Source organism: Rhineura floridana, chromosome 15 (assembly GCF_030035675.1).
Source record: "Rhineura floridana isolate rRhiFlo1 chromosome 15, rRhiFlo1.hap2, whole genome shotgun sequence".
Lineage (NCBI taxonomy): Eukaryota > Metazoa > Chordata > Lepidosauria > Squamata > Rhineuridae > Rhineura > Rhineura floridana.
In genome coordinates this window covers 10,651,614-10,764,492 of record NC_084494.1, presented here as the reverse complement: position 1 = coordinate 10,764,492, position 112,879 = coordinate 10,651,614, and the positions used below count along the sequence as shown (strand labels likewise).

Sequence of the window (112,879 nt, the reverse complement as noted above, 5' to 3'; positions counted from 1 at the left end):
TAGATGCAAACTAAGAAATAATTATATTTTAAACAGAAATACAACATAGGATTTCACCACAGTGGCGAAAAGAACAGGTGTCCTGTGTGCCTGCTCCGTCTGCTGTCCAGGTCCTATCAGTTGATGGGCAACTTCAAGGTCTCTCCTCTTCCTTCCTTCTTAGGGTTTTCCATTTTTAAACTGGACTTGGATCAGGCAGCCTTTCAAATACAGGACACCTTCAAACAGAAGACTGTCCTCCAAAAGACCTTGAAATAGAAGTGTGTCCTCTGTAAAGCAGAACACATGGCCACCCTAACAGAGCTGGATCTCTCATGCAGGACTGACCACGTCTCTAGGTTAGCTCTAACTGATGCAATGTACGATCCACTGGTAAATGGGAACCAATTATATTAAAAGGTTTTCTTGCTTCTTACTGCCTTCTGCCAGCTAGTAAACATCTTTAATTATTCCAGCAGGCTCTTGTCTTGCAGGGCAAATAATCTTAGTGTCGGCTTTTATCCGCAATGACCCCTTTCTTTTAAGTTGTAAGGATGTTGTATTTTGGTTTTAATTTGCTGCAAGCCGCCCCATGTGATGTCTGAGCATTAGAAGGGCAAATGGGTAAAAAAAAAAAACACCCTATGGAAACAACTGTAGCAAGAAGCCTTTAACTATCTGCTTTCCCTGCCCCAGTCTGAGGAATAGCTGACCATCCTTTCCTGTGGCTGTACTGTGAGACACCTAGCGGCAGGAATGTTTTCCAACAGTGGCAAATGCAACCTCACCTCTGAAAAGGACCATCCATTTTGTTAACAGCACGGCGGACTCTTTCTGATAATTCCTAGCACCACTGCACTCTGCAAAGAGCAGGCTGGAATGCCTCCTGCCTCGGGTCCAAGTTCCCACTAGGACAATGCCACAGCTCACAAACATTTTGAGGCCATCTGCCCATTGGTAGCACAACATTTTGCTGTGGACAACAAACCATTAAGAGAATACAAATGGTATAAATGCATGAACTCAAAAAACAAAGGTGACAATTTAAGAGCTAACAATCGAACGTTCAAGAGATATTACTACATTCAAATATACTGCTACCTTTTCAGTAGTGGTTTGGTGGACACCTCCCCCAAGGAAAATACTCCTAAGCTCAGATGATTGCATGCACAAAACCTATCCTTGAGAGAAACTTTAGCAAATCTGCCATCTGCCCATTGGTAGTAACGAGTGACTGATCATGCACTTGTGGTTTACCTCTGAGCAACAGAGCCTGCTAATTTCATGGCAGGTCTACAATATTAACTTTTGAAAATGGAAATGGACTGCCTTCAAGTCTGTTCTGCCATCTCCATGTTCCGTTACCTGTGTTGGTCTGGTGCGGTAGCATCGCCGCATTTCCACCACATGATGTTCCTGGGCCTACACATGCCTACAATTGTGTGGAAGGGAAGAAGAACTGTGTGTGTTTTGTAGGTTATTCCTGGTGAGGCCATATTTGGGGAAAAAATCCCTTTGTTATGTACTTTATTATGAGTTCCTTTCCTATATCCTTTGTTTTCCCTTTCTCCCTGTTTCCCTAAGGCTATGTACATGCCATACCTTTAAAGCACATGGCTTCCCCTAAAGAATCCTGGGAAGTGTAGTTTACCCATCACAGAGCTACATTACCATGCTAAGGACTTGTAAGAAAGTACATTTCCCAGGATTTGGGGGGAGGGGGGAGATATGACCTTTAAATGTGTGGTGTGAATGCAACCTTAGTTCTTCTCTTCATTCTTTCCCTTAGCGTTTGGGAAGTTCAGTCTTAAGGCGTCAGATTACAGACACTACCCATGTTCTAACAAAGTATTTTATATTTATAAAGCAAGAGTTCTTATTCAGGATCTCTTGGCAATGGATAGGAAGATGCTTTATACCAAGCTTGGGACTCCTCCTCAACAGGTGGTGCAGAAATGAAATAAGCAAATACACTTAGACTGCAACAGACCCCCAAAGGTGGTGGTGGTGATGTGGCGGCACTACTGCCACTGCCATGGGTGGTGGGCTTAGATAGACCCTGCTGCATCAGAGTGTTAGCGCATTATGCTAACCTAAGATAATGGTCGAGGCATGCTGATGACCATGCCACCATCTTGGGAGAGGGTAAGCATGCATGTGCAGTGTGGTGACTTGGCAACACAGTGACATGGTAAATGGTGTGGCCAGCCCGAACCTTCGGAAGGGGGAGTTCCCTGGGATGGTGGTTCCCATTCCGCAATCTGCACCCGCATCAGCGTGCTCCAGGCCGCTCACATGCTAGTGTGGATTGTGGAGTGGGAGCTACACCTGCTTAGTACTCCATAGGGGTGGCAGAAGTAAACGTGTTTTGTTTCCTTTCGCCATGCCCTGCTGGTAGAGCCAGCATGCTCCCCTCCAAGAGGCCTCTGAGCAGTGTACAGATGATTTTGTAATTTTTGTATAGTTTTCTGCTTATCTTTATTATTTTGTTTCCTGCTCTGGGATTTAAATTATTCAGTGAAGAGTGGGCTGTAAATACTACAAATAAATAAAATGGATGCGGTGGCCTCTTCTGCCAGCTCCGCCTCCACCAGGTTAGATTGTTCTGCCTGTCTGTTGCAGCAGAAAATGACAATGATAATGAGTCTTGGCTCATTAAAGAGTGGCAAATTTATTATTGTAGCATAAGGTTTCATAGACTAAAGTCCACTTCATCAGATGCATGAGGCATCATGCTAAATTGCACACATACATCCATACGATGTATTATCTCAAGCAATGAGAGTATGATTGGCTGAAGATGAACACTCCTGTTAGAAGAATACACTGCAACAATTTGTTGCAGGGGCTACTTTATTACTAATAGTAGCTTTAGGGTTGCTATAATGGCCACCGTATCACAGCAATTATAGGAACATAAAGGCATCGGCAGAACGTGCATTAAAAGATATTCGTAACAATGGGGTTACATTCACAGCAAACCACGAGGCAGTTACCGTCCACCGTGCGGTAAAGCTCCCTCTTTATGCGCACAAACGGGGCCCCTTCATTAGTTAAAAGTAAAGAGAAGCCACGCCTTCTGCTGACCAAACGACCCAATCAGTGCAGAGACAAGTTAATAGCTCTTTCCCGCCTTCTATGCAGTACTCAAATACCTATTGTGTAATTTCTCTGTCACTCTTTCGTGTATGGCCTCTCACTATTGGTTTAATAAGTGCATTAAAGGGCGTAAGGGTCATTTTCCCCGCCCTCTTTCCAGGAAGGCTGGCAACTTGAAACGAATTGGTTGAGGCCTGCATCAATTCAGACAGGACGGCTTTCTATTGGATTGGTTGAGGGGGAAAAAAGAGAGGCGGGGTTTGCGCCTGTACTGTGAGGCTATATAAAGGTGGGACAAAGACAGGAGCCAGGCCGTTTTTTAAAAAAAATCACCTCAGCGGCTACCGCCATTTTGTTCCTGGGGGGACTCCGAGGAGGAGGAAAAAGCCGTGTCGCTGTCCGGTACCACTCCAACCGCCACCATTTTTGCCATGTCGAGAGACCGTTTCCGTAGCCGTGGAGGCGGCTTTCATCGGCGCGGGGGCGGCGGAGGCCGAGGCGGCCTCCCAGGGAACCACGACTTCCGTTCACCGCCGCCGGGCATGGCGGGCGGGATAGGCCAGTCCCGCGGCAGCCATCACCACATGGGCGGTGGTCTCGGAGGGCCTTCTAAGCCAGAGCCTGCTAAGCCGCCTATCTCAGCCTCCACCCCGCCTTCCTCCGCGGTCTCCGTCTCCTCCAGCCCAGGCGGCTCGTCGCCCTCCGTAGGGCCCACCCAGAACCAGGTCGGCCCACCGCCTCCGGCCTCTTCCTCCTCCGCCCCCACCCCCACCCCGAGCTCGGTCTCTGCTCCCGCCGCCGCCTCGGGACTCCAGAGTGGTAGTCGGGGTGGGGACCAGCCGCCGCCTCAGCAGCAATCGGCGCCGCCCAACCAAAGCTCTGTCCAGGGGGGCTCTAAGAAGGGGCCTGGCCAGTCGCCCGGGCAAGGCGGAGGACCGGTTGGTGGCCTTAAGGGGGGACCAGGAGGTTCCCAGCAAGGAGGAGGAGGAGGCCCCAAGGGCGGCGGGCCCGGGCAGCACCGCGGCGGCGGGGAGAGGCGAGGAGGACAAGGCCAGCATCAGTACCCGTCGCAGCAGCAGCAGCAGCAGCAACAACAACAACTGCAGCAGCAGCAGCAACAAGGCGCCGGTGGGGAGAAAATGTCCGATGCAGAGGTAGGCAAGCCGCTGGGCCCTTGCCCAGCCCTGTCACGGCAGGCATTTGGGACAAGATGGCGGCGGGCCTCCTGCTTCTCGCGTCGCTCGCTGCCTCTGTCCCACGCCCCTCCCCGTCCGCCCTTCCTAGGCGCCATCTTGGTGGGTTGAAATGCGCATGTGTGGGAGGGTGTAGTGCTGGGAGGGGGTGAGAAGAGAGGGGTTCCCGCGTGGGCCTGTGGGAGTGGTCATGAGTCACGGCTCGTGGTAGTGACAGTAGTAGGATTGCATAAGAGGGGGGAGGAAAACCCAAAGCCCATCTTGAACATGTTGTAATGAGTTAAAATTAAAAATGTTATAGTGGAATAAAATCAAATAACATTAAATGAAACATATGTTTACCTCCCTTATGAGAAAGTACGGGAGTTTTTCCGCTTATCAGCTTCATTCGCAATTAAAAATGTTGTTCCCAGCTTACCAGACCAAAGGTCAAGGATAAAGGAAGTTTGGAGGGAGAACAGAGAAGTGGACCAGAATAGACAGATGCTGAGAAATCAAATAATGATGTATTTCTGATTAGCTATGCATTTCTAATGATATGTATGTGACGTACCTATAGCCTATAAATATGATGGATGTTAGCAATCCTGGAGAGTCACTTAAGGGTGGCCCTCCCTTTGCAAAGGCTTAATAAAGGCAAACATTTGCGGTACTCTGGTCTCGTCTCTATTCCTTATTGGCAACTTGGGGAATATAGAGTTCCTATCAGTCTGGCCTCCATTCAGGCTTGACTCCTTTTGTAACAAACATCTGAAGCTTTTTTAAAAGTATGAAGTGTTCTTAACATGGCCCAAAATTCCCCCAACACAGGTGGAATTTAGTACTTGCCCTGCTCAGAGTAGGTGCATTGGAGTTAATAGACATGACTGGTGTAGGGTCATTAAATTCAGTGGGTCTACTCTGAGTAGGACTTAGTTGAATTCAAACCTATTCTTTTTGTCTCTAGAGAGTTCAGGGCTGGTATCTCGGCTCGCACTCCATTCTATCCTAGCAACCGACCTGACAGGTACGGCTGGTGTACTCAGCCTTTAGTAGACTGGTGTCCTCTAGACCAGCGTTTCCCAACCTTTAGTTCCCCAGATGTTGTTGGACCATCAGCCCCAGCCGGTATGGTCAGGAATGATCAACATCTGGGGACACAAAGGCTGGGGAAGGCTGATCTAGATGTTGTTGGACTTTAATCCCTATTTTTCCTGAATGTTGACTGCTGGAGGGATTACTCTTCCGCCCCCACTCCAAAAAATTAGACTGCTGAAATGAGGAAAGCTTGGGGTAACTAGGAATGGATTTTTATATGGTGGAAGGTGTGTGAGGTCAACTCAGTTCAGTTATTCCTGTGGTCAAGATAGTGTATATGGTTCTTCCCATCCCCATTTTATATTCACAACCATCCCCAGTGAGTTTCATGTCTAGATGGAGATTGAACTGTATTACACTCTTAACCGCTGCATGCTATCTTGCAGATCATATAGGTTTTCCTGTATGCAGATGAGCAGCAGGTTTTTTATGAAGATTGCAGATGTTTGTGCACTGGCTCACAAGTTATCACATACTTTTGTTTGGCTTTCAAGTGTAGATATGTATCATAGTCATGTATTGTTGGACACTGAAGAATGGAGTTAGAAGATTCTTTGGATGTATGATACTCTTGGATGATGGGGGTAATTATGGTGGACTGGAACTTAAGTGCTGGTCTCTGTCAAAGCAGTGTATTGGGCACTATATTCACAGGCTTTGGGATAGGGTGGGATTGACAAAACTGCAGTGGCAGTACTCGGACAAAAGGTAGCTTGCAGTGCAAGCACACATCCATAGAATATACTATGACTGTGAAATGTGTTAGCAGTGGTGGCCTATAAGGTAATCCTTTTTACAGGTCTCCCAAATAAAATGTTACTGGAGTGGATGATGCAATTGAATGAATTTATGATCAGCAGTATTTTTAATAAGTATGCAAATCTAAAGGTTTACATAAGGGTGTTCTTCAAGAAGGAAATGAGTGATAGGAATTCCTTGAGTTGATAAAATACTTTTTTGGCATACTTTGGAGTTTGAGAAAAGTTACTTGAAATAATCTAGGAACATGATTTGGGAGGAATTTTGGATGATGGGCATGGCTGGAGAAATTGCTGTTGTAATACAAAAACGGCCCAGTGCAACCAGCACTGAGTATATTTTTCCATTCCTTAAAGGAGGACATGCTGGAGTAGTGGTTTTGAGGAAAGTATATGATAGAGGTGATTCCTGCTGAAGATCAACAGAATTGAAAATGACAAGCCAAATTATTGTAAAGCTGTTGAATATCAAAACTTAATTTTTCAAAAACTGCATGCAGTGGGTATGTGAGGAGGGTGATAGATTCTGGGGGATTATTGCTGATTGGTGTGCTGTGTGAAATTTTGTAGGAAGGTGCAGGACTTGTGTTTTGTAAATGCATAAGGAGGGGATGGGGTTAAAAGTAACATGGTTAAAATTAGCATGGTTGTCTTTGAAGCAGAGGTGGGGAACCTGCAGCCCTCCAGAAGTTGTTACATTTCCAACTCGCATCAGCCCCAGCTATAGCCAATAATCAGGCATGAATTGTTACACATATATCATTATTTTTATCTATTACCTGCCCTTCACTCTGAGGTCCCAGACATGTTTCAACAGTTTAAAATACAGCATTAAAAACAACCAAAAACAACTTAAAATCACAACTTCATGAAAAATAGGGTGGGTCCTAAAATAGACACCTCAAATGTCAAAGAAGTGGTAAAGAATAGCGCCTTAAGCATTCAGCAAAAACTGTACAGTGAAGGTGCTAGGCATATCTTTGTGGGGAGAGAATTCCACAATTTATGGGTTGTAACAGAAAATGCCTTCTCGTGGGACAACTTGTCACCCAATCTATTGAGGGCAGCAGAATTACCAAGGGTGAGCCTTCTGCTGATCTCAACATCCTGGGAAGGAGGTGATCTTTTAGATATTTGGACCGCAAGTTATTTAGGGCTTTAAACACTAACATGAACACCTTGAACTGGGCCGAAAACAAACTGGAAACAAATTTTACTAAAAATGTTTTTTATATTGTTAGGAAACATTTGTCGGGAAGCAGTTTCTAAAGCCTTAAATAAAAGTAAAATAATAGGAGTTATAATCAAGGAACATCTGGAGGGGGCTGCAGTTTAGCCACCCTTGATGGTAGCGGGTAGGTTGGTATTGTATTTTACATAATTTTCTTTGCAGAGTCACCATTATTCTTCATGCTGTTCCTGAAATCATAGGTAATAAAAATCTTTCTTTAATTGTATTTTTAGGGCTTTAAAGCCAATCTATCACTTTTGAGACGGCCTGGAGAGAAAACCTACACACAGCGTTGTCGTCTCTTTGTTGGGAATTTGCCTGCCGATATCACAGAAGAGGAATTTAAGAGGTTATTTTCTAAATATGGTGAACCTGGTGAAGTCTTCATCAACAAGGGAAAGGGCTTTGGCTTTATTAAACTGGTGAGCATCATTTAATATAAAATTCTCAGGTATATTATATCGAAGAGATTATTCATCCGTACAATTTGGAAGTTGATACTTAAAAGAAGCTTTAACACTTTTGCTGTTGTTAATCTGTCCGCAGGAATCCCGTGCTCTGGCCGAAATTGCAAAGGCAGAACTTGATGATACTCCCATGAGAGGAAGGCAGCTTCGTGTGCGCTTCGCCACCCATGCCGCTGCTCTTTCTGTGCGTAATCTTTCTCCGTATGTGTCCAATGAACTGCTGGAGGAAGCATTCTCTCAGTTTGGCCCAATTGAAAGAGCGATTGTGATTGTAGATGATCGTGGCAGATCAACAGGAAAAGGCATTGTTGAATTTGCATCTAAGCCAGCAGCACGAAAAGCATTTGAACGTTGTTCCGAAGGTGTCTTTCTTTTGACAACGTGAGTAGATTCAACCATTGATAGAACTTGTCTCTTTATGGAACCATTTGATCCATTACATATCACTCAAAGTTTATAACCTGGTATTTAAAATGAGTAGAATATATTTTGCTCTGATTTTTAGTACCCCAAGACCAGTTATTGTGGAGCCACTTGAACAATTGGATGATGAAGATGGTCTTCCAGAGAAGCTAGCTCAGAAAAATCCAATGTATCAAAAGTAAGCAAATTTAAACATATATGATTAGCATTATTTAAATTTGGTTGGAGTCAAGAATACTTAAGGTGCTATTTTTTTTTACCTTAAGCAACTGTCATTGTCTGTTAAGGTATTCCATAGATAACTGAAAGGAATGTGTCTCTTGCGATGTTGGTTCTGTCAGAGATTGTCCCCTGGGGTCCTTTGACCTCAGCAACCTCTAGGGCAGCCTTTCCCAACCAGTGTGCCTCCAGATGTTGTTGGACCACAACTCCCATCAGCCTCAGCCAGCATTGCCAATGGCTGAGGGTGATGGGAGTTGTGGTCCAACAACATCTGGAGGCACACCAGTTGGGAAAGGCTGCCCTAGGGGGTGTCTTTGCTTCCGAGCACAGTCCTGATTGCCTGGGCCACTGCTTCCCGGGCAACACTTACTTTCCCAGGGGTAGTTTATACCTAATGGCAACCCTAAAAGGTAGACTGCCACCATTCTCTTTAAATAGTCCTTCACTCTGAAAAAGAGGAAACTCAAAGCACTATCTGAAATCCTAGAGCAGATCTATTGTTAAACTCCTTGCTCTGGAGCATTAACCTAAATTAATCAACAGTAGTCAGTAGCGTGTGATCAAGGACTGGATTTAGGGTCATTAGCTCCAAGCAATGCACACCAATAAGAAAAGGTAGTTTATTTAAAAGAGAAGAAAGGTACATATAAAAAAGAGAGCAGCATTACTTTCCTTTAAAGCCAATTACCCACAACTGGGCTGGGCAGGAGATACATTTGAATAACACTGAGAGAGATTCAAAACAGACAAAGAGAAAACAACAAAAGCTAACTTTCGCCTAATTTAATACTCAGTTCAAGTTGAAAGCATGGTTCCCAACGGCTTACAAGCATCTTCAGGTGAGTAAGGTAGATGGAATAGGGAAAAAGTAATGGAAGGATCACCTTCATTTTATGGGGTTTAGCTGGCAACAGGGAGGGGGCCAATTAGCCATCCTAGACGCCCCTTCCATGATCACCTTCTTTGAAGGTAAGGAGGGCTAGACAGTCACAGCAAGCGGTCTATGATCTGGATACCCAAACTCCTGAGTTTGATCTTAGGAAGTAGATAAGAGATAACAGATAACATATAGGACTCAGCTGCATCTTCTTGACGTTAGCAATTTCAGCTGTCTGGCACTAAAACACTTGGGTTTCCCCAGCACAGAGTATCCTGGAGGTCTTTGCAACAAAGCCCCCCAGAATTCCCTCTGGTTGAGCCATTTTAGCTTGACCGGTTCTATATCAGTCACGTACTTCTCTTTTCAATAATGTGTTTTCTGAACCTAAAAAGCACTGGAAAATTTTCTGTTGCCCTAAATGGATGGAGATATGGATTATTCATTTAACTTAGTTTTCATAGAATCATACAACAGTAGAGCTGGAAGGGGCCTATAAGACCCCTGCTCAATGCTGGAATCAAGGTTAAAGCATACCTGGCAGATGGCTGTGGAGCTGCCTCTTAAATGCCTCCAATGTTGGAGAGCCCACCAAGTCTCTTGGTAATTGACTCCATTGTTATACTGCCCTAACAGGGTGTTTTTCCTAATCTGACTTCCTGTAATTTGAGCCCTTTATTCCATGTCCTGCACTCTGGGATGATTGAGAAGAGATCCTGGCCCTGCTCTGTGTGGCAGCCTTTCAAGTACTTGAAGAGTACTATCATATTTCTCCTTAGTATTCTCTTCTTAATGTTAAACATGCCCAGTTTTTTCAGCTTTGTTTCCAGTCCGTTGATCATCCTTGTTGCCCACCTCTGTACCTGTTCAAATTTGTCTACATCCATCTTAAGGTGTGGCGTCCAGAACTGGACGCAGTACTCAAGATGTGGCTTAAATAAATGTAAATGTACTGCCTTCAAGTCAATTCTGACTTATGGCGATCCTATGAATAGGGTTTTCATGAGGCTGAAAGGAAGTGACTGGCCCAAGGTCACCCAGTGAGCTTCATGGCTATGTGGGGATTTGAACCCTGGTCTCCCAGGTCGTAGTCCAACACCTTAACTACTACACCACACTGGCTCTCAAGATGCAGCCTAGCCAGTGTTGAATAGAAGGGAATTAGTACTTGATGCAATTTGGAAACTATGTCTGTTAATGCAGTCTAAAATAGCTTTTGCCTTTTTTGCAGCCACATTACACAGTTGGCTCATATTCAGCTTGTGATCAACAACAATGCCAAGTAGTATTGCTGAGCCAAATAACCCCCCATCTTAAAACTCTGCATTTGGTTTCTGTTTCCTAGGTGTAGTTTTGTTTACTAAATATATGTCATGTTAAGTTTACATACTATATGTATCTGAAAAATAGTTAGAAGTGAAATATTTTGTGGGAAATTCAGTGAAGTACATTTAGTGAGATTGTAACCAAAGCTTTACTTGGAATTATTTTAAAACATGGCAACTCAGTTGTATATTTCCTTTATATTATTTGAATTTTAGAGGGAAAGGGGCACTGAAAACTGCTAGCATAAGACATATACAGGCTTCTTTGGGATAGTCACTTGAAATATTATTTTAGATTTGACAAATACTGTATTACTGTCTAATAATAAACTTTAGTGCTGACAGGGTTAGAGCCAAATTAAGACCACTGAAAAACAAGAGGGGAGGTGTCAACATGCTAAAGGGAATACTAAGGTTTGCAGAATAATAACTGAACACCCTCCACAAAATCGTAATGAGAATGGAGCATGCTCAGTAGCCACAGAATATTGTGCTCATGGTGTGAGAAACCAATGTTGGGAGGCAGTGACATATTTAACATTTTGTTGTAGGTTCCACTTGTCTGTTTGTTATATATTAATGATTCTCAATAACAGTATAATGATAGCATTCTATAAATTACTTAATTTCCATGTTCTTAGTTTGCACATGGATTTCCTTTACTGAATTTGTCAGCATTGCTGCTGACCACTTTGGCAAAATACGTATACTATCAACGTTAACTGGATTTTCAATTGGTTTCTAGGGAGAGAGAGACGCCTCCACGATTTGCGCAGCCTGGAAGTTTTGAATATGAGTACTCTCAGCGATGGAAGTCTTTGGATGAAATGGAGAAACAACAGAGAGATCAGGTGGAGAAAAACATGAAAGATGCCAAGGACAAACTGGAAAGCGAAATGGAAGATGCCTATCATGAGCATCAGGCAAACCTCTTGCGCCAAGGTATTGGGCACAGTCTGTTTGATTTTCCACATCTCTTCATCAAACCTACACTATTCCAGTGTTCAAATATATGTTAATGCTGTATGAAAATCTTACTGTTTTGAGAACTACCTGAAGAAATCTTTAAAATACCAGAATTCCTTCTATTAAAGTGTAACGGCTAGAGGGCTGCTTAGAGAGGCACTATTGAGATGTGAATGCTGTCCATCTTAGAAGCACTGCCCAGAAGTAGTTAAAAGACTGTTGTCAATTCAATATTTGCCCCATGTACAGATAACACTTGACCCAAGAATTTGGTGGGAGTGGAATTTTAAGCATTGGAACGAGACAGCTGGTTGCTTTATATATGGGATTTCATTGCTGAAACTTTAGTTGATCTTAAGTTCCTTAAAACGTTATTTCAAAAGGATCCTGATCCTAATAGAGAATACTGAACATGTATGACTATTAAAACTACATGGAGCATTGGTGATATGTTAAAAACAATTTTTTCAGATCTCATGAGGAGACAGGAAGAACTGAGGCGTATGGAAGAACTTCACAATCAAGAGATGCAAAAACGCAAAGAAATGCAGCTAAGGTAAGAATAGTGTTTTTTGTTCTGTGTCTTGACTGCTGTTTATTTTGTTTTAAAAATGTGGTCAGATTATTATTTGCTTTTTTAGCAAAGCATGACAATTTCATGATAGTTAACGTGCAATGTTGAAGTCTACAAAGATGCATAACTCGATGCTATGAAATCTAACGGATAGCCCTAATTTTCAGGCAGGAAGAAGAGCGCCGTAGGCGGGAAGAAGAGATGATGATCCGCCAACGTGAGATGGAAGAACAAATGAGAAGGCAAAGAGAAGAAAGTTACAATAGAATGGGTTACATGGACCCTGTAAGTCAGGGCTGGAAGAATCCCAGTAGTCTGGTTGCCCAAGTGCCTGCATCTCAGGTTGTGATTCCTAGGAGTTCAAAATACATTCTTAGTACTGTACCTGGAATTTTAACATAGTCTTCCAGTTTTTTGTCTGTCTTTAAGTAATCTCATAAATAATCCCAGTTTATACCAATTGGTGTATCAAGAATACAGAGTTTTAAAGTGGGTTACTTGTTCTTAAAACTGTTGTCTTTGACTTTGCAGAGGGAGAGGGACATGAGAATGGGTAGTACCAGCACAATGAACATGGGAGGTAAATAAAATTTCAGTTACACATTTCACATAGGAATGATTGTAATCTACTTTGTGTATAACCACCTGGATTTCTTTTACAGATCCCTATGGTACAGCTGCTCAGAAATTCCCACCTTTAGGGGGTGGTACTGGCCTTGGCTATGAAACCAGTCCTGGAGTTGGACAAGCATCTATGAGTGGCTCTATGATGGGAAGTGATATGGTAATGTATCCTGCGGCAGCTTGACTTCAGTCCCAAAAAATTCTGTAGATGTGAATTACCTCCTACCTGTTTTGATCTCGGGTGACCTACGCTTTGAGTTAGGCCTCCTTTTTCCAACTATGTGGATACTGCAAAGCAAGGGGGTTGTTGGGCAATGTAAGGCTGAGCCATGTCTTTGCTAGTATGGTGAGAGCGATTTACTCAGACACTTCTGCTATGGATATTATTCCTTTTGTGGCTGGTTGGGTTTGGAGTTCTTTGGTTAAGCTTGGAAGAGATTCATCAAATCATGCCTTTGGGAAAATCACATGTTCTTGTTGAGTTAGCTTAATGAGCAGAAGTGGTCTTTGTCACTTTCTGAACTTGAGTTAACTGGCACATAAAAATGAAACGCTTGTAAAAGAGATGGAGACACACTTCCAAGCCTAATTATAAGATCAGTACACCTTGTGAAACCCATACTTTTTATTACTTAGTAATGCAGCTGGTTAGTCACAGGTAGAAAATAGTGAAGAGTCAAATACAAACAGTATACCATATTGTATATGTTGCCTTCTACCATAGCATGTGAAGAGGATGAAGCAGTTTTTGCTCTAGGTAGGCAGGTTCTTAATGCTCTGTACTTCTTGATTAAGTTGCTTGTTGACTCTCAAAGTATAATATGTAATTTGGTCATGATGTTTAGATATTGCTTAAATTACCTGCTTAAAGAGCCCTGCTAGATCAGATCAAAGGTTCATGTCCAGCATTTTTCCCCACAGTGGCCAATCGGATGCCTCTGGAATGCCTGCATGAAGGCAACAGTGCTCTCTGATTTTGCTGCATCCCAGTTAACTGCTATTCAGTGGCATACTCCCTCTGCATCTGGAGGTTCTGTATAGCCATGATGGACTAGTAGATATTTATTGATAGACTTGTCCTTCATGCATTTTGAATTTGACTTCATAACCCCTGTACTAGTAGACTTTGGAAAAATATGTGTATTCACACTATATGTGTGGCATGGTTTCTGGTCCAGCATGGAATCATGTAACGGTCCGGCAGCAGTGCTCATAACTGGTAAATATTTCTGTAATCAGAGTGTAGTCAGTGTTTGGTGTGATGGTATACATTCACCTTAAAGGGTGTGCTCTGACACATGATATAAAATTCATATCCGGGATTGGGGGGTAAAACTAATCTGTGCATTAAAACTTTTTTGCTTGCTAAGATGAGTTACTAGTAGCTCATGTGTCATTTTTTTGTAGAAACAAAATCTTATTTTTTCTAGATACTAATTCTTAAGATGGTGCCCTAGGGACTAAGTGACCTTGTAGTCTAAAAGGAATAGCAATTAGTCATAATTTTCTATTGAAATAGGTAGTCTGGTAAATCATAGATGTACGTTTTCAAAATTTTAAAAGTACACATTAAGTATATGAAATACTTTGAAGCCTCAGACATTTGGAACTGTTGGTATTGGAAGACTCTGCCTTATGTTCCAGTGGGCAGTACTTTGCATGTAGCAATGTAGTGCCTTACCTGCAAAAGTATATAACAATAAAAGTTTACAAGCAGATTATCCACACAGGCAGTACTTGCATGTAGCAACGTAGTGCCTTACCTGCAAAAGTATATAACCATAAAAGTTTACAAGCAGATTATCCACACAGGATTTGCTCATTTTTGGCCTTTGAGTTTTTAAATTGGCAGTCTAATAAATGTAGAGGAAATCTGGCTAGGTGGCCTGTTTACACACTAGGAATTCCAGACTGTTGGTGATTCCAAGATTGGATACCTATGCAAATGAGTGAAGGGCTCATGCATGTCACCTGTCATCAGTAATTTTTGTGGCTGGAGCACTCTAGGGTTTTGTTTGTGGGATTATTGGGGAGAAAACTGAGCGTATATGAGCCTTTCACATAATAAATCTGCATGTGTATCTGGTTAAGGGATTCATACAATTAGCCTTTTCAGGAGTCATACTGAGTGGCTCTCTAGTAAACTATAGTGTATTTGAAAACCTTTTTTGTATAAAAGTAGTTCTAAGCTGACTGCACAGCACTAAGAACATAAAAATCTTTGATTCATTTCATTCTAGTTTGTGCTTAATAGGTCAATAAAAGAAAATACAGCAGATAAATTGGCAAGTTAACTGCTCTGCTTTATTGCAGTCTAAGCTTTTGTGGATCCATGGAAAACCAACTTGAAAGTGCTCAGTAACTGCAGAGTCATAGTGGACTTCTTGCTAAACATGATGAAGTTAGGGGCCTCTAGGAGCTCGTTAGAGCAATCAAACTACTTCAAAAACATTTTTGTGTGCAAACACTTTATTTTATTTTGTCTTGGGTAGGTAAATCTCATTAGGCTCATATTATTCCTTGTTCTTCAATAGTGTCTTAACAACTTTTGCTCTCAGGCTTCTGCATTTTAAGTAAGCAGACTGTAGACTTGAGTTAGGACACAAATAGTGGTCTGATGCCTTTTAACTTGTGAGTAGGCATCTGCTGTAGACAAGATGACTCCTGGGAGCTGAACCTGGATTCTGGGTAGGCTTGCTTGGGCCTTATTGACTGACAACTTTGTTGCAGTACAGATGAGCAAGTAATTGTGGCAGACTACCAGAATTCTTTTTTGAGAGGATTCTTAGTTCAAGCCTATACTAATAACTTGTATTTTTAGCACTTCAGGGAGTAACTTTTTGCTGAAACAGGCATTGAGAATGGATCAAGTTGGGAACATACCTCAAGGCATGTATTAAATTAAACTAATTATTAAATTACCCTTTTTTCCTTTCTATGTTCCCGGTACCCTGTGGATCGACTCAATGGTGATTGTATCGACGAACGTTGACTGCGGAACCTTCTAAAATACATACTTAACACACATGGACATCAACTACACATAATGAACTCTTAATATGTTCTAATAGCGCCCTGAGCGATTTGGGCAGGGAGGTGCGGGGCCTGTAGGTGGCCAGGGCCCTAGAGGAATGGGGCCTGGAACTCCAGCAGCTTATGGGAGAGGGAGAGAAGAATATGAAGGCCCAAACAAAAAACCCCGATTTTAGATGTGACGTAGATTTTCATTCCAGTTTGTTTTGTTTGTCTTGTTTAGACACTACTTTTTTTTAATTCTTGCATTTTAGTAAGAAAGCTATGTTTTTATGGATGTTAGAAACTTAACGACCTAGAACTTGTAAGTGGTCTGGGCAAGAAAAATATAATTATGTAATGCAGTGTTCAAAACCTAGCTTTTTTGATGTATTACGTCCCTACCTTGATGGCAGTGTACCGTGTGCCATTTGAATTCCCAAGTGTAAACTTTTTTTACTGTGCTTAAAATAAATAGACTAAATGTAGTAATGATTCTTATATCGTAAACTCTGCCGTTCGCGGTTCCAAGTGTACAGAGCAACTATGCTGCACCTTCCAATGTGCAATACATTAATTGAAATCTAATCTGCTGTATGGTGCAACATGACCCAGATGCTGCTGTGCCATAAAATGTCTTAATTGACCAACTGACCTATCTTTATGTAATATTGAGAATCTCATTAGGTTTGATTATGGAATAACTTTAGAGGTGAAGTCTTGCCTTTAAAATATGTCTCTACCCTCACTTCAACAGAAGTTGCAGTACAGTTAGTACTTGATCTTGTATTGGGGGGATTTAATCGCCCTGCAGTAAGGAAGCAAAGGGAAACTGAAATGATAGTTATGTTCAAACTGATGCAGACACACAATAAGTTAATTGCTAGCCTTGAGTAAGAAGGTGGGAGAAGGGGAATGTGTTGGCAGACATCTGGTAGTAATTGATCAGTGCATCTCCATTCCAGGTTCCATAACAATGGCTTGTATGTACTGAACTCCTAAAGGATTGTTTAGTATGACATTCCCCTAACATGGTTCAATATTATAGGGTCTAGCTGCCCTATTTGGCAAAAAACCCCACTGAATATGGGAGGGCACTTGTATTTTATAACTTGTATCATTTGAGGACTGGAATACAGAAATGAATGTATACTTCGACTCTTTGGGGCTAATATTGAATAGTGTCCTGCACGGTAGTAAATTGCCAGACAAACATGAATACATTAAATACAGTTAAAATTGGAAGTTTTGAACCTCAGGCTACATAGTATACACGTGTTGAATTTAATAGGATAGTTGAATCTTTCATCCTTAACTTATTAAAAAAAATGCATGAGGTCAAGGTGTCCTGGATTCCGTACCCTGATGGGATCTAAAATGCTGGGAGCAGAGTTTCCCAGTTTTAAAAAAAGCAATGGTTGATGAAATAAGATCAACCTGCTTGGACCACTCTCTGCATTTAATTCTGGATGTATTTTTATTCAACAATGTGTAGCTCTTAATCCTTTACACACCTCGCTCTACTTTGGCAAGAATGGACTGTCTGTAAAGTGTTTGCAACTGAAATGGTTAAACCTTGGTTCCATTAATTAATACACTTTGACTGTGCAAACTATTAGCACAAAGGTTTGTGCTAAGCAACATTTTAAGTGCAAGAATGCTGGTAAATTGTTGATGGTGAAGGCTGCTGGATGATTGCCTCTAATTTAGAGTTGTAGTTGGATTGAGCTACATTTCCAGAACCGTTCAAGAAGGTAGATCAAAACCAGCTGATATAGGACCAGTAGGACATTTTTAAACCTGCAGTTCTTGAGCTGGATATTGGTATAGAGAATCCCTTCTTATACAACTCAGTGAAACTTAAAAGTTCAGCTTCATTGTTATTGGGTATTAAGGGCTCGGCCATCTGCAGGACATTTTCTTAAGGGGTGTTCATGGGACACCCACTGGATGAAATTCTGAGATTGACAGTGGTGGGGTCTCTGGACGTGGACACTAATTTTCAGTTTATTTTTCAGATTACATGCCATTTTTCCTTAGGATGCTGGCACATACCCTAAACCATGCTCTTTTCTAGTACTGTAATCTTGAAGAGTGAAGGAGGCTGATGGTCCCATTACCTTCCTAAGGTTCATCTCTTGTTTCATTCTCTCTAAACGTAGGCTGATGTTAAATCTGGTAATAAATAATGAGCTGCGGTAGATTCTTATACCTACTGATTCTTATATCCCTGGCAAGTTTTCTTGTCGACTGCATATTTAAATATCTGTACAGTAGTTTGACTTCAAAGCCTATTAAGCAGGACCCCAAGTACTAGCTAATTAATTGACTGATTTTGAGTTGTCACTGAATTGGATGTTCCATTTAGTCAATAGCTTCCTCCAAGTGGGTTTTCAACACTTGTTTGGGCTTATATGCAGGTGCACTTTGAGCAGAAGAGTAACTATTACACTTCTGCTTGCCCATATAGGCCTCAGTACACATTCCTTGGTCTTTCCATGTTTTTATACCCCTAGCATGCTATAACCACATCCTTGCCAGTTATTATGAAAAACTGATTTTCTGTTTCTGTGCGTATTTTGTGGTATCTTTGTTTTTTTAAAAAAACAATTTTTTGGCATCTCCTGGGCAACCACTTGTGGCAGCATGCTTTTTTTCTGGAGTTTGAGACTGCAATTTGACACTGTTTAAAAAGTAGTGGCCTGCTGCGTAACAGAACTTAGACAGCATTTTCGCAGTGCATAACTGTGAGGAACGTAGTACCACAAGTGGCAATGGACATTAGGACCTGGAAGTAGTATTCCTGCTTGCTCCGAGATTCTCTTTGTCGCCTGCATACAGGTAGGTAAAAAGCACTATAATCTAACTTGGTGACTTTCTGTGTAATCTTGCTGTGGGAGTACTCTGGCATCACACTCCTGACCATGGGATTTCAGTGCAGCACTACTCATACTGTATGATACTTAGATTTGAGGCCTAACCTGCAATCAGCATTAGGCAAGCTAACTGTGATGCTGAGATGTGTGCCTCAGACCCGTGATTCCTTCGTGCATATGACTTGCTTCCATCTTTACTGTGTGCCAAACAGATTCTTAGCTCAGTGGGGAGGGGAAAGGGAGTACAGCTTGTAAATATACTTAACTACTGTTCATTGCTCATAGGAATAAGTACTCTTAATACATATTACTACACTCTCATGGCAAAAGTCACATTACAGCCCTGTATTGGCTTAGAAAGATATCCATTTGTAACTTGCTGTGGGCAATAAATGATTGCTGTGTTCAAGCTTGAAGGTTGGGAAGTGGTATTTTGTAACTTTAGTGGTCAGTTATGTAATGTGTTTGGGTGGCTGTGGGATGATGGCTGCGGAATTGGTTCAAATGGTACACTGACAAATTGAGAACTCCCACTTCTCATGTTTCATATACATCTTATCAAAAAGATGTAGCTTTCTGCGTTTCATTGGCGGTGAAAATACATAATGGGGTCACATACCTAACATGTATTACCCTCCAGGTCTGTTGGCTTTGTTGTGTTATGTAGTTCAGCATTCTGTGTCTTAAAAAAGTGTTTTCATCTGATCTGGCACAAGAACTAGCAATATTATACTTAGGGCTAAAGTGTGCTTCTGTCAAACCTAGGTATTGTATTTCAAGAAAAAGGACTTAATAAATTAAGCAGGATTCATTAATGAATCTTATGGATAGCAACCAGTCTCAGCAGACTGGATAAACAAGTCTTGTGTATCTTAACAGTTTGCCACAGAAAAGTGTGTTTGAAATCATGTCAGTATGAACACCATATGCATTGTACAACTAGTTATGCCCAAGATAAGCTAGATTTCTAAAGCCTAGTGACAATAGCTCCACTTTGGATGCAGTAAAACAGCAGTATGTTTGCTGTGTAACTGGATTGCAAATGTGTACCAATCACAGTAGTCTACTTCGTTTTAGCCAGTGTGCCAAGGGTTTACTTGGTGTGTGATTATACCAATAAGTGTTGCTCTCTGCATAATTGGATTTAATAGATACTTTCACTTAGAGCAGTTGAATTGGAATAAGGATGCGGGGTACATAATTAAGTGCAGTGACAAACAGAAATACAGTACATATCCTAGGTAGTAACTTGTTGGCTGAAAATACCACTTTGTCAGAGTGGCATGATAAACAACAAAGTGCTTGCATTGTGTTCCTTTTTTTAACTGTTCACTTTGGTCTACAAATACTTTTGATTTCTTGCAAAAGGTGACTTCTGAGCTCAGAAGTGTGGTGCCAGAATACATTATGCGTAATCTGCTAGGCGGTTCCGATTACTGGTGCTGTCAGGAGAGAAGCACTTCATATGTGTGGGAGGGAGGCTTTACTATACTGAGTGTGCAAAGCTTTTATTGGCTGTGGTCCCTCCCACCCTGATAGCTCAACAAAGGCCTGAGGCTAGTTTTGCACTCAAGCAATAATACCTGCTAATGATTTCCAGCTGATCAGGAAGGCCTATGGTCGCATATTCTAAATGAGCCCAGTATGAAGAGATTGTGCTTTTTTAGGTTTGTTTGGACCATTGGTTGTTTTCCACCATCACAGCTAGCAAGGTTGGAATCAACAGGTCAGTTGCAGATCTGTCTTTATGCCACGGGAGTTAAGCAAATGCTACAAGGGTGGCGGGGTTGGATATGGGAGGAGAAAAGGGAGACATCTCCTACTCTGGATTGTTACATTAGCATGTACTTATGAAAGCCCATGGTGGTGTACATAATTCCCCATCAAATAAAACTTGCATTGAACACCTGTACAATGTGAGATGTGGGAAGGGATGGCTGCAAGCAGCTATAGGGATGGGGGAAAAAATAAATTTGTGGTGTTACATCCTAAAATGTGTGTTCCTTCTGTTTTGCAAAAGTTTTAAGCCAAGATGTGGACTTCAGGAAACTGGCACATTGGCTGGCTTGGCAGGGTCTCTTACTTTAAGGGCTGTTTTAAGAGTTAGTTACAGGTGGAAAGGTTGTCTTTTCACTCGCTGTATGCCCTTAATGAGACTATCTGAAAAGGGAATTGGGGGATAGAAGGACAACTGCAGGAAAAAACAGCTAGTGAGTTTGATTAAACAAATTCCAATCTCTGTTGTGCAGATTTCAGGAGATGTTTAGACTGGCCTTCCATTAGTTCAAAGGACTATTTGCTTCATGGGGTGGGGGGTGTTTGGCAACAGCTCAGGAAAGTAACCAAGTAGTTGAATGCAATGGCTTTGCATCTGCACATAAGGGGTAACGTACCTCTGGCTGCAAATATATCCTTATGCTTAGGTTGGCAGTTGAGGATTTAAGTCATTCAGACTAGTTGTATTTGTTCACGATCCTGTGTCTCAGTCTTTGAAATAAAGCATTCAGCTTCTACCTGTGCCCCTTGCTATTTCCCAACAACTGTATTGGCAGAATTTGTAAACTCCCCTCAGTTTACCAATCCATAAGCTAACTCTTATGTTTAAACATAAAATTTTGTTTTCAGAAACTCTTGCAGTCTGTATTCCCTTACTAACTTCAGGTTCTTATCCTTTAGGTGAAGGCAATACCAGCTGGGTGAAACCAGAGTGCTTCTCTGTATGAGGTAAGGATCTCAAAGGGGCTTATTTTCCTGTGGTCAGCACTGGGGATAGCAGAAGGGTTTAGTGCTGAGCTCAGGCTTGGCTGTTACAAATAGATTTCAGGGTTAGAATGCATATTTGGCAGCATTTCCATAAGGGGCAGGGAGCCGCCAATTGGTAGGTCAACATATCCAGTCCTGTTCCTTCCTTGGCCTGTGGAATCCTGCCTCTTAGCTGATTTCCACTGAGCATTGCAGAGGTGTGAGTGAATGGATGGGGTGACAGAGACCATTTCTGCTGTGGCTCTGCCCCCTGCTGGTGTGCAGCCCCAACCATTTGCCCTGACAAAAATGTAACCCTTGATTTGAAAAAGGTTCACCACCCCAATCAGCCTTAAATACCCACTTGGAGACCTCTTGTCATCCATGAAGAAACACCATTTACCGTGAGAACAAACTGTTTCATCTTAAGCCTTCCTAGCGTTTGAGGGCCCATTGCCCTCTCGAGTTCGTCCCCTCTGACTCAGTGGCGAACCTCTCTGCAGATAACAGGAGGAGACATAGCAAGTCTGTCTGTTGACCTGATTGCCCCCTTTAGTGCACTATGGTACCTGGTGTTGTACTAGTATTCTGTACTATAAAATACATACCCTGTTCTGGTTTTTTCCTTTGCTTGATAAGAATAAGCCTATTTTCTTAAAGTGATCAACTGGTTTCAAATGAATACATGTTCAGTAGCTCCAATAGTGTTTATTCAGAAGTAAGCCCCATTGTGCTCAGTGGGACTTGCTCTCATATAAGCGTGTAGAGAATTGCAATCTTAAAGCTGAACACTTATTCTTTGCAAATGGCCTGCTAACCTCTAAACCAAAAAATGTATAGCATTAAATATTGAGTAAAAATGTGGTTTCTGCCCTTGTATCCTGGCAACTGCTACTTAATGGAATGAAATTTCTAAATTTGCATGCCCCTCAGATTAAGGCACATGTTGGGCCACGATTGTAGAAATATCACTGTGTATAGATTAAGAAACACCCTGTTAGGGAGTTTCCTGGGTTATACTGAATGGTTCAAGGAAAAAACAAGAAATTTCAGTGATCTGTGACAAATACCTAGAGAATGTGCTGCCAGAGACCTTTAATGGGTTAGTTAAATAGCATTTCATACATAGCAAATATAAGAAATCAAATAAGGCATAAATTGGTTTGATATATCCTGGAACCCAACTGTATGGATTTGACAAGTGATCAATTTTGTTCTCTGACATGATTTGATTGTTTAATATTGAATTTTGGTCTTACATTGAATGTTAATACTATAATTAATAAATGAAACATTGTTTTTTTTGGAAATGTTCTTTTTTAACAAGTTTCTTGTCTAAAACAAAGTTTATTCTACAATAAAGCAATTTTAAGCAAAACGTCATCTGCACTTATAGTACCTTCAGTGAAAACTCTGAACAAGCCTATTTACATGTTTTTATTCATCATGTAGTAATTCAAACTTCTTTTTTACAGTAGAGCATTAGCCAGTAGATGCCAGAACAGTTGCATGGTGAAGAGTGAAAGCCCTACACACACCAGACAGGTAAGTAGTATAATGATTATAGCTGAACATATAGGGCATTGCTACTGTTCAGTAATAACTTGTTTTGGCAAACGACAGTTTTCTAAACTCATCTGACACTTGCATTAGAGGACAGATGTTCCAAATTCTAAGCATGAACGAAAATGGCTATCTTCTGAACTCTGCTTATAGTCCCTGTTACTTTGGAGGGGGGCAATTAAAAAATGTACCTCAAATGTGCATGTTTCTGGTAATGTGCTTGCAGTGTTACTTTGTGTCATCTAACTACTTCTGACTTTTTGAAAATGGAGCAAATTGAATCCTAATACTGCACTAATGTATTGTTGCGCACCTCCCCAATCTCGGAGCAGTGAGATTTCCAGGGTCCCTGTGCTCCTTCAGGGTTTGGTTTCCTTTGGGAAGAAGATCAGCGGAGACTGCGGTGTCTTTATGAATTATGGTTTATTTATTTACACACATTCCAAGCTGAGCTCAAGGATGGAGGGATTCAATGCATCAGCAGTCCAATATCCAGCTTTTCCATCTAGGTTGCAGGAGGGACCCCAAATGCCATGGTGCAGAGAGGCAGTCTCTGCCTCCCTTCAGTCTCAAAGCAAATCTCTAGACACAACTCAAACTACAAGCTACTGCTGGGCTCCAGGGGGGGGGGGATCCTCTCCTGAAGAGTTTCAATGACAAAGGGATCTCCCTGGCCCATTCACCGTTGCTAGGCAACTGATCCGGCCCATTATCTTACCTGGCCAATCTATTTGGTTAACAAAAGACTCATTTGATCAGCAGAGAGTTCCTCATTCCAAGGCACAGGATTCCAAATCAGAGGCTGGAAAGGGGACCCTCAGGAATCATCCATCCCAACCCCCATGCTCATAACAGTATACTAAGCAACACTGAAGGTTATCTGTTGAAAACTTTGTCCATGTTGCAGCAGATGAATGCATATTGCTTCCTAGTGCTAAGATTCTAACTTTGTATTCCACAGGAGAAAGAAGCTGGTCCTGCATACAGAAGGGGAGGTGTAAAGGGATTCAGCTGCAGTCCCTTTAATTTTCAATAAATTCTTCAGACTTTTGAGTGTGATGTCTCTTTTTTAAAAAAAGGTCATACAGTGCCCTAATATAGTTGGAACTAATTGATAATAACAGATCTAGAAAAAAACTGATGGGGCTTTGAACCCTGAAGCATCAGGTTGCCCAACCTTGAGTTGTATTGTTTAACTGAAAACCTTCTCCTAAAATGCTGAGTAAACGTGTTTAGGATTGCACTAGTAGAGGAAGTCCCACTAAATTAATCTGGAAATTGTAGTTTGTGCAGAATCACTGCTGATTCGTTACCAAGCTAAGTTCAGGGATCTATTGTGTGTGTGTATAAAGCTGTTAACTACGGGGTCATGTTTCCCATATGTACCCATTCAGTTGCTTTGATCCATGAAACTTGTACTTTTAAAAGCACCACATAATATTATTGGGCATTTGCAAGCTGTCGATGTTTTAGCGTGACACGATCTAATGCGTTGGTACTACCTGCCTATTGACATTAGGCATAGACAACATTGCTTCAGCCACCTGCTGAAACTTTTTATTTCAGCAAGGCAACCCAGACATGCTGTAGAATTCAGTTACAGTAGGGCCCACTTTTTGGCTGCCCACTAATACAGAGGTTTTCAATTAGAGTAAGGCACCACTCATACAGTGCTTGTTCCACTTTTTTGGGCGTCAGGTGCCATTTTATAGACGGGAGTTCAGCTTTTAGGCGGGGCTCTGGAATGTAACCCGCCATATGAGTGGGGCCCTACTGTACTACATTTCTACTGATTTTATCTGTTTTGATTATTAAATGAATATATAAAATTACTGTTTTTATAGCTGTGTACAATTTTATTATATGCACTACTTAGAGCAGAGGTTTCCAGATTGTGGTCTCCCGATCACTAATGCTTTGTGAGCTTCATGCTAGCGACCTGGGTATGTCAGTGAAGGAGGTCAGGAGCAGTGACTGCTCCATTGTCATTCACATGCTTTGCAGCCTCTCTCCCTTGGGCCTAGCAGAGCAATCAACATTTCCCTTTTTTGGCCTTCTGTTTCTTCTAAAACTTCATTTTAGGATGTGGAAAATTACTGGATGTGACATCTCCCCTCCCCCAGGAGATGGAGTGGTAGTAACCTTTTTTACCCAGCCCTCTAACTCTAGCTGCAGAAGGCATCCATTCTGGTGGCCCTTCTCTCTTAACGGTGTTTGTGCATGCCTGTGCAGTCAGGGGGGCAAGTCAAACAAGCGATGGCTTGACAAGCAGTGCTGTTTCTTACAACTGTTGCTGTTCTACCTTACACCTTCCCTGCATCCTTTCCCCTCCCCATGTTTTCTGGCCTCCTAATGTACCACCGTGATCCCTTCAAATATAGAAGTGTTCCTCCTCAGCAGCCTGGACATTCACAACATGTAAATAAGAAGGGGGGGGGGAGTCTCTAAGGCTGCAAGCCATGATGCATGCTTTCAAGTAAGTGCCATAGAACACAGGCTTCCTTTTATCTATTCACTGGTCAACACTAATTTTATTGCCAATGATGTTTGATCAATTTTAGGGTAACTTTGTGTCGCTGATTCCGAATATGGCACCAGTTTTGCTAGATTGGCTCTGATTTTTGAGATAATGGATGGCCCCATTGAAAAACATAACAAATTCAAAACATTTAATGGTCAGGCATAGCCTACCCACAAATGACATGCAAACTGTCAAATCATACAAAAGTAAACACATGAAATACCTAATGGCGTTGTATTCAGTACAATAACGTTAAAACAAAGTAAGCTGATTCAGATAATCACAATTAATGCATAGAAAAACGCTGTGTGTATGATTTTCTTTATGTGAGGCATCAGGACAATCATGTTGGAGGCTCCAGCAGTAGTCTGCCATCATGTGTCTGTCCCATCTGCCTTGATACCTTTCCTCCGTCACCTTTATATCCTGATGGAACCTCTCCCCTTGTTCCTCACTAAAATCACCAAGATTATCTGGAAATCTGTCTTAAGTGGCTATGGAGATAGTGTACCTTTATGCTCATATTAGTACCCAAATGTTTAAAGTTAGCGAGCATGTTTTGCACCAATTCTTCATAATTGTCTGCCTTGTGGTTACCCAAGAAGTTCTTGACAACTGAGACAACTGCACCAGGCAGAAGCTTCAACATCATTCATAAATTTAGTGAAATTCAAATCATTGATGAGTTTACGAATTTTAGGACCATCAAAGATTCCTGCTTTTTTTCCCATAGTCAGTCCAAGGAACAATCTACAAATGTATTTGAAGCAATCACCATTTTTGTCCAAGGCCTTAACAAATTGCTTCATCAGTCCAATCTTGATATGGAGTGGTGGGAGAATGATTTTTTCTCTGTTAATGATGCTCGCTGCACCTACAGTCATGTGTTCCCTTGAAGGCCATGTCACTTTTTCCCAATGATCTCGCTTTGCCCTACTATCCCACAAGCAGATGAAACAAGGGTACTTCGTGTATCCACTTTGCTGCCCAAGCAAGAAGTTCACCATCTTTAGATCAACACATATAGACCACTGGTGCTCATGATAGCAGAGCTTCTGCAAGACCATGATATTTTCATATTTTAAGTTTTGTCGAGTGAGCAATTGGAAGAGATGCATAGCAGTTACCATTGTGCAATAAAACACATTTCAAGCTTCTGATGGAGCTGTCTATAAAAAGCCGCCAATTTTCTGGTTGATATTCCGGTAGTCCCATTCGGAGAAATCCAGGAATGTTATTGCAGTATACACGTTCTTCATCTTGGCTGAAGTATGGAAGAAGTTCCTCCTCTCTTGTCCGGTAAGCTGTTACGTTAGCTTCCGGCTGTAGACAGTTCTTTTCCATTAGCCTGGATGCTAAAAATTCAGATGCTTGCTTTGACAGACTGAGGTCTCGTATCAGATCATTGAGTTCTTTTTGGGAGAACTGCTCAGGTGTTGAAAAGCTTTCTTCATATCCACTTCCAGGGCTACCACCTGTGCTACACTCCACGTCCAGCATTTCTTCAACATCTGACAATGGAAGGTCAGGCAGTGAGGTAAACACTGGTATGGGAACGTCTTCGCTGTGTGGCACAAGTTGCCTTGAGTCCAAATCGGGATACTCCCACTTATGTTTCTTGTAGCGATTGAAGCCTTTCACATTCACAACACAAAAATAACAATCAGCGTGATGGTTTTGCTGCTCTCTCCACACCATAGGCGCACCAAAGTTTAAACGAGGTTTTGCAAACCTTGTGGGGAGCCCAAGACTTATCTTGATCTCCAAGCTTCACTCCAAAATAAGCAAGATATGCTTGTTTTACAAAGTCAGTGATGTTTTTTCTTTGTTTTTGCAGAGTGTATTCGCCACAAATGTAGCAGAATGCATTAGGATTGTTTAAGCAGCCTCTTCATGACGAACTCATATTCCTTTTCAAAAAAAAAAAGTATCAATATGATATTATATGCAATGGATAAACTTGCAAAACAATGCTCAAGAGTAAAAAGACAGACCAAACCCTGCTGCATATGTCAGCAGCTACAGGTTGTATTGGGGTACAATTGTCATTTGAGGGGTATCATCTCAAAAACTAGAGCCAATTTGGCAAAACTAATGTCATTTTTGGATTTAGCACCCCCAAAATACCCTAAAGTCATTCAAACATTCTTGGTAACTAAATTTTTTTGGGGGGGGCTGTGATTTGATTTATATCCCACCCTTCTTCCCAGCAGGAGCCCACCTTTTGAGTAAAGATGCATAGGAATTTAAGACTGCAGTCCTATGCATATCTGCTATTGATCTGTGGTGCTTCCTTCTGAGTAAATATGCATGGGATCAGCTGCTTGATGAGGTTTGGGAGGAATTAGATAAAACAGGTTTTTGTAGATAACTGAGATCACATCTGTGGAATGCTTTGAGTACAAGCCTTTTCAGCCGTTTCTCACCCCTTACAGATTACTTGCTGTTTGCAACCAGTCATACCTACACCCACAAATCCCATTTTTGTTCCATGTGCATCTATTAAATATTCATACTGATTTTTAATAATGTTATTTTTATTATATATTGTATTACAATTTGAATTCCATAGAATTCAATACAACAAAACAATTTATAGTTTATTATGTAACAAAATACAATCAAAAATCATATAGCATCTAACAGCGTCTCTTGCATATTTACAAAAACCCAGTTTGTAAGCCTTACGTTTGGAAGACATGTAAATTCAGAATAATATGGGATCCGAGGCTGGTTTGGCGATGTGTTCTTGCACAGCTGAAGGCCGAACATCTTTGCATTCTATGAAGCCCTTCTCCCACTTCAAATCCCACATGAATTGGTTTCCATTAATGCAGACGTTTATCTATAAGAAAAGGTATCGTGTTACAAGGCCTGTGAATAAAATTAACCCCAGCCCTGTTGCTAATGAATATTGCATAGAGTTCAAGATTTGAATTATTGATCTGTAATCTTAGAATCTAATGAAACAAACAGGTGGACTAGGCGGAAAAAGCAGCTGGAGATAATTCATAAGGCTCCAGTTGCTCTCATATAGGAACCCAACTTGTCCAGTGGTGGAAATGAAGAGAGAACACAGTGCCCATATTGATTTTCTGGGCACAGGGAGGGCCCCTCTGATTCCGTGTCCTGCGCGATTCTTCCATCCTGGTGGCTACAAGCCTGTTAGCTGGAAGTTGATGGAAAAGTGCAGCAGAATTCTTCCACAGGTGGGATTTCTATTGTTGCTCTTCAGTTTTCTCAGTAGTTTTGAGGCATATCACTGTGTTCCCATTGTACAAAGGGAAGGCTTTCCATAATGCATTCTAAGCAAATAGGCAATTGTAAACTAGGATATGAATGAAAGCTTCAGACTGAAAGATGACAATAAAAACTTGCAATTCAAGCTTGTATCCAAAGCAGCACTAAAGGATCTCGTTCCACTAGTGCACAAATTTTCACTTGTGCGCACCCTAAACCTGTTTTTGAGCTTTCCTCAGCCCTGCAAAGATTTGGGGAGGAGGGGGAATTCTGTTGCGCAAATGCAAATCCTTGCACTAACGGAACAAGGCATTGGATATTACCCTCAGATCCTAATGTTCTATCACCTTTTTTCTGGACTCCTTAAGATGAACATTGAGTACTTCACATACTTGGCAAGAAGAATAGAGTGTTGACTTTAAGAATTCAGTACTCGAATGCCTAATTTTTTTTCTGTGAGGGCTGTGCTTTGGGAAATACTACCAAAGTGTAAAAATCTAGACATTGGCGCAAGGCTGCTAAAAGAAAATTTCAGGTAGCTAATACAAAAATACTGCTGTGTTTAGCAAACAAAGCATCTCTTTATAAGCTTGCCTCTCGTCCTTTAATTCTGCTGTCCCTTGCCTGCCTACCTGCCAGCCAAATCTACAAAATTACAAGAGCGAAGAAGGTGTCAGCAGTATGCTGATGATACCCAGCTCTATTTCTGTGTAACATCCGAATTGGGTGAGGCCATGCAAGCCCTGGACCGCTGCCTGGACTCTGTGGTGGGCTGGATGAGGGCCAACAAACTTGAGTCTGAATCCTAGCAAGATGGAAGCACTGTGTGTTGGTGGTTCCTGAGTTCGGATAATTGGTCAGTTGCCTGCTTTGGATGGGGTCATACTCCCTCTGAAAGAGCAGGTCTGTAGCCTGGGGGTGCTCCTGGATCCACCTTTGTCGCTAGAGACCCAGGTGACCTCAGTGGCTAGGAGTGCCTTTTACCAGCTGCGGCTGATTCTGGACCGGGATAGCCTGACCACTGTTGTCCACGCACTGGTAACCTCTAGGCTGAATTACTGTAATGCGCTCTATATGGGGCTGCCCTTGAGGTTGGTCTGGAAGCTGCAGGTGGTGCAAAATGCAGCGGCGAGACTGCTCCCTGGAGCAGGGTATCGCCAACATGTCACCCCACTGCTGAAAGAATTGCACTGGCTGCCCATTTGCTACCGGGCCAAGTTCAAGTTTCTAGTTTTGGCGTACAAAGCCCTATACTGCTTGGGACCAGGATACCTGAAAGACCGTCTTACCCCTTATATACCCAGTCGATCACTGTGCTCTGCAGGTGAGGCCCTCCTGCAGGTATCATCTTATCAGGAGATTTGTTCTGCACAATGTAGGAAATGGACCTTTAGTGTGGTGGCACCTACCCTGTGGAATTCCCTCCCTTTGAATATTAGGGAGGCGCCATCTCTGCTATCTTTTTGGCGCCTTTTGAAGACTTTCAACAAGCCTTTTAAGTTGAGATCTATCCCAGTCTGCATCTGTGTCAGAATTGTTTAATATGTTTTTAATAATGTTTTAACCCTTTTTTAAGATCCTCCGTGGCGCAGAGTGGTAAGCGGTGGTAACGCAGCCGAAGCTCTGCTCACGGCCGGAGTTCGATTCCAATGGAAGGAGGAAGTCGAATCTCCGGTAAAAGGGGTCGAGGTCCACTCAGCCTTTCATCCATCCGTGGTTGGTAAAATGAGTACCCGGCATATGCTGGGGGGTAAAGAAAGACCAGGGAAGGAACTGGCAAACCCACCCCATATATATGGTCTGCCTAGCAAACGTCGCAAGACGTCACCCTAAGAGTCGGAAACGACTCGCACTATAAGTGCGGGGACACCTTTACCTTTAACCCTTTTTTAAGGTTGTTTTTAAAAATGTTTTTAATGCTGTTTTGTTTTAATGTATTTTAAGACCTGTTTTTATGATGTTTTAAAGTGTTTCAGTGCTTTGTTTGCCGCCCTGGGCTCCTGCTGGGAGGAAGGGTGGGATACAAATAAAATAAGAAGGTATCTAGGGGCTTAGAGCTCAGTGGTGGAACAAATGCTTTGCATGTAGGGAGGTCCTTAGCCCGTCCCTTCCAGTTCCAGTCAATTCCTAGAGGGTACATACAGTAGGGCCCCGCTTATACGGCGGGTTAGGGACCAGGCCCCTGTCGTAAAGCGGAACCCATAGGCTATAATGGGGCTGTCATGTGAAAATGATGCCAAAATGTTGCAAAACCGACTTTAAAAAGGAATTTCCCGCTGCCGCATTAGCGGAACGCCGGAATGCAAAGCGCCGGTAAGTGGGGCCCTACTGTATGGGAGGGGTAGCCAACATGGTGCCCCTCCAAATGGTGGACTTCTAACACTCATCGTTGCTGATCCTTGGGCATGTTGGCTCCAGCAACATCTGTTGGCTACCCCTGCTATAGCGGTACCAATGGTCTAAGGCAACTTTGATTCAGACTATTGTTGCAAAATACAGAGACATCTATTTGCATAACTTCTTAAAACTTTTGTTGATGTATTTGCCATTCTGCGCTTCTTTGGGAGGAAGGGCAGGATCTTAAGTAAATTTTAAATGTAGACTTCAGTGTATTTTTTAATCCAAAATACCTTTGTTAATGAAAAGTAAGTGTACCTGGGCCATGGATCTTTTTACTGTACTGTACATAACCTTTATAATTTAAAATATCCATATTTAAGCACAGTAGTTGAAACAATCCAGTCATTCTCCAAGTTGGCTGTGTTCGGAAGTAAGCAGTGGCTGCTTGCCTCTGTGTTTAAAAATGTGGCTACTTTGCATAATTAAAATTAGCAGCAGCTAGACTTTTTGGCAAGTTTACTGCTGTTCATGTAGAGGAGCTCCATGGCTTTGTGGTTTCACTTATTTTCTCTTCCCCCTCCCCCCAATTCAGAGAGCTCAGGGGAGTGCATAGGTCGCTATTTTATCCTTACACAAGAGCCCTGTGAGGTAGTGTAGGCTGAGACAGAGTGAGTCAGTGTCACCCACTGACCTCAGTAGGTGAGTCAGGATTTTAACCTAAGTTTCACTGTCTGAATTAAACACATCTTCACTGGTCCTACCTCTGCGCTTGGGACTGAGTAGTGCAGCATAAGGGTGCAGTGGTGGCTGAAAGCACCTTGGAGAGCTCCTGAAAGTTCAAACTAAAACCCAGAGCAGATTCCACTGCCCCACAGACATGGAGCCATCAGCCACCAACGATAGGGAGGCAGAGCAATGGAATAGTCAGACCTCCTCACTCCTTTTCATAAAGGTCACAAGGCACACTTCTTATGCTGCTTAGCTGTTCAAATGGTCTTGCTGATATAAAGTGTCTCCTGGTTGGTGCAAAACACTGACACTTGGTTCCAACAATTTAGACTGGTTTCTTTCTCTTTCTAACCAGAACGGGTACAAAGTCTTCAATACCAATGGCTGGAAGACTGTAAAACTACCTTTTCTAGAGCTTCCTGCTGGACCAGTTCAGCCCAAAGGTGGTGGAAGTCCAAACAACTCCTCTTCTAGTATCAGATTGGGCAGCTGCTTGAAGCAAAAATGCACCTACTTTCATTTTACCAGCCCTGTTTGCCTTGCAGCAAAGCCTCCTTCCTGCAAACCTAGGTGCGATTTTCTGCCAGGATCCCATTGGCATAGCCAGCTGGCTGCTCTCAGGCCCTCTGATCGCTCCACAATGCAGGATTTAATGGTCAGTGGAATGACCTGTATATCATCGCCTAGAGCAGGCCCATCTTCACTGCACCAGATTAGAAGACGGAAGACAGAGATCCATGTTTATGTCCCCAATGGGAAAGAGTGTACTGCCGTTGAGTCAGCCGACAAAGGTTTCCTAGACGAGATGAACTATGGAGCGAGGGATCTCAGTCCGTAGGATTCCAGTTTCTGAAAACCATTGAACCTCTAATGGGATGGAGGGGAGTTAGGACGAGTCCAGTTTCTTTCATGATGAGCCTGTGTGCAAGTTGTGGGCTCATCCAAGAGGAATGAGAGCAATATTATTTTCTGTTACTATTAGTATGACTATATATATATATATATAGTGCTTATATTTAAACAAAACTCTAATCAGTTTACAATAAACAGCAAATACAATTTTTTTTACAAGGGAATCTACATTCCATAAAACATAATAACTTAAATAAAGCATCCTCTTTAATATCTAACACTACACAGAAAAAATTGTTTAAAAATACAAGGAAAATACCAATGAACAGTAAACAGAATATCCTCTAGGTATCAGGAAGTCAAATTACAAATAAAAATCAAGTAGAAAGCATAAAGTCAACCTTTCTAAACAGTTTAATAACAAATCAGCTGTGTGTGTGCATGCGCGCACGTGCACACGCACATGCACACACACACACCCCGGGACTTACTCCCAGGTACACGTATATAGGAATGCAGCCTAAATCTATCCCAAACCCAGGGTTGGGCATTTATTTTTAAACTTGATCTTGTCAGATAATTCACTTTTTAAGCCTGTGTGAACTTAGAAACATTATTAGTGGATTTGATACTTACTCTAATTACCAAAATAAGTGCGGTGAAGGGAAGTTTTAAAAAAATTGTAATAATTATAGCTTTCTTAGGTAAGGATTTATTTTAAAATGTGAATGATTCCCTGCATGGCCCTTTCCTTTGGCTTTTATCCTGGAACATCAGGTGTAGGGATTTTTGAGAGCGATTTTTATGAGTATGGTGTATGGTATTTTAGTCTTTACACAAGGTCAGCCTATAGTTTTAAAAATGCAATTAAAACTGACTTGTTGCAAACTGCTTGTGTCCTCTCTTTGATTCTACCAAATCGCCCACTAGACATGCTGTGCTGAAACATCAAAAACTCTTGTGTTGCTATAAAAGCTAGCAAACTTATTAGGGTAGGGATGGGAGATGAGGGGGAATGGTCGTAGCTCAGTGCTAGAGTATCTGCTTTGCACATAGAAGGTCCCAGGTTCAATCCCCAAGTAGGGCTGCGAGAGACTCCTGCTTGAAACCCTGAAAGAGCAGCTGCCAGTGTAAACAATATGGAGCTAGACAGACTGCTGATCTGACTCAGTATGCAGCAGCTTCCTATGTTCTGTGCCCTCTAGACCTTGCAAGGCTCCAGTGCCCATCTTCCCTGACCATTGGCCATGCTGGCTGGGGCTGATGGAAAATGGGAGCACAACAGCATCTGGAGGGCCCCCCGGTTCCCTGTCTCTGTATGAGGACATGATATTTCATGGACAGTGATCTGCTAAGTTTACCCTTGGCTGCTGCAGAGTGACCTTCCCTCACCAGCCCTTGCTCCCAAATCACATATTGGAATTGCATAACCTGCCACTACACAGGGGTATTCTCAGCTACATTGGGATATTTGACAATGTTTAAGTGTGCTCAGTGTAGAGCAGGCCGATCCGTTAGGATGAACGGGGCACTGCCCCACTAACTTCAGCCAGCCCCCACCTGCCTGCCTTCTTCCTTAGAAAGAATCCAGCGGATGGTGGTGGCCCTGGCTGTCACCTTCTTCCTCATTTAGTTTCAAAGTTGCGTTTATAAAACTCAACAGGGAAGACGATGGGGACAAAACTAGAATTAGTTGGCTCTGTCTGCAGCTGCACCTTCCCTGCCTTCCACCCTGCCAGTCCCAAGGGGCACAGACCCTGGATTGTTGCAGTGCGCTTTACATGGGGCTGCCCTTGAAGACAACTCAGAAGCTTCAACTGGTCCAAAATGCAGCAGCCAGATTACTGGCTGGGGACCCCTTTATATCTCATATAACCCGTTTTAAAACAGCTGCATTGGTTGCCAGCAAAGTAGGGCCCCGCTTTGCAGCGTTCTGCTAATACAGCGGCTTTCAATTAGAGTAAGGCCCCACTCATACGGCACTTGTTCCGCTTTTACGGTGTTTTTTGGGCGTCGAGCGCCATTCTGTTGAATGAGTTCTGCTTTTAGGCGGGGGTCTGGAACCTAACCCACTGTGTTAGTGGGGCCCTACTGTATATTTCTAGGCCCAATTTAACGTGCTCATGCTAGTGTTTAAAGTCCTAGACTACTTCAGTCCCAAATATCTGAAAGACCGCCTCCTTCCCTACAGACCCTCTTGGTGTCAAGATCGGCAGAGTAGTTCCACTTGGTAGTTCCACTGCTCTCAGAAGCATGGGAAGGGGTGTTGCCTGGGAGAGGGCATTCTCTATGGTGGCCCCTAAGTTGTGGAAGTTCCTTCCCACCGAGGTGCTCCTGGCAACTTAGCTGTAAAGTTTTAGGTGAATGCTGAAGAGGCACCTCTTTACCCTGGTCTTTGACACCTGAGACATGTATTTTTAGGACCCACCCAATTTGGGGATAAATTGTTGTAACCCATCCTGGGACCTTTGGGTGAAGGGCAGGTAATAAAAGATCATAATCATCAATGGGTGGGTTACTTGGGTTACTCATGGATTACTTTTGATTACTCAAACTGACTGGCATGCCAATCCTTCCCAAACCCATATTAAGGAGACTAAAGCTTTGAATGATGTTTCACTCCATTTTTAATAATTCTATGGATCACCATAGGCCATGTTTGAATTAAAATCTTACAGAGGCCTCATCCACACCATACATCTAAAGCACTATTATGCCACTTTAATAGTCACAGCTTCCTCCAAAGAATTCTGGGAACTGTAATTTGCAAAGGGTGCTAAGAGTTGTTAGGAAACCGTTTTCTTCTCACAGAGCTACAATTCCCTGATTGGTTTAACAGTAAGTCCTTCTCAGAGAACTCTGGGAATTCAAATCCCCACATAGCTATGAAGCTCACTGGGTGACCTTGGGCCAGTCGCTGCCTCTCAGCCTCATGAAAACCCTATTTGTAGGATTGCCATAAGTTGGAATCAACTTGAGGGCAGTACATTTACATTTTTTTAACAACTCAGCACCACAAACTATACTTCCCAGGATTCTTTGTGGGAAACCATGACTGTTTAAAGTAGAATAAATGTACAGTTGAAATGTGGCCTGGAAAACCTCAGGTTACCCCCCCCCCCCCGCATATATAGGATTGAAGCCTTAATCCTGGTGTGAGGAATTTTGGTCCTCCAGATGATGAACTACCATTTCCATGAGCCCCAGCAGGCATGGCCAATGGCCAGGGATAATGGGAGTTGTAGTTCACCAACTTCTGAAGGGCCAAAGGTTCCCCATATTGATTAATTGATTTAAATCTTCACCTTGCATATTCATAGCTGGCTTCCCCCTTCGTTATCTTTACCTTGTTCATGGGTGCTCCAGTCTCTAATAATCTGGAGTATATTTCCTTAATATTATACATTTCTATTGTTTTGTGTATGTAAAATATATTGACAGCAGACATGATTAATTCATGGAATTGGCTGCTGCAAAATGAGGTTCTATTGCTTTAAAGGGGGAGTGGAATAGTGCTTCATTATCTTAATAACTGGAAAGACTGAGATCCAAATCCCCTCAGTGGGTGACCTTGGGCATGTCACTGTTTCCCAGCCGACTTCACAGGGTTGTTGTGGGAATAAAAAAGAGAACTTACCATGAATTCAAAGCTTTTTAAAAAAAGAAGTATGAGAAGTGAAGTAACTTCATGGTGCCTGGTAGTGCAATATTAAGCAAGGGCTTCTGAGCATCTGCAGAGTGTCACGTCCTCACCACAAACAAGTTATTTTCAGTGAGGTAAGAAAATATTATTTTCAGCAGTGTGGTGTAGTGGTTTTAGAGTGTCAGACTAGGACCTGGTTAGACCAGGGTTCAGGTAAAATCCTTGCAAGGGTCCTCGCAAATCTCCTCCTACCTTTCTCAGAAGACATCCTCCCTGAATCCCAAAATGGTTTCTGCCCTTCCAGGGGCACAGTGGACATGATCTTCACTGCACGGCAGCTTCAGGAAAAATGCAGGCAGCAAAACCAACCTCTGTATATGGCATTTATTGATCCGACTAAGGCCTTTGATACTGTAAATCGAACTGCTCTCTGGACCAGGGCCGGTTCTAAAGGGTGGCCAGGTGGGACACTGGCCCGATGGCCCCTGGAGCTACAGGGGCCCCCTCAGCCATCCCTCCACTCCCCTTCTGTGATCCGTGCCCCCCCATGTCCCCCCACTTACCTGTCTGCTGTCTTTTACCATTGCCCTTAACGAAGATGGTGGCCGTGGTTTCCCTAAGGTACTGAAGCCCCTGCCGCCATCTTAGTTGATGGCAGAGATGCATACGCGTAGCACACACGCGTGCCATCATCAAAGACGGTGGCGGAGGCATCATCCCCTTAGGGAAACCGTGGCCACCATCTTCATTAAGTGCAATGGTAAAAGACAGCAGACAGGTAGGTGGGTGGCGTGGGGGGGCTGCGTGTGTGTGCACACACACACACACAGGCCGGGGGCCAGGGCAAGCTGATGCCCAAGGGCCCCGGCATTCCTGGAGCCGGCCCTGCTCTGGACCATCCTTTTGAAAATTGGATGCACTGATAAATTTGTGAATATCTTGCAACTCCTCCATGATAACATGAAAGCGACAATTTTGGATAACAATGGCTCTCAAAGTGATCCATTCAAAGTGGAATCAGGCGTCAAACAGGGATGCGTCATCGCTCCGACCTTATTTGCTATTTTCATTGCCACGATTCTACACCTTGTTGAGGGGAAACTTCCCACAGGCGTGGAAATCACATACCGAACAGATGGAAAGCTTTTTAACTTCAGTAGGCTGAAAGCAAAAACTAAGGTAATTACAACCTCTGTGTAGAACTTCAATATGTTGATGATAATGTAGTCTCTGCAAATTCAGAGGAAGATCTTCAAACTATCCTAAATGTCTTTGTAGAAGCATATGAAAAGCCTGGCCTCTCGCTTAACATCAAAAAAACCAAAGTGCTTCATCAGCAAGTGCGAACCAATCCCTCTGTAGCACCAACAATCCAGCTTAATGGTGCGACGCTGGAGAATGTCAATCACTTTTCTTATCTTGGCAGCCATCTCTCTGTAAAAGCTGACATCCACGCTGAAATTCAGCATAGTCTGAGCTCTGCGAGTGCCGCATTCTCCTGAATGAAGCGTACAGTGTTCGAGGATCTGGATATTCGCAGGGAGACCAAAATGCTTATTTACAAAGCCATTGTACTACCCACCTTACTGTACACCTGTGAAACATGGACCATCTGTAAACGCCACTCCCAACTTCTTGAAGGATTCCACCAATGCTGCTTCCGGAAAATTCTGCAAATTACTTGGGAAGTTAGGCGGACCAATGTTAGCATATTGAAAGAAGCAAAGACCACCAGTGTTGAAACAATGATCCTCCAACATCAACTTCACTGGACTGGCCATGTTGTTCGAATGCCTGATCACCGTCTTCCAAAGCAGCTACTTTACTCCAAGTTAAGGATGGAAAATGGAACATCGGTGGACAGCAAAAGAGGTTTAAAGATGCTCTCAAAGCTAATCTAAAAAAATGCAACATGAGCATCGAGAACTGGGAAGCCTTGGCCCATGAGATCCCAATTGGAGGTCGGCCATTATCAAAGGTGCTATGGACTTTGAAGAAGCACGCGTACAGGGCAAAAGGGACAAACGGGCTAAGCGGAAGACACGTCAAGCAAATCCTCATTGTGACCATCTTCCATCTGGAAACCTACGTCCTCACTGTGGGAGGCTGTGTGGATCCTGAATTGGCCTCCACAGTCACTTACGGACCCACTGTTAAAGATCTTACCCTGGAAGACAATCTTACTCGGCCATGAGTAATCGCCAATGAATGAATGAAGACTAAGGTTCAATTCCCCGCTCAGCCATGAAGCTCACTGGGTGACCTTGGGCCAGTCATGGTCTCTCAGCCTAACCTACCTCACAGGGTTGTTGTGAGGATAAAATTGGGATGGTGGTTTCTATGCCACCTTGAATTTATTGGAGGAAAAGCGGGATATAAATGTAACAAGTAAATAAAAATAAAAAGGCTCTGTAGATGCTCAGAGATTCATTCGTTGATATTGCATTTATGAGGAAGGTTGAGACCTGAGGAGCCCTAACTGACAAATTAGGACCAGCCCATCACTGCTTGTGGAAAACCCCACCTGCTAAGTTCAACTAAGTACAATTAAGCCCCAAGTTAAAACCTGTTTATTTGCCCAGGCAATTTTTAAAAAGTTGGTAATTGTTTAGACTAATCTGTTGTTTTAGCTGCCTCTATTACATTACTTTGATTGTTCAGTATTTTGAAATGGTTTATTGAATGGTTTGTTTTATGCTTTAAACTCTATCCTGCATAAATGAAGGGTGGTAGATATATACAAATAGGGCAGGACGACTAGAAAGCTAGTCTGGCCAGGCCATTCTACTTTTACAACATCATAATGCTTTCTATAAGTCTTGATTTATGGTCAGATTTCCCCCTTGAACATAGGCTCTCCAAAGAGGAAAAGTCCATAAAAACCCGGTGACCTTAAGAAGACCCGCAGCTTTACATTAAGCTCTCTGCACATGCTTAGGGGCCTCCCCTCCTCTTCCCTCCTTCAGAGGCGCTAGGCTACCACCAAACGATCGAGCGTTTATTTTCTTTACGGACAGCTCCGCAAAGCAGCCCCCAAAATGTGTGAATTTCCACCCCCCCAACTTCCGCCGCGACGGTGTTGTGTTGGGGCCACCAGTTCGATCCCCGGGCCCGGAGGCGGCGGGTGAACAAATAAATAAATCAAATCAAATCCCATTTTTGGCGCCTGCGTTTCTTCCCCTCCCCCGTTTCAGTTTTTATTCCCCTCCTCCTCCTCCTCCCCCTCCCACCAGCAAGCTGCAGGGAAGGCGAGCGAGGGCGCCAGCCGGAGTCATGGCGCTTCTTTTCTCCGCCATCCGTGTGGTCCTGGGCCTTTTCTTTTCGCTCTCTGGAGTCGTCAAGCTGACCGATCGGATTTCAAGCGAAGTTTATCAGCAGCTGGTGAGCGACGAATCTGGAGCGGGGGGTGCGTGGGAGGGAAAACGGTCTCACAATTTGCCTCTTTCTTTGCAGGAGGGGAAGCGTGCAAAGGAGCTTGCTTTTTTTGCAATTGGTTGCAGCCCGCGCTTCCTCGGTAGGAAGCCCCACAGGGTGTTCAGTGGAGGGTGTTGCGGGGGCTTCCTCGCGAGGAAGCGTGCATGGGGTTGCCGCGGTGCAGGCCGATCCCCGGTGTAATGTTCCTTCCCCGGGAGGTAAACCCCAGAGTCTTGCGGGGGAGATACTTTCTCTCCGCTCAGAGTGCACGGGGTTTATAGCGCGCGCCCTGCTGTTTGACGCGTTCTGCATTGGAGTGCAATCCTATCCATGCCGACTTGGGGGTCAGCCCCCTTGAAGAGAGGAGCTTACTTCCAAGTAGCCCTGCGTAGGATCAGGCTGGCTGCGCACGCCCGTTGTGGCTTGCACGCTTTTTCGGCCCTGTTGAAGGCGAGAGATAATTATTAATCGTTTTTATACAAGCTGCCCAGGGTGCAAAGAATGCTTGCAGGTCCCGCCCGCCGTTTTGGCAAGATTCCATTTAAGTGTTTTTGTTTTAAACGGTTCTGGAGCGGTCTCGGGCTCCGGATTGTACCAGAGTTAAATCGATTTTGAGGATTAAAGGTTGGCTAATTGGCCACCGCAGAACCCCAAGGAATTCGGCCGAATCAGATCGGCCTGGTCTGAAACAGTTGGGGTTTTTTTGGCGCGAACAGGGCTGGGATTTGAATGCTGGGAGCTTTAAAGTTTCATGGTTCGAGTTTGTTCAACTGGTGGGAACTTCTCCGGAAACAGGGAACTCAAATTGGCCTCCATCAGCCAGTTTCTCTAAAAAGAGGCTAAAGGGAAAAAAACAAAACAATCCCAATACCCAAGCCAGGAGATTTGCTTGGGTAATTATAAGATTCCATCCCCCATCCCTTACTACTACTACTGTTATTGTTGTTAACAACAACAACAACATAATAATAATAGTGTACATATTATTTTAAAAATACTTATACAATAGATTGATTCAATGGCACAATACTATACTGGGATCTGTCTATTCACTGGGGCTGTCATCTATTTTTTAAAAATGTTTTTAAAACCCTCTTACCTAAGCCAAGAGATTTGCTTGGGTAATTATAAGATTCCCCCCTTCTCTTACTATTACTACTACTACTACTATTATTAATAATAATACTGTACATAAGATTTTAAAAATACTTATACAATAGATTCAGTGGCACAATACTAGGATCCGTCTATTCACTGGGGCTGTCATCTATTTTTTTAAAAAGTTAACTGCATCAGAAAGTAAACAAGTACATAAGGTGTAATGTAGACCAACTAACATAACAGAGCAGAATATCTAAAATGGCTTGGGGATGGTCCTCCCCAAGCATGTGATGTTATAGCTGGGACGTTAAATTCTGCACTAAAGAGGTCAAACTGGATGGATAAGCTCAGCTTGGCTGATACCTTTTGTTGGGGAAAAATGGGCATTTGCATAACTAAAGAGTTGGCCAAAGACCAGTGATGAGTTGTCATTAAAAAATCAAATAACTGGAGAGCTTTCGGAAGGTGAGCTGAAGGGGGCATGACTTCCCCTACCCTATAGGTGGAAATGATGTTATCAAGATATCTGTGTTCTTGGAGCAAGGGTGTAGTTGTCTGGGGTCTTGGGGCCTTAGACCCTTTACTTTTTTGGGAGCATGGTCATAGCAGGGTCCTTATGCCTCCAGCATCCTATGAGCCAATCAGCATGAAAGTGAAGCATGTTAGCCACTGAGAAGAGTATCCTAATGTGCTTCCTTGTCTTTTCCTGCTGATTGGAGCCAATCAGAGTGAAAGGAGGCGAGTTAGCAACTGAGAAGACTCTTTTCAGTAGCAAACACTCCCATTTCATGCTTGTTGTGTCCTAGGGACATCAGTTGTTCTGGGAGAAGACATGAACAAGGATCTCATTCTCAACCCAGCAGGGAAAAAAAAGGAGAGGGTTTGGATGTCTATCACAAATGGACCCTGCACTTCTGAATTTGCCACTACACTACCTCCTTGGAGGGGGAAAGACACAGAGGCTTGACTTGCTCTTGGTGGTGAATCCAAAGCTATGGCTTTGCCCCCCCCCCAAGAAAGCATAATGGGGAGCAGCTTCTGTTGGAGTGTTAATGGTGTGAGTCTTCTATTTAATACTCGGGGTGTTTGTGTGTGCGGGTAAATAACTCCACTGCCATGTCTGCCACAGTGACTGACTCCTTGGGTCTTCTGCTTCTCCTCAATATCTGAGGAAGGGAGAGGAGGGCCTTGTCAGGATCCCACCTGTGGCTACCACTTTGTCACGGTCCCACCTCAGGGTCCTGGTCTTTAAATGGTTCTCTCACCGGCTCTAGCAAAGATCTCTCAAGATCCCACTGCTAGGCAGCACATACACACACTTCCTGTAAAACAATATTGCCTTGAGACTGTGCCTTAGTCTTCTCCTGGCTTGTTGGTGCTTTGTGTCTGGGTGCACTTGCAGGCCACAACACCCCTGTATCTTTGTGCCTATAAAGAATACAGCCTTGGGTTGCTCTGGATACCTGATGATGTTACGCTATCTCTTCACCGCTGCCACCATTGATACTGTTTCCCAACCTTGGTATACAGTAGGGCTCCGCTTTCCGGTGCTCCGCTTCCTGGTGTTCCGCTAATGCGGTGGCTTTCCTCCACTCTTTAAAAGCCGTTTTTGCGTCATTTTCGTGCGATGCGCCCCATTAAACTCAATGGGGTTCCGCCTTACTGCGATTTCTGCTTTACAGCGGGGGTCTGGAATGGAACCCGCCGTATAAGCGGGACCCTACTGTATGCCCTGCCCACCCTTCTGGTCTGTGTAACTCAGCCAAGGATCAGGCATTCTGGTAAACCAGGAAATATTTATTTATATACACAGGGAATAACAAGATTACTTAAAGGTATTGTCAACAAGCATGTGGTTTCATAAGTTGCGTTACTCTTTATGTTTCTAGCCGTCAATAACCTGCCTCACTACCCGCCTAATCCAATCCAACCCAACCCACAAAACCAACTCCAACCTCCCTCAGAACTCCCCCCAACAGAACTCTCTCCAACTAAAACCAACCAACCGTCTCTCAACTGTCATCCTTTCATTTATACCTTCAGACCCTCAGTCATAATACAACATGCATCAACATTCCAGCCCATGTACTCCCCCCTCTCACTCAGTCTACTTACCACATATACTCTAATAAACCTGCACTTACCATATTTACAGTAATATATATACAGGGACATCACAGGCCTTTCGTAAATGCATCTTCACTGGGGATGGAAGGATCTGTCTATTTTGGTTCTTTCCAGTTCTCATTTTTCCAATCTTAAATTCAGTTCTCCACATCTCTGCAGCAATTTGCTATTTTTTTTTAATCCTCATGAAATTTCATCAGCATTTGAATGCAAACTTCTCCTAATAAACATATTTTTGTAGGTAGTTTCGACTGATGTCCACATTTTTGCAAGCCATTTCCCCTAATATAATGCATTTTTGTATATTATTTTTCAATAATATATTAATTTTTATGTACCCTTTCCCCATATATGTATTTTTATGAGTGTTGGGTTGGAGAACTGCATCGCAAAATTCAGATAAGTGCCAATTTTGAAGGATAGCTGTGTTCAGGTCTATTGTTTTGGTAAGTGCAAATTTCATAGATTTGCCTTTAAATGTGAACTGAATTGGATTTTCCCCTCATCCTTAACCTTCACTTGTTGAAAAGGCAAGGATGTTGGCACATGACACCACTGTTACGAATGGACCTTGAACTTCCTCATGAGCAGAGCTCACTAGAAATGCAAGTTCCTCTATTGAGAGCAGCAGGATCTTTGGCTGGAGTTACCCGCACGTCACCCCCTCAGAGCATGTATAATTTTACCTTTAACCCAATGACACACACACTGAAAGTAAAATAAAGAGTGGCTTTATTAAGAGAAGAAACAAGGAAAAATATTGCAGTTTACAATTACAGTTAACAATGAGCAGCTTTCTAACTATGATTCATTCATTCAGCAACACTGGATAGACTAAAGCAAAGAGACTAACCCTATGGACACTTTCACATTAAGCTCACCCACACAGAAAGAAAAAGGAAAGAAAAGGCCCAGAAGTTGCATATACCTTTCCTGGAGAGTTGCTGCAAGACTAAGGCTGAGAGAGACTTTCGTATCTAGCCCAATGAGCCAAAGCTCCGCCCTCGTGTAACCAGTGCTAGATTTGAAAAAGATCTCACTCAAAATCCTTAGCTCTGAAATTGTCCCAAAGATGCTAGTGTGTGTTGGTAAGAAAAACAGCTGTTGAGCCCTCCCGAAGGAGGAACTGCACCCCCCTTCGCACTCCTCATGTTTATACCTTTTTCTAACTAAACTGACCCCAATGTAAACCCAATGTAAATATCACCAGGAAGATGTGGACGTGACAAATAAGAACAATGAAAGAATTTAGGATCATCAGTCAAGGAATTTGTTGTTTTTCCAGAAACCATTCATTGAGGGATTCCCAGATAATGACGGCAGTCTCCTGCCTGTGAACTCCTAATGTTCTGTCTCTTCCTTTAAGATTATCATAACAGTTACGCAGACCATTTCCTAGTTTGAAAGGAACTATCCTGTCTCCTCCAAAGGCTTAGAAATGCATGACACCTCCCAGTTTGACAGGAGCTATTCTGTTTCCTCCTGAAGACCTAGACTATCATAGACATTTCCTTTGAAAGAAGCGCCTATTCTTACTGGGTGACATTCCCCAAATTTCCATATGAGTCAGGAAGTCTATACCTTCAGGCTTTCAAAATATGTACTCGGAGGTCACAGAGGGGCTGTCTCCCAGGAATCTTTGCTGTTGCAGGCTTTCCAAACTGGTTCACTGAGGTGAATCAAAGATTAAAAATTCCCAATATTTGATTCCTCATTACACCACCTCAGAGGAGAGGTAATTCTACAGGTGTGGAGCCGCCCTTCCACAAGTAAAGCTCTTCCATGCACCCTTGCCCCACAGACTTCATCCAGGGGCGGGGCCTGGTCACCTGATCTTAATGCACGGGCATGTTGATGTGGAAAGAGGTCTTTCAAATGTTTGGAAATGGGAAATAATTTACAATGTACATTATTGTGCACTGTTGAAGGACCTCAGTAATAATAATTGCTGAGGGGAATAGGGATCTAACAACTCTCAGCACCCTTCACAAATTTATTTATTTATTTATTTTATTGCATTTTTAAGACCGCCCTATAGCAATAAGCTCCCAGGGCGGTGTACAACATACTAAAACAGGTTAAAATACAAGTGAATGTAAATACAATACACAATAAAACATAATTAAAAATTTTCAATTTTAAATTCAAATTTTTAAAATATTTAAAATGCCTGGGCAAAGAGGTAGGTCTTTACCTGGCGCCGAAAAGATAACAGAGAAGGCGCCAGGCGTATTTCGTCAGGGAGGGCGTTCCATAGTTCGGGGGCCACCACTGAGAAGGTCCTAGCTCTAGTTATCGTTCTCCGTGCCTCCCTATGCGTTGGGACACGGAGAAGGGCCTTCGACGTCGAGCGCAGCGACCGGGTAGGTACATAGCGGGAGAGGCGTTCCGCCAGGTATTGCGGTCCGATGCCGTTAAGGGCTTTATAGGTAAGAACCAACACTTTGAATCTGGCCTGGAAACATATTGGTAGCCAGTGCAGCTGGGCCAGGACAGGTGTTATACGATCAGATTTTTTAGTCCCAGTAAGAACTCTGGCCGCAGCATTCTGCACCAGCTGAAGTTTCCGAACCGTCTTCAGAGGTAACCCTACGTAGAGTGCATTACAGTAGTCCAATCTAGAGGTTACCAGAGCATGGATAACTGTGGCGAGGTTCTCCCTATCCAGATAGGGTCGTAGTTGGGCTACCAGCCGAAGCTGGTAGAATGCATTCCGTGCCACCGAGGCTACTTGAGCCTCCAGTGACAGGAGCGGATCTAATAAGACCCCCAAACTACGGACTTGCTCCTTTAGGGGGAGTGTAACCCCATCTAGGGCAGGTCGGACATCAACCATCTGGGCAGAGAGCCCCCCCACCAACAGCATCTCAGTCTTGTCAGGATTGAGTCTCAGTTTATTAGCTCTCATCCAGTCCATTATCGCGGCCAGGCAGCGGTTTAGTACACTAACAGCCTCACCTGAAGAAGATGAAAAGGAGAAGTAGAGCTGCGTATCATCAGCATATTGCTGGAAACGCACTCCAAATCTCCTAATGACCTCGCCCAGCGGCTTCATATAGATATTAAAGAGCATGGGGGACAGAACTGAACCCTGTGGGACCCCATATTGGAGTATCCAGGGACTCGAGTAATGCTCCCCAAGCACTAACTTCTGGAGACGATTCTCGAGGTAGGAGCACAGCCACTGCCAAGCAGTGACTCCAACTTCCAAATCCGCAAGACGTCCCAGAAGGATACCATGGTCGATGGTATCAAAAGCCGCTGAGAGATCAAGGAGAACCAACAGAGTTACACTCCCTCTGTCTTTCTCTCGACAGAGGTCATCATACAGGGCGACCAAGGCTGTTTCTGTACCAAACCCCGGCCGAAAGCCCGATTGACATGGATCCAGATAATCAGTTTCATCCAAGAGAGCCTGGACCTGGCGAGCGACCACACGCTCTAAAACCTTGCCCAGGAACGGAACATTTGCTACCGGTCTATAGTTGTCAAGATTTTCAGGGTCCAAGGAGGGTTTCTTTAGGAGCGGTCTCACCACCGCCTGTTTCAGGCAGGGTGGTACCACTCCCTCTCGTAAAGAGGCATTGATCACCTCCTTGGCCCATCCGGCTGTTCCGTTCCTGCTAGCTTTTATTAGCCATGAGGGGCAAGGATCCAGGGCAGAAGTGGTTGCCCGCACCTGTCCAAGCACCTTGTCCACGTCCTCGAGCTGAACCAACTGAAACTCATCCAATAAAACAGGACAGGACTGTGCTCCGGACACCTCATTAGGCTCAACTGCTACAATATTGGAGTCAAACTACACTTCCCCGGATGCTTTGGGGGAAGCTATGACTGTTTAAAGTGGTATCATAATGCTTTGAATGCATGATGGAGATGTGGGCATAGAGGCAGATTTGTACCTCTTACATGCCCAGTCGATCACTGCGCTCTGCAGGTGAGGGCCTCCTGCAGATATCACCTTATCAGAAGGTCCATTCCTCACAACATAGGAAGTGGACCTTTAGTGCACTGTGGCATTTTCCCTTTTGAATTCACTTCCCTTATATATTGGACAGGCACCGACTCTGTCATCTTTTCGTCGCCTACTGAAGACCTTCCTCTTTCAACAAGCCTTTTAAGTAGAGACCTTTATTTCAAATCTATCTGTATTGGAATTGTTTTTAAGATGTTTGTTTTGTTGTCTTGCTTGTTATTTTCTGCCCCAGTCTCCTTTGGGAGGAAGGATAGGATATAAATTTAATAAATAAATAAAAATGGGGGACAGGAACACTTCCTATGTGGCCTTTCCCCTCCTCACTCAGCCATCCATCTGTTTTCTGACACCCCACTTATGGACCCTGTTCCTAGGAACTTTGCCAAGGGGGGGTCCCCTTTGAATCCCCGCAACCTCTTTAATCTCCTCTGTACCTCTTCTTTATTTATCACTTTTCTCTGTTCCAGAAATCGCAATTTGTGCAGTTTGCCGATGTCTTTCCGCTGAAGGAGTTTGGCTACAAGCCAGAGCCAGGCCGGTACTTGGAAACGGTGGGCTGGATAGAAGTCGTGGCTGGTTTCCTCTTGGCCTTTGGGCCTCAACTCTTGCAGGAAATCAGCAATTTTGTGCTCACTATCATCATGATAGGTAAGGGCTGTGCAGGAGTTAACTGATTTCTTAAAAGGTGTTATGTGTGGGGTGCTGGGACATAGGAAACTACTTGCTACTTAGTCAGACCAACAGTCGTTCTAGCTCAGTATTACCTACACTGACTGGCAGCGGCTCTCCATGGTTTCAAGCAGGAGTCTATGTAGGGAAGCTGGTGATTGAGCCTGGGACCTTCTGAGAACATAAGAGAGCCTTTTGGATCAGGCCAAAGGTCTATCTAGTCTAGCATCTTGTTCTTACAGTGACCGTCAGATGCCTATAGAAAGCCTGAAAGCAGGATCTGAGCCCAACAGCACTCTCAGCACCTGTGATTCCCAGCAGCTGGTATTCAGAAGCATATTGCCACCAGTGGTGGGGGTAAAACATAGCCATTGTGGCTAATAGCTACTAGGAGTCAGGAAGCTGGCTTACACTAAGACCGTTGGGCCATCTAGCTCAGTATTGTCTACACTGACTGGCAGTGGCTCTCTAGGCTCTTTTCCAGCCCTACCTGGAGATGCTGTGGATTGAACCAGGGACCTTTTGCGTAGATAGCAGGTGCTCTACCACTGAGCTGTGGCATTTCCCCAAATTGATACCTTTGTATGTAGGATAGATGTTTTGCCACTAAGCTGTAGCCCTTCCCTTGGCCGGGGGGGGGTCCTCATTCTTGGGTGTAGTGAAAGTCATCTCTAATCTCAACTACAGGTGAGGCTCTATCGGGGCCAAAGGTAACTGTCTTTTGCTTTGCTTTTCAAGTTCTGAGTTTGATGAGGGAAAAGGAAAGCAGGTTTAAACCAGGGAAGTTTCCCTGGTTTTGAGGCCGATTCATAGGAAATTGGCTTGCTTCTGTGGCTTACAAAAAAACACAACACACACGTTTTTTGATCTCTTGAATGAAAATCTGCTTTCAACCTCAGCAATACTCTTTGGCTTTGTCCCTAAAACCAAGAGTTGATTGACGCCAGCTCTTTCCTGGAGGGCAGGTTTTGTCAAAATCGAGTAAACGGTGTGGCTGCAACTTGAGCCGAGTTCATGCTTATAGATAATGGGTGTCAGTCATCTTGGCTGCTGCCCCTTGGTTTCAGGGCTAAACCTCCAGTATTGCTTACGTCAGGGATGGAAACCTGTGGTCTTCGCGATGTTGTTGGACTATGACTCCTATTGGCCATGCTGGCCGTGGCTGATAGGCACTGGAGTCCAGCAACATTCTAGAGGGCCTAAGGGTGCCCGTCCCTGGCTTAGGGCTGCTTTCACACATGGGGCAGTTTGCGTAAGTTTAACCGATTAAAAAGGTAGTGCTTCTGTCCCAATTTCTAAAATTCCTTTTACGCTGCAGTACCTGTTGCATAAAGTAACAGCAGCTTTTTCAGCCGATACACCGGCATTTTGTGCAACTGTCACACGGCTTGTTTTCATCCCTCACCCATTATACACATGCATACTCTTCCCCACTGTGTAGGAGGGCTAAGATCTTGTCCCATCACCATGCCAGCCCTCTCCCTTTAGGATCTGATTTTTAAAATTATTTTAGTTGTATTGACACAGGGGTGTGTGTGGGAAATGCTGCTGCTATCTGTGCCAGTGCTGGAATACCAGTACAATTTTCATCAGGCAAAACAACAACTACACGACTAAAGGGCGGGAATGCACTGCATGCTGGGATGCCTGTCATGTGAGCGGCTGCAGATAGCGAAAAATTCCCAGGATTTTCTGGGTTCCCAGCCTTGCTAATGGATTATTTCTGGTATCGTTTATCACGGAAATTTGCACTAAACTTGCACTACATTCCACTAGAATACCAGAGCTAGCTTGAATGTCATGTGAAAGATCAAATATAATGTGCAAATTACCAGGTAAGGAATCGTCAGAATAACGGAATAAAGTGCAATGTGAAAGCAGCCTAGGTAAAAGCAGATTTCAGTCCTGCAAGCTGAATAACATTACAAAACCATACAAGTATATAAATTTCCCTCACATAGCTTCAAAACCAAGAAAATCTATTTTTTGCTTGAGTTTGGACTGACTGGAGAATTAAGTGGAGGCTTGTCCTAGCTTCCAAAAATAGCTTCCAAGATACTGAACTGATCTTGCATGGGAACCAACGCTGCTTCAGGGCATAGATGCTTGCTTTCCATCTGTTCAACCTGTACTTTTATTTTTTTAAAAAGCACAAAAGTCACCATATGCTCTTCTTACAAGTCTTGTAATGCAGTGCTCTAGTCCTCACCATTTTCATTGTGATGTTTTAATTGTGATGACCTACTGGTTATAAATGATTAATATGACTTGAACCTATTTAAACCTGCCCACCTTCGTGCTCATGAGGAAGTGTGATTCTGTGTGTGTGTGTGTGTGTTCCAGTAGGAGGTACCAGAGGCTAACTACCCATCCATTTTGCTTGCAGATTATGCTGTTGCATTGCAAAAATTGCTTGCACTGGGAAATTCTATTTTTATTCAAAACCCTGACTTTTATTATTATTATTATTATTTACATTTGTATACCACCCCATAGCCAAAGCTAATTAACCCCATGCATGCTGATCTTCATAATGATGTCACCAGTTGGAACCTTTTTACAGATGTGACATTTCTTTTTCTAGCTGTGGGTATTAGACTATCAATATTATCAGTCCTGCATCTCTTAAAGCTGCTTTTGGATCTTACCAAGCACTGATGTCCTCTGAATGAAATTGACCAGAAAAGCAGGAGATCCAGTCTGGTGGTGGTAGGTGGGGGAAGCTGGATAGCAACTAAGTGAAGCTGTTCTGTATATCATAATTGGCGAACAGGCTGGTGCTTCTGGTAATGATATTTTTTCTTCTGCTGCAGGTAAACATCACCATCAATATGCCCAAGGTTTTACAGAGTTTCATGTGCCAAAACTAAAAATAAAATTAGGTCCCTGACCCAAGGAGTATACAGTTTAACATCATAATCCTATGCATGTTGGCTCAGAAGTAAGGCCCAGTGGAAGTTCAATGGGCTGACATCCAAGTGTACATAGGCTAGTAGCGGAAGGTACTTTATAGATTTCAAAAGCAGAAAAAGTTTGGTCCCCACCTTGAGTAACTTTCAGGTTGGTTTGGCCATTGATGGAGACAGATGTGGAGAAGGAACCCGGTGGAGAGGGCTTGGGACTAGGGTGTCTAGAGGATGCTGCTAGTCACCCTTCTCCAACCTGGTGCCCTCCAGATGTTTTGGACTACGACTTCCATCAGCCCCAGCCAGCATGCTGGTCATTTTCAGAAGACCTTTTGCCTCCAGAGGGATGATTTTCTTGATTGTGGTGCTGCCCTTAGGACCCCTCCCCCCCAAAAAACCTTGTCTTTCTGTTGCCGGATGGAGACCTTGTTATTTGGTGAGGCCTTCCTGCATATTATCTGTGTCTTTAGTTTTTTTAAAAACATTGTTTCCACTGTGCTTCTCTTTTTCCCTTTCTTGATTGATTTTTATGCATTTTAATTTTTCGTGGCAATTTGTTTTATTGTCCATTTGTTAGCAGCCCTGGGAGTTCTGCAAGCTCAAGAGCAGCTTTTACCATCTTATATAGAAATATATTTTTAAAAATGGGGTTATAATAACCGATGTAAGCTAATCATGGCCATTCATTTCAGTTGGGTCTAATGTGCTCTGAGTATGACTTAAATCAGATACAACCCATGCATATGAACAGGGAACAAATGCAGGTTAGAGATTGCTGTGGGGTGGGCTGTTAGGCCGACTAGACTCCTGGTGTTTTGCTTGGCGTTCATGTCTGGATCTTTCTCCCTTCTTCTCTTTGCAGGTGCCCTCTACACCCTCTTGGTTTTGAAAGAGCCCATTGCCATGTGTGCCCCTGCCACTGTTTGCTTGGGTCTTCTGCTTCTCCTCAATATCCGAGGAAGAGGAAGATCGGCCAAGTCAAAGTTTGAGTGAGGGAGCATGGGGAGTAGATCTGGAGAGTTGGAAATGATGCTGTTGAGATGGCACCTCTCTGTCCTGTTGGTGATTTTCTGTCTGTGTGCACTCCGCCCCCCGCCTCAGTCCTTTCAAACTTGGCATAAATTGGATCCCACGGATGTATAATCCAGGAGGCCTTTGTGAACTTGAGATCATTGTAAATTAGGGGTGGGGAACCTTTTTCCAGCCCGGGAGCCACATTCCCTTCTGGAAAACCTTCCAAGGGCCACCGGCCACTGGTGGGCAGGGCCACAGGCCAAAGTGGGTGGAGGAACAGATGAAATGTTTACCTTTGTACAGTAGGCTAGTTTTCACACACACTCACACACTCTTTCATCCTCTGTCCTGACAAGCAAGGGGGATTATTGGAATTCAAGGACACGTCCTAGCCAGGCAAAAACGGGTGTGAAGCAGAGGGACTGAGGTTTGGGGAGAGGGGGTGTGGCACTGGGAGTGTCCCATGGGCCAGACAGAGAGGACTGGAGGGCTTGATGTGGCCCCTGGAGCTGAGGTTCCTCATTGCTGCTGTAAATCAAGGGCAGCCAGACTTTGGGGGCTTTCTCCTTTACCACTTTTGTCAGTGCTCATTCTTTTCTTTGATCTGGACATTGTTTTCAGTGCTTAAACTCGTCAAGTGCTGTCTTTATTTCATAGCTTGGGGAAACGAAGGAAGGAAATTGAGGTGGGCAGTGCGGGGGAGGGAGATAATATTTGGGGAAATCCTCACTGTGGGGAGGAGAGCCTGGCTGGGAGTCCAGTGTCTGAGAGTTCAAACCCCCACTCATGTCTCCTGGGTGTCAAGGGCCAGCTAAAGATCACCCCACAGTGAGTGGCTCACGGGTTACGTGCCCTGCCACCTGGGCAGCCGTGGGCAAGCTGCATCGTCCCAAGGAGCTCAGTTGCCTCCCAGCTGGCAGTTGTGGACAAGGAAGGGGCTGGCTTGTGCAGCTGTGGCAAGCTGAGCAGGCCCTAGCCAGCTGGGGAGGACTAGGCTCTGAGGGAGGCCATGGGAAACCCCCTCTGAATACCGTTTACCATGAAAACCCTATTCATAGGGTAGCCATAAGTCAGGATTGAGTTGAAGGCAGTCCATTTCCATTTTCATTTCCAACATATGTTGGCTGAAAATAGAAGTGCACTATTTTGTTAAAAAACCTGGTGCAAGACAGTCCCTTTTCTAGCCCAGGATGAGCCATTTCTGTGGGGTTTCTTGACTGGCACTCAAGGCTTTTGTTGACTAACACATGAGGATTTCGACTGGTTTTCCTACCAGCAGAGAAAATATATACACATGTGTATTTCAGGGATATGTCTACACGACAGACTCAGGATGGTATTGAATGCTGGTCTTCCTCAGAGTAGACCCATTAAAGTCAATAAATGTGACCAATTTAGATTCATTAATTTCAGTGGGTCTACTCTGAAGTAGGATTCAGTTGACTATAACCCTCAAGCTGCTTTTAAAAAAAATATTATCTGTTGCAGTTTCCCCAAAGAAATCCTGGGAAGTTTCAAGCCCTAGGTTTTACACAATCCTTTATCTTAACATGAGAAGTGCCCTGCTGGATTTGGCCAAAGACCTGCCTAGTTTAGTGTGTTGCTTACTGCCGTGTCCAGCCAGATGCTAATGGGAAGTCCACAAGCAGGTCATCAGGGCTATAATACTCTCTCAGTCATGTTCCCAGTTGCCTCTTCTCTTTAGTTTCAGTCAGAACCCTTTTCTTGCCCTACTTGCAGATGCCGGGGATTGAACCTGGTACCTTCTGCATACAAAGCAGATGCTCTAGTACCAAACTGCAGCCTTTCCCCCTAGAATTTGCCTGCTGGGAGAGTGCTTCTCAGCAAGCATGCCTCTTGAAGAGAGATGGGCGCCTCCCTGGCCTTGTACCCTTTGAAACGTATGAAAGAATTGGGGTGGGAGGGAGCTTACCAGAGGACAAGCTCTCACCATGGCATGCTGCAGAGGGGATTTGCCATTACCGGTTTATGTTGCAAACTAGGGGTGGCCTATCTCCTACATGAACCTGCCTATCAACTGAGGTTGCTATCTTCTCCAGGAGCCCTTGCCTTCTGAGAAGAGATGGGGAACCTGTGGCCCTCTAGCTGTTGGACTACAGTCCCCACCATCCCAGTCCATCTGCCATGTGGTCTGGGGCTGATCGGAGTTGAAGGCCAGAACAGTGGTTCCCAGACTTTTTTGTCCTACGGGCCATGCTAAAATTGCGGAGAGTCTTGGCAGACCATTAAGGGTCATTAATCATTTTTCTGCCTGTTGTAGCAATTGTAATGGGAAGTGCTAAAGGCTGTAAATTGCTAATTGGTTTTTTTTAATTGCTTCTGCTTTTCATATATTGCATTTTACTGAATTACAGTTAGAATTCCATAGAATTCAAATTGCAATACAATAAAATAAATATGAGAAATAAAAGAAGCAATAAAATACAATTAACAGTTGATATGAATATTTAATGTGATGGATATGCTATCTCCTGTCTTTAACCACAAATTCAGGGACGCACTGTGGGGCATCTGAATGAAATAGACCAGTGGTTCCCAATCTTTGTGAGTACGGGACCCCCTTTATAAGCTCAAAAAATTTCTTGATCCCCTCCAGGAAGGAAGAGGGAAAGCAGCCTTTCTTTGCAGCCTTGCTTCTTTTTGCTCCACAAAAGCTCTCTCTCGTTCTGAGTAAGGGTGTCCTCAGCAGTGGCAGTGCGAGGAGACGGGAGTAGGTGATAGTAATCCCTTCTTCTTCCTGGTATTTCCACCCTCAGCCTCCTTTGGCATCTGCCATGTATTTTATAGGCAGAAGCCTACCCTTGATGCACCTGAAAGGAGCTCAGGCGCTTCAGCAAAAGCCCTTCCCTCTCATTTGGAGCGAGGTGTCATCTGCAGCGGCAGTGGGAAGCAGACAGTGTCCAGGGAGTGAAGACTTCTTTTAAAAAATTGATAAATCATTTCTTTACTGTTTGCGGCCCCTCTGGATTTCTTCGCGGGCCCCCTGGGGGTCACGGCCCCAAGGTTGGGAATCACTGAAATAGACCACTGGTGGTCTGTGGACCACAGCTTGGGAACCCCTGATCTAGAAACATCTGGAGGGCCACAGGTTCCCTATCCCTGTTTGGGAGGTTAGGCATAATGCTACCGGAGCCTGGGCTTTTTCCATGGTTTGCACCCTGATTATGAAATGCCTTTCCTAGATATGTGCATCAGGTGCTGTCTGTTACCTCTTTCAGAAGCAGCCAAAGTCCATCCTATTTCAATTGTTATATATGTTTTTGATGCTGGCTCTACTGTTTAGCTTTTGTATGTTTGTTTCGCAGGGTGGGAATATTCTTTTTCTGTCTCCTTGGCTCCTCTTGGGGATTAATAGGTATTGTTTAAAGTGTTGATTGATTTCTACCTTGTTTCAATTTGCCTTTGTTTTCATGGATGCTGTCGGTGGCTCGGATAGCCAGTGTTGGTGGAAGAGGCTGGGCAGAAACTTTTTAAACAAGTAAATAAAATAACTGGTTGTCAAGTGGGCAACGTAAGACTTGCGGTGTTTTGTTTTTTTTTAATCTAGCCTGAGAGGAAAGAGACGGTATTGTCCTAACATTGTCCTTTTACTCCAGGAACTCAAGAAGAGCTGAGCTTGGAGTAGAGGGAAGACTGTAGCGGAGTCACTTCTGCCCTCACTGAAGCCAGTCAGAAGAGGTATAAGGCACATTTGCTCTTACGTTGCCTCCCTGGTACACATTCCAAGGCTGGCAATGACAAGATGACTAGGGCTTGTCACTAACCCTCAGCTTGTTTGGGAAGTATGATACTATTCTCTGTCTCCTCCGCTTCAGGATGTTTGCTATTGCTAGTTTAATCAAACTCCAGTAGAGAACAATTACCTGCTCCACAACTCTGCGATTCCCATGGTTCCTTGAAGGGAGTTTTGGCAGTCCAGCTGGCAGAGAAGTAGCTCAGATTTATAAAGTAGGGATATGCTTTTATATAAAGATCTGTGATGTACAGAAAAATTATGCACAGATTGCCATGGGCACTGTTGCCACGAAAAGATCTAACTCTCCAGTTCTAGCATTTTTTATTATTAGCATTGGTTAATACAACCTTCACCAGCTTGGCACCCTCCAGATGTTTTGGCCTACAACTCCCAGCAGCCCCAGCCAGTATGCTGGTTGGGGTTGATGAGAGTTGTAGGCCAAAACATCCGGAGGGCAAGGTTGGCGAAGGATGGGCTTAACAGTACATGCCCGGAAATAACTACCTAACAGAGTGGAGTGTGCCTATACACAGGCCAAACATTAATTCAAATCACCCACACATTTCTACCCAGAATTCTTTTGCCCCTCTGGCTCAGAGGACCAATTCCGTTTTGATTCATTCTAAAAATTCACAAGACTCTTTAACCTTTCAACGATGTAGGAGGCTAATGAGGTTGCAGCAAGGTGAAAATGGAGAAAGTAAGTATTTAGGGGTTCTGCAATCCTATACATACTTAACTTGGCATAAGTCCCATTGAACTCAGTGAAGCTTACTTCTGAGCAGTTACCTACAGAATTCCACTGCGTTTCATTTTGGGATAAGAGACTGGCTTTCACATGATCATCTACAAAACCAAGAATCGGGTGGCACCTTTTAAAGAGTTTAACAATTGTGGCATAACAGTCATACAACAACATGAGAAAGTGGGTGTTTGGCACATGGCCAGGACCTCCTTGGGAATGTTTGGACCTACTTTTTTTTGAAAGTGCAGCATATCTAATTGCATATTAGCTTCACTGTGAAATGCTTTGCCAGGAGAGCCAGTGTGGTGTAGCGGTTAAGAGACCTGGGTTCAGATTCCCACACAGCCATGAAACTCATGGAGCAACTCAGTCTTACCTACCTCATAGGCTTGTGAGACCTTCTCATGCCTTGGTGGTCACGTCTTCATTACTGTGACAAAAGCACACCCAAACCAGTGTGAATGTTGGCACAGGCAGGAGCTGCCAGCAGGAGAGACCCAAAGGTGCTTCTGCCAGTAGCCACACCCAGAAAGTCAGTGAGCGAGATTGGAACCTGCAGCCTGCTTTACAATGGGCTGGGCTGGCTCAGAATGTCGTCATGGCAACCATGTCAACTCAGCACCTTGGAACCCAGGGCAGCATTTGCCAGTTTTTGAGGCATTACAAATATGGTAGTTCACTCAGGGCCTAGTGGTGAACAAGCAAGCAAAGTTGCCAACTTTTTTTCTGCACTGCTGACATGCCTTTTAACAGCAGCTTGATAACTGGAAATGGAACAAATGATAGTTTTCCCATGGCTTTAGCTCCACACCAGGGATGCCATCATCTACTCACTTTCTTAAAGGAGAAGGAGCCTGCCTGGGAGTCAAGATGTAAAGGGACTTGCGGTGAGGGGAAGACACTGCACGTGCCCTCAGGCTTCTTTCTTCTGTAAAAAGCGGCGCGTTGTGAGACTGAGCTTCAGGCACCAGCCTCTTTTGAGCTGCTCCTGCCTCCACATCTGATAAAAAGGGATATTTTTCATGACCACAACAGGTGTGGCTGGCTCCTTCAAAGATAGTGCCAATCTGCTCTTTTCACAGTTGTTGGGCCGGAAGGCCCTTGACAGCGAACTTTCTTGCTGTTCCTAGTTCATCCCTCAAATATCCCCCCCCTCCACTTTTCAGGGAGGCCGAATTTGTTCTGCCTTTGGTAGGGAAGCTTATCAGTCTATGAGGGCTTCTGGATTTCCGCCTTCCCTCTCGGAGGAGAAAGGCACAAAGGCAAATCTCGCTCTTGGGCTGCCTTAGGGGTGGGTGAGCTGGGGATTTGCCTGTGGTGCTGAGCTGAGTTCAGTAGCTGTGTTTTATTTAATGTACTGCCCGTAGTGATCCTAGGGTGGCACAGAGCCAGTGGGTTCACAAACTCTCTACTCAGTGCCCATGTGAGAGTGTTGAAAATTACTGAGGGCCACCAGACACAAAATGGTGGGCAGAGCCAGTCACGTGAAGGTGGCAGATGGAGGCATAAACTGCAATAAATAATTTCCCTTCCCCTCCCCCATGGTTCTACAGGTTGTTTGGGTACTAACTTAAAAAAAAGACTTCCTGCAATTAGCTTTAAAGTATGTTTCTTTTCCAGTTTCCACTTGGATGTCCTTTGCGCTAGCTAAAAATCAGTGGAACGTGGCTTTACTCTGAGGCAGTTACCGAGCACATGGCACTTTACACATTATAAAGACCATATAAGTAATAAAATAAAGCTGTAAACTGCCTGTTCCCAGGGCAAGGAGCAGCTGCAGGTGAGAATTCTCACAGGTTCTCTGCGTATGCAATAATTCTCCCAAGTGGCCCCCAGCTTTGGACACACATACATGGATCTTTCCCGGGGGCAGCAGCAGTGCCCCAAACTTCACACTTGCACCAGACCCCATAAACCCTCTGGATGGCTCTGCAAAACTGACCATGGGAGGGGACTGTCAAAGGCACTTATCCTCGCTCGGGATGCTATTTAACCTAGAGCCAGCCCTGATCCCACATTGCAATGAACAGGTCTTAGAAAAATTCTTTTGTGGGGTGACAGGGTGGCAAAGACAATGGCCACATCTCTACATTTAAAGCAGTATTAGGCAATTTAAACAGTTGTGGCTGACCCCAAAGAATCAAGTGCATCAAGAGTGCTGAGTCTTTTTAGGAGACCCCTATTCCCCTCATGACGCTACAATCCAGAGTTCCCTGGGAAGAGGGATTGACTGTTAAACCACTCTGGCAGTTGTAACTCTGTGAGGAGAATAGGGTCGCCTCTCAGCACCCTTAACAAATTATAGTTCCCAGGATTCTTTGAGGGAACCCATGACTGTTAAAGTGGTATTCAGTGCTGGCCCTACTCAGAGTAGACCTATTGAGGTTAATAGTCATGGCTAACAAGTCCATTAATTTCAAGGGATCTGCTGTAAATAGGACTTAGTTGAGTACTACTCGTAGTGCTTTAAATGTAAGATGTGTATGCTGCCTATTATGTGGAGCAGTGTTCAGTTGCACACTTGGATAGGCTCATATCCCCCCCACGAATCTCCTAGGATACTGGGTTGTTCAGTCAGGGGGCCTTGACCCATTTAAGTTGGGCCTCAGTGCCATAGCTTGCCCAGTAACCCCTTACTCGCCTGCATTACCTCCTAGCTATGCCATACCCACAGCCTTTTGGTTGAACCAATGCCAGGGGGAGGAAAGGAAGGTCTCTCTCCTCTGAGGAAAAAGAGCCAGAGGAGGTGTTGAAGGAAATGAGAATGTGAGAAAAAAGATTAATATTTATTAATAACAAAAGAACAGAATAGAAAGGGCATAAGAGGAAAAAGCTGTTACAGAAGGAAGATGTGTAAGTAAAAGGACCAGGAAGGAGGGATAAAGAAACTGGCAGCAGAAATGATAGGAGATGAGTAAAATTAGAGACACATAGGGGTAGGTGGATGGGAAGCGAAAATATAAAAGAAAAAGCCTCCACTTGGAGCGAGGAAATCTGAGCTATAAAATGCCTTGCCACAAGAAAAATGCTGTAGCAAACAATTTAGCAGTTTTCCAAAGACAAATCAGTAGAAAGTGATGTCAGTAATTGTCAGCTTTTTATGCCAAACTCTGCCTCCATCTGCCACCTTTGTGTGACTGGCTCTGCCCCTGCACCACCATTTTCTGACTGGTGGCCCTCAGTAATTGTCAGCAGTCTGAACTGGGTATTGTGAGTATAAAGTTTGAGAGCCCCTGCCCTAAGAGAATGAACAGCCTTAATTGTTTGGGGATGTGGAGGATGGTTGTGATTCACACTACTGAAAAATCTGAACGACTAACTCCTGGGTTCAGTCTGGTCATTTGGCTCCCCACCTAGGAAGTCTCACTTTGCCCCAGTTTTGTTACTGGAGGTGCAAGAATTTGTTCTCAATTATTTATTTTTTGCTACCAATTACACATAATTTATACAGTGAGAATTGGCAATCCTGTCCCAGGGCTTATTTCTGAGTAGACATCAGAGGGATGATGGTAAATTCTGAAGGTAATACCTTGGCACAGTCGTTAACAAAAATGGAGACAATAGTCAAGAAATCAGAAGAAGGCTAGGACTGGGGACGGCAACTATGAGAGAACTAGAAACGATCCTCAAATGCAAAGATGTATAACTGAACACCAAAGTCAGGATCATTCAGACCATGGTATTCCTGATTTCTATGTATGGATGTGAAAGTTGGGCAGTGAAAAAAGCGAATAAGAGAAAAATCAACTCATTTAAACTGTGGTGTTGGAGGAGAGCTTTGTGGATACCATGGACCATGAAAAAGACAAATAATTGGGTGTTAGAACAAATTAAACCAGAACTATCACTAGAAGCTAAAATGATGAAACTGAGGTTATCATACTTTGGACACATAATGAGAAGACATGATTCACTAGAAAAGACAATAATGCTGGGAACAACAGGAGGGAGTAGAAAAAGAGGAAGGCCCAACAAGAGATGGATTGATTCCACAAAGGAAGCCACAGATCTGAACTTACAAGATCTGAACAGGGTGGTTTATAGCAGATGCTGTTGGAGGTCGCTGATTCATAGGGTCACCATAAGTCGTAAAAGACTTTAAGGCATATAACAACAGGTGCTCATGACAACCCGAGGTCACAACCCCTTCTAAGATTGCAACAAAAATGAATTTTTCACCAGTACATTATCCACCCTGATTGCCCTAGTGTGGGGAATAAGGGCAGGATAGAAATATTTTAAATAACTAAATAAATAATGGCAGCAGTTCCCAAACTTGTCCCCACGGATCACTTGAAAATTGCTGATGGTCTTCATGGAGCATTTAATGATTCCCCTCCCCTGCCTTTTGTAGCAATTGCAATGTACTGTTCTAGGTGCTATATGATTTTCCACTGTCTCTTCTAGTTCTCTTGTATTTTATTGTATTACAATATGAATTCCATAGAATTCAAATTGTAAGTGTTCTTCACAGCCATGCTGTGGACCACCTGAATGAAGCTTGCAGACCACTGGTGGTCTGTGGACCATAGTTTGGGAACCCTTGCATGATGGCATCAATACCGAGCCTGCTTTTCTTTCACTTCTCATGAAGCCTTCTGCTGGACTCAAAGCTCGCTTGCACTTTTGTGACGTTTTGGTTGGCCAATATAAAGGAAATCTGGATTTCCCCCCCCCCCCATAATAAAAGAGGCAGATTGACCCTTAGCCATGCACATTAGCCTACCACTCCCACTGCTTAGCTTGTTTGATGTGCTTCTCTCTGAGAAAAGCTTATTTATTTGGCATGCAGAGGATTGGCAAATAGTTGCCCAGAAGATGATGTCATCATCCCTGCTGTGAAATAGGTGTGTGGTGCTTTGTCCCTGTGCCATGGGTAGATATGCACAGGATGGCGCTGCAAATTGGCACCACATTAGCATATTGAAAGTGGCAACAGCTGAAATCTGTCAGCAACTGTTCATTTTTAAATAGCCACAATGTTAAATTGTCTTGAAGTTCCTCAGATAATATTTCAGCTGTCAGAGAAAGGGCCTAGAATGTTCTTTCACATGGACCAGTTGGCAGAGGAATCCTTGCACCAATCACACATCACTGATGCTGTTTCTGGAAGGTAATGTATATTGACCCCCCCTTTCTCCCCCTGGAGCTGCAATAAACTATGAATCCTGGGACTTTTCATAGACCTCCGTTCTTCTGGGCAAGGATCTGCTTTAATCTGTTCATTGTCTATGGAACATCCACAATTTTCTTTTGCAGTAGGCTGGAAATTCTAGACTTCTTCTTTCAGTCATGGCAAATTTAAGGTGCTTCCAAACTGTACATTTATACTCTGCCTTTCTTCATAAAAATATCAATGTAGCAAACCATTATTTATTCATTTATTACATTTATGTACCGCCCCATAGCTGAAGCACTCTGGGCAGTTTACAGCAATTAAAAACAATAAAAACAAATATACAAATTTTAAAACACAAAGCCAATATATAAAAACACAATTTAAAAACACTTTATTTATTTATTTATTATTTAATTTGTCTCCCGCCCTTCCTCCCAGCAGGAGCCCATTAAATGATGATATTCAATGTCAGGCCCATTGAAGTTAACAGACATTAATAACTTAGGTTCATTCATTTCAGCAGGTCTGTTCTGAGCAGGACTTAGTTTAATACAGCCCTAAGAATTAAAAACATTAAAATGCTGAGGAGGGTACAGTCCACTTACCTGGCAGTAAGACCCATTGAACTCTGTGAGAGTTACTTCTGAGTAGACATATATAGGTAAAAGATATTCCAGATAAACAGAGATTTGTTAAAATCAATAAAAGAAAGCAACCACCGACCAGCCTAAAGCCTTCTTTAAAAGGGAGACTTAACTAGCTCCCACAAAGCTGTTAAGAAGGAGAACATGATGGGCTTCCCTTGCCAGTGAGTTCTAGAACAGCAAGGGTGTTTACCTGTGTTCCTCCAGACATCGCTGGACTCTTAACTCCAAATCCTCCCTCACCACTGACCATGCTTGTTGGAGCTGAAGGGAGTTAGAGTCCAACAACATCTGGAAGGCCAAAGGTTAGCTACCCTGGTTCTAGAGCAGCCTTTCCCAACCAGTGTGCCTCCAGATGTTGTTGGACCACAACTCCCATCGTCCTGACCATTGGCAATGCTGGCTGAGGCTGATGGGAGTTGTGGTCCAACAACATCTGGAGGCACACTGGTTGGGAAAGGCTGTTCTAGAGCTTAGGCCAGCCTTCTCCAGCCTGGTGCGCTCCAGATATGTTGGACCGGCTCCCATCCACCCCAGCCAGTACAGACCTCAGAAAAATGTCTTAACCATGTGTATTTCAGGGGATGATGGGATATACGAGAAAGGCTCAATAGATGGGTAGGCTCAGCACTCACCTTATTCTAATTGTAAGTTGCTTGAATTAATGTTATCTTGCATTATGATATTGCTGTGACCTGCCCTGGGACCTTATGGTGAAGGGTGGTTAAGAAGTCCAATTCATCCTCCTCCTCCTCAAGATGGCTTACAATTATAAAATTATAGAATGATAATTTTTTTATTTTTATTATTTGATTTATATCCCACCCTTCCTCCCAGTAGGAGCCCAGGACGGCAAAGTCATATTAGAAAAGACAGTGATATTCAGTGGGGTCATACTAAGAGTAGACCCTCTGAAATTAATGGACCTTGAAGAAATTTTGTGATGAGAAGAAAAGATCTCAATTATTAGATATAGTATCTTTATTTGTTTATTGCAAGTAACAGATAGAAATTTTATGGTGTTACCATTACATATAATCTTGGGTGTGTGTAAATTTATTTGCATATTATTATTGTATTTGTTGATATAGTAATGAAATTGATTAAAACAATCAGAATGGACCCAAGTCTTTTAATTTAATTTAATTTTAATCTACGCTGGGTATGGCTAACACTGGCTATCACCCATTTTTTACAACCAGATTGTAACATAGAAGGAACTTAAACTTAAATTGAAGTTGCAGTAGTTACACGCTCTCCCCCATTAATGACAATTTTTTAAAAAAAGTTTTAGAATGTTAAAAGGGTCTTGCTGTTTGTTTAAAGGTGAGCAATAATGGAGCCTGTTCCTCATCTTCAGCAACAGGACTGAGCAACATGCAAAATGATCAGGCATGTACTTAATGGTGATTTGCACAAAGTCATCCTGTTCAGTACATATTTTTTCTTTTGTCTTTTAAGGATTTCATTCTAGGTTTTATTCTAAGGCAGAGATGCAAAAGAGCTCTTTATATAATTCGTCTTGCCGATTGACTCAGATCTGGGTACAGTTTTTTTTTAAATTCCTTCCAAATCCTCCATTGTGTTGCACACCAGAGCTTGTCAAAGATAGAACGTTTTAACAGCCTTTTGGATGTCTTTGATGCTGGGAAGTTTGAATGTCTCTTTGAAAGGCAAAAAAAGGCTCTGACTTTGATCTTTCTCTCCCTGCTGTTTTCCTTCCACAGCTGTTACATTTGGAAAGCGGTCCCTCCCCCTGCCTGCCTTTCAGGCTGCTTTTATGCCTTTTTTGGAGTGTTCTTAAGTGTCAAACCGCTGAGCTCAGTGGCTCGCTCACTTAACTTGGTGCCTTATTTATTTATTATATTTCTATTCCGCCTTTCCTCCAAGGAGCTCAAGGTAGCATACACGGTTCCTCCCTCCCCATGTTATCCTCACAACAACCCTGTGAGTCATGTTAGGCTGAGAGCCGGTGACTGGCCTAAAGTCCGTCAATGAGCCTCATCGATGAGCACACATTTAATGCACGTTGCTTCCCTGAAATAATCCTGGGAACGAAGGGTGCTGGGAATTGTAGCTCTGTGGAAGGGTGAACTATAGCTCCCAGGATTCTTGGGGAAAGGTGTGCTCTGATTGTGCTTTAAAGGTATGATGTGTACGCAGCCTCAGAGTCTGTTCTAATGTTAGACTGAATGGTCTTACAGGTGTGTGGGGCGGAGTGGTTCCTGTTTTACTTGCAGTGTTGTCTTAATGGGATTGTTTTATTTCACATTTTAATCACAGTTTATATTGTAATGGGATGGTTTTACTGCATATTTTAATTAAGGTGCATTTTTCTGTATTTTAAAAATGTTGTGCAATTGGTTCTTATGCTTTGTAAACCGCTTAGAAGCTATTAAGCAGTATATAAATGAATAACTAAGAAATAAGAGCGGCACCATTGTATTCTAGGCTTCCACAGACATTTGTACAAATTGTATATTCAGTTATCTAGTAACATGCAAGTCTGAAATTAACATCAGAGCAGAGTGGATCAGGTCCCCCATCTGTTTCATCTGCCTCCCTCTCTCTGACTCAGACATTTCCTCTGAAGCCTCCTTGAAGCTGTGGGCACACTCCTTGCATCAAAAGCAACAAGGATGGTTTTTCTGGCTGCGTTTTTGAAGCCATGGTACCCTCAGCTGACCTCCCTTCCCCATTGCTGTTGTCAGATCTTTCAGAACCACCCACAGCAAAGTGTTGGGCCAATGACTGTCTCTGCCTGAGACTACAGCAGTGTTTCCATTGGCCGCACCTGGAGGGGCAACAGGTTGATCTACCAATCAGTTGCAAAATCAGTCTGAAACTGAATTTTCGAGCTGATCCGACCAGGTTTTAGAGTAAAAAGGGGCAGAGTTTGACTGGCATCATGTGCCCTCATTTTCAGAAAACAGGCGGAGACACACTGGAACCAGCAGAACAGTAAGTGTGTCTCTACCCTGAGTCTTTATACAAGGCACACTGTCCTTCCTTTGTGCCTTTCCCTTTAGGAGAGGGAAGGAGACGGGAAGGACAGAAAGCAAAATGCCAAAATGGGGCATGGAAGGACAGCCCTGCTCTTTTCAGGGCACCAGATACATGCATGTGTATGTGCATGTGTGTGTGCAGATAAAAAGAGCTCCCTTTGCTGGGATCCCACACATTGGTTGTCCAGCTTTCCAGGCACTGTTAAATTTTGCAGGATATGGTGGGTGGCCAGCACGCTTTTGTTTGCAGATATCCTTTTTCCGGCGCTGATTCACATCCTCCCCCCCCCCAGTTCTTTGCGCTCAGCTCTGGCTAAATGCTCCTTTACAGTCCTCCGATGCCAAGGTCTGCCAAGGCAGGAGCAATTCTGCCTCAGTGTGCTTGGGGTGGGGGTAGGGGTGGGAGGGAAGGTGAGGTGAGAAGGGCCTGGAACCAAGAACATTCCCAAGAGGTATCATTTCAGGGGACTGGAAGGAGAGAATTTTTTTAGCAAGGCCTGATGGGGCTGAATGTCAAACATTCATTTTAAAGGCAGTATCGGTCCCTCTCTTTATGCTGCTCAGGTAGTGAGTGCCGTTGGTTATCTAGCCAAAAAACTAGCTTTGCCCATGCACGTAAGAGGAAAGTATCAGCAGATTGGGGGGAACCGCAAGGTTTGCAGAAGTACCAAAAAAGAGAGGGAAAAACGTTTCTAATTTGGGGGGAACCTCTAAAGCAACTATGTGAGGACTGTGCATGCTTTGTGGCCACAAAATGCTGACTTTTTTTGGTGGGGGTGGGGCAAAACTTTGTGGGAATGGGAATAGAATGGAATGTCATGGAGGAAGGCAACCAACAACAGCAGTGCAACATTCCCATTTGTAGCTCTAATAGCCATAGCATTGCTATGTATGGATGTGAAAGTTGGGCAGTGAAAAAGTGGATAAGAGAAAAATCCACTCATTTGAAATGCGGTGTTGGAGGAGAGCCTTGCATATATCTTGGACTGCGAAAAAGACAAATAATTGGGTGTTAGAACAAATTAAACCAGAACTATCACTAGAAGCTAAAATGATGAAACTGAGATTATCATACTTTGGACACATCATGAGAAGACATGATTCACTAGAAAAGACAATAATGCTGGGAAAAATGGAAGGGAGTAGAAAAAGAGGAAGGCCAAACAAGAGATGGATTGATTTCATAAAGGAAGCCACAGACCTGAACTGACAAGATCTGTACAGGGTGGTTCACGACAGATGGTATTGGAGGTTGCTGATTCATAGGGTCGCCATAAGTCATAATCAACCTTAAGGCATATAACAACAGCCATAGCAATACCATAAGAGTCACTCCCCTCTTTTTGGAAAGCATAGGGAAATGATTTTGAAACTCATCCTTAAGACATAGCCAATGTCACTGTTTAAAACTCTTTTGGCCTACAGTAGAGGGCGGGAACCTTTAGCCCAACAGATGTTTCTGCACTACAACTCCCATCAGGCCCAATAAGCATGGTCAATGGCCAGGGATGATGGGAATTGTAGTTCAGCAACATTTGGAGGACCAAAAGTTCCACACACCTGGGCTACAATGTTTTTTTTTTTTGAGGAAAAAAAGTGAGTAAGGGTGTGTGTAGGAAATGGTTGAGATTTATAAAACTATGCATGGTGCCGAGAAAGTGGATTCTCTTTTTCTCCTCATCCCTCTCTCATAATATTAGAACTTAAGGTGATCCAGTGCAGTGGACTGCTGGAAGATCCAGAACAGTCAAAAAGGAAGGAGTTCTTCACGCAGCATGCAAGTTAAACTATGGAATTCACTGCCACAAGATGATGGCCAGGCCACCAACCTGGATGGCTTTAGAAGGGGATTAGACAAATTCGTGCAAGATAAGGCTACCAATGGCCACCAGTCATGTTGGCTATGTGCCATCTATGGGATCAGCAATAGTAGGCCTCTCAGTACCAATGGCTGGGGATCCCATGTGGGGAGAATGCAGTTGTGTTCACATCCTGGTTATGGGCTTCCCATAGGCGTCTTTTTGGCCACTGTGTGAAACAGGATATTTGGTCAGATTCAGCAAGGCTGTTTTTATGTTCTTCCTTTTAACATCAAAAGGTGCATGTGGGTGTGGGGAGCTGAACATTCCCCCTACCCCCCTTACTAACCCATGGCCTTTCATCTCCACATTTTTCTCCTGTCTGTAATTAGATCTCATGAAAATTAAAAGGCCAAATACAGTAGCTGGGACCCCATTTCAGATCACAGCCATGGCACCAGATGAAGCTGGAACCATTTTCCCAACCCTACACAGGTACCTGTGTGTTTTGCCTTATGGGGCAAATCGCATCTCTCTCTCTCTCTCTAATGTGTGGCTGGATTTGCTTCCTTGAGCCACCTGCCGGCCCTGTAGCCAGGGTGGGCCCCGCACCCCCAAGCTGTGCTTCACCACCCTAGGATTTTTTTTGTAGAAAATTGTCTCTTTAATTTGTGACATGACAGACAATGAAAGCCTTCATTTAAAGAACGACATCTTGTTTTAAGAACAGAAGCAATTTGAGAATAGGACCTGAAGAATTTGGTGAATAAGGCAGGGCAAGTGCACAACAAAAGGCTCATCTAGAAGAACCCCCAAAAGTCTACTCACTCAAGACTTCCCTTGACTGAAGGTGGATTTTTCATTATCACAATCACCCTATAATTACTTAAGTGATCCTGAAAAAACACAGTCTGTATAGAAACATGACCCTTCAAGGGTTAAATATTAGAACTTTGCATTATGGGCTAGAGTTAAACTCCATTCCTTGGACTTTCCTCTGCTCTGCTTTTCAGTTTCAGTTGTGTTCTCTACCCAGCCAGCAATAAAGAAACATGTTTGTTTGTCTGCAGTAAGAAGTTAGACCTTGTTTATTCTATAGTCATGAGTAGAGCATGATTGATTGCTTATTGCTAAAGGGTGAAATAAAGAGATAATGTAAAGTGATATGAAAAAATATCTACCCTAAGTTACCCTTTACTTTTTTAAAGCACTCTACTCACAATCATAGTGGCTATTTTTCCTTCTTTTTCTTGAGTATTTGATGGCAAAGCTTGAAAACAGCCCTAGAGGGAATACAAATACTGCCATGCACACTACAGTTAGCTGGCTGCCTGGTCACCTAGATTGTAGACAGCTAATCTTAATTTTTATAATTTTTTACATTACTTTAATTCTAGCAAAAAGCAAAAGTATGATTTTTAGCTGCAAAGCACCCTCGGCAGCTCCCTCTCTGAAAAGGTGTATTGTGAACCTAACATTCAGAAAGCTTTCCTGCATGTTCAACATTTTTGTAAGTTTATGAAAGGAAATCTATTGTGCAGTAAATATTTTACAAAGTTAAGGACTCAATTTCATTTACTTCAACAAGAAAGCTATACATACTGTTACCAACACCACTCTCCCTAAATGCTTGCTAATGGTTGCATTGTAATGCACTCTTACTCTGTTTCTAAACCTGATTTTTAAATTGGTGTTATACAAGATTAAAACTGAATTTCTGAGAAAACAAGCTCTGCAATCATTTTTAACTTGTTCGTTATAGTATAAACTATTTTGTTTGTTTCACACCTTTTGGTATCCCCTTGTTCCCTATATCCTTAACTCCCTTTTATCTCATGAAACAAAAAAAATATGCTAGTCATTTTTTTCCTGGTGTTGATACAAAATTTTCTGATAACTTGACCTCTACATAGCCCATTATGTAGGTTATTACACTCTCTGCATAGAGGAGCGAGGGGGAAGGTTATTGCATTTCCCTTCCCCCTGGACTGACCCTCACATCCTCTCCACCAGTGTGTGTGTGTATATATTGACTGGTGCTATGCACCTCCCCTCCAAAATGCCCCACCTAGAAATGTGGCTGCAGTACCTAACAAGAAAGGCTGGCTTCAGGACTGCACCTGCCTCTCTAAGGCAGTACGGAGCGGTGGCACTCCCATTGCACTCTTTTCCCTTTTGCTCTGTGGCCTTGATTGTGTGGGTCAATATGTCTGAGAGGGCAGATGGACAGGGGGTTAGACTTGCTGGCCTCCCTGTGTTGCTCCCTCACCCCAGCAATGACTCTCTGACTCTGTTTCCTTTGGGGAAACCAGCTTTTACAAATATGCACAGGTGCACCACCCCATGGCCAGCTGCTGCCTGCACAATTGCAAGGATTAACCTCTGACATGGAGGGATGTGTGTGGGAGAGGGAGAGAAACACCACAGAAGGAGGGGGGCAAAGGAAGGCTCACACTTCAGAGGGAGCACAGCAGGACTCCTTGGGAGAAATTCACCGTGACAGCAGGGGACACGACCACCCTGGAAGGGTAAGAAGGTGACTTGGAAGTGCCTTGTTAAGACTTAGGTTTTCCTTGGTGGGCAGCAGGGAAGTGCCACGGAAGAGCAGCGGAGGCGGCTCCATGAGGGCAGGTGAGGCACCGCCCCACCAACCTCAGCCTACCCTCAGCCAGCCCTCAGCCAGCCCTCTGCCAGCCTTCTTACTTACAGCTAGCGATGGGGGAGAAAATGGACTCAGCATTTACAGGCAAATCTACCCCATTTGCACTTTCTGAAACGACACGCGAGCCGAAACACAGCCATCCTTCGAAAGTCACACTTCTCTGAAATTTGCAATGCACTGCTCCAGCTGAGCAATGCATGCAAAAATGCATATACCAGGGTAACACGAGCATCAGAATGGATACGTTAGGGGAAATTGCATTACAAAAATATATTGGGCATCATTGCAGCCAAAAATGTGTCTTTTAGGAGAAAGTTGTGCTAAGATACCGATACATTTTCAGGAGGGCTTTTTTTAAAAATTGCAAACCGATGTGGAAATGTGGGGAATGGAACTTAAGATTGGAATCATGAGAAATGGACACTGACAGATCCACCCATCTCTAGACCAAAACTCTGAGGTTTTCCTGGGTTGGTGGAACGATGCCAAGACAGAACAGTGGAGGCTAGTCCATTAGGGCAAGTGGGGCACTGCCAACCTCCTTCAGCTAGCTCCCACCTGCCTGCCTTCGTACTTAACTTAAAACCAGTCCAGGGTTTGGCAATGTCTGTAGGCTGTTCCTCCTTAGGCTGCATACGCCTTCCTTTTTACAAGGGCGTTTGCCCCTTCATTTGAAAGGCTTCAGGTATTGGTGCCCTCTTTTAGTGTGGCAACTTTCAAGACCTGTCTTTTGCCTTTGCAGATGTGTTTTTAGGGTTTTTTTTATTGGTTTGCTTGTTACAAAAGTTTTTAGTGTTTTATGGTTGTCGCAAGTTGCTTTGGGTTGCTTTTGCAAGGAAAGTGACTCCACCAACGATAACAACAATAATATATACACCATACATTTAAAGCACATGCATCCTAAGAATCCTGGGAACAGTAGTTTACCCCTGACAAAGTTGCAATTTCAGGCACCCTTAACAAACTACAATTCCCAGGATTCTTGGGGGGGGGATGCAGATAATTAAGCAGTATATAAATGTTTATAAATAAATAAATGTGCTTTAAATGTATGATGTGTGTAGACAGAATTAGTCTCAACATTGCCCTTATAGAACTCAGCAGGAAGGACAACAGGAACAAAATGAGTTAAAGTTAGTTGGGCCTGCCTGTCATCGGCTCTGTCTTCTGTCTACTGTTGGACCATCACTACCAAGGAAGAAGCGTTTGACTCCGGGAAGCTGCAAGGATTTGCCTGCTCTGTGTCTGAAGACTGAGCTTGGAGGTAGGTTTATAGTCATAGTTGCTATTTGACAAGCTAGATCAGCAAGGACTTGTTCTTGGTTTCTTAAGTACTTTCTCACCGGGGTTTTGAACTTGAATTGCACCCTTTGCTCTGCAAAAAAGGATGTGGACATGGACATGATGGAGGGCAGACATGGACATGATGGGGATGCACTTGCTGAAGTGTGGCAGTTATGTAGCTAATAATGGGGGAATATAAATGGGCTATGCTAAGAACCTTCAATCTGGAAACACCTGATGGTAAAGATTCTGGTATGAAGTTGGTATTGGATGGTTCAGAGTGACCTAGCATTCTTTTTTTTTTAAACAAAGCCGACAATGCTGTTTCCACCCCATCAATCTTTTTTAACCTGGTGTCCTCCCCAGATGTTTTGGACTACAGCTCCCATGAGCCCCAGCCAGTTATTATTTCTAAGATGGCATCTATAGATATAAATTAGTATATGCAGTTTTTATGCCAATCTGTGTCCTATTTTGCCCTCTCTGTTTTTTTTTTTTTTTGGCAAAGGATTTCTTCTTTTTGGGCTATGCGTAAGTGGCTACCCCATTTTAAACTCTGGTCTTGGCAGTCTTAACTGGGGGAGGCAGGGGGCTCTTTAGACGGTAATGTGTATGAGTTCCCTGACTTTGAAATGTAGTAAGCTAGCCCTGCTGCACTGGGGGCCCCTCCTGCTTACACTGGGGCCCTGGACCTGTGCCCCAAAGTTCTGCCCTGATGGCGCCGCTGCAGCCATGGCAAAATGAAGTCCCACTCAGAGATTTTCATTTCTGGCGGCCAAGCTATAATCTGTTTCTCCAGAATTTATTGCTCCCGTTTGAACTCAAATGTGCTTTCAACCACCCAGAAAAGCGGCCTTCAGTCCAGTGGAGACTGAAAGCACCTTGGGCAGCTCCTTGAAATTTCAGACTAAAACCTGGGGTGGATTGAGTGCCCCACTGATATTGGGGCCACCAGTCTCCACTGGTTAAGTCAGTCCTGATCGTGAGATGTAACACACACACACACATTCCAGGGAATGATGTCCCATTTTAAAGACTTCAACCATCTCATCAATTGACCCTTTATCATGGGAGTCTGCCCCTCCTTGTGAGACCCCACACAGTCTGCTTTGAAGCCACACAGTTTGCTTTGACCCTGGTTTTTCACACATTCAGCCAAAAGAAAGCCCCCTCTCTCAGCTACTCTTCTGCAGCCAAAGCTGGATTTTGAAAAACTTCTTTTATGAACAAGATGACAACTGTTTCCCACCTGACTGTTGTATCCTTGCAGCGTATGGCTCAGCTGGTGCCAGAATGAAGTTGTGATAAATAACCACAAAAAGACAGTCATTTCTTGGGTTGGTGTATCACAGACAGCAAGGCTTCAAGTGAGTTCCTTCTCTATGCATAGTTCAGTTTGCTGGAGGAGATAAAGACAGGCAGACTTGCATCAAGACACACAGGCCACCACCCACGGGATTCAGGCTGCGTTTGGTAGGTAAGAATGAAAACGAAATTGACTTGGGACCAATTTCTGTCCTAGAAAGATTTCGATCCTGTCCCAGAGCCCATTTCTGTGCAATGGATCCACTGGAGTTGCCAACATTTTTTATGGTTCCTGCTTCTACACCTTTAATGGCAGCCTGACCCATGCAAATGTTGCAGGTGGAACTTTACTCTTCACTGTATCTCGATATCAGGTGTGGAGGGGATATGTCTACCTGCTCAATTTCTGCATGACAGACTGTTGTTAACAGCACAAGAGAAGGGGCAATGAAAAAAGTTGGCAACCTTGAAGATCCTTTAATTTTAACTGGGACCAGTTAAGATTAAGTTTTATATAACTTTTAATCTTGTTTAAAAAGTATTATGTACACTCAAGAAGGCTTGGTATGGAATATAAAAAGGATAGTTAAAAGTGGTTTTTCAAGTGGGAAAACGATGTCTATGATTGTCTCTGTGAGGTGTGTGTGTGTGCAGCTGAGTGAGTTAGTGTGCATGCAGTTGAGTAAAACAGGGCAAAGGATATCAGTCTGATTTAAAATGATTTCATCCTCTCATGGCTTCCTTTGTGGAACTGTAGGAACTGTACAGCAGCCCACAGATACCTTGTTAAATGCTGCTTAATTTGGCTTGCACGCAGGACCAGTTTAGTACATAATATTTTGTTAATAAGGAAATAAGGAAATGGGTACAGTATTTTTTTCTGCTAAAAAAGAGGGGTCTTTTCCTCCTAACTGAAAAGCCAAATCCACTTTCTCCCAACCTTTCCAATGTTGCTTTTTTTAAAAGCGCCCACAATTCAGCTATCATTAACACACATTTACATTTCTTTCTTTCTTCCATTTCTACTCTGCCTTTCTTTCATCGTAGAAACCCACGGCAGCATATGTGTGGTTTCCAGGCAGTCTCCCATCCAGGAACTGACCAGACTCAGACCTCTGTAGCTTCAGCAAGGGGTGGCCTCATGTATCTTTGGACCGTAGTCTGGGACCTTCTTCTTTTGACACCAGTGGGGCGAAGTTGGGTTGGATGAGGTTCTATCTGTGCACCAAAATGGTGTGATAACAAGTAACAACATACAAAGAGCCCTGCTGGATCAGACCAAAGGTCCGTCTCATCTGCCATTCTGTTCCTGACAGGGACCAGGAAATCCACAAGCAGGCCATGAAAGCAATAACTGGAAGGACTGCTACTTGTAGGGCTGCTACTTCTCTCTTGGGCCTTGAGATCTTCATCTGAGGCTCTTCTCCAGGCTCCCCTACCAAGTGAGGTGAGGCAGGTGGCAACCAGAAAAAGGGCCTTCTCAGTGGTGGGGCCCTGCTTGTGGAATGCCCTCCCTAGAAAGGTGGTGCCCATACCATGCTCTCTTAGGCACCAAGTGAAAACCATTTTTGTTCTCCCAGGCCTTTCGATTCTAATGGACACGCCTATTTTAGTGCTTTTCTGTCTTCTGGAGGAAGTTCTTTTTTGCTGATTTTATCTGGTTTTCAGTTGGTTGTCGCTGTGGGGCCCCTCCAGATGGGTTTTTTTTAATTGCAGGTGTATTCTGCAGGATATTCTTTTGTGCATTAATGGTGGAATTATTCTACGTTAATTTGTTCTGCAATGCTTCCCCAACGATACCACATTATTGCTGTCTGGAGAGGTTATAGTGCAACAAACTCAGGGCGAAAACCATTCAGAACATTTGTGGTATAAAGAGTTACAGGATTTCAGCGGGAAGTTATGGGATATTATGCACTGACTAGAAGTGAAGCAAGATGACCACAGACCACGATTGTTGCAGGTGCAAATAGTATTGAAAGTGGGATTGCATGTGACCACCCAAATAGCACAAATAGTTATGAATGCACAATAAAAAGGATGTCTGGAGGGCCCCTGTGTTTGTGTTGGTTGTAGCTATTTTGATTTATTTAGGTTTTACTTTGTCTTTTCATATTTATTTTAAATTGCATTTCACAGCTTTTAATGGTCAGTAACTTACCCAAAGAACTCAGTTACATGAGTAAAATACAAATGTAATGAATAAATGGATCAAGCTGCCCTCTCCTCCAGCCATTTCCTAGCATCTCATATTCAGGGACATGAATATGTCTTTGATCATGTCAGTTCTATCTAGTTCTATCTAATAATCATTGATCGACTTCTGTTCCATGACTGTCTAATCTCCTTAAGCCTTGTATCCTACTGGTCTCACCACCTCATCTGACAGCAAATGCCACTATTATTAATAATTGTGTGTGTGTGTGTGTGTGTGAACCTCAGGCCCAGGATCTGAATGTGGCCCTCCAGGCCTCTCCATCTGGCCCTTGGGGCCCTGTCCAGGAAACACTGACCCTGCTCTGCACCCCACCCTTCCTTGAGTGCTTTTGTCTGACTGAAATGTATCCTTGACCTGTGATAATGAGTGTTGCTTGCTTGGATGGAGAAGTGTGTGTATGTGCACAGGAACTCTTGACTGTTGTGTGGCTGGAATGTAGCTGACTATACAAAGGTAAGACAAGAGTCACATCTGTTGCTCCACCCAGTTTTACCTCAAGCTCCGCCCACCACTGGCATGTGGCCTCCAGAAGGGAATGCGGCCCTCAGGCTGAAAAATAGAGCATGGAAATTCATTTTTTGGATGTCTGGTTAGAATGCAACCTCCAAAAATGCAAGTTCCACCATGCCCCTAGTTTAAACCTTATACTAGTTCTTGTTCTGTTTTGTGAATCAATGATTTGGCTCTTGCGTTTCCCTTTTCCCTGCCAAGGTGGGGAGAAGAGCTCCATGATGGATGGCGGGGGAAGGAGAGAGAAGGAGGTGTTGCCAAGTTGGATGTGTCAGCTCTCCCCGCAGCCTCAGCTGTGCTCTGGCTTGGCAGAGAGACTCAGATTAGAACAGGTGGACAGTGTCGGGAGCCAGAGAGTCATGGGGCTTTCCGGTGCTAAGCCCCAGCAGCTGCCGGCTGGAGCCAGGAGCCATGTCTCCACCAAAGGGTGGCAGTTCCCAGAGGCATCTCCTTGCAGCTGTGCTGCCCTCTCCTCCATGAGAAATCTCCAAGCATCAAGCAGGGTGCTGGGAGGAGAAATTCAGACTCCCTGGAATGCAAGTGGGGTTTTCTGGGGATTATTGGTGTGTGCGTGCATGCATGCGTGCGTGCGTACATGGGGGAAATAGTTCTACTAGCCATGGCTTCAGCAATCTTGCCTGTCTATCTCTTTGCACATGCTCTATCTTGTCTGTTTATGTTCATCCATACCATCCAGCCATTCATTCATTCATAAATTGGCTTGCATAGTCTGTCCGTGTACTCACTGTAAAAACCTAGGAAGCTACTTTTTACTGAAGCACAAGCCCACTGGTCCATTTAGCTCAGTATTGGCTACACTGACTTCCCACTGCTATCCAGGGTATCAGGCAGGGGACACTCCCAGCCTTACCTGGAGATGCTGGGGATTAAACTTGAGACCTTCTGCACGCAAAGCAGATGCCCTGCCACTGAACTACAGCCCTTCCCGTTCATGCCCTTGAGTGTATCTTCACTCTCAAAATGTCTGTCCATACAAACTGCCTCCTCTTTTTCTTTTTATCCATCCATCCATCCATCCATCCATCCATCCATCCATCCATCCATCCATCCATCCATCCATCCATCCATCCATCCATCCATCCATCCATCCATCCATCCATCCATCCATCCATCCATCCATCCATCCATCCATCCATCCATCCATCCATCCATCCATCCATCCATCCATCCATCCACAAAGTGTCTTGACCACCCATGTCCTAATCCACAGTGTCCTTTCACTGAAAAAGTGTCTTGTCCATCATCCATCCATTTGGGTTGTCCCGTAAGTCAATTAAGCCTCCTCCCCACCCTACTCATCCACCAAGTGTTTCATCTGCACGTCCATAAACACTCACAAGCTGGTGAGCTGTCTTCTCCATCTTTTCCTACCCGTCTCCTTCTTTCCTCATTGCTTTTGGTTTGTCCTGGTCTGATGATGACGCTTTCTCCTTTTTTGTCTTCTAACAGTGCTGGGATGAACAACTCCACCATCGCTGGGGTAGCAGGTGGCCAATGCCAGCTCCATGACCCCATGCAGTTCATACTGGTTCCCTCTGTCTACTGCCTTGTCTTGTGTGTGGGGCTGCCAGGCAACGTGGCAGCCTTGCTTGTCTTCCTACAGAGCGGACGGGTGAGGAAGGCAATCCGCATCTACCTCATCAACCTGACCCTGGCAGACATCTTCTTCAACCTCACCCTGCCATTTTGGATCCCCTATTACCTGGCCGAGGGGCACTGGGAGTTGCCAGAGGCCTTTTGCCGCCTGGCTGGGGCCACTTACTACTTGGCTACCTACAGCGCCATGGCCTTCATGACACTCATCAGCCTGAACCGCTATTGTACTGTTGCTAAGCTGGAGCTGGCTTTGAACAAGCCCTTGGGAGCACTAGTGGGTTGCTGTGTGGCCTGGCTACTGTGCTTAGCTTGTGCCGTTCCCTCCTTGGTGACCCAGCAGACCTACCGGGTGGAAATGATCAGCATGAAATGCTTTGAACAACACTCGGGGCAGAGAAGTTATGCCTGCGCCATGGTTGTTTTGTTTGCAGCCTCCTTTTTAGTTGTGTTAGGGGCCTACATGTCCATCATGAGATCTCTCTCGGATGCAGCTGGTGCCTGTCGAGGTGGACACCGCCGGCGGGCACGGGCCATGGTCCTGGGCATGCTGCTGGTGTTTGTGGTCTGTGTGGCACCCTATCACCTTTCTTTGGTTCCCTGGGTGGCTGATCGGATGGCTGGCAATTTCTGCAGCCCTCCATCATTCCTGGACAACCTCCACATGCTTAGCTTGGCTCTGTTGAGCCTCAACAGCTGCATTGATCCACTCATCTATTGCTTCTCCATCAAACGCTTCCGGACCGATTTGTGGATGATGGTGCGGAAGGTCACACGATGCCTCCCACTTCCCTCGCCGCCATCACCACCACCACTACCGCCACCAATGGAAAATAGATTTCCACCCAATATCAGGTCATCTTCCTTAACCTCTTCTTAGCAGGGGCAAAGGTGGTATCCAGATCCAACCTCCTTCAGATGGTGTTATCTCAACCTTGTTTTCCATCTGTTTTGGACCCAATGCTTTTGAGTGGGATATTACCTGCACACAGAAAGACCTCTTCTGACCAGATAGTGCTATTGCAAATACCAACCATTTTGGATTTCCAGTTAAGAACCCTTTTCCTGCTTATCATCCACATGGAACTCACAAGGTTGAAAAGGGATTGGGTTGGTTGACTTCAACAATCAGGATTTATCCAACCGTGGTCAAATCAAATGATTCAAGACTGATGGAGAGCCAAAACACATGTTAAAGAATCACACAGAAATGGCTGGACATGGGCACAGGACATTTACCTTGTCATAGCTGGAAAACTTTGGTTAACAAGTCATTTTCCTGGAGGGACACTCTGAAAAGGAAGTGGGGTTGGTGGTGGACCACTTTCTCTCCATTGTTTGAGCTCAGTGGTGGGGAACCTTTGGTCCGCAGGCCTAATTAGGCCTGACAGATCTCCTTATTTGGCCTGTGAGGCCGTTTCAGCCAAGCTACGCCCACCTGCCTGCACCTGATGTCATATACCAGAGCTGGAGAAACTCTGGCCCTCCAGATGTTGTTGGACTCCTTTTCCCATCAGCTCTAACCATCATGGCCAATGGTTAGGGATGATGGGAGTTGTAGTCCAGCAACATCTGGAGGGCCAAAGGTTCTGCAGCCCTGTCACATGTGATTTCAGGGACAGGTAATGATGCAGCTGAGCTGAAAGGGATTTTTGTAGGCACTGATGACCAGCTGATCCATGGCACCTGTGAAGTGCTCTGCACTGGGCTTCCCAAGTGCCAATTATCAGCTGATTGCTGGGGCTTACAAAGCTCTGGGCACGGCACTTTGGAAGCTCTGTGACTTTACCTGCACAGTTTGATTTGAAACTGTGTGGGCTAAAGTGGACCACCTGACCATTGTGAGGACAGATGATTGACAGGTGGGTGCAGCCACCCATCTGCCAAACTTGGTCTGCAGGGGCTGGGGGAGTAAAGAATCTGGCCCAATGGTCAGATCCAGATCCCCACCCCTGTTTTAGCTTATATGTTGGCAAAGGGGGTGGTGGCTTTGGCTCAGGGTACTCCAGTTGTTGACATAAGAACAGAGCTTGGAAAAGTTACTTTTTTGAACTACAGCTCCCATCAGCCCAATCCAGTGGCCATGCTGGCTGGGGCTGATGGGAGTTGTAGTTCAAAAAAGGAACTTTTCCAAGCTCTGCATAAGAACATAAAAAGGGCCTACTGGATCAGACCAAAGGCCTATCTAAGCCACTATCCTGTTCTCACAGCAACCAACCAGATGCCTATGGGAAGTCCACAAGCAGGAACTGAGCATTCATAGCACTCTACATACTTGTGATTCCTAGCAATTGCTAGCAGAAGCATACCGTCTCCAACAGGGAAGGCAGAACATAGCCATCCGGGCTGAAAGCTGCTGAAAGCTTTATCCTTCATGAATTTGTCTAATCCTCTCTCAAAGCCATCCATTATTATTATTATTTATTACATTTGTACACCACCCCATAGTCAAAGCTTTCTGGGCGATTTACAACAATTTAAAACATTAAAAACAAATATACAAATTTAAAAACACTTTTTTAAAAAAAAAGTTGGTGGCCATCACTGCCTCTTGGGAGAGCCAATCCCACAGTTAAACTCTGCACTGTGTGACCCCTGCTGTAATGGTCCTCATGTAATTCTGGTGCTTGGTGTGTGGAAATGTTCCATTACTAGGAGGTAGTGTCAGGTTGCTGATAGGTGGCTCTGGGGGCTTAGAGGACTTATTGGGCACAAAGGTCCAGGGGAAGCCAGCAGAACATAGTGCCATGGCAATGGCAGATACCCTCTTGGCAATGCCAAGCAAAAGGTTAAGACGGAATGAAATTGGTTGTGTTGAGTGGGGTACCAGACAAAGGGACTGTGATGAAAGGAAGGTCAGTCAAGAGGGGGAAGCCCTCTCCATTTTTGCAGTTGGAGTGGTAGGTGTCAAAAGAGTGTGTAAAAGGGTGTTGTACCTTCCTTCTTTCCACAGTCTCTCGGTCATGCCCTCAGGCCCTCAAGAGCCACGGGGTGCATGCTTCAGACCCAATTCCCCCACCTTGGGCAATTGATCTGGAACCCAATCCCTAATTTCCCCTTGCCAAGGCTGTGCAAACCGACACCTGCAAGGTAGAAGATAGGCTGCCACCACCCATGACCATTATCCCTGACCATTGTTCATGCTGGCTGGGGCTGACAGGGAACTATAATCCAGGCTGGGTAAGGTTGGAACAGATACTTTTGAGTGAGATGGGCCAGTGATCTCTCTCAATATAAGCTAGAGCTGGAAAACACTTCTGCCTTAAACAGTGGAGAACTGCCGCTTGTCATTGTAGATCTGCCTTCCCCAACCTCGATGTTGTGGGACTCTGACACCCATCGGCCCCAGCCAGCATGGCCAGTGGTCAAGCTGATGGGAGATGTTGCCCAGGAACATCTGGAGAACACCAGACTGGGGGATGATGCAGCAGAGAAGACTGACCTAGATAGAGCGATAGCATCCTCTGGTATAAGGCACATTCCCAGTGGTGGCTGGTGCTGTAGGGAGCGGCAGGAAAGCAGGGTGCCCAAACAGTAGGCAGAGGCAGAGCCATTGGCAGGCAGAGCAAACAAATGCTAGTTTTGCCTTCATCCTCCTCCCTGCTGAGTTCTACAAGGGCATCATAATGTGAACCTACCTAATTTACACTTCTTGAATGAACTGAAACATACAGCTATCAGGACAGTCAAGAGGAAGTATGTCTTCACACAGCACATAGTTCAACTATGGAATTTGCTCCCACAAAACATTTTTGTTTTGGCAAGTCTATCCAGACACATAGATGTTTATGTGTTTTGGCAAGTCTATCCAGACACATAGATGTTTATGTGTTTTAATCTCTTTTTAGTCTATTGCTGTTTGTTTTAAAAATGTTTTAAACTATTTTTATTGAAAAATGTAATGTTTTTGTAAACCGCTTTGAAGTTTTCTACAATCAAGCAGTGTTTAAATTTTGGTAAATGAAATAAAACAAAATGAAAAACTAATAAATGTTGCAATGACCACCAATTTGGATGGCTTTAAAAGATTAGAAAAATGCATGGAAGATGAGACTATCAACGGCTACTAGCCACTAGGGATGGAATGATCTGTCAGTTTCAGTTCTCTCATTTTCTAAGTTTCCTAATCATAAATTCTGTTCTCCACATTTCTGCAGCAACTTGCATTTTTGGGGGAAAAAATCCTCACAAAAATTCTTCAGCCATTTTACTGTTAATTTCTCCTAATAAATACATTTTATGTAGTTTTGACTAATGTACATATTTTTGCAAGCATTTCTTCTAGTATGATGCATTTTTTTGTATTATTATCACCAATACATTCATTTTTTGCACACGTTTTCCTAATATATGCATTTTTGTAACCATTGCTTGGTTGGAGAACTTCATCACAATATTGGCATAAGGGCAAATTTCAAAGGATGGCTGTGTTTCGGTTCTCATATTGTTTTGGAAAGTGTGAATTTGACACATTTAGCTTTAAACGTGATCTGAATTTCTTCCCCCTTCCTACTAGCCACTGTATCTATGTTCTACTTCCACTGTTGGAGACAGGATGCCTCTGAATGCCAGTTGCAGGGGATCAGGAGTGAGAGAGTGCTATTGTACTCATGACCTGCTTGCTGTCTTCCCATAGGCATTGGGCTGGCCACTGTGTGAAGCAGCCTGCTGGACTAGACAGACCTTTGGTTGGATCCAGCAAGGCAGTTCTTAGCATCATGTCTCTGAATTTTGTGATTCAGTTTTCCAAGCCCTCCCACCCACAAAAATGTAATATAATGTATAGTTTATTTATATACCACTTTTTGGTCAAAAGGCCCCCAAAGTGATGAACAACATATTAAAACATATTATGGGGGGGAAATTACATGAGAAATAACCAGTAAAAAATATACAGTAAAAATACAATGCAACAAGAACAATGCAACAAGAAGAAAGTAATTTTTTTTTGCAACAAAACAATGTTTCCTTTGTTTTCAAATGATGCACACAGTTACCACAGCAGATGTGGTCTTAGGAGAGACATTTCTTCTTTTCTTGTGGAAGCCCAAAAATGCATACAAGAAAAGATACATTAGAAAAATGTGCACAAAAATGCGTACATTAGTGAAATACAAGTCTGCATTATATTAGGGGAAACTGTGCACACAAATATGTATATTAGGATAAACGTGCTTAAAACTGCATATGAATTTTCATGTGGATTAATTTTAGTTTTTACAAATTTGCAAGCTGATGTAGCAATGGAGTGATCTGCATGTAAGATTGGAAAAAGGAGAAATGGAGAGTAACGAAAGCTGACAGGTTTGTCCATCCATCGGGAGAGAAATATAATCTAATCTGGCTGTCAGATAAAATGCTGCGAGACTGGAGAAAATGAAACAAATACTGCATCCAGCAAAACGTATGAGGCAAGGATGAAGAACCTGGGGATGTATAATCTTGATGAAAGGGATTTGAGAAGGAACAAGTCACTGTTTTACAGACAAGAGTATGGGAAATGCTATTCTGCAGCTGATTGATAGAAACTGTAGCTGTTGAGAACAAGGCAACGGGATTGTTTTCAGTTGCCGAAAGGTAAACGATACACGCATGTGGGGGAAAGATACTTTTCTGAGACACACTGTTAGGTCAGCCAGTTATGCTTGTGGTCTCATGGAAAAGGAGATGGAACCCTGGCGTCAGTTCTCTTCTAAATTCCTCTCTCCCCATGGCTAGAGGGTTTATAGGTCTACTCCAGTGGCTGCTGGTAACATTCTGACTTGGTGGGGGTGCACTTTTTAAACTTGCTATTTTCATCACAATAGGACTTGTACAGCATTTATATATGAAAGTGTACATTTGCACATGTGCAGAGTGCCATTGTCTCCTCACTAAAAAAAACAAATTATTGTCTGCACATCTATAGGCAGTGGAAGAGTTTTCAGGTAAGAGGGTCCAAGTATGATTTTAAGACAAAATTGATATCATACCTCTTATTTAGAAATTAAGCCATATCCCATAATTTTTGTATTCATGTATTGATTACACCTACACATCCACTAACAAAAAACTAAACAAACACACAAAAACTTCAAATGTGAGAAACAGTTGCTTCCAGTTGCATGGAATCCCCTCCTTAAAAAAATCAGTTTAACTTTTCATTATCCAAAACAGTTTCTCTCAGTTAAAATAACAGAGTTTTCCAACCATTAAAAATGATTGCTTCATTTGAGCCAGAGCACATCACATCACAGCAAAACATATTTGCAATGCATGACTCAGTCCTGAAAATGTGAAGTAATAATCTTTGCTCATGTGCAGCACTTATCATGCCAGAGTAATCATAATTATGTCTGAGATTAGGGAGAGTGTCTTCCAGTCAGTGTGGTATCCAGACAGGCATAGAACCCAAACTCCTCATTTTAGAAATCCACTGACAAACTCACAAAAATGCAAACAAGAAACAATGGCAGCAGCATTCCCCTCCATTCTGCATTCAAGATATACTGAATTGAAGCTAGGGGAGGGGCTTGTTTGAAGCAGATTGCCACATCTCTTCTGGAAATACTCTGGAAAATACTCTGGGATTGCATATGGCTGGGATGAACCTGCCCTGGTCCACTCAGCAACTGCTACACCTTTTAAAGAGCAAATTAATATTTACTAGACAGCTAATGGCAACACATATAGGGACCGTCCAGCATTTTTCCTCCCAGTCCCTCAGTTCACAAAAAGAAATGCAAAATAATTAAGTAGAAAAATAGATATTTATTGTAGAGAGAGACTCACACTGTAACCACTGTTGGTTGCTCTCTCTCTCTCTCTCTCTCTCTCTCTCTCTCTCATGCAAGGTAAGCAAAACAAAAGAAAAAGCTCATTAAAGTAGGAAAAACACCCCTATTGCTTCTCTGGCTACCAGAGCATGCTAAATGCTGTGAGGAGATCTGGCTTTCAAGGCTCTGAGCATGCTCCCAGAAGCTGGGAAGTCTGCTCTTCAAGCAGCTCTACCCAGTCCTATTCTGTGGCTGGACTGCCATCACAACAGGAGAGAGCAGGAACCTGAGAGCAGGGCTGAATAGCAGGGCCGTCCTCTTAATACTCAAATTTCACATTTGTGCCCAGAGACACGTGGGAGGGACCTCTTTACCATAGCAATCCTGACCAAAGAGTGGTGTCTAACCTGTGGCCTTCTGGATGTGGTTGGACTACAACTCCCATCATTCCTGACCACCGGCCATGCTGGCTAGGGCTGCTGGGAAAAGGTGTCCGACAACATCTGGAGGGCCAGAGGTTCCCCAGCCCTGATATATGACATCAGGTGCAGGCAGGTGGGCATAGCTTGGCTGAAATGGCCTCGCAAGCCAAATAAGGAGATCTGTCAGGCCTAATCAGGCTTGCGGACCAAAGCTTCCCCACCACTGAGCTTCTGAGGAGAGAAAGTGGTCCACCACCTACCCCACTTCCTTTTCAGAGTGTCCCTCCAGGAAAATGACTTGTTAACCAAAGCTTTCCAGCTATGACAAAGTAAATTGTTCTGTTCTCAATATCTGGAGGGCTGCAGGTTTTCCATCCTTGCTCCTATATAGTCATTGCACTCAAAGGCTACTTTGGATTAAGAAATGCACTTTTTGGACTGGGAGTAACAGAGACCAAATTAGCCAACATTGCAAGAATAAAGGCAATCATATAAAAATGACAAAATGAACCAAAGTGAATTAAAGTTAATTACTAAAATCAATGCCAAACATTAAAACCAAGAGCAGGGTAGGGCAACTCAGTATAAATTAGGGATAGGCAAGAAATTCTATTCAGTTTGCATTTAAAGGCAAATCTACCAAATTTGCACTTTCCAAAACAATCTGAGAACCAGAACACAGACATCCTTCAAAATTCTCACTGTTAAAGTTTGTAATGCAGTTTGCCAACCAAACAAGATATACAAAAATGCATATGTAAGGGGAAAGTGTGCATAAAATGAATATATGAGTGAGAATAGCATACAAAAATGCATTATATTAGAAGACATCGCTTTCAAAAATGTGTACATTAGTCAGAACCAGGGGCGTCACTACCAGGGTGCAGAGAGTGCGGACCACACCCGGGTGACACCCTGAGGGGGGTGACACCCAGAGCCGCCCCGCCCTGCGCCATTGCCCAGCAAAGGAGCCAAGAAGCGCTCTGGGTCGGAGCAGCCAACTCCTCCTCGGAGGCGGGCGGGCAAGACAGAAAGCAGGCGCCCGCTCGCTGGCGGTGAAGCCGGGACGGGCCTTCCACTGCCAGCTTGGAGTGCATGTGCGCGCACGTGGCAGGACGCGCATCGGAGGTCTGCACCCCCCCGCACTCCCGCTAGTGATGCCGCTGGTCAGAACTGCCTACAAAAATGTGTTTATTAGGAGAAATTTGCACTAAAATGCTGGAGAATTTTCATGAGGATTTTTAAAAAATTGCCAATTGCTGCAGAAATGTGGAAAACTCCTTTTAAGATGGAAAAATGAGAAACTGAGAGAACTAAAACTGACAGATTTTCCTGTCCCTAGTATACATACAGGGAGACAGAATTTTTATCCACACTAAAAGCTCACAGAAATGAAAAGCAGCTTGCCTGTAATTTAAACGCAGGGGTGGTGGACCTGTGGCCCTCCAGATGCTGTTGAACTAAATCTCCCGTCATCCTTCACCGTTGGCCATGGTGGCTGGGTCTAATGGGAGTTGGAGTTCAACAGCACCTGGAAGGGCATGGCAGGGTCAGTCAGCCCTACAAGGTGACAGTGGTGATGGCAAACGTCCCTGCAATGTGTTTCCTTTGGGTGAGAGCCAACTAAATCATACTCAAAAGGAGATTCAATGAAATCTGGACTTAGGTAATAATGATTTCAATGGGTTTCCTCTAAGTATAACGAACTGTGGCGATCTCCCTTTATTTTTAATTGTATTTTCAACAAAGTGAGAGGCTGAGTGTATGGCTGCTCTTTATTTGTTTTATTTATTTATATACATATTTGATTTATATCCTGCCCTTCCTCCTAGCAGGAGCCCGGGGCGGCAAACAGAAGTGCTAAAAACACATCAAAATATCATAAAAACAGACACTAAAATACACCAAAACAAAACAACTTTAAAAACATTTTAAAAAAAAAAAAATCTTTTAAAACATCTTTAAAAAAGGGTTACAAACATATTGTTTTTTAGAAAAACATATTAAAAAGCAATTCCAACACAGAAGCAGGCAGGGATAGGTCTCAACCTAAAAGGCTTGTTGAAAGAGGAAAGTCTTCAAAAGGCGCCGAAAAGATAGTAGAGATGGTGCCTGCCTAATATTTAAGGGGAAGGAATTCCACATGGATGGTGCCACCACATTAAAGGTCCGTTTCCTATGTTGCGCGGGACCTCCTGATGAGATGATATCTGCATTTTGCAGCAGCTGCAGCTTCCGGACCAACCTCAATGGTAGCCCCACATAGAGCGCATTACAGTAATCCAACCTGGAGGTTATCAGTGTGTGGACAACAGTGGTCAGGCTATTCCAGTCTAGAAACTGTTGGGGAGCAAAGAAACCCGTGGGCTCAGAGGCACAGCATTCTGGGAAATGAAGGTGACATGGCACTGACATGGTGGCACTGACATGGTGGCACTGCTGCCAGATGGGCAGGCTGTGGGGCCCTGCAGCTGTGCCCCATGGTCCAGCCCTAGCAGGGCCACTGGTTATGGGTAGCAGGGCTGGGAAGGCCGCCTGAGAGCTGCTGCCAGCCAGCAGGCCAGGAGTCAGGAACCTCAGGCCCTGGGGCCATGCACAGTGCTCCAGCCCTCAGCACTCTGTCCAGGCCATGCCCCCTCTCCCCAGGCCACACCCCTCACTGGCCCTGCCTCTTCTAGGGATTCTATTAGGCTGGAATGTGCCCTTGAACCGTGATCATTCGTCTTGTTTGTGTGGATGGAGGATGGAGAGCGGTGTCCGTCTGGCCACACCCACTTGGCCACACCCACCATTGGTGTGTGGCCCTTGGAAGGTTCCCACGTGGGAATGTGATCCTTGGGCTGAAAGAGGTTCCCCATCCCTGGACTGAACAGAATTGAGCTAGACAAATTAATGATCCGGCAAAGAAGATATTACCTATGTGAGAACAGACGATGATGCACAATGCACTTCACATAACTCATTTATTGCTTGGGACTTACTCCAGACTTTGTGCAAAGTGGGGTCCTCTTTTGCTCTCTTTTTTTATTACGTGTTTCTTTCTTTTTGGGTGTGTGTGTGATGTATACATAAACGTTCGCCCTAATGTGGGAAGAGGCAATCCTTTGACCTGCATCCAGAAACAGACCAAGAGCCACTGAGGACAATGAAATGCTGGCATAATACATGCGTAACACCCAGTCCCAGTTAGTAATTGAGTGGCCATATTTTTGTACCAGCTGAAATTTCTGGATTGTTGTCAAAGGCAGCCCCATGTACAGTGCATTACAGTAAACCAAGCGAAAGGTTGCCAGGGGATGGTTAACTGAAGCCAGGCTATATGATGATAACCACAGGAAAGCCCTCTAGGGAATTAAAATCACAATTATGTTAAGGGGAATGTAAGTCGAGCAGTTAGTGTGCTTGACAACTGCCCATTGTGCACATTTACCAGGCCTAATGGAGAATGTGCACATAACCCTTCCATGAAGAGGGAACTGTACACATTTCCTGATCAATATACATAATCTCCAACAGGCCTTGGGGAATATCTCAGCTGAATTTTGTACATTCTCCGGTCAGTATGCATAGTTTTAAAGCCATCCTCACTATTTTCTGCTGTGTGACTAGGATGGGGAGATCAACTTAAGTTCAACGTCTTGATTTTCACTAGCACTAAATCACAGATCCATTCAGTCTTGTTTTGCATGGATTTTTTTTAAAAGAATGCAGGAAAGGTTCACATTTAAATAGTACACATTTTAATACACATTACTGAATGCATTTTAATGCATTTGCATATAAACATATTTTTCAATGCTTTTCAGTGCATTTTCCTGTAAAATATAGACATTTTATTGCTTAGCTTTGACCAAGTGTTTCTGAATGAGCCAATAATTTAAGGGAAAGAGGCTTCATAAAATTGCTCCACCCACAACATTGTTTCTCTAAATTATTTTGCTGATTTTTCACTATATTTACTTATGATTGAACTGATGCCCCCTCTAGGATCCACACCTTAACGTGGTGAGGGGGTTTGAGAGTGTTGAAGAAGCTGAGAGCAATGCCGTCAGGAGTCTAGACCAAGAGGCTAGACTCCTAGCAGGGGCACCCAAGGCAGAATGGTCAAAGCAGAGACACCAGACTAATACTTCTGTTAAATCGGCTCCTCAGATGCCCCTGAGAGGCTATCCTAAGGCAGGAATGTTTAAAACATCTAAAAACAACGTAAAACATCTTAATTGCTGTAAACTGCCCAGAGAGCTTCGGCTATGGGGCGGTATATAAATGTAATCAATCAATCAAGATGCATCCAAACTCAGAGGAAGGCAATAGTAAACCACCTCTGAATATCTCTTACCATGAAAACCCTATGAACAGAGTATCCAAAATGCAATACGAGATAGTGCTGGAAGATGAGACCCCCCAGGTCAGAAGGCACTCACCGAGCTACTGGGGAAGAACAAAGGACAAGTACGAGTAGCGCTGTGACTAATGACGCAGCTGTGTCAAAGCCGAAAGGAAGCCCAGAGGCTGATGCGCACAGATGTGAAAGGAGAGTCCGGAGTTGTACGATGCACACAATAGAAACATGGAATGTGAGAAGCATGTACCAAGGAAAGTTAGAATTGTCAAGCAAGAAATGGAACGTATCAAGATTGCAATACTTGGCATGAGTGAATTAAAATGGACAGGAATGGGACATTTCCAATCAGGCAACTACAAAATATTTTATGCAGGAAATGAGAAATTAAGAAGAAATGGGGTTGCTTTAATAGTGAGAAGTGATGTAGCAAAAGCAATTAGGAGCTATAATGCAAGATCGGAGTGAGTGATATCAATGAGATTAAATGGGAAACCTATTAACATAACCATCATCCAAGTCTATGCTCCAACAGCAAACTCAGAAGAAGAGGAATTGGAGAGATTTTACGCAGAAGCACAGGAAGAAATTGATCACACACCACAACAAGATGTGCTGATAATCATGGGGGACTGGAATACACAAGTAGGGAACAGGGAAGAACTAGGAATTGTGGGGAAATGGGGCTTAGGAGACAGAAATGAAGCAGGAAAAAGACTTATTGAATTCTGTGAAGCCAATAATTTGTTTCTTGTGAACATTTTTTTTGAGCAACCGAAAAGACGACTGTAGACATGGACATCACCAAATGGTCAATATAGGAATCAAATTGATTATATAATTGGCAGAAGAAGATGGAGAAGTTCATACTTTTTGTGAAAACAGGACCAGGAGCAGACTGCGGTACAGATCATGAACTGGTCGTATCGAAAATCAGAGTAAAGCTAAAGAAGAACAACAAAGCAATCATAATGTCAAAATACAATTTAAATAATATCTCAGAAGAACATAAAGATCAAATAAGGAACAGGCTTGAGGCTTTAAACTTAGTTGACAGAGAACCAGAAGAACTATGGAGTGAAGCAAGAGACATTATCAGGGAAGAATGCAAAAAGACAATACCTCTAGTTAAAAAGAGAGAAAGACCTCAATGGATGACTGAAGAAACTCTTAAAATGGTTAACGAGAGAAGGAAAGCAAAAGGAGATAGAAATACAGTCAGAACCCTAAATGCAACAATACAGCGACTAGTACTTAGGGACAAAGAGAACTATTACAATAGTTATTGTATAGAAATAGAAGAGGACAACAAAAAGGGAAGAACAAGAGCCCTATTCCAAAAGATTAGAGAAATGAAAGGGAAATTTAAACCATGAGTAGGGATGTTGAATAATCAACAAGAACACACTGACTGACCAAGATGAAATAAAAGGAAGATGGAAGCAACACACCGAAGAACTCTATAAAAGAGATGCCAGGACAACAGACTCATTCATGGAGGAACCGTATGCTGAAGAACCAGAAATTCTAGAATGTGAGGTGAAAGCTCCTCTTAAAATACTTGGAAGAAACAAATCACCAGGAACAGATGGCATACCAACAGAGTTGCTACAAGCTACTGAGACTGAATCTGTCCAAATTTTGACTAAAATTTGTCAACAAATATGGAAAACTAAACAATGGCCCACAGATTGGAAGCGTTCAATATACAACCCAATTCCAAAGAAAGGGGATCCCAGGGAATGCAGTAATTATTGAACTATTGCTTTAATATCCCATGCAAGTAAAGTAATGCTCAAGATTCTACAACAAAAGCTCTTACCATGTATGGAGCAAGAAATGCCAGATGCCCAAGCTGGATTTAGAAAGCGAAGAGGCACCAGAGATCATATCGCAAACATACGTTGGATAATGGAACGGACCAAGGAATTTCAGAAGAAAATCACCTGTGCTTTCTAGATTACAGCAAAGCCTTTGACTGTGTAGATCATGAAAAACTATGGAATGCTTTAAAAGAAGTGGGGGTGCCACAGCATTTGATTGTCCTGATGCACAACCTATACTCTGGACAAGTGGCTACTGTAAGGACAGAATATGGAGAAACCGATTGGTTCCCAATAGGAAAGGGTGTGAGACAGGGGTGTATTCTGTCAGCCTATTTATTTAATCTATACGCAGAACATATCATACAGAAAGCGGGATTGGACCAAGATGAAGGAGGTGTGAAAACTGGAGGGAGAAATATCAATAATTTAAGATATGCAAACAATACCATACTACTAGCAGAAACCAGTAATGATTTCAAACGAATGCTGATGAAAGTTAAAGAGGAAAGCACAAAAGCAGGACTACAGCTGAATGTCAAAAAGACTAAAGTAATGACAACAGAAGATTTATGTAACTTTAAAGTTGACAATGAGGACATTGAAATTGTCAAGGATTATCAATACCTTGGCACAGTTGTTAACCAAAATGGAGACAATAGTCAAGAAATCAGAAGAAGGCTAGGACTGGGGAGGGCGGCTATGAGAGAACTAGAAAAGGTCCTCAAATGCAAAGATGTATCACTGAACACTAAAGTCAGGATCATTCAGACCATGGTATTCCTGATCTCTATGTATGGATGTGAAAGTTGAACAATGAAAAAAACGGATAAGAGAAAGATCAACTCATTTGAAATGTGGTGCTGGAGGAGAGCTTTGTGCATACCATGGACTGCGAAAAAGACAAATAATTGGGTGTTAGAACAAATTAAACCAGAACTAAAGCTAAAGTGAAATTGAGGTTATCATACTTTGGACACATAAAGAGAAGACATGACTCACTAAAAAACACAATAATGCTGGGGAAAACAGAAGGGAGTAGAAAAAGAGGAAGGCCCAACAAGCAATGGATTGATTCCATAAAGGAAGCCACAGACCCGAACTTACAAGATCTGAACAGGGTGGTTCGTGACAGATGCTCTTGGAGGTCACTGATTCAGAGGGTCGCCATAAGTCGTAGTTGACTTGAAGGCACGTAACAAGAAAACCCTGACAAAATTCAGTGAGGCTTCCTTCAGATTAAACATGCATAGGATTACACTTATGAATCTCTCCCCCTCTTCCATGTTCACCCTCCCCACCCCTTCATGAGACATCTATTAAACCTTTTCAACAACGCTTCTTCTCTCTCTCTTTTTAAGTCATTCTAAGTCAGCTTAGAGGCATTGGGAATAAAGGTTGGGCTTCCTGCATCTTTAATTCTGTGTCAAGGAGGAGATTTTGGCAGATGTCCTGGCTGCACATGAAAAGCAGCGCCTGCAAAATTGCCTCTTTTTTATTCAAGACCACAGCTGTGTAGCTACAGGAGTTGCCTCTGCTGAGAGGCAGCACACATGGTTGGCTCACAGAAGCCCCCTGGTTCAATCCTCAGCATCTCCATTTATAAATAAATCTCAGCGCTGGCAGAGCCCTTTGTTGTGGTCCTCAGAGACCTACTGCCAATCAGAAATGGACCATTCTGGGCTGAACAGACCTGAGGTCCAACTCAGACACATTCAGGCATCCTCTGCTTGGCTACTGGGCAGCTAACCTGAGTAAATTTTGAAGGAGAGCTATGTTTCGGTTTGCGTATTGACGTGGGAAGTGTAAATTTGGTAAGTTCATCATTGGTAAATTCATCATTAAAATGCAAACTAAACAAATTACTTCCTCATGCCAGTCCCAAGAGATATACCTGGCAGAGTTTTGTAAGTTAAAGGAAACAGGTGGAGAAAGGGGTGGGTTGGTGGGAGAGAACAGCCGCTTAGCCCTTTCCTTTCCTGCCATTTGTCTGATCAAAATGGACTGAGGTTTAAGGTAAAAATGTAATAAATAAAAAGAAATGAACTTGTACTCTTCCTTTTCCATTTCAAATTGGACCCTGCCCCCGTTAAAGCTTTAATTGATTAATCTACCCAGTCAAGTGTGTAGTCCTGCTGATCTTGTGTTTCTGCTGCAAGACTCTGAACAGCATAAGAAGCATTGTTCCAGGCCAGGGTGAGGATAAAGCACTAGTGGTATCCATGCCACTGGATCAAAGCCTTATTCTGTCAAGATTGTGTGTTGATCGTTGTGTGCTGATCTCTCCACATAAAACAAATTCACACACAGGTGTCTTCCAACCAATCCTTGGAAGACAATCTTACTCGGCCACGAGTGATTGCCAATGATGATGAAAGCACTAGCCCCGGCTTTCCCTTGTTAATTCTGGGCAGGCACTGAGGATTTTGTCTCGTAATATCCTAAATCCTGGGAACACCTTGCATTCTTCCAGACCCCTTGCATTGGACCCCAAGCAACCCTTGGAACAAAATGTGAGTCAGGAACAACAATCGCTGCTGATTTATGCCCTCCTCCTGTTAGTTCAGATGTGAGGTCCAAGCAAGCATCAATTCTCAATTTGGGGTGTGCACTTTGGAGGTGAAGAAGAATCCCTTCGTCTGCAGTGAATGTCTCTCTACATCCCTCGGGAACCTCGGGTTTAATTTTATCTGTCCCGGGTGAGTAATCCAAAATCAATAAAGTTGTATTATTCTCCGGCTTGGCTGGCTCTGGATTTCTGCCTTTTTCCGTGTATCTAACATTAATGAGCTGTCCACTTCCTTCCTCCCACATGGACGAGTCCAATCTTTATATTTTTGCTGGAATATTGGTTGGGTTTATCCTCTTCTCTGAAATGGACATAATATCTGATTAATCTAGGCAGCATTCCCTGTGTTGTTTTGCTAGTTGTTTCCAGTGCAACAGGCTTAAAGAATTATGGGTTTAGGAGGGTTGAGTGACCCACAGAAAGTTCCTCCACTTTTTTTTTCTAAACTGCCTTGCTTTGAGGCAACTCTGCTTTCTGCAAACATTTGAGGCATTACGTTTCTCTGGCAAAATGACACCTTGCTGAAGTTGGGAGGATTCACCAAGTCAAAATCTTTATTGAGTTGTCTTCTAAAAATGTGGATAAGTGCATGCACAAACACATATGTATACAATTTTTATTGTAAAAACAAGCTGTGTCTAACTGTATATTCAAGCTGTAAGACAGAACCACCAAGGCTTTATTGCTGTCATATTTCATTCAAAAATTCTTAACTGAATAGAAAAGAACACTAAGTCAAATGATAAACAACATAGACTGGAAACAATTCCAGTCAATATTTAAAGAGCACGCAAATCATAAACAACACAACTTGTTTTACATTCCCTCCATTTAATCTTACTCCAATACAAAATGTAAAGCTGCCAAATCTCTGAAGCTTTCCTTACCCACTGAACCTAACTGATGTTTATAGTATGTGATTTATTCACAAGCAAGCATAATACACCAAGCCTTTCTCTCTGGTGGTAGAGGTGTGTGTGTGTGTCTTTTTCTTTCCACTATTTTGCCACTATTATAAGGTTGCCTACAGGCCCGCAACCTTCTTGTTGTGGGCACCACAAAATATCCATTTCCCAAGAGAAAAACTGGTGATGCTTAGAACTTGCCCGCCCCAAAACAGACAATACACATAGGGTTGTATTCAGCTGAGTCCTGTTCAGAGTTGGATCCACAGACATTAATGAACCGAAGTTAGGCTGCAATCCAACATATGTCTACTCAGAAGTAAGCTCCATTGGGTTCAATGGGACTTACTCCCAGATAAGTGTGTATTGGATTGCAGCCTTAGACATGTCTATTAACTTCAACTGGTTTACTCTGTGTAGGACTAGCACTGAATATCCACCATATACACCCCAAAACAAACAACATACAAAGAAATCAGGCAATGCATCTCCCTGGCCATACACCCCCCCCCCGAAACAAAGAAAAGAAGAGGTAGGCAAGACACATATCAAAGAAAGGAAGCAAAGCACCCCCATATGGCACCTATGAGGTATTCTGGGAAGAAGGAGATAAGAGGGTGGAGTGGCTGGTTGCCTGTACTACTTTTTCCAACCAGCACAGTACTACCAATGGTGAAATCTCCCTAAAAACCCTTAATAATAAAAAAGGGAACAGCAGGGGGCCTTGGCAGGTGCTAAGAGACTGTCTGAGGGCACCACATTGGGGACCCCAGAGGTTATCCAACTAGGATGATCTAATAGGAGACTCAGTTAGTCCGTGGATATTTCACTCCCTATAACCTTTTTTGGGGTATGTTTTTCCTAATAATGTTTGGTCAATTGTAACTCCGTGTGAACCCAAGAGCTCTGCTAAAGCTCCCAAATCTAGTCCAGCACCCTGTTTCCCACAAGGAGAACATGAAACATACACTTTTGAATGTTTTTAAACTAGAAACTGCCCTGTGTTAGGCAACTAACACATTTTATAAACAAATAAATAAAGAAGGTAACAACCCTCCGCTGCTGCGTGACCCTCAGGAGCTGGTACTCAGAGGTATGTTGCTTCTGAACCTGGAGGTTCCATATAGCAGTCATAATTAATAACCACCGATAGGCTTATTTGTGGTTTTAACATGTAAGATGAGCCAGTCATTTTGATGATTATTCTGTATTGTTTTGAATGGTTTTTATCCCCTCTGTAAATGTTGTACACTGTCCTAATATTTTGTATGAGGTGCAGTGTATAACTATTTTGATAAAATAAATATAAGCAAATAAATATTCTATAAGTAAAATAAAAATATATCCCGCCTTTCCTTTAAGGATCTCAAAGCAGCAGGCATATATGGTTACCCCCAAAGAAATTTTCTTACAACTACTCTGCAAGGTAGCTAAGACTCAATAACAAGGTGCTTGAGAATCTCAGACAGGTCCTTGAAAGTTCACATTAAAAGTCGGAGTGGATCCCACTGCCCCACTGACATGGGACTACCAGCCGCCACTGGTTTCAGGCAGACTCCCTTTCCTGCTTCCAGGTCCCGCATCTCTGTCATTTTTTAAAAAAAGAAGCTCAGGTCTAAAGCAAAGGGAGGCTGTTTTGGCTGTTCCTTTCATATATGAAAATATAGTTGGCAGGGGAAGAGAGAAGGGGGAAGGTTATGGAACAGTATAACTAAAATGAACAGGGTGATGAAGGAAAATAGGGGGTGAAGCCTCCAGGCATTCTCTTTATTGTGCATTCATGATTATTTGTACTCATGATGGTATGGGGCAGTCACATGCAATCCTGCTGTCAATACTGTTTGTGCCTGCAAAGGTTTAGGGGGGCTATCAACCTGTTTGGTTCCAATTAGTGCATGTTAGGGTTGCCAGGCTCAGGGCCTGAGAATGATTCTATATATTTAAGAGAAGAGAAAATTCAGCCAAATGCAGGTTTTCTTGCAACACTGTAATGTGGAAAACCACAAGGTGAAATTCTCCCTTCCGCCTGCACAACTTTTAAAGATACATTACAGAAGACCTCTTGGAGACTGGGCCCGGCCTCCAAGAGGGCTTCTGTATCTTATCCCTTTTATATCCAGTCGATCACTGTGCTCTGCAGCTGAGAGGGCCTCCTGCAGATACCATCTCATTAGGAGCTCCGTTCCACACAGTCTAGAAATCAGGCCTTTAGTTTTGTGGCACTGACCCTTCGGAATTCCTCCCCTTAAATATTAGACAGGCTCTGTTTTCTTTTCGGCACCTACCGAAGAGCTTCCTCTTTCAACAAGCCTTTTAAGTAGAGACCTTATCCCAGTCTGCGTCTGCGTTGGAATTGCTTTTTAAGATGTTTTTAGTGTTATGTTTGTTTGCTGCCCTGGGCTCCTTCTCGGAGGAAGGGTGGGATATAAAATAAATAATTGGTTTTTATACTCATAAACCATTAAGAAGCCTATTTTGACATTAACCAAGTACATAAATAAAACAAGTAATAATAATAACAGAGAGAAAAAATCTTATCACCTGCTAATTGCTGGAGCTCATGCAGCTATTAAAGGAAGAGCTACAAGGGATGGTTGAAATGTTGGCAACTCTAGCCATAGATACGTTTTTATTTTGCAATAGATGGCTTCTGTGGGGGCTTCTGAAGCAGGGGGTGGCAGGAAACTGACTTTAACTCATTATCTAAAAACAAGTCAGTTAAATAGGGGCAGGATACAGCCAGGGACAGGTAGCAGAATACAAGAACCTTTGTGTGTGATCCTTAGGGTGGCCTTTTATTTATCCCCAAAGAAAAAAGGACACAGATTTGCATAAAATTTGCATGTGCTAATTTATATATACAGACACAAATTTAGAAATGCTTGCTAGACTTTAAATGGAAATACAATTCATCTCACCATAGTAGTGTTATGTGCATGAGGGTTGGAATGGATGATCCCTGTGAGTCCCCTTTCCGGCCCCTGATTTGGAATGCCTTGGAATGAGGAACTCACTCTGCTGGTCAGATGAGTCTTTCCTTTGTTAAGCAAACAGAGTGGCCAGGTAAGATAATGGGCCTATCAGTTGCCCAGCAACGGTGAATGGGCCAGGAAGACCCTTTTGTCACTGAGACTCTTCAAGAGAGCACCCCCCTGGAGCCCAGGAGAGGCTTGTAGTTTTAGTTGTGTCTAGAGAATGCTTGGAGACTGGAGGCAGGCAGAGAGGCTGGCTCTCTGCATCATGGCTATAGGATGGCTCCTGTAACACAGATGGAAAAACTGGATATTGGACTGCTGATGCCTTGAACCCCTCCATCCTAAGCTCAGGTTGGAACGTGTGTAAATAAACAAACCATATTTCATAAAGACACCACAGTCTCCGCTGACCTTCTTCCCAAAGGAAACCAAACCCTGGATGAGCGCAGGGACCCTGGAAATCTCACCGCTCGGAGATTGGGGAGGCGCGCAACAGTAGGGAAGACTGGCCAGGTGTTCTGTGTGCCGGCTCCCCCTGCTGTCCCCTCTTAAGGTTCTCTTATCTTTAAATCAGACATGGACTGGGCACCCCTTCAAAGAGAATGGTAGTCTTTAACTTTTTCAGATCTGGGACCTACCTTTAAGCCAAACAGTGGAGGCGAGCGCCCATTAGGACTGGTAGGGTGGTAGGTAAGGAGCCGAACAGTAGGGGGAGCCAGAGCAAATGGCTGACTCAGCTAGATCCAAATGGTAGGCGGAGCCAACTAATTCTTGTTTTGTCCCCATTCTTCTCCTTGCTGAATTCAACAAGGGCAACACTGAGACTAAGGAGGAGAGGGCTGACAGCCAGTGCCACCCCCTAAGACGGTTGTAAATAAAAAAAATGGCAGGTGATGGCTGGACTGAGCTTGGTGGGGCAGTGCCGCGCTTGCCCTAATAGACTAGTCTCCACTGAAGCCAAGTACCGATTTCTTACTTTTTTATCATATATTTGTTTGCTGGAAGTGCTGCTCTTATGAGCCGCCATGGAACAGGCCACGGCCCAGTAGTGAGTCCTGACCCATCAGTTGAAGTCCAGCGAAATAGAGGACAGCCCTTCAAATGGAGGACTGCCTTGTAAAGCAGGGCACATGGCCACCCCAGTAAGCCTGCAGGGACTGTGATCTTCTCTTCCCCAAGAGGCCCTGATCCCACAGAGAAGCAGGGGACTTCTCCAGTGCCTCCTTTGGCCTTCTAAGCAGTTATCTTTGACAGCTTCAGTGACAATCATCTTTCTCCAAGCCAATGACAGGCAGACTTCCCTTTCAGTGCCTAGGAAAAAGGGTTGTAGCACAGTGGGAGAGCATCTGCCTTGCATGCAGAAGGTCCCAGGTTCGATCCCCAACATCTCCAGAGAGGCTGGGAGTGAACCCTGCCTGAAGCCCTGGAGAGCTCCTGCCAGTCAGTGCGGACAATGCTAAGGTGGAATGGACCAGGGGTCTGTCTCAGTATAAGGCAGCTTCCTCTGTTCCTAGAATACCCATAAAAAACCAGAGAGGCACAGTTTCAAAGGTTGACCAGGCTCTTAAGCAATGCTCTGGGCCTGGAGTAATCAAAGTCTAGGTTTTAATTATTATTATTTGTTATTAAATACTATTGTTAATATCATTGTCATGACCATCATCAGTATTATTTCCATTACGGCTAAATTTCATTACAATAAAAATGGAACCACATGTCACAGTCACTGTACAGTATTCTATTTTGTCTGACGAGTGGAAAGCCTTCCGCTTTGAGGCACATTGCTAAGAACTAAGATGTGGACGGAGGCTGAGATCAAGAGAAGACAGTCTCTTGCTTCCCTGGCATGGCATTCAGAAGACAGGCTGGACACTGAGCGTCGGAGGTGGCATGGATCACGGTCCCTTCGTGTCATTTAGCTACAGACAGATCTCAGCGTGGGGAGGCCCCGGTTCCTGGGAGAAGCTCCTGAGATCCACCTGGCTTTTTCCCCAACAAGTTACTAAGACATGAGGTTGTGATAGAATTCTTTCCACCGATAGGACAAGACTTGGCCTGGGGAGGTGAAGAGACTTGGGGCGCATCCCACTGGAACGTTCAGGATAAACCCTTTTGAAATGATGGCAGGGTCCCCATTCATTTCAGTGGAGCTCATGCAAGAGACATTTTTTGTGGGTTGTGTCCATAGTAGCTAAGGCTGTTTGGGATATAATACAGAGACTTTTTTTTGTAATTAACTTATGAGAACTTTCATAAGCAATGGTTGATACAGTACTTTTTAATAACATACATTAAAAATGTTGGGTCTGATCTAGACTTCCCCAGGCATGCTGTGTGTATTCTATCACACAGTCCTCTGTGCCAGCCTTAGCCAGCCTGGTGATCTTCTGAATTTTGGAGCTACTACACCCATCAGCCCCAACCAGCACAGCTAGTGAAGGGAGTTGTAATCCAAAGGTCCAGAGGACACGAGGTTGGCAAAGGCTGCATAACAGCTTTGCCTTCTTTGGGCAATTGAGTGGGAAGTTCACGTTCTGCTTGATAGGCTGTTCCAATGTTGGTCCTTCTTCAGGATTTTATTTAGAAAAAAGGCTTAACTGTGCAATCCTATATGCATCTATTGAGCTCAGTGGGGCTTACTTCCAGGCAAGTGGGTATAGAATTGGAGTCTGAGGTTGCGTACGCACCATACATTTAAAACACACAGCTTCCCTCAAAGAATCCTGGGAACTGTAGTTTGTTAAGGGTGCTGGGAATTGTAACTCTGTGAGGGATAAACTACAGTTCCCAGGATTCTTTGGGGGAAGCCATGTGTTTTAAATGTATAGTGTGTTCATTGCCTAAAAATGTTAGGAGAAACTTCTGCAGAAATGTCATTTTACAGGATGCTTTATCAAAAGAAAGGACTGTTTCCTTTAAATCACAAACACCCTCTGAATGGGTAGAAACTGGGTTATTTGTTTTATTTCAGAAAAGATCAAAAAATGCAAAGAGTTTGGGATGAACTGGGTAACATTTTCAAATATCAAAACTCTTTTAACAGCAACAATTTCCTTCTGGTCAGCAAACTGCAATTTTATGCATGTCTGCTCAGGAGTAAGTATTATTGAGGTCAATGAGTCTTGCTCCCAGGTAAGTGTGTGTATAGGATTGCAGCCTAAAACAATGTATTTTCCTGCTTATTATTGTGCAGGATAATCCATCATAGGATTTCTATAAAGCTTTCTTCTTGTATAACTGTACCCCTATCTAGTGAAAAAAAAGGAGTGCAAGCATTCATTTATGAAAGAAAGAAAGAATGGAAGAAAGAAAGAAAGAAAGAAAGAAAGAAAGAAAGAAAGAAAGAAAGAAAGAAAGAAAAAGGAGATTGTGTAATTTTTTTTGTATAACAGTAGATGTTTAGGCTTATACACCCTGCGGGTCTCTTGCTAGTGCTACCATTTTGTGATTAACAGTTCAAATGTTGTGTTATAAAATTATATATCCTAACCAGCCTCAGTTTTTGTGCTTGTTGGTCACTCAGAATTCTTCAGTATGGAAGTGATGTCAAAATCCTGCAGGTAAGGTATGAACAGCAGCCTCTGGAACAATGAAATATCACTTCCATCTTGTGCCTGAACATGGTTGGTGTGGGGAGCTCAGACATCGCCTTGCTTACCCGTGTGATCTCCCACTGTCCATCGGGCAGGGAGTCCCAGACAGTCCAGTCATAGCAGCCAATCAGGGATCCCGCTCCCAAGATGCCAGGCGGTATTGCCCCTGATTTGGGCTTGTCCTTGCTTGCAAATGCATGGTGAGCAGCAGGTGTCCATTGCCTGTCTTTTGTGGGCTCTTTTCTGCTGAGTCAGCAGTGGAGGGTGGGATTAAAAAAAGCCCCTCCGAAAGGTTTTCACAGTGCAGGGGGGCTCCTTGGTTTGAAGCCTCAAAAGGTAGCACTTAGCTCTATCTCCCCTAAATGTTGGATGGCCACCAACCCCTGCTTCCCCCTTCAGGTGGGTACTGCACCCAACTGCCTTCACAAATGGAAGGAAATGGGGCAAACTCTTCCCCTACAACTCCATGGAATGTGCAGCATTGTGGGTACATCGGGAAGGGTGGGGAAGGGGTGGACTGTGTGACTGTGAGCAGAAAAAAAGCACAAGAATACTAAAGAACGAGAACTTCAGAGATCAACCGCAGGTCATGGAGATACAGAAGAGAGCTGAGTCTCCACCAGCGATTCCGTCTGCCCATTTCCACTCACCAGCCATATGCTCAAACCAAACCACCAACCCACTCCAATTCTCCTAGCCCTCATTACTGGAGGGGACACTTATATGATTATGCAGGCTGCCCTCAAAGGTGGGCGACTTATGGTGAGGAAATATCAAAAGGTATGTCCAGCCCTTCAGTGTCTTGGCTACAGATGTGTGATTTCATCCCCACCTACCACCAGCCTGGAGGAATTTTGCTAATTGCTAAAAAGTTTCTCTTGAAATTCTTAAGGATGTTTTTGCCTGAGCAGAACCCTCCAAATCCCCCTTGGATTCAGCTCTGGGGTGACATTTGATGGCAATTTAGAGGTGGTTGGAACACTCTCCCCCGCTCTCTGAGAAATTTCATACATCTTATTGGAATTCTAGCAGCTTCCCTCATAATCCTTGCAGATGTTTCATATCTGAGCAGGGCTCCATGTTTACTTCACATGAGGCAAAATTGGGTAGCAACCCTAGTCTTGGTGTGTTTTTTTTTGGGGGGGGGGAATCAAGTTATAAAGAAGAGGCAAGATCTTCACTCCCTCGCAGGCCTGACCTCCCCTGCTCCTGTTATACAATATGAAAATGCAAATGGACTACCTTCAAGTCCATCCTGACTAATGGCAACCCTAGGAATAGGGTTTTCATGGTGAGCAGTATTTAGAGAGGGCTTACCATTGCCTTCCTCTGAGGCTGAGAGTCCGGTGAGCTTCATGGCTGTGTGCGGATTCGAACCCTGGTCTCCTGGTTAATAGTCCAACAATCTAACCACTATGCCACACAGGCTCTCTGTTATACAATATACAGATAAGCAATTTATTTTGGTCTCCATCTTGGGTATTTATGAATGTGCTGTTATCCTTCTTTGTGGCTTTTGATTTTTTTTTAAAAAAAGACCTCCCTGTGGCTTAGGGCTGAGATGCAATGAGCTTCTTCTTTCATGTTCACAAGAATACTTCATACCATGCCACCACCAAGAGTAAACATGCCTTCTGACATTCCATGAACAAGAAAAAGAATCCTCTACAACGGATTAATGTGGGAAGATCTGCTACTGAAGAGGCAGGCATGTCCGTGCGCCATCCAGGCCCACTCTGGCGGAAGTTGGCTGCAACTAATTCCTGCTACAGTTGTTGTTGTTAATCATTTATCATATATGTTAGACGTTTTTCTCACCAGAGTGACTCCCCGGCGACTTTCAACACAACCTCTAGTAATAACTGCAGTGCTTTGTCATGGAATTCTCAGAAGCAAATGGGGTTAATTAACTTGCCACTGTGTTGGTAGTGCGGACAGTACAGGGGATAAATGATTCTCTGTTGCAATTTCCTGCTGGACCAAACAACTGCTCTTTGAGAGGGTACAAGCAAATATCCCTTTTGCTAGATTGTGCCCCAGGGCTTCAGGACATGCCTCCATTGTTGAACTTGGTTGATGAAAGAAATGAATGAGTCTGGAATTAAGTCCCCACTAAAGGCAGCTTTACCCAATCAAATGTCCTCTTTCTTTTTCCTATTATCATTTATTTACAAGACCATTTGCCATGGCTGAATCTCTCATTTGCTACCATTGGACTGATTTCTATGAAAAGAGAGTCACGGATAAGTGACCCCATGATGGTGTTTGCCTGTGATGTTGAGGGTTATTGTTCTAAAAGGCACAGGAAAAATTACATTTAGGGATGGGACTGTCGCTTTTTAATGTCCTTGGTATTTTTAGTGGAAAAACAAAAAGTGGAAACTCTTAGTGGAAACGCACAGGGCTCTTGTGAATCTGGTTTGAGGCCTTCCAAAATACCATTGTGTCTCCATAGCAACCTTCAGCCCTCACTGCATCCTTTTGACTCTAGGCCAAGTGGTTTTCAAAGTGTGTTTTGAGAAACCTGAAAGATTTCTTGGAAGTTTCCCAGAGGTACCTCAACAAGAAGACTTGCAATGGTGCGGAAGGTTTCCTGAAAGAGAGCCGGAGCCATTGTCATGAGGCCTGACACCATCACGTGGCATGGTCAGGCAAAAGCTGAGGCCCATGACATTGGTGGCGACTGTAGGTAGACCACTTTTGTCTGAATGCCCCCCTTCTGGTCCCCTTGGTGGCCACAGTTGCTCCTGACATTCTAGTGCATTGTGGGTAAAAAAAGGCCATCACCACAAAAAGAATTATAGCAGCCATTTTGTTTGTAACATACAGTGTGATGGAACTGGAGGTTCCAATGCATTGCATTGTGGGAAAATAAAGATGGCACTGAGGGAACAGGTGCCCACTCAGATGCCCACGTGGGCAGAGGACCAGGATGGCACCATGCCTCAGGCCTCCAAAACCCTGAAGCCAGCCCTGCCCACCACTACAAACGGTGAGATCCCCTGCAATGTGCTGATGTGGGAGAAAGATTATGTTCTAGAGCAGAGCTTGGAAAAGTTACTTTTTTGAACTACTACTCCCATCAGCCTAATCCAGTGGCCATGCTGGCTGGAGCTGATGGGAGTTGTAGTTCAAAAAAGTAACTTTTCCAAGCTCTGTTCTAGAGTACATTATTAGATTGGTAAGGCCCCACAGACCTGGTTGTGCCCCTTTACATTGACTGTAAATGTTCTTCAGTCCTGGGTCCCCAGGAACATAGGAAGCTGCCTTATACTGAATCAGACCATTGGTCCATGTAGCTCAGTATTGTCTATACTGACTGGCAGCGGCTCTCCAAGGTTTAAAGGCAGGGGGCATTCCCAGCCCTACCTGGAGATGATAGGGATTGAACCTGAGACATTATGCACACAATGCAGATGCTTGACTACTGACCTATGACCCTTCCTTTATAGGAACATAGGGACCTGCCTTATACTGAGTCACAGCATTGGCCCATCTACCTCAGCACTGATTGGCAGCAGGTCTCCAGGGTTTTGAACAGGTAGTCTCTCTCAGCCTTACTTGGAGATGCCATGGGTTGAACCTGGACCTTCTGTGTGCAAGGCAGATGCTCTGCCACTGAGCGACAGCTCAGTTATGTAGCTGTTAGACTACCACTCCCATTATGCCTGACCATTGGCTAAGTTGGCTGAGGATGATGGGAGTTGTAGTCCAACAACATTGGATGACCCAATGCTGAAGAGAGCTTTGCCTTCGAACATCCCCCAGAACCCATTGCAATGTTCAGGGGCTCTGTGGCAATTGTTCAGCAGTTGCCTTGACAGACAGAACAATGTGGAAACTGTTCCCCGAAGGCACAAAGTTTGAAAGTCACTGATTGAGGCTACTTCCAGACTAACACCACTGGCATGTTCTCAGGACTGGGTGCAAGCAACCTAGACTGGTCACAGGAAGAAAGGGGCCTCATAGTGACAAGATGGGTCAAGGACTCTAGGGGAAAAGAAAGCAGGGACTTCTATTTGCAGCACCACCTATCTGCCAGCAGAGGGCAGTGTTGCATTTCTTTCTAAGGCATTGCTTTGCGGTCTTAAGGAAGGCTAACAGATAGATTGGCTGCCTGCTCGCAGCAAGACAGGCATTTGTTGGCTGTCTTGGTGTGGGTCAGAAGGTTTAATGAAGGAGTCTCTCAGGGTACTTCCACATGGGTAGAATTAGCATTAAGAGGATAAAGGGGGGGGAAACCAAGAAAGGAGTGTGTATCTGCTGAACATCTAAAGCAGCAGGGTATCCCACCCACCCAAATTTATCATCACTTCATATAGTTACCCAACCAGATACAACTCTTTGAAATGACCTTGACAATGAACTTTTTCTCTACCAGCTGTTCTAAACCAGGGGTGGAGAATCTCTGGCCCATGGACTGAAAGTGACCTTACAGCCTTCTCTATCTGGCCAGGCCCCTCTCTGGCCCTGATCCACACCCTCCTTGAGTGCTTTGCTCTGGCTGGAATGTGTCCTTTAACTCTGATAGCGCCTCTTGCTTGGCTGGATGGAGAGAGGAGTGTTTGGAGTGTGGAGTAGAAACCTTGGGCTTCTCTATGGCTGGAATGTACCGAGGTAAGAGAATCATCTCTGTTATTCTGCCCACTTTGGGCTGTGGCCCCACTCATCCCTGGCATGTGGCCCAGCAAAGTTGCCCATGAGGGAGGGTGGCCCTCTGGCTGGAAAAGGCTCCCCACTAGTGGAGACTGCCCCCCCCATGTCAGTGGGGCAGTGAATCCGCTCTGGGTTCAGTCCGGATTTTCAAGGAGATGTCCAAGGTGCTGAAAGCTGAAAGCACCTCGGACAGCTTCTTGAAAGTTTGGACTAAAACCCAGAGCGGATTTGTTGTCCCACTGACATCAGAGCCCCCAGTCTCCACTGCTCCCTATCCCGTTCTAAAAGGGTGAAACGTAAGTCCAAGAGCTTCAGCCAGCAGGGAACACAACTGGATTTGATGTTTTATCTGCCAGTCTCCCACTGACCCAATGGCTTCCTATCATTATCTACTTCAGTATGACGTATAACCTCCCTGCCCTTATCTTTCAGCCCCACTCTATGGCCATCTCTTTCTGCCCTATGACCTTTCCCCTTCCAGCTCTACCAGCCTCAGATCTTCTGCTTCACCCATTGTCCCTTGCTGCCCCTTACTCCTGGAACTCTCACCTTGAGCACAGATGTTGTTGGACTGCAATTTTTATTGTGTCCAGCCAGCATGCTGGTTGGGGCTGATGGGAGATGAAGCCCAACAACATCTGGAGGGCCACAGGTGTTCCCCATCCCTGATGTATATGGTAGTGGTTGGTGCCCATTGGGGCTGGCATGGCAGAAGGCAGAGAGCCCAACCGCAGTTGGAGACAGTCAGCGATGGGCAGAGCCAACCAATCCTAGTTTTGTCCCCATCCTCTTCCCTGCTTAGTTCAACAAATGGCAACACTGCGACTAAGGAGGAGGAGGAGGAGACAACAACAGGCAGTGCTACTCCCTGGACAGGTTGTAAGTAAGAAGACAGGGCAGACAGAGGTTGGTGGGACAGTGCCCCAGTGGACCAACCTGTACTGGTTGTGCATTGACTGATAGTATTCTGTACATCAGACTTAAAGCTAATTACCACTGCACCCAACTGAAATCAATGGCACTGGGGTTAGGGATGCCTGAGGAATTAGAGCTCTGTTCATGCATTCTGTGAATACATATAGGCACAAAGCAGGCATAGGGATCCTTTGGACCTCCAGATGTTGCTGAACTCCATTGGCCATGATTGCCGGGGCTGATGGGATTGGAGTTCAGCAACATCTGGAGGGCCAAAGGTTCCCTACATCCGGCATAAGGTATGGAGGGAAGTGGGCAGCAAGGACGCTGCCCCCATGTCCCCATCTCTGCCCTTCTCCATCCTGACCTTCCTGCATTGACCAGGAAGATCTGAAGGTGGCTTCTTAGTGCATTCAGTTCAACTCATGAAGGTTGGGGGTGGAGTGGGCACACCTGGTGTAGGTGGAGCAGGGGTGGGGCTGGAGTGCCCCTAGCCCACTCTCTCTACACGAGGCCCACACATGTTCTTTTTAATGCATGAAGAAGGGTCTCCATCTTTGTGAATTCCAGCATGAGCTGACCTCATCTGCACCTTCTGGACGAAATGTATGGATCGGAACTTGCAGTGCAACCATCAATTCACTAGGACTTACTTCTGAGTAGACATGGTTATGGTGGCACTGCAAGTTTTGATCTGCCAGCTTTCCCGCTTTCAGTTCAGTAGCAGAAGTTCAAGCGGTATGTCGCTCTAATCTTTTTCTTTGCTCTGTGATCTGAGCAACTCTACTGGTGCATGCAATGATAAGAGACTATCAGCTAATCATGACCCTGATTTTTCTTTTTTTAATGTACTGTATTCTGGCTTTATTTAGTCATTTTGTATACTGTTTTGGTTTTTTGTACACTATCTTCAGCCATTGGATTGATGAAATAAAAAAGCCATAGATTATCATTATTACTTTTTAAAGAAATAATTGATGATACAAAGCTGGTAAAATATCTTGTACTGGGCTAATTTTGGTTGGTGCAGAAATGTGCCAGCTTTTAAGTTTGACAGAGCTCTTTGTCAATAGCTGTGCGAGGACAATGGGCAGCCAAGGAAGAATGTTATAGCTTCCTAACTTGATGGGTAAGACAGAACTATGGCCTTGTTCTCACTGAGGTGGTCAACGAGGTGGGGAAAACCACATAATTTTCAGTTGGCAGATCTGCTCGGGTGATTTTTCTCCACAATGAAGAAAGGTTCCCGCATATAGAAAACTAGCACGTCAGGGTTCAAACCTCACCGTTTCCCTGATAAGCTACTTTTCTGTCTGGAGGATTTTTTTTTCTTGCATAGAGGAGCATTCAGTTATGTGGACAACCATGACACAGATTTACCATCTGAGGGAAAGCTTGGCCTACAGACAACACAAACAAGACCCAAGACATTTTGCTGCTGGACGGAAAGGACAAGATGGTGCCTCTCCCTATTCAGAAGACATCCAATGAAGCTGCATGTTGGCAAGATACAGAACAAACAAACGTCCTACACACAGCACATACTTAAACTATGTAGTTCACTCCGAAAGAGGTAGTGATGGCCACCACCTTGGCTGGCTTTAAAAGAGAATTGGACCAATGCACAGAGGAGTCGGCTATGAATGGCTACTAGCCATGATGGCTATGTTCTACCTCCACTGCTGGGAGGCAGTGTGCCTCAGAATGCCAGTTGCTGGAAACCACAAGTGGAGAGAGTGCTCTTGTACTCAGGTCCTACTTTTGGGCTTCCCACAGGCATCTGGTTGGCCACTGTGAGAAGAGAATGCTGGACTAGCTGGGCCTTTGGCGAGATCCAGCGGCAAGGCTCTTGTGATGTTCTTATGTTTTTATTCCATGTACAGAAGCTGACCAGACAGGCAGGTACTTCAACACAGGGGATGGGACACGCATTCCCCACCACCTGTGAGGTCAGCAGACTAGGGCCCCATTTGCACTACACATTTAAAGCGGTATCACCAAGTGACAATTCCCAGTGTTCCCTGGGAAGGAGGATTGACTGTTAAACCACTCTGGAAATTGTAGCTCAGAGGGGGAATAGGGGTCTCCTAACAACTCTCAGCACCCTTAACAAATGACAACTCCCAGGATACTTCGGGGGAATCCATGACTGTTTAAAGTGGTATGATACTGCTTTAAAAATATCGTGCAGATGGGGTTATAGATCACAGGGTAGTCTGCATGGCATGACAGCTCTGTCCTCTAATTAAGGGAAATGGCTGGTGGGATGGACAGATGGACCAAGATAAATGGCTGGTGTGTGTGTGTGTGTGCTGCTGCTGCTGCTGCATCCATGGCGTGAGGTGGCCACTTCCGCCTCATGCTTAATGGTAGGGCCGTCCCTGTACAAGAGCCTGCCAAACCCGTCAGCTCCAGTGGAGTTCTTTCCTTCCTCTTCTGCAACACGTTGAACTGTTTATCCCGTGTTCTGACATCATCAAGTGGTGGGCCTTCCCTCCATTCTATGTTAGCGGCCTGCCGCTGGTCCAACAGGATGACACCAGGCAAGGGGGTGAGTTTTGCCTTGCACTGCAGGAGGGAGAGGTCTCAAACAAGGATGTCATTTCTGGCATCGTATCTGGCCCTGAGAAAAACAGCAGCCTGAATATGTCAACCAGTGTTCCCCAATCTGGAGCCCTCCAGCCAGGGCTGGCTCCAGAGAACGGCCAGGTCGGGCCCTGGCTGAGGGCCCCTGGAGCCCAGAGGGTAGGAGGGTAGAGCTCTCATTTTGCGATCCATGACAGTGTCGGCTCCTGACCCTGCCATGGATTGCAGAGATGAAGCTCCCAGGCACTCCCCTATACTGACTGTGTGGGCCTGTGATGCCCACACGCATGCCCCACCTACCTCCCCCATTGCAGTGAAAGCTATATGGCTGTGCATGCATACCTGCCATCAACCAAGATGGCAGCCGAGGCTTCCTTAAGGGGCTGATGCCCGTGTCACCATCTTGGCTGATGGTAGGCATGCGTGTGCACTGCGCACGGCATTCACATGAAGTGATGGGAGAGGCAGGTGGGGCTTGCATGTGGGCCCCTCAGACCTGGGGCAGGCTGGTGCCCAAGGGCCCAGTCATGCTTGGCACCAGCCCTGCCTCTAGCTCTTTTGGACAACTATTCCTATCAGCCTTTGGACTACACCTGTTTGGGACGACAACTCCCAAACAACTGGAGGGTACCAGGTTGGGGAAGGCTGATGTAAACGCCTTAAAAGCCTTCGCCTCATCTGATGTGTCTTCAAAGCAGATCACCTGTTTCAGATCACCAGCGGCAGCTCCCTGGTGGCATGCCCTGTTATGTGTCTGCCCGCATAAGGACCGGGCATAGCCTGAATCAGGCCTGGACCACAGAAGCCCCCTGATTTAATCTGACTACGTTGCCCTAGCACGAATCACGCCTCCCAATTACCTTTCCAGCACACCCTCCCGGCATACTTGATGTGACAGCTGATGCTTCTGTCGGCATCTGAGGCTGGATGAGCCATCCCACAAATGTCCTGGTTTCCACTGGAATTGTGTGGCGGTGGACACTGCCATCTGCTTGTGTAAGCCGGCAAAGTGGACCCACCAACCGGCTGACTTCACACACCTCCAACTCACCTCAGCATGAGGGTTTAACAGGGGACATACAGCACTTTGGACTGGCTGAAGGTTAGCCTCACTGGGTTGTATGCAATTTAAGTTCTACTCAGAGTAGGCCCATTGACATAGAGGGACTTAAATGAGTGAGTCATGCCCACTCATGTCAGTGGGTCTACTCTGAGTATGACCAACATTAGATACAACTCACTGGCTTCATCTGCTCAAGTATGCACGATGAAATAAAGGCAAAGGGCATCTGCTTGGCATGCAGAAGGTCCTAGGTTCAATCCTTGGCATCTCTAGGTAGGCTGGGAATGTTCCTTGCCTCAAACCCTGGAGAGCTTCTGCCAGTCAGTGTAGACAATACTGAGGTACATGGACTACTGGTTTGACTTCAGTATAAGGTAGCTTCTGTGTTCACCACTGTAACACTAATTTTGCCTCATTAATGCTGCATGTGGCAGTGATAGGAGTTGGGCAAGTTACAACATGAGTAGTAGGTCCCTGTCTCCTGAGTATTTTACACACACACATATACCCATTCTGAGACTTCACCAGCCATTGTCTCACACTTTCAAGCTTATCGTTGCAGCCATAAGGACTAGAAACTTGTTTCCCCAAACAAAAAAAACAAGCAAGCAAGCAAGCAAGCAAACGCTCAGTTCTGTGGCCAGTGTCACACTCTGTGGTTGTTCAGTTCTACATGGATCCTTGACATAAACACAGCCATGTGTTGGTTGGGGTGTTTGTTCTGCTTCATTTCCGTTCTTTTTCATTTGCACCAACCAATTGACCAAATGGAAAGATATTCCTTTTAGATTTCTCATATGAACTTTGGGTTTATCTTTCTCATCCAACACAAGGTGAACAAGGTGCCAAGATGGCAGCTGGGTGGGCAGTAACTAACAGCCTAAGAAGAGCCGTGCTGCTGGCAGGGATGGAAGGATCTGCCCATTTCGGTCCTCTCAGATCTGAAATTCAGTCCTTCACACTTCTGCACCAATTTGCAATTTTTCAAATAAAATAAAATAAAATCCTCATGAAAATTCATCAGCATTTTAGTGTGAATTTCTCCTCATAAACACATTTTTATTGTTTTGACTAAGGTACACATTTCTGCAAGCAATTTCTCCTACTATAAATGCATTTTGTATGTTATTTCCTCTAATGTATTCATTTAATGCACTTTCCCCTGGTATTTGCATTTTTGTAAACATTGTTTGGTTGGAGAATCATAGAATAGTAGAGTTGGAAGGGGCCTATAAGGCCATCAAGTCCATCCCCCTGCTCAATGCATCACATAATTCGGATAAGTGTGAATTTCAAAGGATGGGTGTGTTTGGGTTCTCAGATTGTTTTGGAAAGTGCGAATCTGGTTTAACTTCAAATGAGAACTGAATCCAATTTCTCCCTCATCCCTGGCTGCTGGTTCAGTCCAAAGGTCCACCTAGACAAGCCTCCTGGTTCTCACAGTGGTCAACTAGATGTCTTTTGGAAGTCCACAAGCTGCTGGTATTCCGAGGCATTTTGCCTCTGATCCTGCAAATGTAAGGTTGTGCATTTGTGGTTTGTGCTGCTTTTGGAGCTTAAAGAAGGTAAAAAAGAAAAGAAAGAAGGCCGAGCTATTTCATGCTGGTCTGTGCTTCTGTCTCAAGCAGGACCTAAGATTTCCCCTTAAGGGCAGAGTGTGGAGAGAGTGAATAGAGAGAAGTTTTAGTCCCACTCTCATAATCCCAGAACTCAGGGACATCTTACGAAGCTGAAATTTGGATTCGGGAGAGCCACAGGTCATACTTCTTCACACAGCACATAGTTAAACTGTGGGATTTGCTCCCATATGAGATAGTGATGGCCACCCACTTGGATGGCTTTCAAAGAGGATTAGACAAATACATGGAGGAGAAGGTTGTCGATGGCTACTAGTCATGATGGCTCCTCTGCCACTGTGCCTCCACTGTGGGAGGCAGCATGCCTCTGAATACCAGTTGCTAGAAACCGCAAGCGGGGAGAGTGCTGTTGTACTCAGGTCCTGCATTCAGGCTTCCCCCAGGCACCTGGTTGGCCACTCTGAGAAGAGGATGCTGGACCAGATGGGCCACTGGCCTGATCCAGCGGCAAGGCTCTTGTGATGTTCTTATGTTTTGATTCCATGTACAGAAGCTGACCAAACAGGCAGGTACTTCAGCACAGTTGATGGGAGAGCATCCACCATCGGCAGACTAGGGCTCCATCTGCACTAAACATTTAAAGCAGTACCACAGAGCTAGAGTTCCCTCAGGTCCTGTTTATGGGCTTCCCACAGTCAGCTAGTTGGCCACTGTGAGAACAAGATGGGCCTTTGGCCCAATCCAGCAGCAGGACTCTTCGTCAATTCTCCCTCCAACCTCTAGCACTGCAAACCCTAAATCCATGGTAGGACCAGAGCTTGGAAAAGTTACTTTTTTGAACTAAAACTCCCACCAGCCCAATCCAGTAGCCATGCTGGCTGGGGCTGATGGGAGTTGTAGTTCAAAAAAAGTAACTTTTCCAAGCTCTGGGTAGGACTGCCCATTAGTCAATTTTGGACCATCTAGATCAAAGGCCTTTGAGAGACACCTGATCTTCCTTTCGATGTATGAACTAGATAATAAATAATAGTATGAGCAGAGCTTGGAAAAGTTACTTTTTTGAACTACAGCTCCCATCAGCCCAATCCAGTGGCCATGCTGGCTGGGACTGATGGGAGTTGTAGTTAAAAAAAGTAACGTTTCCAAGCTCTGAGTACGAGATGGGGGAAACCCAATTGGAAGCAAAACAGTGAGACAACTTGGCCATTCCCCAAATGCAAACAGGAAAAAGGTCCTTCCACACCTCCCACCATAAACCTTGAATTTGATCTGGCAGAATGTGGCAGAACCAGGCATAGTTGGGTCTTTTGCTTTGCCCCTTTTTATCACTGTGAAATCAACTCAAGTTGATGTTGTCATGAGGAGTTAGATTCAAAAGTGCCAACCTACATTCAATTCCTCTAACTCCATTTTGGAAGGTTTTCTGTGTCATGGCAGTCCCAATCTTGACACAAACTGGGAAATCATGTCTTGTCTTGGAACATAACCATAGAGTTGGAAGACCCTCAGCTGACTGTTTAGTACAGGGATGGGAAACCTCTAGCCCTCCAGCCATTGTTGGACTACAAATCCCATCATCCATTACCACTGGCCATGCTGGCTGGAGCTGATGGGAGTTGGAGTGGAGAACCACAGGTTCCCTACCCCAGATCAAGTGCAGCCCTTTAATATGTGCCAGTTCTTATGTTAGAAAACACTTGCCCGCCCCTGAGTACAACCTTTCAATAGGCAGCAATTCTTCTGTTAGAAACTGCATGTGCGTACCCATGTCAGAGTGTGGTGCACCTGTGTGGTGCAGGGAAGAGCATTATACTAGGACCAGGGCATCCTGGCTTTGAATCCTCGCTCAGCCACAAAGCTCACCTCAAAGCAGCTCATTGCATCTATGCCCAATCTACTTCACAGGGTTGGAGAAAAGGAGATAACTTCATGTAGGCTGCCCTGAACTCCACGTCAATTCCATTCCTTCTGATCTGGCCCCTGACCCTACTGTGGTCCTTCCCACATCATCCTTTCCTCCCATGGGGGGTTCTGCATTACTGGAGAAGGGTAGGAGGAGACACGATGGAGTGTCAACCAAGCTGCTCTCGCATCATTAAGAATCAGCATCATGATACAAGAGATCCTCAATGTTCAAAATCCTAGAGTGGTGTTTTCTGTTTCTCTTCTGGAAAATGCCACCAAAGGAGACCCCATAACTGCCCCCAGCAGCTTGTCCTTGACACTTGTTCTTCCTAAGACTTGTTCTCAGTAGAGAAGGTGAAAAACGGTGCCATCTCTCTTCATACTGATGCTCTTTTAACTATCAAAAAACCGGTCTTGTTTATCTTCCTTTCTCTAGGACAGCAGCTCTCAAAAATTGTGTTCCTGGGAACTGTTGGGAGGCAGGTCTGTTGTTCAGAAGATCGGGAACGGCAGACACACTTTCCTAAAAGGAATCTCTCCTTCCACAGCCCTCCTTTCTTCGCCAGATGGAATTGCAGAAGAGTGCCGGGC

General features: G+C 44.1%; 3 protein-coding genes across 5 annotated transcripts; all 3 read left to right on the top strand.

Annotated features, from left to right (window-relative positions):
* The first annotated feature begins 3,266 nt into the window (after positions 1-3,266).
* SFPQ (splicing factor proline and glutamine rich) lies at positions 3,267-24,061 on the top strand. 3 transcript variants are annotated; one of them, XM_061597895.1, is made up of 12 exons: positions 3,267-4,232; positions 7,571-7,759; positions 7,884-8,185; positions 8,310-8,405; positions 11,397-11,593; positions 12,089-12,173; positions 12,359-12,533; positions 12,723-12,771; positions 12,854-12,975; positions 21,380-21,427; positions 22,921-22,990; positions 23,970-24,061. In XM_061597895.1, exons 1-10 carry the CDS (start codon positions 3,510-3,512, stop codon positions 21,401-21,403), a joined length of 1,962 nt encoding a protein of 653 aa, XP_061453879.1. In that variant the 5' UTR covers positions 3,267-3,509; the 3' UTR covers positions 21,404-21,427; positions 22,921-22,990; positions 23,970-24,061. The 3 variants fall into 3 exon arrangements, with proteins under 3 accessions (XP_061453879.1, XP_061453877.1, XP_061453878.1); XM_061597893.1 differs by lacking the exons at positions 21,380-21,427; positions 22,921-22,990; positions 23,970-24,061 and adding an exon at positions 15,887-16,315 and having other exon boundaries at positions 3,268-4,232; XM_061597894.1 differs by lacking the exons at positions 21,380-21,427; positions 22,921-22,990; positions 23,970-24,061 and adding an exon at positions 15,887-16,315 and having other exon boundaries at positions 3,271-4,232; positions 12,359-12,476.
* Positions 24,062-39,546: 15,485 nt separating this feature from the next.
* TMEM35B (transmembrane protein 35B) lies at positions 39,547-55,078 on the top strand. The gene is made up of 3 exons (XM_061597544.1): positions 39,547-39,714; positions 47,419-47,599; positions 51,389-55,078. The coding sequence occupies exons 1-3, from the start codon at positions 39,607-39,609 to the stop codon at positions 51,517-51,519; spliced, it is 420 nt and encodes a 139-aa protein (XP_061453528.1). The 5' UTR covers positions 39,547-39,606; the 3' UTR covers positions 51,520-55,078.
* Positions 55,079-76,065: 20,987 nt separating this feature from the next.
* LOC133370920 (platelet-activating factor receptor-like) lies at positions 76,066-77,263 on the top strand. The gene has a single exon (XM_061597846.1). It carries the CDS (start codon positions 76,066-76,068, stop codon positions 77,080-77,082), a length of 1,017 nt encoding a protein of 338 aa, XP_061453830.1. The 3' UTR covers positions 77,083-77,263.
* Positions 77,264-112,879: the final 35,616 nt, after the last annotated feature.

Excerpts from the sequence above, each read along its gene's own strand:
- SFPQ (XM_061597893.1), top strand. The coding sequence starts at position 3,510 with ATGTCGAGAGACCGTTTCCGTAGCCGTGGAGGCGGCTTTCATCGGCGC. Across the intron at positions 12,534-12,722 it reads CCCAAGTGCCTGCATCTCAG|AGGGAGAGGGACATGAGAAT; the intron begins GTTGTGATTCCT and ends TTGACTTTGCAG. Across the intron at positions 12,772-12,853 it reads CAGCACAATGAACATGGGAG|ATCCCTATGGTACAGCTGCT; the intron begins GTAAATAAAATT and ends TTTCTTTTACAG.
- TMEM35B (XM_061597544.1), top strand. The coding sequence starts at position 39,607 with ATGGCGCTTCTTTTCTCCGCCATCCGTGTGGTCCTGGGCCTTTTCTTT. Across the intron at positions 39,715-47,418 it reads GCGAAGTTTATCAGCAGCTG|AAATCGCAATTTGTGCAGTT; the intron begins GTGAGCGACGAA and ends TCTCTGTTCCAG. Across the intron at positions 47,600-51,388 it reads GCTCACTATCATCATGATAG|GTGCCCTCTACACCCTCTTG; the intron begins GTAAGGGCTGTG and ends TTCTCTTTGCAG.
- LOC133370920 (XM_061597846.1), top strand. The coding sequence starts at position 76,066 with ATGAACAACTCCACCATCGCTGGGGTAGCAGGTGGCCAATGCCAGCTC.